This window comes from Podarcis vaucheri, assembly GCF_965113315.1.
Source record: "Podarcis vaucheri genome assembly, chromosome: 3".
In the NCBI taxonomy this organism is placed as follows: Eukaryota; Metazoa; Chordata; class Lepidosauria; order Squamata; family Lacertidae; genus Podarcis; species Podarcis vaucheri.
Window position 1 is genome coordinate 75,782,387 of NC_138761.1, and position 144,179 is coordinate 75,926,565.

Here is a 144,179-nt window from a genome sequence, read left to right on the forward strand (position 1 = left end):
TTTCCACGAACTGCTACCTTCCATATTAAAAGGGGAGCAGTAGTGAGAGTATCCTGTCAGGAAGGAAGTGCCATTTCCCACTTGGGTGCTCTCCCAGAAGCAATAGCTCCTCTCCAAACAGTCCAATGGCAAGTTAGAATTCTGATTTAGCTTTAAACAAGATCATGTTTTCTCTCTCTTGTTCCTAGAATTAAAATGGAAAGCATCATAATGAAAACACTCAGATAAACCAACATGCCAGTGATAGCATCTGAAGATAGGCATTGTGTGTTTCATATCACAAATCCTACGGCTGGCCCAAGACATTTTGGCACCTGAGCCAAACCACAAGATGGCACTTTCCCCGACCAGGGAAGAAGGGGTGAGTAAAGGACAAGGGTGGAAGGAGACCACCCTTCTATTCACCAAGAAGCTGATGTAGAGGCAACATAGGTGGTGGGGGGGAGGGGGCTGCTGAGATGGCAGCAGACCTAGCTCCCAAGGAGCATGCTGCAGCCACTGCAACAGCAGAAGCAGGTGATGCATTCTTTGGAGGCTGAATCTGCTGCCCCGGTGGATCCTGCCACCTGAGACAGCTGCCTCACCTTGTCTCATAGTTGGGCCGGCCCTGACAAGCCATATTGTGCATGTTGTAGGAAAACTCTATCTGATGGTTGTTCTTCCAACCAACTCTTCCCCCAAGAAATGATCCAGCTTCTCCTCTTGTTCAACCATGCTGTCTTCTCACAATATCGTCAATATTCCTTTAACTCCCCTTCCCCATAAAGAAAACAATGTTTTAAATCTTGCCATGACAACACTGCAGCTCAGACAAGAAAGGTTCTTACTTATATGGACCAGCTACTCTGGACCAGAAGTTGTTGTTGTTGTTGCTGTTGTTTTAAAAAAACATATTTCACATGTGTTAATCGCAGAGAGGAGATACAATAAAGGGACCCCTGACTGTTAGGTCCAGTCACGGACGGCTCTAGGGTTGCGGCACTCATCTCGCTTTATTGTCTGAGGGTGTACAGCTTCTGGGTCATGTGGCCAGCATGACTAAGCCACTTCTGGCGAACCAGAGCAGCGCATGGAAACGCCATTTACCTTCCCGCTGGAGTGGTACCTATTTATCTACTTGCACTTCGTGCTTTCAAACTGCTAGGTTGGCAGGAACAGGGACCAAGCAACGGGAGCTCACCCCATCACGGGGATTCGAACTGCCAACCTTCTGATCGGCAAGCCCTAGGCTCAGTGGTTTAACCCACAGTGCCACCCACATCCTGGAGATATGATTGTTGTTGTTGTTTAGTCGTTTAGTCGTGTCTGACTCTTCGTGACCCCATGGACCAGAGCACTGCCTCCCACACTTTGGTCAGACTCATGTTTGTAGCTTCGAAGACACCATCCAACCATCTTGTCCTCTGACGTCCCCTTCTCCTTGTGCCCTCAATCTTTCCCAACAGCAGGGTCTTTTCCAGGGAGTTTTCTCTTCTCATGAGGTGGCCAAAGTATTGGAGCCTCAGCTTCACGATCTGTCCTTCCAGTGAGCACTCCGGGCTGATTTCCTTCAGAATGGAGAGGTTTGATCTTCTTGCAGTCCATGGGACTCTCAAGAGTCTCCTCCAGCACCATAATTCAAAAGCATCAATTCTTCGGCGATCAGCCTTCTTTATGGTCCAGCTCTCACTTCCATACATCACTACTGGGAAAACCATAGCTTTAACTATACGGACCTTTGTTGGCAAGGTGATGTCTCTGCTTTTTAAGATGTTGTCTAGGTTTGCCATCGCCTTTCTCCCAAGAAGCAGGCGTCTTTTAATTTCATGGCTTCTGTCACCATCTGCAGTGATCATGGAGCCCAAGAAAGTAAAATCTCTCACTGCCTCCATTTCTTCCCCTTCTATTTGCCAGGAGGTGATGGGCCCAGTGGCCATGATCTTCGTTTTTTTGATGTTGAGCTTCAGACCATAATTTGCGCTCTCCTCTTTCACCCTCAATAAAAGGTTCTTTAATTCCTCTTCACTTTCTGCCATCAAGGTTGTGTCATCTGCATATCTGAGGTTGTTGATATTTCTTCCAGCAATCTTAATTCCGGTTTGGGATTCATCCAGCCCAGCCTTTCGCATGATGAATTCTGCATATAAGTTAAATAAACAGGGAGACAAAATACAGCCTTGTCGTACTCCTTTCCCAATTTTGAACCAATCAGTTGTTCCATATCCAGTTCTAACTGTAGCTTCTTGACCCACATAGAAATTTCTCAGGAGACAGATGAGGTGATCAGCCACTCCCATTCCTTTAAGAACTTGCCATAGTTTGCTGTGGTCGACACAGTCAAAGGCTTTTGCATAGTCAATGAAGCAGAAGTATATGTCTTTCTGGAACTCTCTAGCTTTCTCCATAATCCAGCGCATGTTTGCAATTTGGTCTCTGGTACCTCTGCCTCTTCTAAATCCAGCTTGCACTTCTGGGAGTTCTCGGTCCACATACTGCTTGAGCCTTCCTTGTAGAATTTTAAGCATAACCTTGCTAGCGTGTGAAATGAGTGCAATTGTGCGGTAGTTGGAGCATTCTTTGGCACTGCCCTTCTTTGGGATTGGGATGTAGACTGATCTTCTCCAATCCTCTGGCCACTGCTGAGTTTTCCAAACTTGCTGGCATATTGAGTGTAGCACCTTAACAGCATCATCTTTTAAAATTTGAAATAGTTCAGTTGGAATACCATCACTTCCACTGGCCTTGTTATTTTCAGTGCTTTCTAAGGCCCATTTGACTTCACTCTCCAGGATGTCTGGCTCAAGGTCAGCAACCACACTACCTGGGGTGTACGAGACATCCATATCTTTCTGGTATAATTCCTCTGTGTATTCTTGCCACCTCTTCTTGATGTCTTCTGCTTCAGTTAGATCTTTACCACTTTTGTCCTTTATTATGGTAATCTTTGAACGAAATGTTCCTTTCATATCTCCAATTTTCTTGAACAGATCTCTGGTTCTTCCCATGCTGTTGTTTTCCTCTATTTCTTTGCATTGCTCGTTTAAGAAGGCCTTCTTGTCTCTCCTTGCTATTTTTTGGAAATCTGCATTCAGTTTCCTGTATCTTTCTCTATCTCCCTCGCATTTTGCTTGCCTTCTCTCCCCCTCTATTTGTAAGGCCTCATTGGACAGCCACTTTGCTTTCTTGCATTTCCTTTTCATTGGGATGGTTTTCGTTGCTGCCTCCTGTATAATGTTGCGAGCCTCCATCCATAGTTCTTCAGGCACTCTGTCCAGCAAATCTAAATCCTTAAACCTGTTCCTCACTTCCACTGTGTATTCATAAGGGATTTGGTTTAGATTGTATCTTACCGGCCCAGTGGTTTTTCCTACTTTCTTCAGTTTAAGCTTGAATTTTGCTATAAGAAGCTGATGATCTGAGCCACAGTCAGCTCCAGGTCTTGTTTTTGCTGACTGTATAGAGCTTCTCCATCTTTGGCTGCAGAGAATATAATCAATCTGATTTCGATGCTGCCCATCTGGTGATGTCCACGTGTAGAGTCGTCTCTTGTGTTGTTGGAAAAGCGTGTTTGTGATGACCAGCTTGTTCTCTTGACAGAACTCTATTAGCCTTTGCCCTGCTTCGTTTTGCTTTCCAAGGCCAAACTTGCCAGTTGTTCCTTTTATCTCTTGATTCCCTACTTTAGCATTCCAATCCCCTATAATGAGAAGAACATCCTTCTTTGGTGTCACTTCAATAAGGTGTTGTAAGTCTTCATAGAATTGGTCAATTTCAGTTTCTTCAGCACCAGTAGTTGGTGCATAAACTTGGATTACTGTTATGTTAAAAGGTCTGCCTTGGATTTGTATCGAGATCATTCTATCATTTTTGAGATTGCATCCCAGTATAGCTTTCGCCACTCTCTTGTTGACTATGAGGGCCACTCCATTTCTTTTGCGGGTTTCTTGCCCACAGTAGTAGATATGATGGTCATCCGAACTGAATTCACCCATTCCCGTCCATTTTAGTTCACTGATGCCCAGGATGTCAGTATTTATTCTTGCCATCTCATTTTTGACCACATCCAACTTACCCAGGTTCATGGTTCTTACATTCCAGGTTCCTATGCAATATTTTTCTTTACAGCATTGGACTTTCCTTTCGCTTCCAGGCATATCCGCAACTGAGTGTCCTTTCGGCTTTGGCCCAGCCGCTTCATCTGCTCTGGATCTACTTGTACTTCTCCTCCGCTCTTCCCCAGCAGCATGTTGGACACCTTCCGACCTGAGGGGCTCATCTTCCAGCGTCATAACTTTTATATGCCTGTTGTCTTTGTCTATGGAGTTTTCTTGGTAGGGATACTGGAGTGGCTTGCCGGTTCCTCCTCCAGGTGGATCACATTTGGTCAAAACTTTCCACTATGACCTGTTCATCTTGGGTGCCCTGCTTGGCATAGTTCATAGCTTCTCTGAGTTCTTCAAGCCCCTTCGCCACGGCAAGGCAGTGATCCATGAAGGGGGGAGATACGATAGCCATCTTCAAATATCTATTGGGCTGTCACATGGAAGATGGAGCAAGCTTGTTTTCTCTGGAGGGTAGGACTCGAATAAATGGCTTCAAGTTACAAGAAAGGAGATTCTGATGAAACACCAAGAATAACTTTCTGGCAGTAAGAGCAGTTCAACAGTGGAGGTTGTGGGCTCTCCACTGGAGGTTTTGAAGCAGAGGTTGGAAGGCCATCTATTGTGGATGCTTTAGTTGAGATTCCTGTGTTTTAGGAGGTCGGACTAAATGACGCTCGGCGTCCCTTCCAACTTTACCACTCTATGATTCTATGCTACACACTGAGACAGCATAGGGCCCAACGAGCTATACATTCCATGCATCTGTTTTTGTTTGTTTGTAAAGTAGCAACAGGAGGAAGGAATCAGGATCATGGTGTGTATAAGCGTGGCCAGCTGAAGAAGAAGGCAGTGTTCCTGCACAGCAGTGGCACATGGTGAGGTTGAGGAGCAGTGGTTGTGCTGATGCTCACTGAAATGGGGACAGGACAGTGGTTCCAACATCTCCTCAAGTTGGCAGTGGCTGCCCTGCAGGTGTGTCACCTGAAGAGTCACCTTCTCTGCAAACTTAGAGCTCCCCTGACCTTGCTGACACCTTGCCCCCCCCCCATCTCAGTGAGCACAGTGCCACCCCTGCTCTGCCTTTGGTGCTATTCCTGCTCTGGCATTGTTTTAGGGGTGGCTTGCCACTCAACCTCCTCGTCTGCTCAACCATCGAAGCTTCAGGAGCCCCTGCCCTCTCTCTCACATGGCCACCTGAGTGCGCAGGGAGGAACCTTAACCCCTTTCCTGACCATGGTGCAACCCTAATAAGAACTGCCCTCTCCCTCCAGGAAGCTGCAGAAGGGCTTCTGCTATTGGTGCCAACTGAAGCAGAATGGGATTGAACCTATTTGTGTGGAATGTCGCCCAAGGAGCTCATTACAGCCACACACTGTATCTATTCTCTTGCTGCCTGTTGTTTTCCAGGTGGTTTTCCAGGTGTAAGTTATTACCTGTAAAGCCCTATATGGTTTGGGACCTGGTTACCTAAGAGACTATGGTGAGAATGAAAGCAAGGCAGTGGGGGGAAGGGGGCAGAATTACAATTACCCGTGTTGAAGACAGCCAAGCACGCAGAAAATGTTTCACAGCCCCCACTTGTTCAGAGGTGCCATGAAAACTTTCATCGTCCCAAGTGTGTCGAGAGTAGTTTTTTATGTTTCATCTGCAACCTTTTCCAGCACTCCTCCTGCATCCTATCAGATAACAATGGGTCAGAATTCCATAAAGGGCTATTATTCTCGCGCTGAACAAGGAACTTTATTAAAACGAGAATGTTTAAGTGATTTCTTTCATTTTTTGCTCCGCATTGTGGAGATGGGTCCTCGCATCTTCCCCTCGGTTTTAAAGACACATCTGGTTTCTTCATGTAGCTTTAAAGGAACCATAATCTTATCACCAGAAACACCAAATCATTTAGCTAAAAAAAGGAGAAAAGAGGTAAGTCTCTCCCTGCCTACCCAGTTTATTTCCTATTTCCTCATGTACCAAGTCATGAATGTATATACTGATCTGAACCATCATTTTTAATTTCTAATAGAACCAACCACAATGAAAAGATATAGCACATTTCTCAATTAGCCACATCCTAGCTGAATGTGTAAAGGAGAGAAACCCTGGCTTTTTTAAACAAGTGTTTTGTCACAGTTCTAAAGAGGAAAATAAAATATCCAAAATAGAATTTTCCTAATGCCCCACTGGCTACTGGAAAGAAATTAATAATGCTCTTTGTAACATTCAGCATATAATGTACAACTCATTGTGAGTCACATATCCTGTGAGTTTGGCTTATTTTAAAAATTATTTATTGTTCTATCATGCAGTTCCCCCACCCCTGTACATATCTGTAACTGCAGAAAATCAGACAGCATATATGAAATTAATTGCTACTGTAGCTCATATTTATGATATGCAGGAATTAGGGTGTTCTGTTGTGCTTTTTTGTGGGGGTGGAGATGCCTTCATTTCTCCTGTTGACTTTTAACTAGGTAACTAGATAAATTTAAACAAAATATATGTCTAAAACCTTAGATTGCAAGTCTTATACACACTTACATGGAAGCAAATTCCATTAAACACACTGGGGTTACTTCTGAGTAAATGTGCCTAGGATTTCATTATTAGTTATCCATTCTGAGAAAAAAGAAACACAAATCAATTAACCAGTTGGACAAATAATATAATTAATATGCATAATTATACCCCCCCCCAATGATAGGGGTTGGTATGGAGGTGCCTTTATCACGCTTGCTATTTATGTGCTTGCTTTCTCATTGTTGTCTGGAAGTACATTTTACCAGAATCACAACTCAGCACGATTGTGATTTCATATTTTTACCACAAGCATCATGAAACAAAAAATAATCAAAGGCCTATTTAGGCATAGGTGTCCACGGGGGGGGGGGGCAAGTGGCATAGTCCCTCTTCCACAGTTGAGCCATAATCCCCAGATCCCAGCATTAAAAAGAAGACTAAAACCCAAGGTATGATGCAAACTTTGCCAGCATTATTCCCATTGTCTGTTTTTTTGTGACAAATTAGGTGTGTAAAATATTGAATTCCAGATGCAACATTTGTGCCTTGAGGCCCCAAGACCCACCCCTGAAAATAACTACACACGGACACTTATATTACTTTAAGTTTGGGGGCAAATTTTGGCCACAACTTTATTGAAATACAATCATGTGAGCGGTATTGGCTTAGGCATTGACTCCCCACCATAACTGACTCCACCTCTTAGGGTGATCGTCCAATGGGGTAAACCAAACGAGGGAGCAAGGTTGATGAGGACCAACCGAAGCTCACCCTGGGGTTCCTGTGGTCCTGGCATGGCCCTAGCCCCTCAAGCAAACTTCTGACGAGATCCGGGACCCTCAGATCCCTTTAACGGAATACCCAGTTCCTAGAGGGGCAGGTGATGGCCGCACCTCCCCTCCCCACAATCCAACTGAGCCAATGCCTAACCGCCACCTTACAAGTTGTGACGATTTGCTAAGGGTAGGCAAAAACCAAATGGCTAAAGCCAATCTGACAAATGGAAAAAATTCCTACCAGGCCCCTGCTCCAAAACAGGTGACCCAAACCAAAGCAAGGCCAAGCGACTCTACCTAAAACTAGGGAGGGTGGGCGGGTGTTCAGCAGCACGAAGCAAGTGCCCCTGCTTGTGTCACGCTGCCTGTTTTAAAGCCCCTGGGATCACGCCACCCTCTGGCTATTGGCTAAAACAGCCTGGTGCAATCCCAGGGGAATGGCCAGGACTTCCTGTTATCCCCCCCCATTTTAACCCTATAGGGGGTGAGCCCCGGGGCCCGAGCACAGTCAGGACCCTCTGTTATGAGGATCCCATTAACTAGCAACTGAGTGCATCAGCCATTTCTAAATAATGTATTTCCCCTCTTTCTCTCTACCATTGTATTTGTAAGTATAAAGCAAATGTAATTGAATGATATACAGTGGTACCTCGGGTTAAGTACTTAATTCGTTCCGGAGGTCTGTACTAAACTTGAAACTGTTCTTAACCTGAAGCACCACTTTAGCTAATGGGACCTCCTGTTGCTGCCGTGCCACCGGAGCACGATTTCTGTTCTCATCCTGAAGCAAAGTTCTTAACTTGAAGCACTATTTCTGGGTTAGCGAAGTCTGTAACCTGAAGGGTATGTAACCTGAAGCGTATGTAACCCGAGGTACCACTGTATTGAAACTCTTAATGCAGCGATAGAAGGGTGGACATTTAAAAAGAAATGCTCATTTGGACCCGAGAGGGAAATAAAAATCCATGCCAGATTGAACCCTCAAATCCCGTAAGTAAAGAATCATTCCAAATGATACATAACGATGACAATGACTCTCTCATAGTCAGGTTTGTGATTTCATTCTGCATTGGCTATTCTTAATGCGAGAAAGCAGAAGTTTTGTTTAAAATAACTCTCCTACTTTTGTTTTGTGAGTAGGAACCAAACTCTGGCTGACCCATTGAATGAATCATCGTTTACTTAAGACACAAGCACGACACACAAAAAATCCCCCCCCCTTCAGTCTTGGGAACAGCATTGATGGTTAGTGGGGGAATGCTACCAGCAGTTATCAGGTAAACTGTAATAGAAAATATATAATTGCATTTTTAAGACATAATAGCAAAACTGTGGGATTGTTCCCTCAGAGAGCCTGGAACTAGTATGTGGGAGCTTCTAGAAAGCATTAAATCGTGGATGACCTTTTCTATAGGCAAAGGAGGCTTATTCAGTTGAATGATGCCCTAAAACACCATTTTATATGGCCTTGTGGACCAAGAACAGGAGATGTTGTGGAACAAAAGGTCAGCAATGCAGTTTTATAGTCCTGCTAATGGAAGCACAATATTCTCTTATGGCACAATCCTAACCATGTTTATTCAGAAGCAAGTCTGACTGAATTCCAGCCTATAACACCTTGCCTGTGGGATTTACACTGGCTCCCAATCTACTACTGAGCCAAGTTCAAGGTTCTGGTGCCCTATACAACTTGGGATCAGGTTACTTGAGACACCACATTATCACTTGTATTCCTAGTAGGTCACCATGTTTATTCACCTATTTACACCTTCAGTCTGCATGGAGGGAATCCAGACCTTGTAGCATACACATTTCCAGAGGCAGCAGTGCAAAAGATGGATCCCAGCCTTTCTCCCCTTCTTCTTCCCAGAAAAATCATTTCCCTGTCCCCTCAAACACCTCCCATCACCTTGGTAACAGCTCACTCCCCAGGCTAAAAGATTCCTCTCCTCAATGGCCCATCAACACCTTTTGGCATGTAAGGTTTGCTCTTCACTAAGCCAGCCAGGCTGGTTTGCATAAACCAGCCCAGGAATTCCTTTGCATCTTGCATTCTTCTTTCATATCACAAATAGCCAAAGCTCTAGAATTATTAATTTCCACAGTTTACCCTAAATCTATAACAATATCTTCAGCCCACCTCTACTTCAAGGTGATGCAGGCCTCTTTTTATATCTTTTGATACAGTTTTATATACATTTCCAGAGAGGTATCAAGGTAAGAATGTGCTGGAGTTGGAGGCAATTTTACCTCAGGAGTAAAGATGAAGAAGAAATTTGATTTGGATTTAATGAAAACTTACCTAATCATCATTCACAAACAAATACATGAAACAAAGTACAGGTCTCCTTTTAAATCCACGCTTCTCCAAATTTTGATATGAATGAATATGAATGAATGAATGAATGAATGAATGAATTCTCCAAAGAAAGTGTATGAAATAGTGTATATATTTATGGAAAGTGCTCATAAAAATGCATATAGTCATGAAAATAGTGTACAAAAATGCATCGCATTAGGGAAAACCTGTCATAAAAATGTGCACATTAGTCAAAACTGCATACAAAAAAATTTGTATTTTTGGGTAAAATTTGCATTAAGATGCTGATGAATCTTCAGGAGGATTTTTAAAAACAAATAATAATAATAATAATAATAATAATAATAATAATAATAATAATAATATTTTCTGCAGAAATGTGGAGAACTGGATTTCAGATTGGAAAAATGGGAAACTGAGAGAAATCAAAACTGAGAAATTTGCCCATTCCTACTCAGGAGAGATAATGCACAACTGAGGAGCCTCAAAGACAGGTCAAATGAGCCTACTGTTGCAACACAGCTGCAAACAAATCCTAAATGTGTATATGCAGTGGAAGAAGGGCATGTCAAGGGAGAAAAGGAAACATAGCCATGCTTGCAAGTAAGTCCTTGTTGTGGTTTTCTATATCCCCTCCTGTTGTTTTTTAAAACACAGCTTTCCAATGGAATTCTCCGCTACTAATTTTGTATATGCACAGTAGTAGCCACCAATGGTTTCTTTGCTCTCCCAAACTATTAGAAAAGCAATGGCCTCGATCCAAGTTCTGGTGGTTTTCTTCTGGAGGGATTTGGTCAAAAGGCTACACGAGTACATGTGGATTTGCAAACCCTGTTTTCCCTCAGCACATGGCGATCTGAAGCAACGCACAACATACAGCAGAGCAAGTAAAAGTAAACTATGAATGGAAGGGGGGGGATAAAACCTTCAGGTGCTTAAAGAGTTCTGCCGGTTGATGAAAAAGTGTTTTCCTTCTATGATCTCTGCCCTCTGATTTCCTATTAACTCAGTGACAGGTTTCATCAACAAGACTTAGACGAATGAGCTTCATCTGCTGGTTTCTCCTCTTGCTATACTGTAACATGCTTGCCTCAAGGATGAAGCACTGACGAGGCTGCCATTCTGGAAGATTTGTTTTAAAAGGGGTGAATCCAAAGGTCTATATGAGAAAAGGCCCTGGGCATTGTGTTCCTATCATTTTTTTAAAAAAACAACAACAACACCGGCCACCTTGTTATTGTTGTCATAGATAAGCATCTTTCACTGCCTTTCTGATTTCTTTTCCAAGAGACACAAGAAGCCAGCTGAGAATGGAACAAAGGAGAATATAGGGGAAAGAACTGAATGTCAGGCAAGAATAGTTTGGATAGGGCCAAAAGTAGAAAAGGAAGTCTAATTCTGTCCTACTCCAGGGGGGAAAGAAAGGGTTTTGAGCAATGTAAACAAATCAGGAAATCCTGGCACTTACTCCAGTTCCGATTTGGCCAAACACACCAGCCCTTTCCCTGTGTGTGAGCTGCTGTTTGTGAATGAAATCCAGATTAAGTTATTCATTGAGTCTTGCCAGTCCCACCATTTCCAGGTTTCCTTTTGCCAATGGCATAGCTTAAATCTTAAAATAATAATAAAAAAACATATGCATGTTATTAACTCTCCATATTCAAATGGAAATACAATGCTATCATAAATCTCTCTTTCTTTCTCTCTCTCTCTCTTTCCCCCTAACGTAAATTCCTTTCTCCAGCATGAAGCTGCAGGAAAGCCATTGTATCTGAGTAATCTAAACTTGAAAGGGATTTTTTTTTTTTGTTAAACTAGTTATGATAGGGGAAGCATGTTTTTCACTGAGTCCAAAGATTAAAGTTGGTCGTAAAAGGAGGCGGAGGGGATGGAGGAAGATTATTGGTTGCTCAACTAATGATTAGATACAGAACTTCATGGACAAATTAAGGAGCATTAAAAAAAAAAATCTCTGCAGATAAGTGAAACCAGTCCAAATAATATAAAATAAAAGATGCATTGTTTATCATTTATTTTAATCATCCCCAACCCCACTCTGCCCCAGTTAGCCTAATTAGACAATAAACTCCAATCGAGGCATCAACAGCAGACAAATAGACTTGAATGTTTCAGGCTGCATACAAAGCATACATTTAAAGCAGATTCCTCTCCTCCCAAAAATTATAGGGACTGTAAAGGGTACTTTAAATGTGTGTTGTGTGTGCTTTAAATGTATGGCTTGGGTCTGCCCTGCACACCAAGTCTTTAAAGCACCCTCTGCCTCGCAAAGAATCCTGGGAACTGTATTCATCTATTCTATACAGATTGATGGTGCGACCACACTTTCAGTACTGAGTACAGGTCAAAAAGCAGAGCTGGAAAAGAGATAGAAAAGGGCAACCTGTGGGGCTTTTTACATTTCTTAAAAAGGCAGAATGGAGGGCGGGCATGATGGAGGTTTATGGAATGGTGTGCAGGTGTGGAGAAATCCGCTTCCACAGGACGTGGTGGTGGTCACCAGGTTTGATGGCTATAAAACAGGATTAAATGAACTATCGGAGGATAAGGCTGTCAACGGTTACAGGCTGTGGTATGACGTCCAGGATCAGAGGCAGCCTGCCTATGAGCACCCCTTGCTAGGAGGAACAGCCATTAGGCTCATGTCCTGCTTGCAGGGCTTTCCAGAAGCACCTGGGTGGCTACTGTGGGAAATAGACTGCTGGACAGGACAGAGGGATCTTCTTAGGCTATAGGGCGCCACTCTCTTAGCTAGCACATTCACTTACCTCTTCGACTCCTGCTGAACTGAGTTAGGAGTTGTACCAGAGTGTATATAAGACTGAAGCCTTTAATGTGAGCTCTCCAAAGCAAGTGGGGAGGTAGTTACCCACCTCTGCCAAAAGCTCCCCTTTGCAAGAACTTATGTTTTCGGTGGAGTCTGTTTCTGTGTGAGGTGTTTACTTATATGACCATTTGCCAAACCTGCCTTAGATTCATCTCTTTTACCCAGTCAAGGCAGAACTGGAGTCAGTATTGAGCCATATTCTCCAGAGCTCCAAAAGAAGAGGAAGCAGGTGCATAATCTCCTGAGCATCTGGTCTGGATGATTACAATGCTCCCAACACCTGCACATTGCAGTCCGGCCAACTCTTGTGTCCCATTGTATTTTATCGGAGTCTCTGCCTGGAGCAATAATTAAAAAAAGACATTGTGTATCTGATTTACCAGAGGAACTCAGGAATGCAGGGAATGGTAACCAAATCGGAACAAAGCTGGCATGTGACGAAAACAGAACCTAAGTGTGCTCATATTTTATTCAGTGGAAATCAGTCACCTGCTGTTCCTAAAAATAATGAACAATACCATTAAAAAAACACCAAATATACATTTTCCTGTTATTACTGTGAGAGGGAACGCTTCCCTGGGCTATAGTTCAAAAAAACACAAAGTCTCCAACTGAAAGTCTTAGCTTTGGCACTTGTACATTTTAAAAAACGGAGTATTTTGTGGGGATAGCTGGACCTCGTCAGATAAATCTTTGTAAAAAACTTTGATGGGTCTGGCTAAATCTCTCAATTTAGTCATATCTTGCCTGCAATGTACTATTCACAACTGGACTGCTGAGTTTGGATTTTGTTAACCATAACATTGAAAAATGCCACTTATATTTCTTTTTGTGTAAATATTATTTTGAAAACCACTTGCACAATATGGTGAAGCTTCTCTCTTTACAGTATTAGAATGACTGGATACATTTCAATAGTTGAATTTCAATGGGTGAATTTTGCCTTACGTAGAAGCTCTTTAAAAGAAGCCATTTAAGAAGCCCCATTCCTTATTTTGTTTAGGGCAGGAATAAGAAATTTGTTGCATGCCTTACCTTGTTGCACTACACCTCCCACTATCCCTGGCCATTAATCACACTGGCTGGGGCTGATGCAAGTTGTAGTCCAACAACATCCAGAGGCACAGGTTTCCCATCCCTGATTTTGACTATAATTCCCTGCATTTAATTAATTTGTGCCTTGGTTTCCCTAGCTCTAAAGCAAGGACAGTTATATTAACACTTCTCCTAAACAATATGAGTTCTTCGTTTACACCTAAGTATCTTCAGTCCGTAAGCTTTGCAGACAGGCGAATTTATTTCTGAGATGGTATAGTGAATCATTTGACAGAACAACAGTGCACTGCTACGGAGTTGAGAAAGACAATTCCTTTCAGCCTGTATCAGAGTTGCCAGCGATTTTGCTGACTTTCAAAACCATCTGGTTCTGAAACTAGCTGTGTTTTCTTCCCTTTGGATGGAGCTCCTACTAGTGTTACAATTATAGAACTACAGTCCTAGGGAAATAGGACTGAATTAATAAAATAGGTTTAGACTTTTGGGTTACCCTTTAACTAAGCAACGAGTAATACAGGAAAATGAAATAAAGAAAAACAAATTTCATCTATTTTGCTTGTTATGCAGCTTTTAGTCCATCCTGTCAAGTGGAATGTACATTTATATGAAATCAAAGTGCAAAATGAACTTCTTGCTGCTAAAAATGGAAATGAGATTTAGGAAAATAATTTAGGCTGTAAACCACAACTAATAGTGCAATCCTAACTATGTCTACTCAGAACCAAGTCCTGTTGAATCCTCCTAATCGGTTTCATTAATTTCAGTGAGATTAAGACTGCAATCCTATACACATTTAAAGGTAAAGGTAAAGGTACCCCTGCCCGAACGGGCCAGTCTTGACAGACTGTGGGGTTTGTGCGCCCATCTCACATTTATTGGCCGGGGGCCAGCGCTGTCCGGGGACACTTCCGGGTCACGTGGCCAGCGTGACATCGCTGCTCTGGCGAGCCAGAGCCGCACACGGAACGCCGTTTACCTTCCCGCTGGTAAGCGGTACCTATTTATCTACTTGCACCCGGGGGTGCTTTCGAACTGCTAGGTGGGCAGGCGCTGGGACCGAACAGCGGGAGCGCACCCCGCCGCGGGAATTCGAACCGCCGACCTTTCGATCGGCAAGCCCTAGGCGTTGAGGCTTTAGCCCACAGCGCCACCCGCGTCCCGTATACACATTTACCTGGGAGAAAATCCCATTGAATTATGTGTGTTTGCCACCATTCAGCCATATACCTAGAGTGGTTTTTTGTTGTTGTTTTTAATGCTCAGGACTGCAATGCCCTTATGGACTGATCCAGACCACCTGCAATGCAGGAATCTCAACTGAAGCATCCATGACAGATGGCCAAACAACCTTCTGCTTAAAAACCTCAAATGAAGAAAAGTCCACAACTTCCCAAAGGAGTCTGTTCTACAGTTGAACAGCTCTTAATGTCAGAAAATTCTTCCTGATCTTTAGTCAGAATCTCCTTTCTTGTAACTTGAAGCCATTGGTTCAAGACCTGCAAGGCAAACTTTTTATTTCTAGTACAGTGGTACCTTGGGTTACAGACGCTTCAGATTACAGACTCCGCTAACCCAGAAATAGTACCTCGGGTTAAGAAAGTTGCTTCAGGATGAGAACAGAAATAGTGCTCCGGCGGTGTGGCGGCAGCAGGAGTCAGGTTAAGAACAGTTTCAGGTTAAGAACGGACCTCCGGAACTAATTAAGTTCTTAACCCAAGGTACCACTGTGCTGCTCTTTTGAGTGAATGCATTTCTGTGGAAAAAACAAAACGGTTTTAATTGTAAAAATAGAAATACCATAAATGTGCCTTCAGCAGCTGGTTGTGGGAAAAGGCAGACTGCAGCCTTTCCCTTGGGCTGATGGAAACAAAATGGAGGTAGGGGGGCATGGAGAGAGAGAGCACCCAGCAAAACATCACCACAGGCAGGGCATTTTCCCAGCTGGAACCTATAGAAACTCTGTTTGTTCCAGCACCTCTCAAGAGGGCACCATTGTCATTCTAAGAGAACAAGGGAGGTGTTTGTTGTGATTTCCAGCACATCTTTTTCTAGAAAAATAGCACTGACCACAGGTACACACACACACACACACACACACACCATCACCCCCAGACAGGCAATATCCCAATCAAACAGGCCTCCCCCAAAAAACTCCCCCCCCCCCCATTTCACAACATAGGAGTAGTGTAAGTGGGGGCTTGGTGCACCACATTGGAAACCCCAAGCATAGAAGCAGGGGCAATCCTATCCTCTCTTTCCACACTGTGGCTCCAGTCCAACTCAGTTGTCAGGAGAGCTATTAGCTGACAGGACAGCGGCCTCACATGAAAGGCTGCCTGTTGCTTCATTTCCTCTCTCTTTCCTCCCCATCCCCTCCAGAGCAGGAAGGTTTGCTACTAGAGCTTCCAGCAGCTGGTCAGCCACTCTGAGCCCAGCTCTGGCTGGGGAGGGCAGGGTACAAATAAATTATTATTATTATTATTATTATTATTATTATTATTATTATTATTATTATGGTTTGTGCATTTCACATATTTTGTATGAATTACATGTGTTTTATGTATGAATGTGTCGGTATAATGTATTTCTCTTTCTGTATATTGCACATCATGTGAAGACCTTTGCGTAAGTGACTTACAAGCCAAATATACAAACGATGACATTCCCAGGAGGTGTCTCATCCAGGCACTGACCAGACTGCTCAGCTTCACCAAGATGCTGGTTTCATGCACCTTTGGCCAATACCCTAGAACCAGAGCCTAAGTTCACAAAAAACCAATTAAAATGTAAATAGTTTTTTAAAAACACACACACAAGGTAAAAGTCACAGTGTTACAAAAGCAGTATAAAGCAGTCAGTAGCATTAAATTTGCACAGAAAAACAAATGTCTTTGCCTGGCACCGTATGACAATTAAGTAGGTGCTAGGTAAAGCTCAATTTTCTAGAACTGGTGTGCCACCACTGAGAAGGCCCTGTCCTTGGTAGCTTTGCCTCACTTCATATTGGCAGACATAACTTCTGGAGGCCCTCCACTGAAGATCTTTATGATAAGTAGGTACAGTGGAACCTCGGTTGTTGAATGCTTCGGAAGCCGAACAATTTGTAACCTAAATGCTGACAACCCAGAGGTGAATTCTTCCATTTTAGAACACGCCTCGGAAGTTGAACGGCTTCTGAGGTGCATTTCTCCATTTTTAAAAAGGAATCTGCCAACCGGCAATTGCGCCTCGGTTGTCGAACATTTCAGAAGTCGAATGGTCTTCTGGAATGGATTGTGTTCGACAACCGAGGTTCCACTGTATAGTAGAACTTACAGACTTGTACAGGAAGCAACAGCTAATGTTTGCTGAACTGGGGCCCTTGACTTAAATAGGATTTACAGAGCAATCATATATGTGTCTTACTCAGAAGTGAGGTCCACTGAGTTCAACATGGCTTATTCCAGGCAAGTGGGTAAAGTATTACAGCCTTAGCCATGTGCAGGATTATAGCCCTTATTAATATGGTACGTAAGATTAAACTGAATGCATTTCATCACTGCGATGAGTAAATCACTGGCACCACTTTCTTAACGATTACTAATGTGTTGACTGAGAGACGTGACAACATAAGAAGATCTGGAAAATCTGCCTGTAGTTATGCAGAAAATTGAGCCATTAACTGCTCAGCTTGAGCACATAAATGGACACCTGCTAGACAGCACAGGGAACTGGAGTTTGTTAAAGAAACAGTCCCCACCGCCTCTCCTTTGGCCCACAACTCTTCGCGGGACTTCACAATTTACTACATCTTAAAGATAAATTCCATACTTTAAAATGCACAGCTACTCTTTAAAGTGAAGATGATGGTGCAACACAGAAAACTGGAACAGGCATAAGCATACCCAAAGGGGGGGGGGACAGACATGAGAGGATACAGAAAATTTTGCAACTGCCAAAAAAACCTGGTTTGCGCTAATGGCATGATGCAACTTCCAATGGAAGCAAAAGTGTACAAGCTCCGGTATGCAAAATCACAGATAATTATACACCTGGCATTTCAGCACCTGCACCATCCTATGTATACACAATTGATTAGGAAAGCCAGGCCCTTTTCTGCTCCCGGGGGGGGGGGGATTCTTACTCCTGTCAAAGAGAATGAGCAACTTCAAGGCTGCTTTGTAACTATTACAAAGTAACCTCTTGGCTTGTAATACAAAACTTGATAATTTAAAGGTTGTACTGATAAGGTGAATGCAGAAATCATATTCTAATGTGATATGTTCATCTGTCCACCCAAGGCCTATTTCCTGCCCAAGGCCTATTGTAATGCAGCCTGAAGACAAGACACTTTCTATATAACCAAGTGTTCACATGGTCAAAATTTAGCAGAGTTAAATGGGTTTAAGGCCATTCATATCTATAAGGCAGGTACCTCCCTAAAATGAATGGCACTAGAACCCAAAGTTCCCTGTGACAGAGCTGGCAGCCTTTCCATCCTTCAATCTACAGGTGATTGTAAAGGATATTGGCAATGCGACAAGGACTCTTTGTACATGCTCTGTAGCACTCTCTTCCTTAGTGTCTCAGATGAAATTCTGTGTTGGCCCACACCTTACAGTTTTCATCTAAGCTGCTGGAGTTTTGCAAAATGACTGCATTGCTTTTAAACCAAAAGCCTACAGATTTCAGCAAAAATCACATAGCATGGTAGTTCTTATGCCTAGATTGGCTAACTAGCTCACTTTGAGGGCAACATGCTTACACTGCTGAGGCTCAGCTCACCGAAATGTGACCTCCCAACTTTTCTGTTGGGAGTTTAAAAAAAGAAAAGAATTGCAGAGCTTTCCCAAACAATGTTCTTGGAATCTTTGCTACATGGCTCAGAGTCAACTAACTGGATTGAAAAGGAGCCAAACAAACTGCAGTGCCAAATCCTTTTCAGTCTTTTATTTGTTCTTTATTTAAAACATTTATATCCTGCCTTTCCATCGATCGAGGAAAGACAAAATGTACAACAGCTAAATATACAACTGTAATTATGCTAAGCACACGAATGAGGGAGCAAATGCCATTGGACTTACTTCCAAGGTAGTGAAATGAATGGAATTGTGCTGTCAGTAATTCAGCAAGCCAGCCTTAATAATCCAACACTGCAATCCTATATATGTCTACTCAGAGGTAAGTGCCATTGAGCTTCAAGGGTCTTACTGCCAGGTAAATGTGCACTGAATTGCAGTCTGATAGAAACTTGGGTCCTGCTAGATCAATACAAATACGTGAGATTTCACTGTTAGGGCTCTGGTGGAATTTTAAATTGGAAGTCTTTTGTGCTGTCATTCATCAGACACCATTTAAGGAAGGAAGTGATCCATATTAATAAATATGTAAAAGGTTCTTGTGAATAATATTCCAGTTAAAACATGACTAACAATTACAAAGTAAATATATATATACTTACATATATGCTTTTGTAGATTTTCACGGGTACAGGAATGCAGGTTTTGGTGTCTTCGGGTGTCTTCCCGTGTAAGAGTCGGGGTGTCTGTGCGACGTTTCGACGAGGTCTCACTCGTCATCTTCAGGCTGGTGCTTTCGGCTTCTTGTTACTGGAACAGAGCAGAATCTGGTGTTTGAGTTCCTATAAATACTGTTGAGGGGTGTGGTGTATAGCCTCCAACGTTCTGGGCAGAGAGGAAGTTCCTAGATTAGTGTGCCTCTTCTTCTTTTGTTCCTTAATTACTTGAGGGATATCTTGAGTGATTTCATGAGTGATATTCTGAATACCACTGGGTGGGTCATTAAGTGTAGATTAGTTGCTAAAGCTTTTGTGTCTTGACCTCTTGAGCTTGTGAAGAGTTTTTCTGAGAAGATGGCTGTGCTGCATTTAGTTGTGCTCTGGCTTGGCTTCGTGTATAGGGGCGAGCTGTGGTTTTGTGCCTTGTGCCAGCCAGATCTGTGTAGGGATTGCAGGGGGGTGCAGCATCCGGAGGTGCCACTATAGTTTGGCTACTGGATGGAGTCTGTAATATGTCTGTGGAGAGGGTCTGGGTTTGGGTCTGGTGTGGTTGATTGGTGACGGCGTTCTGTGTGCCTCTGGTTCTGGTGTCGGTTTTTGTGGGGAGGGCTAATTTCCAGATGTCTGGCAGGCGGGACGTGTCGTCACGCTTGTTCATGTTGTGAGGGTGTTTCTCTATCTCGATGGCTTCCATGATTATTCTCTTGTGGTGATGTTCCATGTTAAAGAGCAATTTGGAATCAGCAAAATTAATTTCGTGTCCTGTTTCTTTCATAAATGCACGTATCGCAGAACATGCACGTATCGCAGAACACAAGAATGCCGTCAAAAAAGAAGAAAAAACTTCCTCTCTTTTCCAACACATGAAAGAAACAGGACACGAAATTAATTTTGCTGATTCCAAATTGCTCTTTAACATGGAACATCACCACAAGAGAATAATCATGGAAGCCATCGAGATAGAGAAACACCCTCACAACATGAACAAGCGTGATGACACGTCCCGCCTGCCAGACATCTGGAAATTAGCCCTCCCCACAAAAACCGACACCAGAACCAGAGGCACACAGAACGCCGTCACCAATCAACCACACCAGACCCAAACCCAGACCCTCTCCACAGACATATTACAGACTCCATCCAGTAGCCAAACTATAGTGGCACCTCCGGATGCTGCACCCCCCTGCAATCCCTACACAGATCTGGCTGGCACAAGGCACAAAACCACAGCTCGCCCCTATACACGAAGCCAAGCCAGAGCACAACTAAATGCAGCACAGCCATCTTCTCAGAAAAACTCTTCACAAGCTCAAGAGGTCAAGACACGAAAGCTTTAGCAACTAATCTACACTTAATGACCCACCCAGTGGTATTCAGAATATCACTCATGAAATCACTCAAGATATCCCTCAAGTAATTAAGGAACAAAAGAAGAAGAGGCACACTAATCTAGGAACTTCCTCTCTGCCCAGAACGTTGGAGGCTATACACCACACCCCTCAACAGTATTTATAGGAACTCAAACACCAGATTCTGCTCTGTTCCAGTAACAAGAAGCCGAAAGCACCAGCCTGAAGATGACGAGTGAGACCTCGTCGAAACGTCGCACAGACACCCCGACTCTTACACGGGAAGACACCCGAAGACACCAAAAACTTACATATATGTGTATATATTTGAAATGTGCATTTATGGAACCTGATAGTGGAGAACTGAGGGGTATTATTATTACCAGGGACCATTCTTAAGAAATACAAACTTGGATGGAGGCCAAAACCTTTTCAACACCTCATAACAGGGTTTCTTCGGAAATGTAATTTTTCCAGTGCTCATTGGCTAGACTGATGGATGCAGTTAAATCAGTCAGGGCATGTTTGATGTATGCCTAATAGCCAAGTGCATAGAGTGTCAGTAAACACTTTAACTATGATGATCCAGTAATCAGGATCCTTTGCACAATACTTTGATTCTCTTAGAACATGTAATATACCTCCTTATTATTCCATTTGACTCTTCAACCAGCATTGTCACTAAACAATCATGGCTGGCAGCAACAGCGATAAATAAAAAGCAATAAAATACTTCCATATTATGTCTAATTTTTTCCATGTATCTATAGCTGTATATCTGTGTGCCTCTTAACAGCACAATCTTAGGTCTCCTCAGAAGTAAGTCCCATTGACATCCAAGTGTGTATTAGTAGATAGTTTCACAATTGCTTCTAGACTGATTATTGAAACAAAAAGAAAGCAAAATCCAGTACTGTATTATTACATAACTTACTGTTCTCTGCATTTTAAAAAAGGAAGAAAACTATGTCAAAATCATGGTTCCTTGATTTGCAATTGTATATTCACTTACATGACATTGCACTTTTGTTCTGATCACCCTCTTTCAAAGTTTATAGCTTTTAATGGGTGAAAGTGGCAAAGGAGCTGACAGGAAATCTGTATGGGATAACCACCTAAACATGCTCGTAGCTTCGAGAACACTATCCAACCATCTCGTCCTCTGTCGTCCCCTTCTCCTTGTGCCCTCCATCTTTCCCAACATCAGGGTCTTTTCCAGGGAGTCTTCTTTTCTCATAAGGCGGCCAAAATATTGGAGTCTCAACTTCACAATCTGACCTTCCAGTGAGCACTCCGGGCTGATTTCCTTCAGAATGGTTTGGAGCAACACACACACACACACACACACACACACACACACCTGCTGTTTTGTGCAAATCTGGCAGATTGAGAAACTTGTATTTATTTTTTTAAAAAATAATTAAAGGTGTGTGCCTACAGGTAAACAGATACCAGTAGGCATGCCCACAATGACCTCAGGCAAGGCCAGCCCACCCATGTCATGACAAGAGGTAGCTGCCTCAGGCAACAGACTTCCTCGAGTACCCTCTCAGTACCCTCATGGGCACCTACTGCCACGCCCCCACCTCTGCCAGAGAAGTGGTGTCAGGATAGGTGCTGATTTCCTGCTGATTTCCTGCAAGACCTTGTGAAATCTCATTAAAGTCTTGCAAGACGTCAAGGAGAGCAAAAGATCTCATGAGATTTGAGTAAGATCTTGCAAGCTCTTTCAGGGAATTGGCGCCAAGGCCAGCACTACCTCTCTTTCAAATCAGAACCAGTGAAGGCGGTGAAGGTCCTGTGTGAGTGTCTGGAGGCGGTTGGAGGACGGATGGCGGCTAACAGATTGAGGTTGAATCCTGACAAGACAGAAGTATTGTTTTTGGGGGACAGGAGGCGGGCAGGTGTGGAGGATTCCCTGGTCCTGAATGTGGTAACTGTGCCCCTGAAGGACCAGGTGCGCAGCCTGGGAGTCATTTTGGACTCACAGCTGTCCATGGAGGCACAGGTCAAATCTGTGTCCAGGGCAGCTGTTTACCAGCTCCATCTGGTACGTAGGCTGAGACCCTATCTGCCTGCGGACTGTCTCGCCAGAGTGGTGCATGCTCTGGTTATCTCCCGCTTGGACTACTGCAATGCACTCTACGTGGGGCTACCTTTGAAGGAGACTCGGAAACTACAACTAATCCAGAATGCGGCAGCTAGACTGGTGACTGGGAGCGGCCGCCGAGACCATATAACACCGGTCTTGAAAGACCTGCATTGGCTCCCAGTACGTTTCCGAGCACAATTCAAAGTGTTGGTGCTGACCTTTAAAGCCCTAAACGGCCTCGGTCCAGTATACCTGAAGGAGCGTCTCCACCCCCATCATTCTGCCCGGACGCTGAGGTCCAGTGCCGAGGGCCTTCTGGCGGTTCCCTCATTGCGAGAAGCAAAGCTACAGGGAACCAGGCAGAGGGCCTTCTCGGTAGTGGCGCCCGCCCTGTGGAACGCCCTTCCAGCAGATGTCAAAGCGATAAACAACTACCTGACATTCAGGAGACATCTTAAGGCAGCCCTGTTCAGGGAAGTTTTTAACGTGTGATATTTTATTGTATTTTTGGTTTTTATGGAAGCCGCCCAGAGTGGCTGGGGAGGCCCAGCCAGATGGGCGGGGTATAAATAATAAATTATTATTATTATTATTATTATTATTATTATTATTATTATAGCACTGCTTCTCCACAAGCGGCAGAGGGGACACAGCTGGTGGTACAACTGCAGTGCCAATGGCAGGTGGCGCAGTGGTGGCGAGTGTCCCACTGGTGGCGGTGGTGTGGCAGAGCAGGGTGGCACTTCCTGTTTTGCCTCAGGTGGCAAAATGGGACGTACCACCCCCAACCTCAGGATTCCAGAACTAACAGCTGTCAGTTCTGAGGGAAGGCAGACAAGGACCCACAGCCTGTGATTCCTAAACTGGAGTAGGCTCAGGACAGGTGAGGGCCACATGCCTCATCAACCCCTGAAGCTATAACAGGAAAGCCAGCATCCTGGCCATGCCAGCAGGGGACCATCAGCTCTGCCAGTTCCACCCCAGCACTTCTGAGCACATGAGCTAGAGGCCTAGTTTGCTACTGTCTTTTGTTTACTATGGGCTGAAGTGAGAGACAGTGGTGCTTCTAAAATGGATGTGGGGAGGAAGATGCCGTTTGAGCAAGCTTTGTTTTTGCAAGCCTAGCGATGCACAGCTATCTTCTACCGCTTCCCTTATGAAAGAGGCACGAACCAGCTCATGCTCCTGAACATCAGGCCCAAAGCAGCACAAGCTGTTTGTCAAGGACCGAAACAAGACGTGGGTCTAACGGTTTGGCCTAATTTCAAACCCACTTGAATGGCACAGATGTGAAAGTTTGACTCAAAACTTGAAGAGCTTCTTTAAAAAAGAAGAAGAAGAAAAAGTTCACATTCTTCTTCAGTGAGATTGTAGGGTTTGAGGAATGCACAAAACCCAAAAATAAAAAATAAAATGAGGCAGAGAATAATTTATTTAGACAGTTGGTTAAAAGTAAAAAGAAAGGGGGCAGGAAATAACTAATGAAACACACACAATCAAACTTGGTCCAGTCCTACAACTGAAACTGGATTTTAAGGTCAGGTGCGCCTTTCCTCCTTTTTCTTCCCTCTTGTGCATGGATTTCCTTATATGTGTAACCTTAGAAAAACTACAGTTCCCAGTATTCCTTGGGGGAACCCACAAGCTTTAGATGTGCATTGAATGTGCTTTAAATGGATGGTGTAGATCAGTCCTAAGAAGTTCTTAATAATGACAACATTCTGGACCACACCGAAACTCCATCTGTTTCAGCATGCTGTCTTAAGGATCCGATACCCATATGCATCTGGGAAGCTTACAGGCCAAACATATTGAGATGGGAGCCATCATCTTAATCTGATGTCTGTCTCCAGCATCTGGTAATCAGGATCGCCTTGCATTTAAGCAATCTGTTTACGAGCTAGTTATGCGTTTTAATTATTTTAGAAGACACGTTTTCACACATAACCCATGAGAATGCTTCCCTGTCTTTAGACTGTACTGAGAGACGTGGCCCCAAACACATAATTAATTCCAATGGAATGTTAACAAGCGAGCATTGACACATGAGCAATAACAGCTGCTTGGAGGATACCTGTACTTTCTGACAATCTACCTAAATTAACCTCTCCAAGATTTAATTAAGCTAGATTTTAATTAGGTACTTCCTTGTGCTGCAACGCAGGGCACTTTCTATTTTATTTTAAAAACAAAAGGGGGAAAAAACTTGTTAGCACAGCAGTTTTGCTCAATCTGGTATGGCTAATTAAAATGTTTAGACAGCTTTAAAAATGCCTCAGCAGAAGCTTTACTGATGACATGTTTGTGACCTTGTGGAATGGAAAACAACCAGCAACACAGAAGGATTCTTCCTTCCCATAATCAGGAAACATCTCCTTTACTTAGATTGTACTTCGCTAGCAAGTGTTTTCTTACCAGAATATTTGGGGAACAATGCATTACCTCAGGAAGCTTTGTGTCTTCTTATAAAGATGCACCATGTTTGGTGGCATTGCGCACCATACATTTAAAGCACTATTATGCCACTTAAAGTCAGGGCTTCCCTCCCCCCCCAAAGAATCATGGGAATGGTAGTTAAGAGTGTTGAGGGTTTTTAGAATATCCCATGAACCTTACAGTGGTATAATAGGGCTCAGAATGTATGGTTTGGATGTGATTGAAATATTTCTTTCTGTGCATTTACGTTACTTTGTACTACTACTACTACTACTACTATATCAGGGTTTTGTGCCACATAAATGTGTTTATTGTAATTGTTTCAAGTTTTCATACTGAGAGAGTCCTGGATTTGTCACTGCAATCACCAAGCCTGCGAGAAACATGAGCTATGCTCACAGCTAGTTCCCAAGTTATGGTTTCCCAGCTGTGGAATCATTCCTACAAATCATTCTTGTATCTGGAGATCCATGATAGGCAACTTGCCAGTCTGTAATATGTGCAGTTCCCATCCTCTGTCCCCCATCCAAAAGTGCTCTGAAGAAAATAATAATCCAAAAATATGGAGAGAAAGCTAATTATGGTGTGGGTGTTTTTTAAAAAAGGTTTATACAGTTTAATTGTGTCTCTAGGCATGGGAATCACATATAAGAGTTATTTGAGGTTAACAGGATACAGCATTAGTTCTCTCCTTCATTCAACACCTTAGCAAATGCCAAGTGTTTCTTTCTCAAACATAAAATAATTTGTGATCTGGTGTGACCAGTGTGACATAGCTACTGTATGCAACATAGGAAGAAATGCAAGATAGGGCTGGAGGAGGGATTGAAAATCCGTATTAACACTAAAGGACCAGAGTGTGCCAAAACAAACAAGTGTGTGTGTGTGTGTGTGTGTGTGTGTGTGTGTGCTCATAGACATACAAAGGCTGGAAGTAGGGAGGTTTTTAATGGTGCAATTCCATCCATGTCTACTTAGAAGTCAGTCTCAAAGGGACTTTCTCTCAGTTAAGTAGCTATAGGATTGCAATGCTGGGCTCCTTCAGGTGAGATATTCATACAGCATCCACCTTGATCTGCATGCCCAAAGCTCACATGGTGATGAGACTATGCCTGGTCTTTAATGAACATTTAGTTCGATTTGTTGACAGCTTAGTCATATGGCAATGAACATTCATCCTGACTTGCTTGTGGGATGTTTACATGTCTTCCCATTAATAGTTTGTTGTCACAGTTTTCAAGGCATCTTCCTTCACTTTCTAAACCTCCAAAAGTCTTTTTTAAAAGTGGACTTGTTGTGCACTTTTTTTTTTTAATAAGGTAGTTCTTTAATCCATTTCAAATGCTCAGACCTATAGTTCCAGTATGCACCTGACTCCCTCCTGCAAACCTGGAGGTACCCTCAGTGGAGGAGCAAGACAATCGGGCACCTGGGGTGACATGTGTCCAGGGGCAGGGGCAGGATGCTCTGCAGGTCCTCCAGAGTCTGCCTCCCTCCTCCCTCTCAGCCTCCCTACAGCTGAGGAGAAGGCAGCAGGCAGACCATTTGGGGCAGCATGAAGCCTGCAGGCGCCCAAGCCATTGCGTCACTCCCAGGAGAGACGCGTGGCTCAGGCGCATAGCTGTCAACTTTTTCCGTTTTTAAAGGGAAATTCCCTTATTCTGAATAGGATTCCTTGCAAGAAAAGGGAAAAGTTGACAGCTATGCTCAGGCGCACTGCAGGCCCCGCTGTGAGTGCCACCTGGCATTTTGTCAACCCCCCCCCTCAGTGGTGACACCTGGGGTGGCCCGCCCCTACCGCACCCCCTTGCTATGCCTCTGTGTACCCTAAATAGAGGTGAAGGTGGCATGATGGCACCATTGTTGGCCATGGTGCCTGCACTCTTTTGAGATTGATAGTGACAGTTCCAAAAATGAAACTGTATGGAGCAAAATATATGGTGAAACACACAGTGTGGACAATGCAAATTTCATGGGAGGGGAGAGGGTGATTGAATCAATCCAAACCATTTTCATCATACTGTAGTAGAAGGAGGAGAAGAATTATGTCCCAATGACACAAGAAATGGACCATACCACTAGGCATTTCTGAGTGCAGGTTTTATTCTGTGTTCCTGACATGTAATAGTGAGAGTTCCGAGCAAGACTTCTTGCTCATTTCGGAACTATCAGACACAAAGGTGTGTGCATAGCCAGGTTGGAGTGTGCAAGCTGAAGAGCTATTTCTGTACCACTTAACAAGGAGCAAAACTAAACGTACCTTAGAGACACTTGTGTAAAATGTAACTGCTTACTTAAGAGCTGTTCATTTAGCACTGATAGTGTCCTGAGTGGTTTGCAAGTCAATTAAGTACAGATGAAGCAAAGATAAATGCTTCCTGTTGAGAAATGTCACAGCATTCTTTCTGCTTCACTTCCTTGGGGCATGGCATATAAACAGCCTCAATCAGATGACAGGCTGCAGTGGAACTTCTGGGGTCATGTGACAGCTTTGCCTTTGCACCATCAAAATAGTAAACAATATTTTTGGCAGAAATCACTGGCTAGCAAGTTAAGGAAGTTCGGCCACATATTTGTTTTAGGTGCCCAGGAACATTCACATTAGTGGGCAGGTTGATGAGTGGACAGACTCCCCTTGCATTATGCCTTAAAAGCACAGACCAGTCTAAACAGTGGCACACAGGCTGATGCAATTTAACACTAAAGCACTACCAGTTTTTCTTTTTTATAAGATTAAAATGCTGGACGGGGCGTAGTCAGGGCCTCTGCTCTTGCTTACCAATACAGATGGGAGCAAAAATCTGCCGCTAAGTGATAAATAACCCATCACTCCTACAGTTTGGGAAGATAACTGAGGTGTGAGGACCTTAAAATGTTTATATTTAATCCATTGCTTACAATATCAGGAGCCTCTGGTGGAATAAATGATGGAAATGCAGCTAGTCTGACAAGTTACAATTACAAAGAAGTGTTTGGGGTGGCAGTTGCTTTACTTTCCTATTTATCTACTTGCACTGGTGTGCTTTCGAACTGCTAGGTTGGCAGGAGCTGGGACAGAGCAATGGGAGCTCACCCCGTCGCTGGGATTCAAACCGCCGACCTTCTGATCTGCAAGCCCAAGAGGCTCAGTGGTTTAGACCACAGTGCTACCCGCATCCCTGTAGGAGCTTGCAGTATGCGGAGCCAGACCGTCGGTCCAGAATTTCAGGCAGGAGCCTTGGCAGTCTGACTTGGAGGTACTAGGGGTTGAACCTGGAATCTTTACATATGTACTACTAGCAATGAACTGCAGGTCTTCTCTTCCCCTTAGAAATTTCCAAAATCCATGCAAGCAAATCTGCTCTTGCTGAATCAAATTCACACCAATGAGATTTCCCAGATTCTTATTTAAAACCACCACCGCTAACAATTAAGATTGATCTCATTATAATTATTTTATTCATTCATTTTTTAAAAAAAATCACTGTTTAGCAACTTGTTGCCATGTTAGAGCCAAGGACAAGCTGTAACAAGGTAGATATTTTGATTCTATTTGCTGATAACAGTTTCTAAACTGCCTATAATTAAATATGCTTTCTTTTTTAAAAAGCACACACAAAACTTTCAACCTTGGCTCATACTATGGGCATGTGCATACGTTTAGGTATATTTGGGATATTTTTTACATTCCCCCCCCTAAAACATTTATCATGATTTTTAGTTTTTCTTAACAAAACATTTTGTCCCACTCAGCAAAGATCTGTGGGTTTGTGAACTGTTCACCGCTGTCGCCTGTGAACATAAAATAGGTCACACAAAAGCATGACCCATGCTTGATAGAAATCCATACAAGCACCTGCTAAGTAAATAACTGGTGCTGTCAACTCTGAGAGTGCTGATTGCCTCCTTTCGGTGGCAAATGGTGCTGTCTCGATCTGACCAACTCAAAAGGTGATCCGCACTCTCAAAGCAAGCACACTTCCTTGCTCAACAAGGAACAAGCCCCATAGGCACAAGGAGATGTGGCTCGTGGCTGTTTTGTAATCCCCATCATGGGGATTCGAACTGCCGACCTTCTGATTGTCCTAGGCTCTGTGGTTTAACCCACAGTGCCACCCATGTCCCATGTTTTAAGGTGGCATATGGTAAATCAGTGTGGTACAGTAGTTAGAATGTCAGATGGGGACTAGGGAGATCAAGGTCCAAAGCCCTACTCAACTGTTAACCTCTGGCTGACCTGGAGCCAGCCTCTCACTCTCAGCCAAGCCAATTTCACAGGTTGTCTGAAGGGTAAAGTGGGGCGGCGGAGAGACGCATTTCATTTCCACTGCTTTGAGCTCCTTGGAGGAAAGGCAGGATATGCACACGATAAATGAATGTTTCCTGTGATGTACTCACTCATTTGTTTCATCTGACTTTCAGGCTGTCTGAACCTCTCGTGAACAGGAGATATAGTTGGAGAATTGCTTGCTTACCACAAGCAATGATGCCTTTTCACATGATCATCTGTTCTCTGGGGGGCAGGGGAATCAACCATATCCAGCCACAGAAGAAGAAAAAGCTTTTATAGCAACATTGTAAAACATTCACTTTGAGCAGTAGGAAACAAAAACATTGGAAAGGTCACAAGTGCTCAAAAAAAGAATAGCAATATTCTATTTTAATAGCTGTCTTGGCAGCCTAATATGGAAGCCTTTGTTACAGAGAATACTTCCAAGTTTCAAGGAAGCTAGTTGTAAATAGATTGCTCAGGAAATTCACAAAGTGAGGATTGGTTTCCAAGGCATTATATTTACATCTTCTGGTACATACGGGGCCAGATTTAGATGAAGAGAGGCCCTAGGCTACTCTACTTGTGAGGCCCCTCCCCACCCTCACAACTAGAAGAAAATGGAAGAGTGATATAAACAAAATTGAGTGAAGCCAAGGATGATAACAGGTATTTAAAATTCTGCAATTCACAATTTCTCCTCTAAAGGACATAAGATGTTACTGTTAAATACCATGGTGATTTTTAAAAATGCATAAAATTAACACTGAAAAACTTTTGCAGTAGCTGAACCTTGTAAACATTTTGTGGAATAGGCACTATTTCTTAGGAAAATGAAGTTGTAATGTTATTCTTAAAATAAGGTCTGGGCCTTAACCTCTGCATAAGTCAGCGGTTCTCAACCTGTGGGTCTCCAGATGTTGTTGGACTACCACTCCCATCATCCCTGAGCTCTGGCCTTGCTAGCTAGGGGTGATGGGAGTTGTAGTTCAACAACATCTGGGGACCCACAAGTCTTGGGTTTGCAATTTTGGGAGAGGGGAGACTGCTGCACTGGGGAGATGGCAGGCTGGCAAGGCCCCTTAGATTTAGAGGCCCAAGTTGCCCTGCCCTCACATGAAGTCTTGGGTTTGCAATTTTGGGAGAGGGGAATTTGCCTGCTGGGGAGCGTGAGGGCTGGCGAGGCCCCCTAGATTTAAAGGCCCTAGGCTTCAGCCTACTTAGCTTATACATAAATCCGGCACTGGGTACACGTGGTTTTCAAGTGGTGGGTCAGAAACCACTGCAGGTCATGGCCTGATCCAAGATGGGTTGCAATAGCAGCACTGCCACCAGGCAAACATATGGTATACAAAATGAAGAATCAGGTTGCCCAGTTAAATGTTGGGGTGCAAGGTGGCTCTTAAAAGGATGGAGACAACTGTTCTAGTGCAGCTGATAATCAGTGTGGCATAATGGATGTTCAAATCTCCAAATACCCATGGAGTCCACTGGGCAACTGTGGATTTCTCAGCAGGAATCACCTCACAAGGTTGTTGTGAGAATAAAATGGGGCAATGGAGAAAGAAACATGCATGTTATCTTGAGCTCCTTGCAGGGTGGGTGAAATATAAATGCAATAAAAAAGTTTAGGTGATCCTCTGGCAGCTTTTCCTGCCTTACTTCATCAGGATGCAATCCTAAAACTACACTTACAAAGTGGGGACTTAATTCACAGTTGCATTGTTAGACATTGAAAAGGGCCCTCTATTTTGTTCTGAAGGAGCATTTTAATGACAGATTTCCTTTTAAAACAGGGTTGGCCTTTGAGTAAGATTCTTTTTCCTTGCAGGGGTGGGGGAAGGAGGAAGGGCTATCACAACAAAGGTCTTTCCAACGACAACAGGAAAAACATAGAGAAAGGGGAGAGAATGATGTTGAAGGATGTGCGCCAGTGACGGAATGGAGAACGAGACTGGGGACTGGGAGGAGGAGGAAAGACAGGCGCAAAGAGCAAAAGAGATGAAGGGTTTCTGGAAGCAACTGTTGTTTTAAGAGATGGCACTGATAGGCACAGAAGAGGCTGTGGGGCTGGCCACTGACCTTTCGGGAGACTCAGGTTACCTCAGCTGTCAGTCTTAAACAATGGCAAAGTTGGCTCCCTCTTTCATAGGCTAGTGATTCCCAAATTGTATCTGGGGCATGCTGCTAAATGCGTCACAATAGGGGCTGAAGTAGGATGTGGGAAAATGGCACCATGTTGGACACCTCCACCTAGGGGTGGCCAGATGCAAATGAGGACAGTGCTCCTCTGTGCTTGATAGTTGTGTAGAAAAGGCCATTTTAGCAAGTGTTGCTTGCATGACAAGCTCCACTTGTAGAAATATCCTCTTCTAGGGGTGGTGAGCCTGTGGCTGTCCATAAGCTGCTGAACTTCAGCTCCTGTCATTCATGACCAATGGCCATGCTGGCTGGAGCTGTTGGAATGTGGAGTCTAACAACATTTGGAGAGCTACTAGCTCCCCACATTTAAACTGAAGGTGCAGGACCACTTCCCTCTCCTCCACCCACCTGGTCAGCCTAAATCCATCACTCCACCTTGACTGAAGGCCAACAGTAGGTGGTGCGAGAGCCAAGGATTCCAACAGCAGGTGGAACCCAAGCCAGTAGGTGGAGCCAGAGCCAATGGCCAAGTAGTTCTAGCTTTGTCCTCCTCCTGCTTGTTGAGTTCCATAATTACAACACTGAAGATAAGTAAGGAGAAGGTGGTAGATGGTGCCATCCCCTGGACTGGTTCAAAGAAGATGGGCAAGAGGTTGTGGGCTGGCTGATGGCAAGCGGAGCTTGGTGGACCTGTGCTCCATTTACCCTAATGGACTAGCCTTTACTGTTTTTAGAGGGTGAGTCTTTTAAAAGAGGCCCCGTGGAACATGTGTACACAGAGTACACGGGGCCTCTTTTAAAGGACTCACCCAGTATAAGGGCAGCAACATTGTCCTATGGGAGAGAGTATGGACTGGGGTTCCCTAATGGAGCCTCCATTTTAACTGAGGTCTAAGCAGGAACCTCGATTTTTCACTTCCGCCCAGAAAGCAGAGTGCCATCCTTTAGAACTGTCTGACTGCGAAATGGCAAAAAACAGATCAGAAGATAAGATTAAGAGAGCTCTCCCCCAACTGCAAATGTCTCCCTGTCTGGCTGCCCACTGCTCTCTAATCTGTTTTTTCCAAATATGACAATATATGATAGAGAACGTGGTGGAGGTAGCTGCAGATCTGCAAGGAGAGGAGTCAGTCTCTTAAAGCCAATACGGTGGGTGTTCCAGTAACTACAGTTTTGGGAGGTGTAGCGGCTTGGCAGTGGCCACGATTGCTGTTCCAGCAGCACTGGGAGCAGCGGGTTTCACTGGAGCTGGAATTGCAGCTGGCTCTCTGGCTGCAAAAATTATGTCCACAGCGGCCATCACCAATGGTGGACGAGTAGCAGCTGGGAGCGCTGTTGCCGTGCTTCAGGCAGTTGGTGCTGCTGGGCTGTCCGCTGCTACCACAGCTGCAGTGACAGCTGGTGGAGCACTGCTGGCTGCCATCTTCCCTTAAGAAGAAGACACACATACACAGAGGCCATATCCACTTGGAAAAGCAGTACTTGGAAAACTATGCTTTGTCGACAACGACATAACTCACTTGACTTACCTTAAGTGAAATGTGATTTTAATCAATGCTACATTATTCCTACTGGCCAAAATGTGCAAAAACAAATAAAGCTTTGAGAATTAAACAAACCAAAAAAAGAGAGACAATATACAGAAAATAGATACCAGATAAAATGCAACAATAAAAAGGACTAAATAAAACAACTTAAAAGAAAATCACACTAGAAGATCAGTAAGACTTGCAGCCTATTCACCACATACTAAAGTTACAAAACCCATTAATTTTCAAAGGGTCTGTTCATCAGAATAATGGTAAAACAAAATCAGCAGCCTGAAAGAGATGTCTTTTTTGTTGTTGTTCAGTGGAAGAGGGAAGACTGCCTCCAGATGATTCCGGGGGAAGGGGGGGGAATAGTGTGTGAAAAACCCCATATATGAAGTTTGGGAAAGGTTCCCAGCTTTTTTTTTTTCTGGCAAGAGTTCCTAGGCTTTTAACACCTGTGTGGCAAACAGATATTCGAGAGGTAGAGGTTCCTCAATCACTTTTATCTGCATGCTGAGAAAATCCTCATCTGCAGGATAGCTGCATGTTCCTCCCATAAATAAACAAATTTGAACAAATGAATGAATCATAGAAGAGCAGCGACAAAGTAAGCATGCTATTTGACTGGAAAGCAAGCACCTCCAGGTGATTTCATCAAATGGCCTAAACTACATGGAGCTTTTCCAAGCCTGGAATTTAGAAGTGCATGTTCTGATGTTGTGCCATATTTCTGATATGATCTGTAATCTGTTGTGTTCTGGAATTGGGTGTTGAGGCTGTAATCCTTCAGATATGGTTAGAGTCATAGAATGGTCCACAGCACTTTCCAAAGTCTAAATACTTGATTGTAAGTTGCATTGGCTTACCTTGGGCAAGATAAAAGCAGCTAACGTATTGTATAAATATTAAACACAGCAGCTAGCTAAACCTGAAATGTTCAACCTCCCTTTGAAAGCACCACACATCTCATGAGATTACTGCTACCACGATACCTTATAGGGATGGTGGAAGGACTATTTAGATAATATAGTGAACATTTTGGACACTTTATAAAAAGGATGCAACTGCCAAGGGTTGCTAGTAAAAGAATTAAGAGCCATTAATTTCCACTGAGTTAATTCCAAATGCGATGGTTTAACTATTTCCAGATCAGAGCCCAAAAGAGAAAGTGGGCCACTTTTAATGTTAGATGTATAACTGTCAACTAGATGAGATTAAGCAGAGAGATGGTACAGATAATAAATCCCAGACACACTGTGCTTTCTAAAAGAGAGCTGCCAAATATCCAGTTTTTAAGTCAACCTCCAGTTAAAACTTTCTCCTAATGGAATGATTGTTTGGGGGTTATAGATGAGAGTTGCTGTTCATTGTTTTAATCGCATGTTGTTTTTATATTCATCCTGCAACCTTCTGGCAAAGGGTAAGAAAAATAAAATGATGATGAAGCTAGACTAAAAACTGATATTTTAAAATGACTCTGAACATGTAGATAATATATTTCTAAAATATCCATTCTAATCCTCCAGGGGTGCCATTAAATGAAGGCACAGTATCCATTATTTTGTTTCCCATATTTCCATTATCATGGGGGCATCTCTACTTTCCATATCAGATATCAATATATCTTGGGACATTTCTGCATGTTATTCACACACATACAGTATTAACTCTCACTTATTTGGTCTATTTTCAGAAGGGGACTTGGTGTATAATAGTCACAATTATTGGCTGTAAGAGAATTTTGCAAATTATCACAGTGTGTGAGCATGTGGTCACAATGTGGGGGAACGGCCTGTGAAATCATGTGTTTGGGTGCATTATTAGAAGCCTAACCTGCATCTCCCCACCAGTTTCTGTAAGGTCTCAGTCTGGACATTTAAGCAAGCAGAAATGGTGAAAACTCTGAACTTTGTGGGTCCTCAGCTTTCAAAAATAGTTGGAGCAATGTGACTCTTTGTGGCTTGTGGGAGAAAAATGTGCGCAGACAGTTATGTTTTGACAGCTTAAGTGAATCATTCTATGATTACGCAGCTCTGCAGAGGAAAGTATGTAAACCTAAGGAAGTATTTTGAAAAGGATATAAAATTACATTTTTTCTTGCTTAATTTTTATGGTTTCAGTTCATTTCACATTGTCATAAACCTTATAGTGAGAGGCTGGTTAGGACCATCTCTGATTAGGTCTATGGAAGAGGTGAAAGAAAAGATACTGCTTAAATTAGAACAAAAAATTATTTATTTTTATATTTGAATTCAGCTCATCCTTCAGGTACTGATAATGAAAACATGGTACCTTCCAATTTCTCTTATTGTTAATCTCTTCTGAAAAAAGGAGAAAACTAAAATCCTTTACACATGGACTATTTCACTGTGTATACCAGTGACACAGAATCAACTTTATTAAATTGACATATGATAATCTGGTTTAAAAGGCTGCATAATGGACAAAGGGGATGATTGACCCCTGGGGATTGTCCTGCCCTCGATAAACATACCTATCTACACCTGACCCGGTCAACATGGCCAGGTTGCCATCATTAGAGGTTGCATGTTGTATGCTAGTTAATTCTTTCTTGGCTGGCTTCCCTCACTGGATGATAACAAGGCTCTGTCAAACAGCAACACCCGAGGCTGCCATTGGACTAATGCTTGGTCACTTAACATTGGGCGCCTAGTGTTTCCCCATTGCTCCAAGCTGTTGAATACAGGATCTTCAACCAACTTCAAACTGTATTTTAATGGTAAAGGGACCCCTGACTATTAGGTCCAGTCGTGGGCAACTCTGGGGTTGCAGCACTCATCTCGCTTTATTGGCCAAGGGAGCCGGCGTACAGCTTCCGAGTCATGTGGCCAGCATGACTAAGCCGCTTCTGGTGAACCAGAGCAGTGCATGGAAACGCCGTTTACCTTCCTGCTGGAGCAGTACCTATTTATCTACTTGCACTTTAAGAATATTTAAGAAATATTTGAATGCTGAATATCACCTTGAGTGATTCATACACTTTAAAGCTAAATATATGTTTCATGTTCTTAATTCTATATACTCTGGAAGCAAACTACCAGCAGCACAAAGAAAAAGGATAAAGGAGAAGTGAAATTTGTTGCCGGGATATTATTTTCTCTCATGTAATGTGATAGATTGTTGCCAGTGAATATCCCTGTTACTTTTAGAATTCTGCCTAGAGAAAAATCCAAAATAGACACCAGGACGCTACATGCAAGTGTGTGCTCTGTTTGTTTGGGGGATTTTGTGTTTGAAAATATCCTTTGATCAGTCTGCTGTGCCGGAACTGTTTCCCTGAGCTATGTGATAAGGTATAGCCTATTGGTAACTCTGTTTTGTGAGAGCAAGACAGGTTAATTGGGCTTGGCTATACTGATGAGTCTTTCAAGTCATGTAAAATGAGACCTGCACAGAGCTTATCACAGGTAGATAGCCATTAATATTCCTTGTTCTGTCTACGGGAAGAGAAAGGAAGTTGTTTGTTTTGAATGTTTCCAAAGGGATCCAACAAAGGACACAAAGGGGAAACTCTCCATGCCTGGGAGACAGGGCAGCCATACAATGAATGAAAAGGCAGGTTCCTCTTGCTATAACTGATCGTACGGATGAAAGATTTGGAACTGCAACTGCATCACTGCTTTACAAAAGGACTAAACTGTTGCATTCATGCCATGAAAGATTAAAACACATAATAAATTTCACATATAATCTCAGAGGAAATCTTAGTCAAACTATTTCTCCTAGCAGATGGTTTTCTTGAGCTGAACCATAAAATTCCTTTTCTCTTTTATACAAAAGTAATCATATTTGGGCTCATTCTTTCACCACCACTAGACAAGCGTGTGTGTTGCTGACACAAAACATATCTGTGGAGATTTAGGGTATTATATAGGACAAGGCATTATGTGAGACAAAGTCAGCCAACATGGCCAGGTGCAGTCCTGGGAGTGTGTAGTCCACCACAATTGGAGGGCACCACATTGGCCATCGCAGAAATAAGACTTTCCCAATCACAGACACAGAGAAGAGGCTTTTAACACCTAGTCTGACTATACTATGGGTAGGCAAACTAAGGCCCAGGGGCCAGATCTGGCCCAATCGCCTTCTCAGTCTGGCCCACAGACAGTCTGGGAATCAGCGTGTTTTTACATGATTGGAATGTGTCCTTTTATTTAAAATGTATCTCTGGGTTATTTGTGGGGCATAGAAATTTGTTCAATTTCCCCCAAAAAAATATAGTCCGGCACCCCACAAGGTCTGAGGCACAGTGGACCAGTCCCCTGCTGAAAAAGTTTGCTGACCCCTGTTCTATACTAAGGTTACCAGATTTTTTTTCAATGAATCCAAGGACACTTTTCAACTTCAATAGATTTTGTATGGGGACTGATTACCCTTGGGAAACAGGGACGTCTGGTAACCTAAGTCTATACTAGGTTCAGATTGGTCCACAAGTGACCCAGCTCTTTGCTGACTTCAAGCAAATCTATCCCAGCTTCATGTCTCCAATTGTAAAATGTTAATAATTGTGATTTACTTCCTAGTTTTGTTGAGAGAAACAAAACAAATAACAATCCTGAAACAATGGGAGTGGGGAGGAAGTCTTAAAAGCTATATGTTTTGAGGCAACGAATTAACAGGGGATTGGATTAGATGACCCTTGGGGTCCCTTCCAACTTTACAATTCTAATTGTTTTCTAGAGCCAGCATGTTTCACAAATACAAATTCTGACTTCCCATTCTCCAAGAGCACCTGATTCTGCAGCATTTTTGAAGCTAAGCAGATATAAATCAGAGCAGTCCCTTGGAAGATCACACCCATGTAAGAATTAATAGAATAAGTAAGCAGCACCAGTCCTTCACTATGGGTGTGGCTTCTTAAAGATCCCATCTCTAATATATGAACAGCTTAATACTAAGCAAATGTAAGAAAAACTGCTACCAGGGAAATGGCTTCCTCCTGTGTCTGAATGTTTACTATGTGGAAGTAGGTTGGAAGGTTTCACATCAGATATCGGGAGAGCACTTAGTGTCAATTGGAATGCTTGTGTTGTTTGCAAAAGGATAAGAAGTCTGTGGTCAGGGTCAAATACCCTTGGTTTCAACAGACACCCCCCCACACACACACACCATCCAAAAAACTTGCATAACACATGTGAACTCATGATAGGAAGATAGGGAAAAGTCACATTTTCCTCCCAGAAAAACCTTTTCTGCGTATGCAAGTGTTTTATAACATGGGTTGGGTAATGTGCTCAAGGTTGGAGAACAAGAATGTGATTCTAAAGAAATCATGGCTTGTCCTTTTAGCCCTATTCTCCTTTCTAGCATGGATACTCCAGTGTCAATACTCTCCGCCACAGCCTTCATCAACTTGGTCCCTCCAGTCGTTTTGGATCAGCCCTAGCCAGTGCAGCAATTCTAAACATCTGGAAGGCAACAGCTTGGCAGAAGCTGCTTTGCTAGGACATAGCTACAAGGCAGTACCAGAACCGCTACCAGCAAAGTGGCAGATCACAGAGCATACTGTTCCTCTACGAAAACTCAAGAGGAAAAAACAAGTGGTGTCATATCACAGGATGCCAACACAGAGAAGGCCATATTTCTTCTAGTAGCTACCCACTCAGCTTCCAAAGATCAGTTCACCCAGAACAAGGTCACAGATGCCCTCAGTGAATGAGCAGGCTCAGATGACAGTTTCATATGGATGCCCCATTAAAGAAAGCAACCTTAATCTCAGTTCCCCACCTCCAAAACAGGAATAAAAGTGACCCATAAGAGTGGTGTCGAGCAGCAATTATTTTTGGAAGCTACATTAGTTTCCGGGATTATTAATGTAAATAACATGCATCTAAACATGAATATTAATGTTTTATTAATATCACATTTTGCACCTTTAAAACTGTTAATCTGGCAATATGCAGACAGACAAGGTGAGCCCTTCCTTACCTGGAGCTGCAGGTGTGAGCTTTTGTAGGGAACATCAATTATGGCATAAGTGTGTGGGATGAAGGCTCAGCCCTCCATTCAGAATGAGGAGACAAGACTAGTAAACTCTGAACATCTGGGAGTTTCTGGGGAGTTCCACGCCATACATTTAAAGCACATGACTTCCACCAAAGAATCCTGGGAACTATAGCCCCCCAATCTACAATTCCCAGCACCCTTAACAAACTACAGTTCCCTGGATAGGGGAAGTCATCTGCTTTAAAAGTGTGTTGGATGTGCTTTAAATGTACTGTTTGGATCTGCCTTCTGACTTGAGAGGGGCAGACTGTTACACTCCTTTTAAACACTCTTGGAAAACTCAATGTGAATTAATGTGTGCTAGTGGGACTTCTAATGGGAGAAAACCTTTTGCTATTTTTAAATGAAACATAGCTTTTGACACACGTTAAAAAAATCACATACCTTGGCAAAGTTTAATTACTCTTTAATAGTTTACCTTTATATACCACTTCTCTAAGTAATTCATTTTAACAGCTCTGTTGATAATTACTAGTAACAGACACTTACCTTACATTGAAGGTGAAAGAAAACCTGTTCACTCTTGTTTGTCTTACTTATGTCTTTTGCAAGACCATTCAACAGCTGCATACTTTACACAAATCTCATACATTATCTGAGGAGAAAGGTCCATTTCTTGACACAATCGGTTTATGCCTCACAAGGTTTAGATAGCATTTATCTTTAAATGAGCTGCAGTCTTTTGCAAGTTCATCTGATATGTTAACAACCCGTATTGCACTTCAGTAAATATTGTACTTCAGCAAATATTGTACAATTCACAACAATAAAGGCAAAAATAAGGTCAGTCAACAGACATGATCATTAACATGTTTTTGTCCTGCATACACACACAGCTGCAATCTTATTAGTTCAGAAGGAACAAATCATGAGCAGGAGTATATAAATGGATAAAAAATAACTGTTCCAGAAGAGAAAGGAAGGGAAAGAATAAGTGGTCAATGAGATGTAACACGCATTTGCACTCTTTGTAAGTCAGAAGAATCCTCAAGAGCATGGGTAGGCAAACTAAGGCCCGGGGGTCAGAGCCGGCCCAATCGCCTTCTAAATCCAGCCTGTGGACAGTCCGGGAAACAGCGTATTTTTACTGTACATGAGTAGAATGTGTCCTTTTATTTAAAATGTATCTCTGGGTTATTTGTGGGGCCTGCCTGTTGTTTTTACATGAGTGGAATGTATGCTTTTATTTAAAATGCATCTCTGGGTTATTTGTGGGGCATAGGAATTTGTTCATTATTTTTTTTCCAAAATTTAGCCCCTGACAAGGTCTAAGGGACAGTGCACCAGCCCCCTGCTGAAAAAGTTTGCTGACCCCTGCTCAAGAGGCTGTCATTTTTGAGCAAGGGAATTAGGTAACTGAGAAAAAGGACTGCTTAACCCTTTCACCAGCTATTTTACTGTTCACAACCATTCCCCACACAGGGGGGAAATGAGTACTTGCCAGTGTACTATGAGAGGCCTCAGACCTTCAGATAGTCTAGGCTTTCCCCAACCTGGTGTTTTCTATATATTGTTGATGGCATAAATAGGCTGAAATAGGCCAGGGCAAACTGGATGAAACTTCCTAGCACTGACCTCAAGATGGAATCAGAGGCATGGGTAGGATGAACCAATGCTACACAATGAAAATCCTAATATATTATGACTTTAACATCTAATATAATGTTTACAATGTTACTAATCTTTTCAATTCTTTTAAAAATCACTCTTGTGGAATGCCACCTTTCTGAGAAGTCTCTGTTCTCAGCACATTTAGGACTATGACCTTCACCCTACCACCACCTAGACCACTCAGAATCAATTAAGATGGCGTATATAGTCTAAGACCGGGGAGAGGGGAGTTCAAATCCTCTTTCAGTCATGAAGCTTCCTGGAAGTCCTTGAGCAAGTCACTATCTCTCAGACTAACCTGTCATTCTGTGGATAAATGGGGTGGGGGATGGGCAAACCATATACATCAGGCATGTCCAAAGTCCGTTTCAGTGGTCAGTTTAATCCGGCTCCTGTGGCAGTTTATTTCCCAGGGCAAAACAACTTCAATCCTAAAAAAAGGTCAACAACATTGGTTGGCCCCCACAGCCCTCACTTCATCAGATCTGGCCCTCTTTGCAAAAAGTTTGGACACCACTGATATATATCACCTCAAGCTCCTTGGACATAAATAGTTTGTGCTACTGAGAAGGTGAAAACCAGCACTTTTGACAAATGATTTAAAGTCTCTCTCTGTTTTGTCGGACTATAACCCCTCCTGAGTTGAGCATACAGTACATAGGAAGCGGTTGTCAAGAAACTGACACAATAGCACTGTATATTGTCAGCCCCCACCTCAGTGCAATTAAATAAAGCCAACATTGTTGGACTACAAGCTCCCATCATCCCTACTGGCTTTGCTGACTGGGGCTGATGGTAGTTAGAGCCCATCAAGATCTGGAAGAAGGACCACAGGGTTCCCTCCCTGGAGAGTGGAGGATAGCTTGAACCGCCTGCATTGTGCTATGGTCCAGAGGCTACCTGAAGGCAGCTCTGCTTAAGATGTTGTTTAGATTGCATATACACAGGCAGAGAAGCACAGATGCACAAACATGTGTACGCCCACACCCACAATGAACATAATAAATCTACTGTTTCCAAAACCTATTGCTTACCACAAGAGATTTTGGTACAAAGGAGCAAATGCTCTGGAAAGAGTTAATTATTTCATACACTGAAAATTATGTCTATGTATGCAAGATGTCAAGCAAGAATAAACATAAACCAGTTAAAATCAATTAAATAGAAACCACTTGAGCAAGGTTAATTACTGGGAGGGGAACATCTGTAGGCACACAGCCATCAAGCTGGCTGTTCTTATCAAAATGTTCTAAATATTTTAAATACTAATGTAAAGTATTCGTCAGGGCAACCTGAGCACAATTAAGATGTTTCGACTGCTGTCAGTGAAACAGAAACAGTGTAGTTTTGCTGCCACCTCCTGATACATTTCAGAAGCACAGGTTCCATACTAATATATAACTTTTTAAAATAGAATGATAAATTAGATTAAAATGGAAGGAAAATTCTTTAAGAGTTTCTAGTTACTGATATATCAAAATAACTGAATGAAAGTTGAATATGGAGTGACAGATCTTTAGAGCTAACTTTGTAACTCTGGTCCCACCTGAATGCATGTGGAGCAATGAATAAAAATTATCAGTAAGGTAAAGGTAAAGGGACCCCTGACCATTAGGTCCAGTCGTGGCCGACTCTGGAGTTGCGGTGCTCATCTCGCTTTATTGGCCGAGGGAGCCAGCGTACAGCTTCCGGGTCATGTGGCCAGCATGACTAAGCCGCTTCTGGAGAACCAGAGCAGTGCATGGAAATGCCGTTTACCTTCCTGCTGGAGCAGTACCTATTTATCCACTTGCACTTTGATGTGCTTTCGAACTTCTAGGTTGGCAGGAGCAGGGACCGAGCAACGGGAGCTCACCCCATTGCGGGGATTCGAACTGCCAACCTTCTGATCTGCAAGTCCTATGTTCTGTAGTTTAACCCACAGCACCACCCGCGTCCCTCAAAGGTGTTTACTTTATGGCAAATTCAGAAAATCCCTAAATTCACTAATGGTTCCTCGTCACCCCACTTGTCACTGGAAAAAAGTGACAAGTGGGATGCCACAGGGTTCTGTTCTGGACTTCTTGTTGTTTAAAATCTTTATAAACCACTTAGATGAAGGAATTGAGGGGATGCTTAACAAATTTGTTGATGCCACTGTACTGGCAGGGAGAGCTGATGCCGCAGAAGACAGAATCAGGGTTCAAGATGACCTTAACAGGTTGGAGAACTGGGTTGAAACTAACAAAATGAATTTCAATAGGGATACATGTAAGGTTCTGCACTTAGGCAGGAATAACTAGCTGCATCAATATAAGATGGGGAACACCAGGCTTGCCAGTACATGTGAAAGGGATCTAGGGGACTTGGTGGACCACAAGCTTAACATGAGTCAACAGTGTGATGCAGCAGTTAAAATAAAATAAAAGAGCTAATGCTATCCTAGGCTGCATCAACTGAAATATAGTGTCTAGGTCAAGCAAAGTAATAGTACGACTTTATTCTGCCTTGGTCAGACCACACCTGGAATACTGTGTCCTGTTCTGGGCACCACAGTTTAAGATGGATAATGACAAGCTGAAGTGTGTGCAGAGGAGGGTGACCAAGATGCTCAAGGGACAGGAAACCTAGACTTGTGAGGAGTGGTTGAAGGATCTGGGTAGCAGCATAGAAAAGAGGAGACTGACAGGACATATGATTCCTTCCAGTAGCACCTTAAAGGTGCAAGAAAGAATTTTCTGACAGTAAGAGCTGTTACAGACAGGGGGGGGCAGTCTCCCACGGAAGGTGATGGACTCTCCATCCTTGAAGGTTTTTAAGCTGAGGTTGGGTGGCCATCTGTCATGGATGCTTTAGCTGAGATTCCTGCATTGCAGCCGGGGGTTGGACTAGATGACCCTTGGGTCCCTTCCAACTCTACGACCGTATCATAAAGAAGCAAGAGATTTCTATTTCACAAACTCATGCTTTATTGTTTCACAAGGCTAATTTATCTCTATCTGAAAGTGATGGGGGAGTATATATATATATATATATATATATATATATATATGCAGTCTCTTTGTATTCCTGCATTGCAGGGGGTTGGACTAGATGACATTTGGAGTCCCCTCCCTCGTTCTATGAAAAACGTAGTAGGGCGAGACATTTTATCAGGCTGACCAGAATACCGAGCATGGCTTTTGAACCCTTCTGAGTTTTCAGGGGAGGGGGGGTGGCGAGGTTGCGTAAACACATTTAAACCACATTCCCACCCCGACCCCGTCAAGAATCCTGGGAGGAGCTGCTGCTGCACTGGGTTCAGGTGCGTCGGCCGCTCTCTGAGGGACTAAACTACAGTTCCCAGGATGCCTTGGGAGAAAGACCAGCCTCGAATGCATGGACGGCATCGGCCATGCTGGCGCTTTACTGCAGGGGGAGCCGCGCGGCCTCCTTTGCCTGCTCCGCTCGCCTCTCTTGCCTCTTGCCGGAGGTGGCAGCTCCTCGCCGGCGAGTGGGAGGGCCCTTTCGCGGCTGCGGCGGCGGAGCTCCAGCCCGCCTGTCTTCGGCTGAAGGGGAAGCCGAGCGGCGCCTCGCCCCACCGGGCCCCTCCTCTTCCTGCACGCCGCCCCATTGCCGCCCGCTCCGCCACGGCGCCTGCCTTTCCCCGCAACCCGCCGCCGCCGCCGCCGCCGCCAGCAGCAGCATGCAGCTTTTCCAGTACCCCGAGGTGTACCGCGAAGAGACATCCGTGAGTAGCTCCCTGACCCCCATCTCCCGCCCCCAACACTGGGGCAGCTCCCGGGACCCGGTGGCTTCCTGCCTCCTCGCTTCCTCCTCGGCCACCGGCGACCCGGTATGGAAAGGCTTCCCGCATCTATCACACCCTGCGGGCTTTCCCCGTCAAGCCTGATGCGGAAATAGATGTGTTTGAAGGGATGGGTGCAGGTGTGATGCAGGGCCGTGTCCTTTGCACACCCATCCACACACCAGTCTTTCCAACCTGGCCGGTTTGGTCTCAAACCACCCGTGTCGTTTATCTCCTGCCTCTCTCCACTACTTGAGGGTGTGGGGATTGCTGGGGACGGCCGCCGGGGGTTATTTCGGCAGGTGTGGGCATGCCTGGAGAGGATCGGGGGCCACTTTTGCCACCCAACGACACAGTGTGAGCTGCAGAAGTTTAATGTTGGCACATATTTTTGTCTTGCACAATCTACGAGCCCCAAAAACAAGCACCTGTTGCTCAAGCAGGAAGACATAATTTCCTCAAATCAGATTGGCCAGTAACCAGATTGGCTTGCCTGTATATGCCCTGTAAATAGCTTTGTGCAGCACAGTGGCTCTCCACTGGGGGTGCCCAATGGGCTGGGTTAGAATAATAAAATTACTGTATAGAACTTAGAGGTGGAAGGGATGGTTGTGCAGCTGGGGCTGGTGTATGGATAGTGCTGCTTGGGAATTCTGAAAATCAAGCGGTATATAAATCTCTAAAAGAAACCAATGGTGTTTCCTTGCAGCAGAAGAGAAAGGACTTAACCCACACTTCCTCTTGTCCTGCTGCTCCCCCACCCCACCCCAACTGGTGAAAACCACACTTCAGCGCTCAATCAAAGTAAATGGCAGTTCAGGTTTTTGATCAGGTTTTCCCTTGGAAAGGAGCAGGGAAAGGGGAAAACCAATCCGTGCATAGAAAGCGTGGGGCAATCAGGAAACTCCTCAGACAGATGCTTTCTAGGCATGGCACAAGCAGAAGTGTGTGTGAGCCCTGATTTAGAGCAGGTGTTGGAAGCTGTGACCCTCAAGATGAGTATTTTATTACAAATCCTGTCATTCGTGACCATTTGCCTTGCTGGCTGGGACTGATGGGAGTTGGATCTTACAGACCAAAGATTCTCAGCCCTGGTCTAGAGAAACTACCTCTTAATTCTTTGTAGCACAAGTTCTATTAATTTGGGAGCTTCCGCTCCCAGCTTACCATGCTCTTGTAGTTTTGTGTTGGAAATCTTAACTGGAAGCTTGACAAACAATACCTGTTAACAGCTTTACTTTTCGATGATATGGAAAAAGTAGTGCATTTTATGAAGGAAAACAAAAATGATAAAATAACCAAAGAATTTGACCAGCCTTTAAATTATAGATTTAATTGTACTCCCCATTTCTTAAAATCTGTGACTCTGTTCCAATTATAACATTCTCAGGCTAATAGGCTACAGAAAATAATACTTTAAATCAAATATTTCATTAGGCAGAGAAGGGTCAAGCTTGCTCTTCCCTGTGCTGGTAACAAACATTCCAAATGCCTTTTGTAAATAAAATTGCTGATATTGTTCAGAAGTCCCTCCCAGAGTTTTACGTAGTAGAATTTCACTAGCAACAAAGGAACTTCCAGCCGTACTGCAGTCTTTTATAACCTGTTAGCAGAATGTTGCTCATTTCTTTAGGCTCTCTGTGTTTAAATTTACAGCTAGATATATCTTCCCTCACTGAAGTACTAGCTTTTAATATGATGGAAGTTGGGAGTCCAATCTGGAGAGCCACATGTATAGGCTTTGCATGAAGGACGTTCTCCCAAGTTCAGGTGCTGACATCTTCACCTAAAACATGAGTGGTTAACCACTTGCTCTCCAGATATTGCCCAACTACAACTCCCACGAGGATGATGGGAGTTTTGGTCCAGCAATATTTGGAGTCCCCATCCCTGCCTAATGTCCTTTCAGACTGCTGTGACACTTGAATCCTTCTAGTGCTTGCTGTTTAGTGCTGTAGCACCAAACCAAGAGCACAAGCATTTCCCCTTGCAGATGCACCCAGATGTCCTGTTCCAGCAAGTGTGACTTATTTCTGGAATTCGAAATCCCTGACCATGTCTACTGTGTTGAGAGCACAATAGGCAACTAGTTAGGGAGTGAAAAGCCATACAGTACACCCAAAGAGACACCTGTGGCTTCAGTATAGCGATTGCAGAAGTCCTATCTTTGGTTTCTGTTCCAAACTGCTGTTGTGTTTTTAGAAGCCGTTAATAGTATTGATCTCCATTTCCCATCTTTTTTCCCATTCCAAGTTATAATCCATGGCTGAGAGTTCTCTCTTTATTAATAGAAACAGAAGGTCCACAAACTACATCGGCACACAAATTCTCTGGGTTAGTTATGCTCGATTAACTTAATTTGTTTGGAAGAGGCTATTATTCTGCTGTCAGGGCAGCTTGATGAAATTAGATGCCTGTTGCATACTCCAGCTTTCAGCAGTGTATTAAGCTGTAACAACTTATTTAATGCCACTCATAAAGTGATTGTAAAGCATTCTTTTAGAAAACAAATCTCTCTGTATATTTTAAAATCAGGTGGACGACTATCATGGCTGTAAAATATGTGATCCATACAGCTGGCTTGAAGATCCTGATAGTGAGCAAACAAAGGTAAGCCTTTCTCATAATTCTGGACATCTTGGGGCAAATGCCTTTGCAGTGTAGAGGTGCAAAGTGCCATATTTTTCGCTCTATAAGATGCACCCAACCATAAGACACACCTAGTTTTTAGGGGAGGAAAACAAGAAATAGGAAGCCTCCTGAGCGAAGAGGTAGCACTCCTCAGGAGGGGCTATCCTCAGGAGGCTCTTGAGGGCTTTTCTGGGAGGTGGGGGAAGGAGCCGCATGCTCTGTCCCTTCCCCCACCTCCCACAAAAGCCAGGGATAGCTGCACGAAGCCTCCGCAGAGCAGCGGGATGAAGGCTCCCCGCCACCCTGCTTAGGCTTCGTGCAGCTAAGCCAGAAGCTAGAACAGCTAGAGGAAGCACTGCGCAGCGCTCCCTCTCCCTGTTCTGGCTTCTGGGATAGCCCGCAAAGCCTGCATTCACTCCATAAGATGCACACACATTTCCCCTTACTTTTTAAAGAGGGGAAGTGTGTCTTACAGAGTGAAAAATACGGTACTGTTCAAATGTGATACTAATCTCAGGTAAAACATCAGTTCAGGCAAAAACTAGTTTTCTGCTAATGATCATCTTACACCAGAAAGGTTTGTGTTTGTAGGAAGTCTTACTGGTCCACAGGCAATTGCTGTGATTGGAGTACAGTGGTACCTCGGGTTACAGATGCTTCAGGTTACAGACTCCACTAACCCAGAAATAGTACCTCGGGTTAAGAACTTTGCTTCAGGATGAGAACAGATATCGCGCAGTGGCAGTGCGGCGGCAGCGGGAGGCCCCCTTAGCTAAAGTGGTACCTCAGGTTAAGAACAGTTTCAGGTTAAGAACGGACCTCCAGAACGAATTAAGTTCTTAACCCGAGGTACCACTGTAGTGTTTTTTGTTAGTTGTGCAGGGTAGAAATGGGGTAGCTTCCCTAGACTGTATGTCTCACAGCTCATGGTCAGAGCACAAGCTTTGGATGCAGTGGTCTCGGGTTTGGGGCTTTGGAGCTCTGGCTGAAAAGATGGGACGGGACTGAAAGTCTCAGTGATGGAGCACATGCTTTGCTTGCAGAAGGCACCAGGTTCTACATTCACTACATCTCCATTTAAAAATACTAGGGGAGGATCGAATGTCATTGAGAGAGCAAAGGTCCTAGGTCCAATCCCTGGTATCTCCAGGTAGAACTGGAAAAGATTTATCTGAAACCCTGGAGAGCCACTCCCAGTCAGTGTAGGCAATACTGAACTAGACTCGGTGGAACAGTGGTATGACTCAATGGCCATATTCACATGTAGCGAGAGTGCTCAAGATACAGTTTGTTTCAGCCTTAATGTGCAAATGTTTCACGTTGGTACATGTAGTCTGAGCTCTTGCACTTTGCTCCCCTCTGCAGGGAAACAAACCATGGAGCAATTGGTTTAGTGTTGTTTCTGAACCAGAGTTTGTAGCTTGTTTCTCTCTCTAAACAAGGTTTCTTTGTGGGTGCTGTGGTTAAAACGAAGCATACTTTCTGGCTTGCTGTTACATCCAGTAACATCCATGTTACATATTAATCTGTATAAGCTATGACACTGTTACGTAGAATTGGGCTTGATGTTTCTTTTATGATCACTTGTGGGCATGGCTGAAGGGTGAGATTTTTGGCTTGGAAGATGCAGTGGCTTGAGCTAAGCAGTTGTATGCCCCCTAGAGGCTTCTGCATGCGGTGACTTTACAAACTTCTTAAAGAAAGGACCTTGCTCAGGATCCATGTCGGTTTATGGAAGGTGGGAGCTGCCTGGGTCAAATGGGTCAAATTTTGTGCATGTGCTGGAAAACAGAAAGGAAGTTTACATGAGTAAGTGACAAAGTTGGCACGTGCATGATCTTCACAAGTAAATGATATTTAAAATATACTAAGGTACATTTTATATAAGTATATAATATATAAGTACAAGCCATAGACAGGATACTTACAAAGCAGTGCAGATGTAGTAGTTTCAATCATTTAGCAACAGTTAAGATATTTGGGTATGAGCTTGTGGACATTACCCCCTACCTTACCATTGTCACCTCTCCAGTGCAAATTCTCTTTCCCTTTCTATACAGCCTTAGCTGTGATTTAGTATTGCATCTGAACCAGCATGAACCAATACTGTTCTCATAATCTGGGTTTGAACAGCATTTGCAAACCTTTAAGGAGAAAGCTTGTTAGGATTAACCATACAAACACAATACTAAACAATGGGTATTTCTGGGAATGTCACACTGGACAGGGGAGAAGCCTAAGTCTTCATACCCAAGCTCTTAAGAGGTTGGCCCCATTATGTCTCAACCAGGCTCAAGTACGTTTTGATTAGTTTCAAGGATAGGTAGAGTGCATTTGCGAGAGGGGCTGCTAATCACCTTGAATCAAAATATTTCTGTGAACCTTGAACTCTTGGTGTGCAACGTGCTTAAACTGAACCCTGATACACTCCATTGCTTGTATTAAAAGTGTCAAACATTTGGCTGTTCATCATTTTCAGTTCACAGGTTCACATGCGTTTTGTGTCTCATTATTGCAGAAAATTGTTTGAAATTTACCTTTATGACTTTATTTGAGGCCTTGAACTGGAACAGTAATACTGTTCTCTCTGGTGAGCTGTTAAAATAAATTGATTTTGTTTAATGCTATGGAGTAGTTTGCAGAAAGTACCCATTTGTTTTATCAGCGCTAATAGATTATGTCCCTTCTGGTCCTTTTATTCTCTGTTTCTCTTTGCTAAATTTATAGCTAATTTTTTATTATTAAATTTCAATACAGTACAACCTTTCATCCGAGGATCATAGGATGGTTTACAATATAAAAACACAAAAATATGTAACATAATAGCAAACAAAACAATACCCACCTTGCCCCAGTTTAAAGACCATAGGTTGTTTAATTAGCCAAAGCCTGGGAGAAGAGGAGAATGTTTTCCGCTGACATCTAAAGATAATGTAATGAAGGTGCCAGGTGAATCTCCCTGGGGAGAGCATTCCGCAAACTAGAATCTGCTTGTATTGATGCAAACCAGCATTCACTCACTTGGGACTAAGCCTTATTACATTCAGCAGAACTTACTTCTGAGTAAATTTTCATTGGAATGGCCTTTCTATCCTGTTGGCATACACGGGATCAGCCTGCACAAAAAGCTATAGCCCAGCCTTGCTATAGAGATTCTTGCAACTTTTTCACCAACAGTTATGTTGGCTCATTTATTAAGCCATCCATTTATACCATTCAAGCAGCAGTAATCTGCCTTTGCATTAATCTTGGAACTAAAGTGCTTCACTTTACTGTTCATATATCGCCTCAGTGGTGGCTGAACTGTTTGTCTTCATGGCATCTTGGCAATTTGGTTTAAACACCAAATGAGAGAGTTTAGATCAAAGAGACCCATAAAGTTCATCAGGACTCATACCTGTGATGACCTGCTTTTTTTACTTGTTCAGCCAGGGTGTGGTGACCAAGTGGTAAAATAGTTACCTCTTTCTGTGTTTGAATGTATGAAGTGGTTTCATCCGAAAGCTGCTTGAGAGAATCTTTTGATGACCTGCAAAGCAAGTTGGTAGACTGTAGACTTCTCTCTCAGGAAGAATCCATCTCAAAAGTCACCCTCCCCCTTTTAATGCAGGATGCTGAAATTAAAAGTCAGTAATAGGTGGACTGGACAGATTGCTATCATGTTTTGAATATTAGAAAGCCACTTTAGTTATCATGTTATTATGTGCCATTGCCACTTAATGAAATGAGCAGCAGCATTCCTTAAATAATGTCTGTGGTATGCTCAGTTCTACTCTAAGACTGTTATGAAGTTGCATCCAAATCATTGCACTCTCTAGACCGGGGGGGTGGGGTGGGACCTGTGACCCTCCAGATGTTGTACTCCCAACCTGTGATCATGGGCTATTCCGCCTCTGTCTGGTCAGGTAGTTGAGAGTCCAACAACGTCTGCCAGTTCATCAGCTCCCCATCCCTGATCTAGGTCAATACAAACTGTTGCTTTATAAAGCCCTTGTTTTATTTCATTATGTTTTGTTTCTTCTCTTTCAGGCTTTTGTCGAGGCACAAAATAAGATAACAGTACCCTTTCTTGAGCAGTGTGCTGTCCGGGGACTATTTAAAGAGCAAATGACAGAACTCTATGACTACCCCAAGTATAGTTGTCATTTCAAGAAAGGGAAAAGGTATGTAAAGGACTGTGTGTGCCTTTGGATTATTGCAGAATGGTTTATAGCCAGACATTTTGTAGTGGGGGTATCATAAATTATGTGCTAAGCGTTCACACCAAGTGATTCTCAGGTCAAATACACACACACACACACACACACAGAGAGAGAGAGAGAGAGAGAGAGAGAGAGAGAGAAAGTTTCTACTAATTAAATCTTGAGCCAGGAAAATCAACAGCCAGCTCACCAAAAAAATAAAATAAACTCATGACCAACTGCTGTAATAATTAAGGAAAATACAGAAATCCTACCTTTTATTTTGTCAAGCAGTGAAAGAGGACATGTCTGTTTCTGTGACTTTTCAGCCCTATTCTTGCCTTTGCTTACATTTACTAGAATACTGGAAGTGAGAGAAGGTTTACTAATACTTACTGAGCAATTGCTTACTGCTTCTCCATTTTCCTTAATATAGAGTCAGAAAAGGGTTTTTGTTTTTGTTGTTGTGTGTGTGTGTGTTTTAATGAAAGCCGAAAATTCAGGAAAAGGCCTAGAGGAGGCATGGTTCCCTTCAGATGATGATGGATTGTCCAAGCCTGCTTTCCCAGTTGTTGGTGATATTGAGAGTTGTAGTTCTTTATCATCAGAACAACACCTTGTTGGCTACTCCTGGCTTAGAATATCCCTGGCAGTAACTAAAGGCCTGGCTTAGAATTAAAGGTCTGAAGCAGAAAAGGACAAAAAACCAGTACGCTAAAATATCTATTTAAGATTACTCCGTTCACTAGTCCTTCATCACATCAAAGTGGGGAGGTCATTTTCTCCCCTTCAATACACAAGAAGAAGAAAAATCCATCTGGCAAGGATAGTTCATCTCCCAACTCCACAAAGTTGTCAAGCTCCTTTTCCTGGCAGATGTGGCTATCTTGTGACCCGCTGCTTAGAGCCAGAATTGGAGCCCAACTAGGTCATGAGCTCTTAAAGGCTGCACTGTTGTCCATAGGCTCTTGCCCATTGTTTGTCTCTCACCATCTGTCCTATGGTGCTACACTACTTCAGAGAAACCTTTGGGCAGAACAAAGCACTAACTAGGGTTCAGATGACAATGCCCATGGTTTAGCCCTGGGTAGCGTGGCAGCAGGAGGAATCAGGAAAGGAACACAGCAGTTGTGATAGCCTCTCCAGAAACCCACACATTTGCTTGTTTACATTAATGCTAAGCCAGATGATGGCTTATGCTTAAACTGGTTCAGCAGCATTGAAGAATATTTCATAAAAGTTGTTTACAAGTGGCAGTTTGGAACCTTTTTTTTTTTAGTTGAACTTGAATGGTTGCCTGTGTATATGGCGATAATGCAGTCTGCATATATTTTGGGTTGTTATAGCTAAGCTAGCAAAATCTCTACAAAAGTGAGAGGTTTAGACTTACTACAGGGATTGGGAAACTTGTGGCCGCACTGCTTTTGTTGGACTAGAGCTTCTGTCATCACTGATGGTTGGCCACACCGCATGATGGGAATTGTAGTCCACCTGCTCCCCATTCCTGGTTTACTGGCATGATTAAACTTGGTTTACCATGTGGGTGACACTTCATACAAACAGTTTCCTATACAGAAAGGTATGCCTGTGGTTTGTCTTTGTGGCAACCATGCCATTGGTATTATGTGTTCAGGCCCTTAGACTTACTTCCTTAAGAGGCTTCTCTTATGCATGGAAATGCCAAACTGCTGCAGTATGACATTCAGATGAAGAAGAGGATTTTTGTTCCATTTTTTTAAGTAAGTGCATGGCTGAGAAATCTTAATGATTTGTCTCATTACATACTGCAGTATTGTCAAAAGCTCTAACTGTTATAATGAACTATTTAACATAACTTGTGAGTTGCTAATTGAATCTGATGTTGACTTAATGCAACCTGATGGGTGAAATTGTGTGCTAAATTACTGAAATGAGGCATTTTTCCATCAGGAAGCAGCTGCTTTCCTCTGTTATATAAATCTGCCACTCCTCTTGAAAGTCTTAGCCTGCATAATTCTGTATTCAGTCTCATACTATAGTTGAAAATAAAACCCCCCAAATAATTATATCATTTATTCTAGGTATTTTCACTTTTATAATTCTGGACTTCAGAATCAACGAGTATTATATGTGCAAGATTCCTTGGATGCTGATGCCAAAGTATTTTTGGACCCAAATAAACTGTCCGATGATGGCACTGTGGCTCTGCGAGGTCAGTGTAGCAGATTTTTCGAAAATGCATCATTTTGGAAGCCAACATAAAATTTCTCTGTTTTGAGTTATACACATCTACGTGTGAAAATATTAAATTGTGGAAAACGTAAAACATGCTTTGAGCTGCTGCCTATATGATGAAGGCAAGTGTTAGAAGCATAAACTATGTAAGTAAAGTTTGTAACTAATGTAAACTAATACACAGCGTGTTCTTTATCACCAGGTTATGCATTCAGTGAAGATGGTGAATATTTTGCATATGGCTTGAGTTCCAGTGGGTCAGATTGGGTAACAATTAAATTTATGAAAGTGGATGGTACTGAAGAACTGGCAGACACACTGGAGATGGTAAAATTCAGTTGTATGGCTTGGACCCATGATGGCAAAGGCATGTTCTACAACTGCTACCCAAAGCAAGATGGAAAAAGTGATGGTGAGTGGCATACAATCACCCGTCTCAACCTCAGGCCTTTATAGCCTTTATTAACTTTAGAATCCTTTATCTCATTACTAGCTCTGCTTCCTTCTTGTGGGTATTTTGGGTCAGGGTTTCCCAAACTTGAGTCTCCAACTGTTTTTGCACTTAGATTCCCATAATCCCTCGTCACTGGTACTGCTAGCTAGGGGTGATGGGAGTTGTAGTCCAAAAGCAGCAGGAGACCCCAGTTTGCTAATGCTAATGGGACAGGTTGGTTAGAGCCAGCATCTCTCCGTTGCTTAGTTTCTTTGGTTCATGGGACTTCTTATTCTGCCTGTCCACCTGTCCACAAAATGCTGTCAAGTTTCAAGCCAAAGTAACATCTCACTTCCTTGACAGGGAATATTACATATTGCTGGAAGCTAAGCATAACATTTTACACAGACCAAAAATAAAAATACAGTAACTTTAGCAACGTATCTCAAATTATGTAAAGAACATACTATTCCAAATGTGTTATATTTATATAAAGAAAAATAATGCAAAGAAAAATGCATGGAATAATAGGAATAAAAATTATCCTTGTAGATATTATCTAGCTTCTTGGTTGTAAGGACTAGTATTTCCAGAATACATATGAGTTATTAAATCTGGTTCTGCTACCTTGTCAAATAAGAAGCTTCTAATATGTTAAGGTTTTGAAACTTTCAGGTTGTTAGAACTAATAACAAGTCACAACTTACATTCCTGTAATTAAATATGTTGATTGCCCCAGGCACTGAGACGTCGACAAACTTGCACCAGAAGTTGTACTATCATGTCCTGGGAACTGACCAATCAAAGGATGTTTTATGTGCTGAATTTCCTCATGAGCCAAAATGGATGGGTGGAGCTGAGGTATGGTGCATCTCACCTTCTTTGAAACTCAGTAGATAATAAAAGTGAAAAGTTGATTATAGGCGCAATCCTTTGTTGTTAAATAAGGTTTCTCGCTGCCTCTTTTTACCTCTATTGCACTACCTAGGACCAATATATAACACATTATTTTAAATATGTGAAAATGGTGACTCGGTATATTGGTGAGAACTCATTTTGACTTCTTCTACAATGAATTTTTGTGGTGATCAGTTTTCAGTAAGAGCCCTCCTACACACACCCCTTCCATTTTTCTCCAACTTAACAAAATAATTTCTGTTCTCAGCCATTGTTCCTTTGATGTGATGCTATTGTAGTACCACTTTTTAAAAAAACTTGAAAGGGCATTGACCACAATGAAAACAATATTAAAAAGAAAACTATGTTTGCTATGCACTGGACACACACATTTTCAGCTTTAAAAATACGGTGGAATTAACATTTGAAGAATTTTAAAACATGTTTTTTAACTTCGTTACTGTCAGATAATGCTTATAAACTTATTACAGTGGAACCTCAGTTTTCGATCATCTCCATTGACAAACGTTTCAAAACTCGAAAGCCGTAAACCCAGAAGTAAATGCTTCCGTTTTTGTGGACACCTTGGAAGTCGAACTTCCGAGGCAGCTTCCGTTTTGAGTTTTCCGTATCAATTTTTCCGTTTTGAGGCTTTCTATTGAGTTTTTGAATGTTTCATAATTCGAATGGTCTTTGCGAACGGATTACGTTCGAAAACAGATGTTCCACTGTATTTCTGTAAGTTGTACACACTTCCATATATTTGCTGTGGGAAACCTAGTGATAGCTGTGATGTATACACCACAAACACATTTGCCACATCAAGGTCTCCTTAATCCAAGTCCACCTTCAATCCACCGTACCATAACAGGCCCTCTATGGCAGGGATGGGGAACCTATGGTCTTCCTAATGCAGTTAATTTCATGAGAGTGAAATCAACTTTTGTGCTTTTGGGTCTCTTGATTGGAACCGGCAATGTGTCCAGAATTTGGATTGTTTTTGATATGGGTGTTTCTGTCCATGTGCTGCAGCAGTCCCTTCTGCATGCAGGTGAGTGGTTTGTGCAAAAACATATTTCTGCATGAATCCTCTCTGTTGGTTGGATTTCAAACAAGTATGCTTAGGTTCATGGCCTGACAATGTGATCCTGCATGTGCTTACTCATAAGTAAGTCTCACTGAATTCAGGAGATTGTAGTGTTAGTGTAGTATGATAGTGTTTTGACGTACAAAACACATTTCACCATCAAACTTAGGGAGTATGCCTCATTTTGCTATATAAAACGAGGTCATAAATCTTTAGTGACAGAAACTCATAAACTTCTCAAGGTGCTTGTTTGTCTGAGGAAATTAATAACTTTTGATTACATATCTGCAGGAGGCTTCTTACACCCAGCATCTGTTGTTAATTAAAAGCATTTACCAGCTTTGCCTACTGTTTACAATATTTTATTACTTTTTTTCCCCTCTTACTGCTGCCAGTTTCTGGCAAATGACCTTGTGAAAATAGTTTTTAAAAGCCCACAGGATGCACAAACCTATATGATTTTGCTACCTTTAAATATCTAATATATTCCTTTTATTGTAGTGGGGTCGAGTTTTATACCTTTAGAAACATTTAACCCATCCAATCCTATGTAAATGTTGTTAAAAGTTGCTTCTTGGTTTCTTGCATTTATTTATCATTTTGAACAATATGCAGGTTGAGTAACAAACAATATTGAGCCAACGTGAAAGGAGACAGTTTTGTCTTCCAAACGTTTAGAAATTAAGAGAGGTGGCTTAGGAAGGAGTTACCAAAAGAGTTAACAAAGGAGTTAACAAAAGCCATCCCCTTGTTTCCTCATTAAAATTAGCATTTCTTCTCTTAAAGCTGATAATCCAACTAATTCATACTTGGAGTAGGCCGAGTGAAATCAATGGGCTGGATTCAACCATCCTATTTTGCTAGTGGAAGCCAGCACAAAGACTCCTGCTAGTGCAACAGGACTTCCCTCCCCCCCCATGTCACCCCATAGCTCCCCCAGATATAGTTTGGAGAGTTGGGAGATCCCTGCTCCCAGAAGAGCATGCAGGGGACAAGCAGAAATACCTGTGCTGATCCTTAGTGCTACATTGAATTCCACCTAATGGAATTAAGTTACTTGGCAGTATCCAACATGCCTCATCAGCAGAAGGATTTTTACTTGTCCAACAGGATTTCCCCCTGTGTACACCCTACAACCTCCCTAAATCTGCCCTGGAGGATGGGGGAATCCCTGGAACAGATTTAGGTTGAATGTGAAGGGAGGAATGGGGGGGGGGGGAGAGAGATCCCATTGCACAAGTGGAAATATTTGCACTGGTACAGTGGTACCTTGGTAGTCGAACGGCTTGGTTCCAAACAAATCAACTCCTGAACGCCACAAACCCAGAAGTGAGTGTCCCAGTTTGTGAGCATTTTTTGGAAGCCAGATGTCCAACACGGCTTCCGCGGCTTCTGATTGAGTGCAGGAAGCTCCTGCAGTCAATAGGAAGCCACGCCTTGCTTTTTGAATGGTTTCGGGAGTCGAACGGACTTCCGGAATGGATTAAGTTCGAGAAGCAAGGTACCACCGTATGTGTCACTCACCACTACTTTGAATACACCCCTAATATCCATCAGTTTCAATGGGCCTACCAAGTATGACAAACCTTAGATGTCATGTCTAAGACAGGGTTGCCTAGTGTTTAGGCGGTCAGATTAGTGCTGGGGAGACATAAGGAGGAATTCAGTGTCGTGCCCTTCTGATTGTTCCTTCAGCCCAAGCATGTCAGCTTGCCATGGGGAATGATCCCTGTCTCCTCTCCCTGTGTGCTGTTCTGGGGGTTCTCCTGACAACCACAGAGCCAATTTTGGGGGGTGCGTGGAGGGGGGGAAGCCCTGTTGTACAAGCAGAAGTCCTGGTGCAGGGCGTCCACTGCCATGTCTCATTCAGTGAATCCTGCGTCAAGGTTCACTTGGCTGTGACGCTCACTGGGTGACGCTGGGCCAGTCGCTATATCTTATCCTTGTTGTGAGGGTGCAAGGGAGGGAGAGGAAAGAGAGCAGTGTACACCTCATTAAGCTCCTTGGATGAAAGGTAGGGTGTTAATGTGATAGGTAAATGAAATAAAGAAACCAGGCCAAACTCTCACACTTCTTCCTTCAGCATGGTGCTTTTACATTTCAGAGAAGGGACTAAATTTCATTCCATTGGCAGCCATCCAAGGCACGCACACCCAAAGCCTCATCCTCCGTCCCTGTTCCAAAGCAAATGTTCTGTGTCTGTATTTGCATCAATTCTAACTAAAACCAGAAATGTCATGGCCCTGTTTTCCCCCTATACGCTATATCCAGAATTTAGAATGGAAGCAGAGGGAGCAAATTTGTGGCAGTTCCCAGAAGAGGGCACTATAGAATAATGATTTGAAGCCATGTGTGTGTTATCTGAGTTAAGTGGGGAAAGCAGTGATGATTTTAAATGGACCTGTGCTGCACGCGTTGTTAGAACCAAGTTCCCATGCTTGGGGTAATTAGAAGAAATGCCATCAAAAGTATCAAATTAGGAGATAGATGATAGATAGATAGATAGATAGATAGATAGATGATAGATAGATAGATAGATAGATAGATAGATAGATAGATGGATAGATATTGCATTCCGCACTCCCTTCAAAATAACTGGTGAACACAACAGCAGTATAGGTGGTGTGTTTTGCTTCAGAAGCATTTTAAAGGTTTCTGTTGCAAAACTGCTTTCACTTTCAGCTAGAGGCACTTACCTGCTGCACAACCTAGATGAGCTGACCTGAAGGATCACCTTTGTGCTTTTGCTCAAAACAAATACCAGTAATCAGAACAAGAACTGCTGCAGTATCTAGATTGTAATGTTCTGTGGGATTTGCAGCAGTTGAAGTCTGGCACGAGCTGCTGTGAAGCACTGGAATCTTCACAAACATCCTGAGTCCTGGAGACTGAAAACAGGCAACAGGCTGGAGGAAGGGAGATTACCAAGGGCCCACTATTATTATTTAAATGTGTTTATTTGCAAGGGCCTTTTTATCTGTCTTGTGTTTGGAGGTATGTCTGACCTTTGGGGCAGGGATTATGAGAATCACTAGTTTTTATTCTCTGAAGATCATTTTGTATTTCATGGTGCCCATGGCAGTTTTTTTAGATTTCTAACTGTGCCTGCCCCTGGGACCAAAAATTTAGGGGAATCCCTGTGATAATTACTGAGCAGGCAACCGTGCTCCGACATATTTTATGGTAGGAAACAGCTCGCAGGTTAAAGAGCATGACTTCTTGGTAGTTCTGAATCCCAGGATCTATCTTAGAAATGTGGCCACAGGGCTTCCTGCCTAGCATAATTGGAACGGCTATTTTATAAAGGAACGTGATCTTCCCAGTTATGCTTTATGGAGAGTGTAGCACCCAATACTGTACACCTGCTTCATTTGACTGCATTATGTGCTAATTACTGCTTTCCTCTTGGAAAACATGATAGCGTTTGAGTAGGAACCAGCATTGCTACTGAGTTTAATGCATGGTTGAAGTGTTTGGTGCCCTCCATATGTTGTTGGACTCAGACTCCCATCATCCGCAGCTGACTAGCATGGCCAGTGGTCAGGAACGATGGGAGTTGTGGCCCATCAACATCTGGAGGGCCGTAGCTTCCCATTCCTGGTTTAATGGATTTGATAAATTAAGATTATTACAAATACAGGAGTTGGCAAGAGTGGTGGCGGTGGCTGTGTACACCTGCAAGGAAGTAATTAATAAGGTACAGTGGTTAGAAAGTGCACACAGGTTTTGGGCATATGGATTCAATCAGTTCTGCGTATAAGCAGCTACAGGCTCTTGCAAAAAAGAAAGGTTTTTAATTGATTGGTTTCTCTTTCTCAAGAGCACTGGTTAAAAAACAGACCAGAAGACAAGGGAGTGTTGTATTATATCAGGGAATTTCATTCCAAGAAACAGTGGTTATGAATTCTAAAAACAAAAGGGACCCCCCCCATACTAATTTTGTGTTTCAGAAAAAAGACCCAGATTGGCACTAAAAAAATACTATGAATACCAAAGGGATGGAGAAAACAGTATAATTTCAGTTCTTCCGCTAAAATTGATAGGATATTTAATTTAATCCTTCCCCTGAATTAAACTACATTTAATTTGGGACCTGAGTGACTCTGAAACCTGTGGACAGAATACTGCTTCAGCATAGCATGAAATGCAAATTGACAGGGGTGGCTATCCAGCACCACAGAGACAAAAAAGCACATTGCTGGGCCAGCGGCTGGCAGGTGAAGCAGGAAAGAGGCTATTCTGTCTCACATTGTGCCCCCCCTCTCTCTCTCTCACACACACACACACACATACAGACATATATTTGTCTTTATTTTTCTCCAGTAAAATATCTGATGGTGTAGTTTTTGAATGCAGCTGTCAATAATGTTTTGCCTTAATACTCTTGAATTCCTTTGAGTTTTGAAATGCATTGATGTAAAAACAGCTGTAGCAATGAAGACAGACTTAATTGGCACCCTACCCGTAATGTGTGTTGGGAAATTAGATTAAGAATGTGTTCTGGGAATCGCATTAAGCAAACTATTATCAACTATTCACCAGTCCAGCGGGGAATGTTGAGAAGCTCATTAGATATGCTCAAAATTGCTGCTGTCAGGGGCTCTTGTTTGCCATCATGCAAAATAAAGTTTCAAAGATTGCTTTTGCTTTGATGGAGTGAAGGCAGTAAAGATTCTCAAGTTTGTAGTATATTGATATTAACTCAAAATGTTGGGTACTAGACAGGGAAGGTGCAATGGTTGATCACTTCCTTCACCTTCAAAAGGTTCCAGGCTTAATCCATAGCATCTTCAGGTAAGGATGGGAAAGAGCAGCTTTTATTCAGCGGAGGTGATACTAAGGTATATGGACCAATGTGTGTCTTGATATAAAGCTTCTTTGAAAGATGGAACCCATGGAGGGAAGAGGTCTAAGGGTTTGAAAGAACTCTGTATTTTGTTGCTGGAAATGGTTTTGTTTTATATGTGTAATTCCCCCCCCCCAAAAAAAAAGCAATTAGAGATTTTTTTTAAAAAAAAGAAAGATAAAAAGCTTCTTTGGGACAGGATTCAACTAACAAGCCCCACCAGCAATAACAACAACAACAACAACAACAACAACAACAACAATAATAATAATAATAATTTATTTATACCCCGCCCATCTGGCTGGGCTTCCCCAGCCACTCTGGGCGGCTTCCAAAAGAATATTAAAATACTGTAATACATCAAACATTAAAAGCTTCCCTAAACAGGGCTGCCTTCAGATGTCTTCTAAAAGCCTGGTAGTTGTTGTTCTCTTTGACATCTGGTAGGAGGGTGTTCCACAGGGAGGGCGCCACTACCGAGAAGGCCCTCTGCCTGGTTCCCTGTAACTTGGCTTCTCGCAATGAGGGAACTGCCAGAAGGCCCTCGGTGCTGGACCTCAGTGTCCGGGTAGAACGATGGGAGTGGAGACGCTCCTTCAGATATACTGGACCAAGACCAGTATAGACCAGTAAGAACTTTTGGTGCAGTGGGACTTGGGCCCCATCTCCTCTCCTCTCGCACCTACCTCAAATTGGTTCTGAGGGAGTCTGGAGAGGACAGACGGAGCTATCTGCCTAGCACCAAGTTGAATTCCACCCTGGATGCAATAATAATAATAATACCCGGCCCATCTGGCTGGGTTTCCCCAGCCACTCTGGGCGGCTTTCAACAGAACATTAAAAACAGAATAAAACTCCAAACATTAACAACTTCCCTAAACAGGGAAGTCGATCACTGAGTCACTTTCCCCCATGGCAGTTTGGGATGGTATCCCACCAGTTGGGAACCCTAGCAGTCTGTGCTGGGTTCATAGTAAGTTTGCTTTCGAAATTGTGCAGTGGATTCTAGCCACTGGCTTTAATAGAACTGAAGTGTGTTTTTATTTATATGGTTTCTAAACTGCCGTTCATCAAGGAGATCCCATGGTGGTTCACGCATCTCTACAGCTAAAAACTCAGAATAATGTAACAACATTAAAACACAAAATTAAGAACCAAATAAAGGGTATTTGGTTGTGTGTGTTTTTTTATATAAAAAAAATCCAGTCAATTGAACAAATCAAAGAAAGATGCCAGGAATTGTCCTTGAGACCTTCTGCATGCAGAGCATGTTTCGACTCCTGAGCTTCCCCCTACAAATATATATGTGTAATACAAAATATATATACATATATAGAGATATCAAAGCCACACACGCAGCAATAACAACAAACACTACCAACAACATCGGCTCTGGATCCATTCCAGTCCGGCTTCCGCGCTGGTCATGGGACCGAGACGGCTCTGGTCGCCCTAACAGATGATCTTCGTAGACAGCTGGATCGAGGCAGGTCGGGGCTGCTGATTCTTCTAGATCTGTCAGCAGCTTTCGACATGGTCGATCACGAACTTCTGGACCACCGCCTCGCCGACGTGGGGATCCAGGGCACAGTCCTTCACTGGCTGCGCTCGTTTCTCTCTGGTCGGGGACAGAGGGTGGCGCTTGGGGGGGAACTGTCATCCCGCCACTCCTTGGTGTGTGGAGTGCCTCAGGGTGCGATTCTCTCCCCGATGCTTTTTAACATCTTTATGCGCCCCCTCGCCCAGCTTGTCCGGAGTTTTGGGCTGGGCTGCCATCAGTATGCTGATGACACCCAACTCTATCTGTTGATGGATGGCCATCCTGACTCGGCCCCAGACACACTGATCAGATGCTTGGAAGCTGTGGCTGGATGGTTACGTGGGAGCCGGTTGAAGTTAAATCCTTCGAAGACAGAGGTCCTCTGGCTGGGACAGGACGATATGGGATTGAGGGGGCAACTCCCATCTCTTGCGGGGGTGCAATTAGTGCCAGCACCGTCCGTCAAGAGTTTGGGTGTAATCTTCGATACCTCCCTCTCTATGGAGGCGCAGATTACAGCTATAACAAAGGCGGCATTTTTTCATCTCCGCCAAGCTAAGCAGTTGGCCCCTTACCTCTCTCGCCCTGACCTAACCACTGTGATCCACGCGACGGTCACCTCCAGACTGGATTATTGTAACTCGCTCTACGTGGGGCTGCCCTTGAGACTGACCCAGAAACTCCAGCGGGTGCAGAATGCCGCAGCGAGACTCCTTACGGGGTCCTCGCTGCGAGATCACATTCATCCGGTGCTATACCAGCTGCACTGGCTCCCGGTGGAGTACAGGATCAGGTTTAAGGTGCTGGTTTTAACCTTCAAAGCCCTATACGGCCTAGGACCCTCGTAACTACGGGACCACCTCTCCTGGTATGCCCCACAGAGGAACTTACGGTCCTCAAATAAAAACATCTTGAAGATCCCAGGCCTCAGAGAGGTTAGGCTGGCCTCAACTAGAGCCAGGGCTTTTTCGGCTGCGGCTCCAACCTGGTGGAACGCTCTGTCACAAGAGACAAGGGCCCTGCAGGACTTGACATCTTTCCGCAGGGCCTGCAAGACAGAGCTGTTCCACCAGGCCTTTGGTTAGGGCATAGCCTGACTCCCTCCTTTGGCAATCTTTACAATACTTTAGTTTATGGTTGCCATCAATTCTGATTTTAATTAATTCTTATGATGTTTTTATAATGTTGCACTATTTTAGTGTTGTTAGCCGCCCTGAGCCTGGCTTCGGCTGGGGAGGGCGGGATATAAATAAAATTTATTATTATTATTATTATTAACAGCAGAGGGAGGGGAAGGGGAAGAATTAGGACATGGCTTTAAAATTTTTGCACCTGCTGATCATCTAAAAATTTGTATTTAAGTGTTGATATAATTAATTTAGGATGCTTTCTGTGGAGTGAGTATATTTAATAAAGATCTGCCAGTATAATTTTTGACACTGTCTGCTGTCACTTTGCATTTAGCACAACATCATCAGCTTGGCATGACTTTCCATAATATAAGGGCTTCATAGATGAGAGGGATTTAAAATTAGTTTGGCTTTAATTCCAGGCGGTTTGTGCTTCTATCAAAATACACTGGGTTGCTGCTTTTCAGAATGCACTGTTGAGTCGAAACACTGAATTTGACATTTGCTTCACATCTTGTATGTGTCTGAGACATAGAACGGAGTTGAAGGACTAGGTGAATTTGTGGCCCTCTAGATGTTGACAGACTTGAGTTCCCATCACCCCTTACAATTGGCCATGTTAGTAGCGTCTGGAAGATCACAGGCTCCAAACACATCTGTACAAAGCATATCAGTAGTCCTACATATGTTTGTAACTTTATAATTTGACACACCTGTTTCGCTTTTGGTTTGTAAATTGTTAGTAACTTTTTGGTTTGGTGTACGTCAATATTTATGTTTCATTCATTGTGATAAATTTTAGGTATCTGATGATGGGCAGTACGCTTTGCTGTCCATACGAGAAGGATGTGATCCAGTTAATAGGCTGTGGTACTGTAATCTACAGAAGGAATCAAATGGGATAACTGGTAAGAGGCTGCTTTCTTCGTGTCAAAGTAAAATGGCTTATTTCCAAATACATTGCAAGTTTATGTATAACAGTAAGTTACAAATCTTGTACGAAGAATAAAAACATGGATATGTTCCTAGTGGCTGCTTGAGCTGCCCTGTTCTCCAGCCAGTATTTGTTAAACAGAGAAACCACACATTCTTTCCTTAGGCTTGCATACAGGACTTGTCTTTAACAGTCACATTCTGGATTGCTACAGATTTTCCTTCTGTCGTTTTAGGATTATTCAAGCATACGAAGGGGTAGCTTGGTACATATTCCACCCTGTGTGGCTCGGTCTGCACTGAAGGTTGGGCCCAAGTCAGGTAGCTGAGTTCTGGATGCACGTGTATTACACCTGTGCTGAGCAACTGATAGTCAGTACAGTTGGCCAGCAGACCATGCTCACGGTCTCAGCAATAACGTTTACAGCCCTGAACAGCTTGGGACCAAGTTACTTGAAATACCTCCCCCCTGTATAGACCTGTAAGACAGCATGGCCAATAGTCAGGGATGACTGGAGCTGTAAGCCAGCAACATTTGAATTCCCCACCCCTGCTACAGAATTTACCCCTTCTCTTAGAATGCTTGCATTTGTGAAGCAATAAACTGTTCTTGGGACTTGTAGATTTTTCTCTTTCCCCTCTTGCTTTCACCATATTATTTGCTTGCTGCAGAAGAAGCGTTCTGAATTTGTCTATGCATGTATTTTCAAAATTGCATTTATGGCTGCCACTGTAGACTACTTCCCCTCCCCACGATCTGAAGTTCCATCAACTTATCTGATTAAATAACTCCCTACTACAACCTGAGTCGTAGAATTGAGGAGTTGGAAGGGACCCCAACAGTCATCTAGTCCATATATTTCTCGCTCTCCTAAGGCAACGATCCCTTGTGATGTCATCTAGAGGGCTCAGGGGACAGCCCATCATATATTATACAGATAGATAGAATCAGTGAGAAGACTTTAACCAGTGAACTTGATTCAGAGCATACTTTCAGTGTAGGCTTGAAAACATAGATAACTTGTTCAGTGTAAGACTAAAACTAAAACAAAAAACCATTGAGCCTCTACTGTATACTTGCATCTTTTTGTATCATAATTTGATTTTATCATAAGAACATTTCTAACCTTAGATAGAACTGCATGAGAAAAAATACGTGGGAGAAGGATGTGGAATATTATCCAAGTCATTTCCACAATCTGTCCCTTTTCCCCCAATGGGGATTTAAAACCCAATTCTAAAATAAGCTTTATTTCTGTCATGCTGTGCACATGATAGCTAATTAAAAAATCTGTACCTCTCATAAGTTTAATTCATCACCTTTACTCATCCTTTCTTTAGAGCAAATCCCTTTATACATTTTCACGATTGCCGAAAGTTTGTATGTGTGTGTCTGAGCACAACTGTAAGCAATGAGTAACTTCAACTTTGCTTTCTTTTCTTTAATGACTGCTCAGATTGATATCAAGGACCACAGTTGGCTTCTGTACTTAAGAGTGAGACTGACAAAGGGTGTTGAGAGCAAATGTGGTGTAGTGGTTGAGAGCGGTAGTCTCGTAATCTGGGGAACCGGGTTCGTGTCTCTGCTCCTCCACATGCAGCTGCTGGGTGACCTTGGGCCAGTCACACTTCTCTAAGCCTCTCCGCCCCACTCACCTCACAGAGTGTTTGTTGTGGGGGAGGAAGGGAAAGGAGAATGTTAGCCGCTTTGAGACTCCTTAAAGGGAGTGAAAGGCAGGATATCAAATCCAAACTCCTCCTCCTCTTCTTCTTCTTCTTCTACAAATCCATTCATTTTCATACTAAGTTTAGATTCTGCCTTTTCTCCAAGGAGCTCAAGGCAGCTTCATAGTTCTCTTTCTGTCCCCCATTTATCCTCACAGCAACCCTGTGAAGTGGGTTATACTGAGAGTCGCCCAAAATCATCCAGTGAGTTTCATGATGGAGTGGGAATTTGAACCCTGGTCTTCCAGGTCCTAGTCTGACACTCTGATTCTGCATTTAAAATGTGGAAGACTGGTGTGAGTGCAACTTGTACTTCTGTTTCCTTTGTTTATCTGTAAAATTTGGAATAGCTCTAAAGGAAGCTGAGGTCTTCTGGATGATGTTGGACTCCCATCATCCTTAACCATTAGCCATGAGAGCTAGAAGCTGAAGCCCAACAACCTGCTGGGGGGTAAGGGTAATAATAATAATAATAATAATAATAATAATACCTTTATTGTCAATGTACAACCTGTGTACAATGAAATTAACCAAGCCTCCCCCCCCCAAACACTCAATCTCATTGCACTCTGTGTGCTTGTCGCACAAGTCACCAACCCTGAAAGTCAGTTGCACTATATTATTTTCCATTTAGCAGCCTAACAGCCCACAGATAGAAACTGTTTTTTTAGCCTGTTGGTACGACTGATTATACTTCTGTATCTCCTGCTCGAGGGTAGAACATTAAAGAGGTTCTGGCCAGGGTGTGAATCATCCCTGAGAATTTTTCTCGTTGTCCTAAGGCAACGATCCCTTACGATGTCATCTAGTGGGCTCAGGGGACAGCCCATGATATCATGTGCTATGTTGACCACCCTCTGTAAGAGGACACTTTCTATTGTGGACCGGTAGAAGGAGGTAAATCAATTGTTGTTTAACATTGTTCTTTCACAAGACCCTGAGAAAATGGAGTCTCTGTTTGGCCTTCCTAACCACCTGAGTTACATTGTTTTTCCAAGTGAGGTCTTCACTAAGGTAAACTCCCAGGAATTTAAAGGAAGAGACTGTCTCCACACAACCCCCCCGGGCTAATTCCCCTCTCTTCCTCCGATAATTTCTGTCTGGCCTAAAGTACTTCAGACTGTTAGCTTTTAAGTTGACTTCCAGTCAAACGTTTCTGGCATTTTATGTGGCCAGAAAAGATGAAGTCGAAGTCAGCACCACTGGACTTTGGGTGAGAGTCAAGATGAATGTTCATCATCTATTCTACCATTCTCCTACTAAGCCACATGGAAGAAGGTGCTGCATCCCAGAGAATGCTGGTGCTTACACTGTACATTAAAGTGAAAACTTTACTAACTCTACCAAAACAATAGGCATAGCTGTTGTTTGTTAATTCAGACATACCAAGCCATGATTAGCCAAGCCATAGTTTGCAAACCCACATTACACTACAGTTCCTTGCCCCCTTTTTTTTCAGCTTATCACACACTGTGGTTTGTCAATTCGGGCATCACGTCAAACCAAAGTAAAGCATAATTAATCATGGATTGGCATGATGGCTAAATTAGCCCAACACGATCCTGACCCAACAGAAATGCCTGTTGTTTTCTTAGTGTCATGCATTGTAATATCGCTGAGCATTGGCAGTACCAAAAAAACCCCTAGAGTAGTAGCAAGTATTGGCAATAGCATTTCTGATTCACATTGAAATAAAGGGCAAAAGTAAAAAGATTCCTTGTAATTACTGTTAATTTCTTTGGGTTTTTTAATATTTTAGCCAATTTCGCCCATCTTTATAGAAGAGTCAATACTGCACAGTGTATATGTAGCTTGAGTAATTTCACTGTTGTGAGTAGATCTTTATGCATATTGATGATCTCAAATTCTAAAAACCCCGCAGTAATTATTTTTTCACACAAAGAACCAACAGAGATGTGATTTTCCCTTTGGTTAACCCATATAACTCTTATATTCCAGTGCTGGTTTTGTAACTGGATTTGTAATGGCTTTTAGTCAAATACAATAAATGACTGATTGATTGATTGATTGATTGATTGAAGTCTTATGTGAACTAGATTCAAATTAAAAGGAAGCAGATGTTGAAAAGTAGGAATATAGAGATGGGAATCTAATCAGTTTAATGTCTTGGTTACGATGCTTTCATTTGATAGCCTCTGAAACAATGCTGATCTTTTAAACATAGATCAATTAGCAAAGTGTTTGGGCATTCTCTAAACTGGATTAATAAGCATCTAAAATATACTCTGTGGTTAGGTATTAGGTTTTTATATATTTAACCATTGGAACATGCAAATATATCACCAGATGGTTACCACTGAGTGAGTTAATTATACCCATAGACCCTTGACTTAACAGCATTGTTGAGTGCAAGGGTATGAGTCTCCATAGTCTTTATACTCTGCTGAAAACATCCTATATTCTGTGCAGCCCATTTCCCTTATGAAGATTTTTTAATATATAATTTATTGCTATGAGTTAGGACGCTGCCTTATAGCAAGTCAGGCCTTTGGCCCATCTAAGTCAGTATTGTCTACACTGACTGGCAGCAGCTTTCAGACTGGGAGTCTTTGTGTCTGCCATGCCTTGCCTGCTTTGCAAAGCTGTCTTGGCTCTTTTGCCTTTTAAATTGTTGGAAGGGAAGGGAAGGGTGTCCACCATTAAAGGCTCCAGGCAAGTGTGACATTTTATTAGTTCTACCGTAGAGGAGGCAGCTGTGTCTTGTCTGTTCACTGATCCTTGATGTGCCTGGGATCTGCGAAGTTGACTCATTCTGTCTTTGGTAGAAAATGGATTTGACTCCTGAGATTAGGCTGTGCGCTATTACCTTTTAACTCACTGTCTGCTAAAGCAGCGTGAAATTTAGTTGTAACCCCCCACCCCCAAACAGCCGTCGTATCCTGGATGTTAAAACGCCCAGCCAAAGGAGGAACAACCATCAGTCAAATTTATTAACCCTGAATCGCAAGAGAGTGAAGTTTAACTCTGCATCTTGAAATATGGGAAGTCAAAATCCGTGCCTTTCATGGGATGCCCTGGACCTGAAACGAAAGTGAATCTCCACCACGATACTTCTGTAATGGCTGCTGCCATCTGGGTTGTTGTTGTTTTGTCTGCTTCAGAAGGCTGCAGCTCAGTGTAGAGCAAAGCTGTTTCACAAGCACAGCAGCCCAGGTTCAGTCTCTGGGGTCATGGGCTACAAAGAATCAAGTAACATCTGCCCTTGAAGAGCTGATGCCAAGCGAAGTGCCCTGTACCCTGTGTCTGACTCAGAATAAGGAAGCATCCGATGGTGCTGAACTTGTTTTTAACAGCATGTTCTCTTTCTTACTGGCCTGAGAAGAGGTGTAAATCTTTCCCACTCTCCTCTCTGCAGTGTGTTCTGTTCAGCTTTCTTCATTCATCCTCTGTGTTATCTGCCTTTCATTGCAGGCTTCTGGCAGTAGCTCAGTGCCAGAGTACGGGCTGCTAGACAATCTGCAGCATCTTTTCAAACACCTTCTCACTCTGCATGATGTGTGACCCATCACACACACACACACACACACACACACACACACACTTGCATTCCTTCCAGTGAGAGATTCTGCTGCAGGAATTCTTTTCAACACAGCAGCCTCTTTGTTTTCTGTCTTCTGTAGGGAGATACAGTACCTTGGCAACTTTTTGTGTTAACAATTTCTGCTATCAGGCAAAGCAATCTGGTTAACTTTTCTGAGAAGCTGTGCCCCGTGTGCTCACTCTCTCTCTCCTCACCCTCCAGCTTCCTGTTGCTCCTTTTGCTTAGCAGTGGCATGGCTGTGAAAGGCCTGCAGAGGGAGAAAGCGAAGCTGTCCTGCATGGGGTACGTTGGGGCATCTGAAAATTCCTTATGTAGCTTTTGATTTTGAAAACCTTTTCATCTGAGAACTATCTTAACAGTTGTGTGAGGCATGCGTGTGGACCGGTGATGGTGGGGGTGTACAGCTATTCAAAAAGTGCCACCTCTGTTTCACAGGCCAATCCTTGGTTTCCAAAAGTAGGGCAGCAACTTCAGCCAAGTTCTCTGATGAATAAAATATTTGGTCCCTGGAGGGGACTTAACCTGTATTGCCGATCCTTCAGTGAGCAGTGGTTGACTTAACTCTTTTCCAACCTCCTTTGAGTCTACAGCAGTGCACTTGATTTTGGTTTGGGAACCTGGCTTGCAGGCGAGTTAAGATCTGAACCAACTATAGTCTGCTGTATTCGGAGGCAACAGCAGACAGTGGTTTGCCACTAAGTGGAAACAGAAGCTTCTGATCTCTCCTGTTTGGGGACAAGTAGGAGGTAGCACACAAGCCCAAGGCTAGTTGCTACTCGTGTCAACATGGTTTGACAGATTGTCTGAATGCGGCTCTCTCCACTCCAAGCAGCGTTAGGCAACAAAGCTCTTTGCTGTCATGCACAGTATGATAAGATTTCAGAAATGCTGATAGACAGAATAAGATTAATTATTACTTCAGCATATTTGCATGTGTCAGGACTAATTAGTATGTTCCTTTTTATTAAGTTGCAAAGGAGTGCAAGGAGATGTTGAGTTATACTTGGCATTTCTGTGCCATACCTGATTATGGACACATATGCTTCTGAAAAGGAACACAATTATTGTTTCTGGAGCAAAAGAGCATTAACATAATTAATTTCTATAACATAATTCTAATCCTTGTAAGGTTTTCCGTATCGTCCTGTTGCTGTCAAAATAACATTTTACTTTGTTACTTTTTCAATTGCCCTGGACTCTTGTGAGAAAAGGTGGGGATAGATGATGATGACGACTGAGGATTTTGCAAGACATCAGGTCTGGATGTGTGATTGAATGTGTGGTTAAATATTAGAATGAACAGGACATCCATAATTCAAGTCCTCCTTTCTTTAGACCCAACAAGCTATGATGCTTGCAGGAAAAAGAATCTTGTAGGATCAGAAGAACACTGAGTGGTAGTCAACCAAGTTACTCATGGTCATTAACTTATTGCCCTACTCTGAGTTAAAGTTAGTTGAATGCAGCCCATTGCTATTAAATATCCTCATCCCGTATACTTGGTTTTACAGTTGTAAGTGCTTTCCTTTTTCTCTTAATGTAGGTCTTCTGCACTGGGTGAAACTGATAGACAACTTCGATGCAGAATATGAATATGTCACCAATGAGGGAACTGTGTTCACCTTCAAGACAAACCGTCATGCTCCAAATTATCGACTAATTAACATTGATTTTAGTGACCCTGAGGAATCCAAGTGGAAAGTGCTGGTTCCTGAACATGGAAGAGATGTTCTGGGTAAGAATATTAAGTTACAAAGGAGAAAGAGAGGCCACATACTAAACTTTGTAATAACTCAGAAGGACTTGCACCAACAGTCTCTAAAGTTTAAGAAATGTTGTGAGGCGGGATTGCAGGTTGTCTTTTAACAGCAGTTCTACAACCATGGCATATGAACCACAAACAAGTAGCGCACAGTGAAACAGAATAGTTGTTTTAATTTGTATCTGACTAAGTAATACTTAAACGGCGTTCCGTGTGCTGCGCTGGCTCGCCAGATGCAGCTTTGTCACGCTGGCCACGTGACCCGGAAGTGTCTCCGGACAGCGCTGGCCCCCGGCCTCTTGAGTGAGATGGGCGCACAAACCCCAGAGTCTGTCAAGACTGGCCCGTTCGGGCAGGGGTACCTTTACCTTTACCTTTAAGTAATACTTAGGGTAGGCCCATGGAAATCAGTGTGCTCAGAGTATGGCTTATCTGGATGGTGCAAAGATGGGGCAGTGGCGAGGCTGAAGTGATCTGGGTGCACCAAGAGAGCCAGTCCTATGTGCCTTCATAATCCCATCCAGGTCAGCAGCAGCAATGCTGGTGTTGGGAAGGTGTCCTTACAGCTCCGCACAACCAGCTAATTCTCTTTTAGACACTGTGGGGGGAAATCTTCTCCTACCCAATTGCTAGATTCCTGTATACCAGAGCTGCAGAAATTATAATACTCAAATTGTGTGAGAGCGCTTTATTCCTAAAGAGCAACTTGTCCTGATGCTAACAGGCCAAGCTGCCGTTGTGTCACATTGCTTTAGTCTCTTCCCAGATTTGCCTTGGAAAGAAATAATTATATCAGAAGGCAGTTAATAATTTATCACTCTGAAGGCTTTGCAGTCAAGTTAATTTTTGATTTTACCTGATAAAGATGACATATTAATGAAGTGCCTTCTGCAAAAACAAGATGTGCAAGAATTTAAAGGTTAAATGGTTACTTAGCATGAAGTGATTCATTGCCGTGGCTTAATCAGCACTTGACACCACTGCTCTCAAATTCTAGATAGCACAATGGTTGTAAACATTCTTCTTTAGCCCTTTTCTATGTTTATTTAAGCACACAAACTAAGGCTTCTTTTTCTGGTTTAGCACTTTTAGGAGACATCTGAAGGCAGCCCTGTTTAGGGAAGCTTTTATTGTTTAATAGGTTATTGTATTTTAATATTCTGTTGGAAGCCGTCCAGAGTAGCTGGGGAATAAAAAAATTATTGTTATTGTTATTTTGTTGTTGTTGTTGTTGTTGTTGTTGTTGTTAAGAAACATGAAAACTACTCCTGTGCCACTATTTGGAAGTGCCTTGGGTGTTTTATATTGTGAAACCTTTCCCACATCTCAGGCAAAATAAATGCAAAGTACATACGAATGGAAGGCCTACCAATCTGCAATCCAATCCTAAACATGTGTACTCAGAAACAGAGCCAACTGATGGCAGACCTAGGCCCCTAACCAAGCCAAAGTTAATAGTGGCCAAATCCCATTTAAAACAGTGGAACTGATGTCTGATGCCATTAGTAGTTGTAGCTGTATAGCTCAGACAAATCCACCGTATCCATTGTTGGGACTTACTCCTTAGTATGTTTAGGAATGAAGTTTTGGTCTTTGCTAAAAATGGGTTTTAAGACTGATTCACACTAAGATGTTTTGCTCCCTACTGGATCAGTCTTTGGTATGCTCATGTGGGCACACACTGCATGTGAACTGGAAAGTTGCAGCTCCAGCCAGCAACATCAGTTCATAGAAAGTGGCTGTAAGCCAGGTCAGGCCATTTCTCCCATCTGTCCCGGTATTGTCCACTCTGTCTCTCCATGATCTCCAGGAGAGGTCTTTCCCATCTCCTGCTCTCTGATCATTTAAGCTAGGAGTGCCAGGAATTGGAACTTACTTCATGTAAGCCAAATGCTTTGCCACTGATCCATATAGTCTTTGCCCTGATCATGGAGGGCACTTCTCCAGTTCTGCTGACTACAGCCTGGCTGACACAAGATATTGTCCTCATACCTGAGGATTTGGGGAAGTGTTTGCATGTAAAGGATACGCCTTCTGTGAACTAGCCCTTGGTGAGAGTTTTCTATTAGGTGTACATTGCCATGTTCCAATGGGGCAGGTATACCGTCAGTCTTGTAGTGGTCTTGATTCCTTTAACAGCCACTTGAGAAATCTAGCTTTGCATCATCATCTCCTGTTTTCTGTAGGCTGGGCTGCCATCAGCATCAACGCAGAAGTATTACCTCCCCAATCCTCCTCCCCCCCCCCCATAGCGTTGCTTAGATAACAATACACTGTTGTTATGCTTTGTAGTAGCTGCTGCTGCTGAACAGCATAATGTTTAGGCAAAAACTGCTCTCATTGATGAAAGTGTAGAAATGGCAAAAAGATATGCCAGTTTTCTCTTTCAGCTGACACATTGTTATTTTTTTCCTACCCCAAAGCACAAAACAAGAGTTGGGTTATAAGGAGAGGTTTCACACAGAGTTGAGATAAATTTAGAATGCAATTCTGTGAATTGAGAAGCAGGGTGAACCATAGATTTTGAAAGGCAGCTCCAGGATATCTAAAATTCATGAAGGTCAGAATATTTGTTCCTTTTAGAGAGCTTTTTTTTAAAGATGATTGGCATTATTTTCAGATATTTTTCAACCTTGCTTTTTTATCTAAACACATTACTACTAACAGAAGCTGTTAGAGAAGGCTCTGCCTGAATAGGCAGTGTTTTCTTGTTCTGCAGCATAATTTTTATTTGCGAGTCGCTTTTATCAATACAATTTGTGGCTAGAGATTAAAGCACATATTTTTGGCAGGTGTATCTGTATCCTTCCACTTGCCATTCAGGATTTCCATGCCCATGAAACTGGAACTCTCTGAAAATGAGGAGTCCCTGAATTCAGACAACCCCTTGTTCTTGTACTGCATCCTGTGCCAAGTCAACTTAGTTATTTGTCTGTCTCCCTGCGATAAATAAAATTGCCTTTAGGCAGGTTCTCCTGCTGTAAGTAAGGAGAGATATGGGCACAGCCGCTGCAGTGATGTCCTGTGTTTAGAGCTTACAGTAATATAAAAAGAAGCAATTTTTTCCTTTCCTTTCCCCCATTTTGTCATTATAAAACAGCCTGTGTTTTTGTTTTGTAATTCTTTTTTCTTTTTCTTTTGGTTGGTCTGGTGGGCAAAGAACGCTAGTTGAACTAAGCCAGAAATTACTGCAAAATGTTTTGTATGATAAGTTATTTATGGAATTGGTTGACAGGAAAATGGGATAACTTGCTTCAGCAGTAGCAATCTTTGAGTAAATAAGATGTGGTTATGTTTTTCAGTGGTCTCTGTATGTCTCCCTTCAATCTAACATTCTTAAATTAATAATTTAGCTGCCTACAGAGTCTTGATGTTGAGTGGATAGTATATAAATTTTAAAAGAATTAAAGTTGTTAAGGTTCACTGGAGAATTAATGCTACCAAATCCTGAAAGGATCAGATTTGGGCCATGACAGTGTGTGCTTCCTGTCTGAGAGATGTGATGCCCTCACTATCCATAGCCATGGTTAGCCATGTGAAGTGCACTGATGTTAATATTGCTTAATGTCAATAAATCCTCTTTAAGAGTGAAACCTGGTTAGTGCAAATCCCTATTGATGTAAGAGGCCAACTGTGGTTAAGGGTTATGGGGAAAATATTTTGGCTTACCTTGCACTCCTTTACTCTCTGCCATGAGTAAGCACCAAGAGTGCTAGGTATGTATGTACAGTGGTGCCCCGCAAGACGAAATTAATTCGTTCCGCAATTTTTGCCGTCTAACGAATTTTTCTTCTTGCGAAGCACGGTTTAAACGGCTTAACAAAGTCGCAAGACGTTTTCGTCTTGCGAAGCAAGCGCATAGGGGAATTCGTCTTGCGAGGCAAATCGCGAATGAAAAAACCTTTCGTCTAGCGAGTTTTTTGTCTTGCGAGGCATTCGTCTTGCGGGGCACCACTGTATTATGTAATCCCTCTGTGATATCAGTAATGCAGATCACAATGCATCTTTGCTTCAGTTGTTTTATGAGAGAACAGATGTAGGCTCTTTCTACATGCTGAGTATTCCCACAAGTTATTAACTTTGCCGGACCCAGATGAGTTATCTGAAAGTTTCATTAATAACAATGTAGAATACATACAGACAGTCTGCCATATGCTTGCTTACAAGCCAACATTTCATGTTCTTGCTTACAGTACGTAAAACAACTACATTTATGGGTCTGGAAAGCTTACAGAATCTAATTGAACTTGTGTTTTTGCTTAGGGCCAAGCTACATGCTACACTTAATGCACAGTAGACAGCTTTCTCTTTTTCTTTTTAAATACAGGCATGCCCCCCACCCCCACAGTTATCAGGATCATGATGCGCAAGGAAGGGAAGTTTATTCCTTCCTTCCTCAGCTACAGCCCCTCCCCAGTGTGGCTACAAAGCTTTGGCACCTGCTGGAACCTTTGCTCTAAAGTCACAGCCAGACCTTACATTAAAGCACATTTATACTACTACAACTATCATAGCTTGCCCCAGAAGAATTCTGGGAACTATAGTTCACCCCTAACAGAGCTACAGTTCCCAGCACCCTTAGCAACAATTCCCACTGTCCCCAGGATTCTTTGGATGGAAGCATCAGAGCGTTTTAAATGTAAGGTGTGGGTGTGACCTAAGCATCAGAAATGTGCAGGGGGTTTTGTGGGGGGGGGGCTAAACCCCTCCCCCTGCATTGTGATGCTGTTCAGTTGGGTCCTCCATGCCTGTAATCAGATTAAAACAAATGATCTTGTGCATGAGGTTTAAAGTGTTTGGCCCTTGGATTTAAGAGATAAGGAAATCTATATAACTGTTGTACATTTTTAAACAAAGTGACTTTAGGTGTGTTCTGTTATGGTGACGTTTACTGCTTATTCTGAAATGGACTCTTTCCCTTCCTGTGGGCAGAATGGGCAGCTTGTGTCAGATCCAACTTCCTAGTCTTGTGTTACCTCCATGATGTGAAGAACGTCCTGCAGCTTCATGACCTTACAACTGGAGCTCATCTCAAGACACTCCCGCTGGACGTTGGCAGCATTGTGGGATATAGTGGCCAAAAGAAAGACAGTGAAATATTTTATCAGTTTACTTCCTTCTTATCACCTGGTAAGTCTGTTTTGCCTTTGCATTATGTTCTGGGCAGCTTCACACATGACACTTCCCATACACAAATGTTAGTCAAGTCTAGGGAAATTCTTTTTGCAAGCACCTATTTCACAAGTCTCTTATTTTGGAACAACTTGTTTCACATGCTTGGTGGAGCATGGCAGCAGGTTGTCACTGTGTACATGCAGAGCACGGAGTGTTTGCAATACCCAAAGATCTTGCAGGATTGAATCATGTCTGTGTGGCAAATAACCCTGCTTTTTACTAAGACTGAATGATATATTGAAAGGACCTGTACTTAAATGGTGCTCTCATTCAATCTATTGTGCAGATTAAATCAATCCCATATTCAACTGTAAGATTCTTATTCGACCATATGGAAATCTGGCTTTTGTAAAATAACAAGTTTGACAATAGAATGATGACAATGGAAACAGTTCGTGTGCCTCTTGAGTGTTGCATCAAGGATGACTGTCTATAAAGTCTAAACCACCAATGATTTGTGCTCGGTGTTTATTGGGGACCAGTTACCATCTTCATAAATAGTTTGCCAATTAGTGCCTTGTGCAATCTTTATTTTTCATAGCTTTCTGAAAAGCTTTATTCATGGTGATTAATTAATGCTTCTTTTTAAATCCTGTAATTAGTTTACCATATTAGTTTTCAATATAGAGAAAAGCAAAAGGTAGTGAGGGAACTTAACCTATTCTAAAACCTGCTTATTTACATTTTGTGAAGAAGGAGGTATTTTGATGTAAGTAAGTGATGTGGTCATTGGACAGAGTGGTATGGCTTGTTTATAAAGTCAGTCAAATAATAAGATGAAGTTTTGATTTTTAGACAATACTGTTTCTTCCTGTGGGTGGGATATTCCAAGTTCAAATGGCTCCTCAGCTAAAAAGATAGCAAGCCTCTCTGCACGTAGCATGCCATGGAGAAGGGTTCAATATTTCCTCCCGCTGTTATCCTTTCTATATGCAGGGAGACCTTCGTGTGTGCACATAGAACAATTTAAACATGCAGTTTCCCACCATTCAGACGAGCAGCTTGAAGGAGTACATTTCAGATAAGGTTGTACAACACCATGCCGCTCACTATATAAATGGTTGTCCATTTGTAAAGAATTAAGCGGCTGTCTCCAAATGGCTCTGAGGGCAGTTATTGTGAAACTACAGTGGTGCCCCGCAAGACGAATGCATCGCAAAATGGAAAACTCACTAGACGAAAGAGTTTTCCGTTTTGGAGGTGCTTCGCAAAACGAATCTCCTATGGGCTTGCTTCGCAAGACGAAAAGGTCTTGCGAGTTCCTGCAGGGGTTTTTTCCTCCCCCCCCTTTCTAAGCCGCTAAGCCGCTTATCAGCTGATCCGATAAGCCGCTAATAGCGCTAATCCGTCAATGGGCTTGCTTTGCAAGACGAAAAAAACGCTAGACGAAGAGAATCACAGAACGGATTCTTTTCGTCTTGCAAGGCACCACTGTACTGCCTACACAAAAGATGCTACATAAATGGATAAAGGGGCTGTTTCTCCAGTATTCACTTCATAAGTAGCCATAATACCTTGCACTAGGCTTTTGTAAACAATCGTGGCAGTGGCCACATGAATAAGCTGGAAGATGTTGACATAAGAAAAGCCCCAGTGACCCATCTAGTCTAGCATGCAGTCTGTTCTCATGTGGCTTTATCAGCATAGTTTTTAAAGGACCATGGCTTTTTAGCAAGAAAGCTTACTTTGTGTTTTCAAAGCCCAGTAGTAGGATCAGTGCATGGACTTTGTTCTTTTAACACTAATTTACAGATTAGTTCTTGTGCCAAGGGGATCTGAGCAGACAAGCTTGAAAATTGCATTCTTCTTCATTCTCCTGAATTGGTTGGACAACAAATTTGTTTCCTGTTGATAGCCTCAAGTTGTGGTTCCATTTCTGGTCTCCTTCAGATAGGGGGTGGGAAGGAAAATAGAGGAAAGAAGTCAGGAAGCTGCTCTTAGCTGACTGCAGTTGTGCCAGCAACATTTAATAGCATCATCATCTTTCTTGCACTCAGTTTCTGCTTTGCACTTCTTTGTAGCTGTGTGTTTCAACACTTGCAGAAGCGTTACGGTGTCTTCTGTTGTTTTATAGAATGATGGCTTGTGCTGCCAACATTGTATTCTTGAACATTTTGATTTTACGTTAGTAAACTGCCTTGAACGTTTGCAGAGCCGGGACTCTGACATTCTGGTTCCAGCCTGGTGTCTTGCAAGATACTGACTACCAGCAGCTCTTGTTAACTGTGAAGAGCTCTTGTTCCTTATCACCCCTTGATACTCAGCCCTCCCTCCCCCAACCCCAGAAAGCCAGACAGAAGCTAGCAACATCCTCAGAGTTAAGGAAGCATTGTAAAATCAAAATACATCAACACACAAATGAGGCTGTGTGAAAATCACTGCAGCAGTGAGAAATGTAACTGCAAGAAAAGAACTGTATTAGCAACAAGATATTAGTTGAAAGCCCGTTTTCCTTAATTATGGTCTTTTAGACAAAGGTGGGTGCCCATTTCAGGGTCTAGGGCCACATTCCCTTGGGAGAAAGTGGTTGGGGTCTACCCTGGGATCATACCTTGCAGCACACCCTATAAAGAAAGTAAAAAGTATGTTATATTGTGATGTTAAAGGGAGAAAGGTGCAGGGGGAGGTGGACAGGTGATCTAGGACTCGTAACAACACAACTGATTTCACATAATAATTCATTGTTGGCTGTCTATCCCTCCCAACTATCAGCACTCCCATTCTTTCCTCTCCAAGATGGAAACTGAAACAGCCATTGAGTATGCTGCACCTAGTAATGTCCTAAGTTAGTTGTTCTCTTGTTTCCCACTGTCTGTGACCCTTCCCTCCTCAACTGGGCAGATGACTAAATGCAAGCCCAGCATACAATAAAAAAGAGGACAAAAGCAGAGTGAGGCAACATGTTCTAAGCAGGAATGCCCATCACTTGTGTCTGTGCCAAAAACCTCTGCTGTTGACCTCAGCTCTGCTAAGGGGAAATCAGTTGTATGAGAATGGAAGTATTTTTTAATGCCACCCACCCACCCATCCTGTTTCCAGGACAGTTTGCAAAGCTACAGACTGGAGAAGCTAGATGAAGTAGGTCTGGGGTGGTTGGTTTATTGCTTGTAGGGATGCCCTCCTCAGGCCCCTCAGGAAATGTGGGTTATGAATCTCAATTCGTTTATTTATTTTTATTTACCACCTTTATATTCCAAGGATCTCAAGGTAGTGTACATGGTTCTCTTCCTCCCCATTTCATCCTCACAACAATCCTGTACGGTAGCTTAGACTAAGAGATGGTGACTGGCCCAAAGCCACCTAGTGAGCTTCATGGCTGAGTGGGGATTCAAAGCCTGGTCTCCCAAACTACAGTCCAACACTCTAACCATTGTAAATGGTAGAACGCTCTTGTTGAAATGGTTAGTTTACTCTTCATTTGTTTGCGATTTAAGGAAGGGCCATTAATAAGGAAAGCAATTACAAAATTGGCCTTACTTTAAAAGAGTATTTTTTATCATTCTTTCTTCATGTAAAGTTTGCTTTATATAGACAAGTATTAAGTACATTCGACTGTGAGAGCCTTGTAAGCAAATGGAATTTATTCCAAGGAGAAATGTCCATGTACAGCAAGTTTAGTAATTACTAAAAAAGGAAGAATAGGAGCCCAGGATTACATTTGCAGTGCATAACCCCCCCCCCCCAAGTATGCAAAAATATAGCAAGGCATTTTTGATCCCTAACAATCTGTGTCTTTGCTGGATCCCTGTACATTGCTTTGAACTTACTGTTAAACTTTGGCAATTGAAAAGCCTGCTGAATCGGAGCTGAAAGACTGTGTGTCAGATACTATTTTGATGAGCAGTTCTGTCATACTTGTAGCACAATACACTCTGCCCAGTTTTGTGTTCAGAACAAAATAAAAATAAAAAGGCAGCTTATTCACTATGTGACATATCACTGTTCGGGTAATTAAACACAAAGAGTAGGTACCAGCTGTGTTCACAGGCCACATTAAACCATAGCTAATGCTTCACTATGTTGTAGGAAATAGGAAAATGTTGACTTAGTTTGGAGGGCTGAGCAGGGAAAGATCAGTCACCTGAGAATTCTACAGCAAGATGAAAGGTCACAACTGAGTGTGCATTTAATGGCATATCAGGAAATTTCAAAGGTGTGCTCTACTCACTTTTTGCAGGGTATGTCATTAAAAACATATCATCCCATTTCAAAGCCTTTCGTTATATGAGGCCAAGGAAGATTAAAGGTGATATTACTTGATGGTGAGGATACAAAGTGTTGATTCCTAAGTGCATCTTATGCAAAAGCCAAAACACCTTGGGGCTTTCTAGAGGGGAGACAAGTGTTTCAACTACCATTTAATTATAAAGAAAGAAAGGAAAATTTGAGCTACTTTTTGAAATGCAAGAATTCTAGCAGAATTCATCAACTAGATCCACAGGGAAAGACTTTGCATCAGCTAAAAAGTTGAGCCTTGATAAATTATTATTCATTTGTATTTTCAAAGCTTCATATATGTGTGTGTGTGTGTGCATGCGTGCAAACACACACACGTGAGTATTGTAGGTGATGCTTGGTTGCTTACACAGCCTGTTCATTGGTATACCAATAATAGCTGCAGACTCTTGTGAATTCTGTTCACTGAAGAGGCACTGAATCAGTAAGTGACCAACTTGAATCACATTTTCAGGTATTATCTACCACTGTGATCTGACCAAAGAAGAACTGGAGCCAAGAGTTTTCCGAGAGGTCACAGTGAAAGGATTTGATCCTTCAGCTTACCAAACAGTGCAGGTGAGTAAAGAGCAGTGATCCTTTCTTACAGATTCTAATCAACTGCTGTAAAAGGCTGGCAAGAGTTGCTGTTGGTTACAATTGATTTGAATTTACCTTTTGGTCGATTTTGCATCCTTACAAGTATAGTTACAGGATGGAGCCCATTAATTGACAGGACATTTTGATCTCATGCTGATGGTGACAGTACCATGTGAAAATGAATGTGCCACCTGGGCAGACACCCTAAAGTCCATACTTTGTGATTCTGTGGTGTTAAGAACAGTAGCTGGTGTTTGCTATGAGTCATGCTTTTACTATCCTAAGAGTTTAATCTCAAGTGTCCCTAGCCAGTTATAGTGACTTAAAAGGGAATCTGGTGAGACTCCTTGAGAACAGGTACTGAATTTGAAGCATTTACTTGGAATTTCAACAGTGCCAGTGCCAGAGACACCCTGAGTCTCCTTTCCACCTTCCCAGCAGTTTGGGCTGCTCCTTCCTTCTGTTCCCTTTCTGACGCAGGGCAGGATCCAACTGAACAGTTATGCTGGTGCAGCAACTTTTAAGCTGTGCAGTGTAACTTCCTCACTGTTCCTGTGACACGCCTAAATCTGCTCTAGGAGCTTCCCCAACTCTCTGGAGTAGATGGGGCAGGGACATAAGGCCTGCAGGGAGAGAAGAAGGTCAGGAAGTTACATGGTGTAGCTGAAAAGTCATTGCGCTAACGTAACAGTATGGGTACCATCCCCTCTTTTTTCGGTTATTAACGTCCTTCTGTTGCCCTCCACCTGAAATTCTCACTATCCCCCTCCCCAATTGGAGTCAATTGCCCACCGAGGGAAACTCTGTGCCCCACAGTTCCTTCTTCAGCTCTTAGGAGAAGGCTTACTGGCCGAATCCTTGCATAGGTGAAATTATGTTAGAATGAGAATCCATAGCAACATTTTCTTGCAAGTTCCACTTGTCAGTGGCTCTCAGCCATGATGGCTGAAAAGAACCTTCATGATGCCACACGCCATTGACTGCTCCTTGCTGGGGTGGGGAAAGGAGACAGTGGGGAGAGGGCCTTGCCTCCATGTCTATTTGTGAACTTGTCTGGAAGCACCTGGTTGGATACTGTGAGAATGGGGTGCTGGACTAGGTCAGGGACGGAAAGACTGCAGCCACCCATCTTATGATTCCACTGCAGACAGATGGGCAAGAGAGATTATCAAAGGTGCCACCATTGTTGCTTAATACAAGTATACTGTGTACATGCACTTTTGTGACCCATCTTGTGTTCTTGTAAAAAGGACATGGGTGTGTAACTTTAATAAGTATACAGTGTTCCTACATTCAGTGAGATGACAGTAATTGAATTCAAATACCCATGTAATTAAAGTGTTTCAGTGGGAGGAAAAGCTAATGGGAATTTTAGGTGGAAAATGTTTGTAGAATCTAAAATCATTTCTGTACTTGCCTCAAGTTCCAATGTTAAAACTACACAAACGTTTGAAGAATTCAACATCAGTTCTTTGAGATTTGTTTTTAAAAAGGAACCAATAGTTCTATCCTTTTGACTGAAGCTTTCAAGTCATCACTGATGTGCAATGTCAACATTTTTATGGCTAGGCTGTTTTCAGAACATTAAACTAGGTATCTCTAATAGGACTAACAATATAGTCATGTTGCTAGAACACACAGTATTATTGAGACATAGTATTTCTGATAAGCACAATTAAGCCCATCATTGCTAGCATGGCATATATTAGTGAAGATTAAAAGATGTACTGTGATTCTGTTTTATGTTGATGTCTGTTATTTGAACGCTCAGAAAATCTTTGAATATGTGTATAAGTGTACAGAACTGGCATCACTGTTCCATAAAGGACTGAGAGTAGATTAAACACAAATGTATAATTTGAACAAATTATTCTCAAATATGATTGGATTTTGTGGCTGGGTGGTTGGTTTGTTGTTGATGTTTTTGTTCTTTCATCTGTGTAGAAGAAAGCAACTGAGACAACTGTTTGGCTTTACCTGTTGTGGCAGGGATGGGGAGCTAGATATAAACAGTGGAGGGTAAACAGTAAACCAGATTTGACAGTTGGGTGTGTCCGTCCACCTGTCAATCGCTTTATGTCACAAATCCAACCAACATTCAAAGCACCGACAATGAACTGACATTTGGGTCTTGTAATGCCCCTTACAAATGACTTTGCAAGATCCGAGTTAGTTGATGGTTTGGCCTCGCTTTGCAAGGGGCTATTCTGATCGTTGGATCCTGCAAAGTGTTTTGCAGAAGATTTTGCATGCATTGCCAGTTGTGGGGGGATGGGACAGTTTGAGTTCAGCTGTAATGCTAAGCCAAACCATGTTCTCCTTTTAACTACTGTTAAGCTTAAATGTGGTTTAAAGAGACAAGCCAGCCAGGCCTTTGAATACTAGTCCCCTACTCCCCATTATTAACACTGTTTTCCTCCTTAAGTTTATGTAGGGACAGACACAAGTTCGCACGGTTCTGTTTAATTGAGCTTTCCTGTTTGGTATTGTAAATTATTCATATGTTTTTTTAGGTAAAAGCTATGCATTTTTAGCCCTTGTGATGAGCCCTGTGCTCATCATATTTATACCCTAGAGTGATATTTCATCATAGATTACACCTCCAGCTGTTCCAGTTCTGAATTCAGTACATTTATTTTGGCAGGCCAAGATTACAGGTGCTGAAACGGTGTGGTTGAGACCAGTTCAATTGCTCTTAATGCCAGTTAAACAGATACAAAATGATAGGCTCCAGGAATTGTCTGGGCAGTTGTGAACTTCTATTTAAAGGAAAGTTGCATGACTGGTTAAGGATAACAGTGTATTCTAAGCATAGATTAAGGGTCATATTGTGAAAATATAAGAATATCAGAGACCTGCTAGATCAGACCAAAGGCCCATTTGATCTAGCATTCTGTTCTCACAGTGGTAAACCAGATGTCTGTGGAAAACCCTCTGAAAGGTTTGGGTTATATAGTGAACTTAGTATAGCTCCTTTCTTACTACATTTAACAATGTAGACTGGAATATTTGTTTATTCAGGAGTAGAAACAATATTAAAATAATCTTTGCCCCTTACACAGAATTGCCTGTATTAGGTACAGATGTGGTAATCTCGACAAGGTTGAGGATGAGTCAGAACTGAATTTAATTGGCAGTTTGTAAGAGAAATTTCTTCACAATTATCTTCCCACACCATTCTTGGATCATGCTATCCTTACTGGTGTGACACTTTGTGAGTATTAAATGTGCAAACTTTTTTTTAAATGAAAGTCTTTTTTCCATTAAAAAAATGTACTAACCAAGTTCCTGATTGCCCTTATGGGGGAAAATAAGAGATTCAGATCACAATTTTTATGGGAGAATATATTGAAGGTTCTTTTTCCTAGTATCTTTCCAAATAAGTGGTCCACTGGGATTCAAAATTCGCATGTTTAGTGGTTCTGCAATCTTGCTAATGAGCATCACCCTTAAGATGACTGAAAATATTCGTATTTCAGAAGAGCTGTGCCTTGCTCTGTTCTTTAGGAAGTTAATATTCTGTTGGGAGCTGCCCAGAGTGGCTGGGGCATGAATACAAATAAAATTATTATTATTATTATTATTATTATTATTATTATTATTGTGTTTCAACTTACTGGTTGCCCCCCTCAAACAAGTGGTCTGATTTTACATAAGAAGCTGCCTTATACTGATGTGTCTCCTACGTTGTCTACATTGACTGCAAGTGGCTCACAAAGATTTCAGACATGGTTCTTCCCCACCCTACCTGGAGAATGCTAGTGTTTGAACCTTCACCTTCTGCATGCAAAGCAGCTGCTCTACCATTGAGATATGTCTCAAATTCTAGTAATAGTTATTATGAATGCAGGTTTAGGATGCCGCCCTGTATGCTCAGGCCTGCTCTCTGGAGCTCTGCCAAATACGCTAGTGTTCAAGTAGAAATTAAATGTTATGATGTGAAATGTTTTTCTCTGCCAAAATTCACCTCTTTCCCTCCTCTCAATCCTGTTTGGCCTATCGTATCTCCAGTTCAGCTACTTCTTCAGAGAATTTTTTCCCCAGCTGTTACTGCTGCTCCAATCAGCCTTAATTAGTCCTATGGATGATCCTACCCATTGGAGATTATGCGCTCTAATAATGCTGTGCGGCCTATTAGATTTAGCTATGTGATGACATCACTGAGGGGGGCAAGTGAAACTTAGGGCAATCTAAAATAATGCAAGTCACTAGAGGAAGGCATGCTTTTCAGCAAAAAAAAAAAAAGACTACTTTCAGCGTAGTGCTACTTCCATCCATTTGGGAACAGTTGGGATGATGATGATGATGATGATAATAATAATAATAATAATAATAATAATAATAATAATAATAATAATAATTTATTATTTATACCCCGCCCATCTGGCTGGGCTTCCCCAGCCGCTCTGGGCGGCTTCCCAAAAAATATTAAAATACTGTAATACATCAAACATTAAAAGCTTCCCTAAACATGTTATCTTCTCTTGTTGGCCTTGGTGAAAAATACAGAAGCCTTTGCCTCTTAGTGTGTGCTGAGTGTTTTGCTAGCTAGCACAGGAACAAGAAATAAGTTTTCTCTAGAAGAAAATTTATAGGTTGGTTGTTTTCCCCCCCTCTTCTTCCCCAATTCTGGCATCTAAGTACTTCTTAGCCTACTCTTTTCTTCCCGTTGCCTGTTTCTTTTTCTGGGGAAGACCTGTGATCATAGACAAGACCTGTGAACGTAGTTTTCCTATTCATATTTCTTCAAGCAGTGCTACGACTTCCAAGTCTGTGCCAGGGAACTGGTTCACACATAGTAATGAGCCATAAACCATGGTAAGTCATAAATGGATGGTTTACTCTTAAGCATACAGTTTACTGATGCATGCTGTTCCTTGGTGCCCGCCCCTCTCCTCCCTGCGCCAACTGCCAGGCCAGTAGGAAAGGAACCAGAGTGCTGGTTTGGCAAATGGCATTTGCGGTTTGTTTCCTTCAAACCACAAGCAATAAAGCAAACAATACACTTTGGCTTCCATTCATGGTTTGTTTGGAGACTAGCAAAGCATAAACACTCATCTGCACATAATGCAAAAGAAGATGACTGGTTTGCTTCTTCCCAGTGCAGCACAGGGAGGAGAGAGGGATGCAGTTGAGCAGCAAACCGTGGGTTTCTTTTGGACCATATAAGGCCATTGTTTTAAAACAAATACCAGTAAAAACCCCTGGAGGCTTGCAGCCCAAATTGAAAGTAAGGAAGGACTGGTCTCTTCATGAGTTGTTGTTGAACGTGGTTTTCTTTTCAAACATCTTGAGGCCTGGGGTGCCCAGATAAAATGGAGGATACAGGTAATATCAGCATGTGCAGCTTCTCTTATTGTTGCATAAGGAGTTGTACCCACCAAACGTCACTCTTCTGTGCTGCTTTAAAAGTATGAATCTGCTTATCCTGCATTGCAGATGAGACGTCAGAGCACTTTTGTGAACAGGTAATGTTGGGCTGCATACCTGCATGCAATATGTTGTGATAGTTTGGGTAGTATTTCCAATTTCCCACTTGTTTCCAGTGAGTAGTGGAGATATTGACTGATGGATGAGGACGTTGCAATCTGAGGCTTCATTCCAAACCTTCAGATGCCGCTTGTTAAAAGACCGTCCTAAAAGGAGATATGCTTCAATCCATACCCATTGATCATATTGCTCTACAAATTGCTTACTACGCAGGAAAAGCTTTTTAATGGCAATTTAAATGAAAGCTTTTCCAGTCTTTAAAGTACTCTGAATAAAGATGTATTTTGACTTTTACTGTAAGTAATTGAGTTCATCTTTACTCGTGGGAAGGATAAAGTCTATTTGTCCTTTCTTCTCCCTCCAGTATCATTTCTGAAATGGAGCATGGGTAAAACTTTCATCCTTTTTAATTGTAGTTTTGCAGCTAACACAAACATTGATCTAGGAATGCAGATTGATCTTGCCTTTGTGAGTTAACAATCAACACATTATTTCACATATTCCCAAGATAGAGAAGAATTACTTCCTCTTACATTAGCAAGTGGATCTCAATTTATTTTGTTTGACAGTTCAAAATGTTTCATAAAAGTGGCAGAACAAAACACTTGCTGATGGGCATCTGGGTAATTAGGAATATTGCTCTAGGCATAGGATAACTCATGTGGTGCTCTCAATATATTTTGGCCTACAACTCCCATAATCCCTGACAATTGACTATGCCCGCTGAGGCTAATGGGAGTTGTGATACCCTCCAGATGTTTTGGAGTATATTGCCAATTCCTGCCCTATGATGTCTTTTTATATAAACTGGAATGAAAGCCTTGTTGCTTACTCTGAGGATCCGCTCTGAGGGTGTATACACCTCAGTTCAGAATTAGACTCCCTTCCTCCTCCACTTCCCCTGCAAGCCAGATCCAAAGGATTAACTGCATCCTAAGCACAAGAAGCCTTCAAAGGAACCCTGGAAATTGTATGTGAGGCTCCCAGGTACCTGGGATTCTGACATGACAACATTCAGGAATGAGATGGGTGGAGTGAGCATGGATTAAAATCTGAGCCGGAAAAGAACTCTTGAAAAAACGATGCTAGAATTATAATGTCATTGAGTATTATGAACATGATTAGTAGTTTGTACTTGGAATTAGAATTAGAATTCAGTAGTTGAAAACTTGAGCGCATCATTGTGATTTCACTTTATTCCATGTGAATTGAAGGAGGGTGAATCCAGACTGTTCTGAAACCAGTGCCAAAAACATATCGGTGTAAATGTAGCTAGAATATCATCTTGGTTCTCAATTTTAGAGGAAAACGTTTCACCTTGACAGTGTGGTGTGTCTGAGCGATATACTGTAGGGGTTTCTTTTGAATTGGTTTTCACAATTTGGATACCACATTTAAAGTAACACACATTATCAAAATACATCCAAAAGTAGTTTTAGGAAATGTGGAGCCAGGGAAAGATAACCTTCTTCCCTAGTTTGAGGGACAGAAAGAGCCATCTTGGGACAGCTACACCTCTGAGCAGCGCAGAAATGGTGTCCTCAATTATAATTTGGTCAACAGAAAGGTCTTTGTCTTGGTTGGGGTTAAGGTGTGTGGTTCCATTCTGGATGGGAGAAGTAATGTATTACGTTGCAAATCCCATTAGAGATCTTTCTTTAAGAGAAGATAAATTATAGATTGGCTTCTCTGAACTGAGTTCAGTAGTGTTATGCCAGTCCAACAAATAGTATTAAATTAGCGTTAGAATCTAGCGTAACAGTACTTCTTTAATAAAGAAAGGTGATATGCTCAGAAGGACTATTTATGCCTGTTAAAGTAAATTAAAAGCTTTTTGGGTTTTGAAATTAGATCTTAATTGGAAAGCAACAGTCTTTGTTTAGCAGAGCAACTCAAGTTCCAATCATTTGTCCCAGCTGCTTACAAAGTGTTTATAGATGTCAGTTCCCTGCATAGTTAATATAATCCTGCACTTGAAAGAGTTCTATTTATGCTTATATCGTACTGTGCATAAACAGTTTATTGAATGTCTTAAGAATGCCTTCAATTTATGGGTAGGCATCTATAGACAACTATGTTCTCTACATGGTTCACAAAAAATGTAAAACAATAATGACGCCATGTTGTAATTAAGGAATCTTGAGTACCACCTGCCTTCTCTCTTAGGCTGATGGGAATTGTAGTCCAAAACCTCAGGTTGGGCAAGGCTGTGTTTAGTGCTTTCCGGAACTAAGCAGGGCACTTCCTCCATCTTGTCAGGATTCAGCTTAAGTTTATTGGCTCATCATCCAGCCTCTAACCAAAACCAGGCATTGATTCAGCAAAAACCACAGCTTTGCCTGACGCTGATGACAAGGAGAAATAAGAGCTGGATGTCATCTGCATACTGATGACCTCGCTTCAGATCCCAGAATGACATAACCCAGTGACTTCATATAGATGGTAGAATGCATAGCGTATAAAATAAAACCTTACAGGACTCAAAGGTTATTTCTTTGCAAAAACACGTCTTACATGTAACTGCGATGATCTCCCATTCAGTTGTAGCTACACGTTTAAAATGTGTAGAGATTTCATGGTGTTGCCAGTGGTTTGTATCCTGTGAAATCGTCCTGTTCCTACAAGGATTTCCATTTACATAATGGAACTTCCTCCCCCCACAGTTGTTCTGGGCTTCCTCCACAACCACCCAGAGCATATTTGGCGATAAATGGAGAGAAGGAGGGGAGGTTCTGTGGCACCAGCAGAAGTGCTTTTGTAAATGGGACAGCTTTTTTTGATACCATCCAGTGTTTCTACTCTCAGCATGAAAAATGAAATGAAATGGGGTGAGTTTTGCAACTTTGCTGTAGAATTAGCTTTGATCTAGGGTGTAAGTTGTCGTTTTTATTGTTGTCCTGTCATTTCTTACAGCCTGACGTTGTTTTTAGTATAAAGCACTGGGCAATTTTATTACAGGGATGTTTGCTTTCAGTTTCACCTGGGGAATTTACTAACTAGAGCTGTGAGAAATGTGCCTATGAGTTATTCAAAGTCAGTCACCTTTCTCAGGCTAATTGTTACTCCTTTGTCCTTGAAGCATCTCTCAAGAAACTTACAAAGTAGGGTGACTGCAGAAAAAAGTCGTTATTAATCTCAACACAACTCCTATTTCCCTTTCCCACTCCTAAGATTAATGATCATAAGCCATAGGTGGCCTCCATTGTCATAGACTGATGTTCTTCTTGGCAGCAGCTACTATACAATCTAATAAATAGGCTGACAACAAAGTCACTTTTTCAAGAAAAAGATTGTGATGGTTCTTGAAACAAAGAGTGATTTAAAGAGACTTTTTTTTTTAAGCATAACTAATTAAAGGAGAAGATCCTGGAGAGCCGAAAGCACAACTGGATGTGCTTGATCTGGAAGTTTCTGTTAGTACACAATGCTGCAGCATGATTGTTAACAGGAGTGAAACCCTGTCAGCATTTAACACCCCTGCTCAGATACCTGCATCGGTTGCCAGTCTGCTACGGGGCCAAGTTCAAGGTGTTACTACTGGTATATAAAGCCCTTAACACCTTGGGACCAGTTTGCTTGTGATCACATCTTTACCCCATGCATGCCCACTCAACCACTTAGACCTGAGGAACTGGCACTGCTGCAGATGCCCCATACTAACTTGCTCCGTGCTTGTATGAAATACAGTGGTACCTCAGGTTACAGATGCTTCAGGTTACAGACTCCGCTAACCCAGAAATAGTACCTCGGGTTAAGAACTTTGCTTCAGGATGAGAACAGAAATTGTGTGCCAGTGGTGCGGCGGCAGCAGCAAGAGGTTCCATTAGCTAAAGTGGTACCTCAGGTTAAGAACAGTTTCAGGTTAAGAACGGCCCTCCAGAACAAATTACCGTATTTTTTGCTCTATAAGACTCACTTTTTCCCTCCTAAAAAGTAAGGGGAAATGTGTGTGCGTCTTATGGAGCGAATGCAGGCTGCGCAGCTATCCCAGAAGCCAGAACAGCAAGAGGGATTGCTGCTTTCACTGTGCAGCGATCCCTCCTGCTGTTCTGGCTTCTGAGATTCAGAATATATTTTTTTCTTGTTTTCCTCCAAAAACTAGGTGCGTCTTGTGGTCTGGTGCGTCTTATAGAGCGAAAAATACGGTAAGTTCTTAACCCAAGGTACCGCTGTAGATCTTTTAGTGTGACAGCACACTTGGAAACCCCCTGCCTATTGACATCTGGCTTGCACCTTCACTGTATCCTTTTCGGCAAGTTGACTTGCTTATATCTGATCCCCAGCTAGGAATGGAAACTGTACAGTATAAGGTAAAATGTTTCGGGCAGGAGGGGTAGGAATTATCTCTGCATAAGAGGCTTTGGAGTGTCACTGGCAGCCAAGGTTGACACTACTGGGCTGGTTGGTCTCTTGTGATACAGAGAAGATGCTAAAAGGTATTAGCACATTCATTCAATTGTTGTAGCTTCCAACTGGGAAACTGTTAAGAGCACTCAGTGTCAGAGGTGAGAAGATACTGGGGTGGGGAGGAAGAAGGGGATCAAGATTCCAAGCCACAGTTTAAACAGCATCCATTATTTATATTGCAAAGACTTCTGTGTGTGTCAGTTATATCGTTCTCCTTTGACACTTTCCCCTTTGCTATCGACTGTTGTTTCAATAATTGCCTGCATCACGTTGTGTTCTGGCATTAAGGGCTACTTTAATGAAAGGGATCTGACTTTAATTTCTCAGGTTTCCTAGTAATGCATTCAATGAGACACCTTTTCAAAAAGTATAAGGAATGCTCACTGATCTTCAGTGTGCTCTGCAAAAACTCAAAAAGAATAGAAGTGCAATAAAAGGACTGCCTTCAAAAGCTTTTGATTAACCCACTTTGCATCAAACCTTTTTGACATTTGATATTTGTGTGGAGGGAATTAAACTATTTTCCTTACTTGGTTAAGCAACAATGGAAAAAAAACTTTATTCTATGCCTTCGCTGCAGGATGTCTGTCAGATTATTATTTTTTTTGAAAATTATATTTTCTTCCACACCTCTTTTTTCCCTCTCTCCTGCCACCTGGGGAGTTTCTGTCCAGCAACGATTTGCTACTCGACTGCAAGGCTCACTAACAAGGGCTAAAAAAGAAAAAGAAAAGACTCCTGGCACTTTTCTTTTACCAGCATGACACTGCTGCTTCATGTCCCTATGGGTGGCTGTTGAAAGAAACTTACCTGAAGTCTTCCTTGATTATTTATAATTCTTCTGCTATTTTCTGTAACAGCTTTTCTGACCATATCTAGGTATATGCCTCCCTTGACAGAAGCCTTTATTTACCTGCAGGTTTGGCACCAAGGCTGGCAACATTAGGTCAGCTGTTCTTTCATTGGGATAAAGCAGTAAAACAGTCCTTGGGGGTCTGTCGTGATCAGTTGGTCAAATGGGTATCCAATATACCTGAGTTCTACAGGATAGGTCTAAAGCATTGACATGAACTGAATTCACACCCCTTTTTCCCTGGTGCTATCATATTCAGATCAGTGCAAGGAAACTAAGATTATCCCATACTGAATGGAGACAAGATGCATCCTTAATAGGGGACAGATCTGCTATTTTTTGCCATGGAAGGTGGTTTTAAGAATCTAAGAAGAGCCAGCTGGATCAGGCCAATGGCCCCATCTAGTCCATCATCCTGTTCTCACAGTGGCCACCCAGGTGCCTGTAGAAAACCCACAAGCAGGATTTAAGCACCAGAGCAGTCTCCCCTCCTGAGGCTTCCAGCAACTGGTCCTCTGAAGCATCACTGTCTCTGACTGTGGAGGCAGGTGATAGTTCTCATGGCTAGTAGCCTTCTCCTCCGTAATTTTGCCTAATCCTGTTTCAGAGCCAGCCAAGTTGTACTGTGTGAAGAATTAAATGATTGTGAAAAAATGCTTTGCTTAGAGGCTACCAGTTGATTTATTCCTCCTCTTTCTCCATGTCCACTTTCTGGTACTGCAGCCAACAATGGCTCAGTTTTATTCAATAGCTCCTATCACAGGCATGCATGGAGGCTGTTATTCTGTGCAAGCCTTTGATGCTGATTTATGGAAGTGTTTATTCTTGTGAAAGACATGTTAAAGCAGGCTGCTTTCAGGGCTGGAAGAGTTTGTCGTCACCTGTTGCATGCAGTGTAACTAAATAATAGATGCTTTGGAAACCTTGTTCCATTTCCCGCCGTCCCCCCCTTTGCATTCTCCGCCCCCACTCCAATCTTTTGAAAGCACACCCCCCCACCCCCGGTGTAGCTGTGATTGAGCAGGAGCTAATTTAAGACACTGTAGTGGTGTTTGATTTTACCAACCGTGGGCACAGTGATAAATATACTCACTAAATATCATGTGGGAGAGAGGGATCGTATTCCTCTTGAAGTTGTCTGCTAGATACAAAAATAGCTCTCCCCTAGTTTTCTGCGTGGCTTATTTCAGCAAAGCTGTCTGTGTGTATTTTTATAAAGCATTAAAAAAAGAAGAAGAATATTGCATTCTGTTCCTTAATTGCTGGGAAATTTTAGTTAGCAATTCAAGGTGCTGGTTTTAAAGCCCTAAATAGCCTGGATCTTGCCTGCTTTAGGAAGTACTTCTTCCTATGTGTGATCCTATTGCTCATTAATATAATCAGGGAAGCCTCTAGTCTAGGTATCAGTTCCCTGTAAAACAGGGGAGCGGAATCTGTGCCCGCCCCCCAAATGTCATTGGACTCCAACTCCTATCACTCCCAACCGGCACAACCAATGGTATAGAATGATGGAAGTTGCTATCCAATAATATCTGGTCATAGGTTCCCCACCCCTGCTATAAACTAATACTATCATAAACTAGGAACAGGGTCTTTACAGTGGGAGCCTCAGTTCTCTAGTGAAGCCTGCCCCCCTTGTTCTCATTAGTTTTGGATTTCAGAGAAACACTTGTTCAAGCAAGCTTTTGGAATATAATCTGAAAACTATCATCCCCCACTCTGCTCCATTCATTCATTTAATTGATTTATATCTACTTTTTTGAACAGTGTCCAAAGTGGCTTACAGAAGTGTTTTTTTCCCAACGGGTGACTTAAAAATTGCTGAGGGCATCTGGTTGGACAGAATACTTGACTCAGTGGTCTGATTTAGCAGTGCTTGTCTTGTGTTATAATTCTTGCGTCCTTCCTAACAATAAAAATGTTATTTATTTCTATTTCCCATACTTTTCCTTTATAAATTAGAATGATTGCCTGTGGCTAAGATCCATCCAAACAGGATGACTGTACCAGTGATACACATAATTTTTTTTCTCTGTCCCAGGTTTTCTACCCCAGCAAAGATGGTACTAAGATTCCAATGTTTGTTGTCCACAAAAAAGGAATCAAATTAGATGGGTCTCATCCTGCTTTCCTTTATGGTTATGGGGGCTTCAACATATCAATCACACCAAGCTACAGGTAAGCAGAGATGGGGTGCTTATGAATATTTGTCAGAATAGTAATAGTGCCAGTAATTTTATATTAAGAAGTTGTGCAGTGTGTTATATAGCCTGAATTTGCAGCTAATGGATACTGATACTGAAACTTAAACCCAGTGGAAATACCCAGGTCAAGGGAGTTCCCAAAACATGAGTGATCATTTGCTAATTAAGCAACCTGCTTTGTCACCTCTTACTGGCTCTTTTCTGCTTTCAGATTTTTGTGGACCACCTTTTGTTGTCTCCTTTAACATGCCTATAGTTCTTATTTTTCATCTGGCAGAGCTTGAAAGTCATGACCAAACTACAAGTCACACTCCTTTTCTTCCATAGATGATCTTTGTGTATTTAGGAGAGATAATCTGACAAACGCAGAGGGTGCCAACCCTGCTGTGCCCTAAGTAGTACCTCTACACTGCCCTGAGAACTGCTTTGAGCCATAGATCAAGTATACATTTCGAAAATAAAAAAATAAATGGAGAAAAGCTTCACTTAAATTTCCAGGCCAGCAGAACAGTGCTGTAAATGTCACAAATAGGTTCTTATACATCTCCCATGGGGGTGACATTAAGTTGAAATTATTGAATCCTTCCATGCCTTAAGATCCATGCTCTCAGTCAATGATGTTTAGCAAAGACAATCTCTTGCTCTGCTGACTTGAATTAAGAGCCATTGTTACGTCTATGCACAACTACTACTTGCCAGTTATTCTTACCCTTCTCTTCCCTTTATTTCACTTCCATTTACTCCTAAAGCTTTGCTATTTTCAGCGTTTGTACACAATTCTGATTCTTTTTTTAAAGCCTTATTATAGTTAACTTGTTTTATTCTAAGTTCAGATACGAAGTTCCCTTTGTAAAGAATTTGGACAGTTTTTTAATGCAAAAGTTCAAGTTTCCAGGCCTTGAGTGTTCCCCCACCAGATCCTTGTGTTCACTTAGCAGCTAGAAAAAGAGGGCAGCCTTTGAAGAAGGGGCTGTTTTCTAGCAGATGGCTCATAGGTACTCAATACCATGGAAGAGAACACTTGAAATAAAAACACGCTCTTTGCAAGATTCCAAGAACAGGTGACCAGGGGGAAACTATCCTCTCAACATCTCAAGGGCTTTCTCCATATTTTGCTGTCATGTCTTTTATTCAGCAGCCAGTCACTCAGCTATGTACCTTGCAGATGTGACCTGACAATAAAGCCCAAATGAATGAGTCATAAGTCCAGAAGCAGAGAACCAAAAAGGCCTGCTTAAATGGACTTTAAAAAAACAAAAACACTTCCATAATATATAAGTTTCAAACCTTTCCCATTTTATCACTGAGCTCAGCTTTAGAATCAAAAATCATCTCGGTGCACACAGTGATCTTAGTACACATAACAAGCAGTGTGTGCAGCACGTGTGTAAGTGTCTCTCGTGTGCATCGCTGTGTCGCAGACTATTTGCAGTCACGTTTGTAAAGTCAAAGATCATAGTCACTTTGGGCACATGAAGCATTAACTAGCAGCTCACCTGTACCTTTCAGTCTTAGTGCTACCAGGTTGGCTCAGTGAAGATGTAGAATGCTGGCAAATGGAGGTGGTGTGTTTGATAGGTGGTCTGGGATAGGAAGCTTGGCCTTTGACCATGCTCACTTGGAGCTGATGGGAGTTGTATCTCAGCAACATCTGGATGAACAAACGTTCCCCGTAACTGGTCTAAGGGCTGGAAGCCAGTGTGGAAGTAGAGCTGCTGGCCAATGGAAAACAAGAACATCAAAAAGGCACCCTAGCCTTTGTTTTGAGGGCCATACATATACATAAAGGTAAAGGTAAAGGGACCCCTGACCATTAGGTCCAGTCGTGGCCGACTCTGAGGTTGCGGCGCTCATCTCGCTTTATTGGCCGAGGGAGCCGGCGTACAGCTTCCGGGTCATGTGGCCAGCATGACTAAGCTGCTTCTGGTGAACCAGAGCAACGCACGGAAATGCCGTTTACCTTCCCACCAGAGCAGTACCTATTTATCTACTTGCACTTTGACGTGCTTTCGAACTGCTAGGTTGGCAGGAATGCATAAACATACATATACAGTAATATGCACATTTTTTTTTAAAAAAAAGACTCTGGACCAGATTCCTCTAACCAGCTACATCAGCAGAAGCTTATGCAAGGACTTCTGCTAGTGTCGCAGGGCTTCCTCCCACCCTCTACCGCTGCCCCCAATTGGCTTGTATGGTGTTCATAACCACCAAAAAGAAACACATCTTGTGCTGCCAAGCTTCCTGTTGGACTGACTGTGCCCAAGTTGCAGGAAACTATCCAAACATTAGTTGGGTGAAAAAGAAGAAACTGAGATCAGTTTCCTAGAGTCGAGCTAAAACATCTAAATACCTCCTGCCAAAAAGGGATTATTAACTGGCAGGCAGTATCCTGAGTATTAAAATGGCATTAGAGGTTCTGTTCCCTCAATATCACTCGTCTTTTGGCTTTTTTAATTAACCTGGCGTGTCTTTTTTTGAAAACTAGCCGGACTGAATAGCATTTAAGACTGCATTCCTGTGACCCCTTGGATAGTGTCCAAGGGCCCATGGGAGGTATTGTGTCTTCCTTCCTCACAACTGCAAAATTCTCTGGCACCCTGGGCCATACATCAGAGCCACTGACGTCGTAGAATATGCTGTAGGAAGACCAGGAAGTGGCTTGGTTCTAATCCAGCTGCTTGTCTAAATGGAGGCATTGCTGCTCAGTGGCAGATCACCTGCCTTTGCATGCAGGAAGTCCCAGGTTCAATCCCCAGCATCTCCAAGGTAGGATTTAGGAGAGAACCTGGTTTAAAATGCTGGAGAGCTGTTGCCAGTCACTGTGGACAATTTTGAGCTAGATGGACCTGTAGAATAAGGCAGCTTCCTATGTTCCTACATCTCTCATTTTTCTTTCCTTCCATGAGAGATGGTGAGCTCTCCTTCCCTGGAGGTTCTTAAACAGAGGTTGGATGGCCATCTACCATGCATGATCTTGTTGAGATTCCTGCATCGCAGGTAGTTGATCTAGTTGACTCCCAGAGTCCCTTCCATTTCTTTGATTCTATGAATGAAAACATATTCCTCCTCCAGCTACATTTTGAGCATCATAGACCAAGCACTGAAAATATTTACCAATTAATTGTCTTTGCAGTGTATCAAGACTCATTTTTGTAAGACACCTGGGTGGCATTCTAGCTGTGGCTAATATCAGAGGCGGTGGTGAATATGGAGAGACCTGGCACAAAGGTAAGAGTTCCTTGGTGCAAGAACATACGTAAAGTGCTTTATTCAATAACAGTCTGCAATCCTGGGCACATACAACTCTCAGCAGAACTCGCTTCTGAGTGTAGTCATGTAAAGGGTTGCACTGTGATTGTGTTTCCACAGGTCAAATGTTTGCATGTCTCCATGCTAAACCATTGCAGAGGTCTGGTTTTGTTTTCGTTTTATTACCTTAATTTGACTCCGGAACACCATCACAGATTTATTTGAAAATGTCCATATTTCTTAATTTACAAAATAATTTTCTCCATTACTGCATCAGTTTTGTTCCTCATTATTATTTTAATTACTTCTGTAGTCTGGAGTGTTTCCCAGTAATTGGGGTTTTCAGAAAGGGGAAACACTGTATTACTGCCCCAAAACAAAGTGCCCTTCAATAACAGGAAATTAGCTGTAGACCTTTAACGAGTTCTTAATTAAGTTAACCTTTATGTGGGAGGGCTCTGGTTTTTCTGTTTCTTTTGCACACAAGACTGTGTGTTGGCATTAGGTTGAAGTCTGTTGTTTCTTAAGTGTCATGGGCAGCTATTACTGATATTCATGGAGCTTGGCACTGTGGCCTGAGCTTCACCTGGAATGTCCAGGAAACTCCAGACATATGGCAACCCCTGTCCAAATTTCCTTTTAAAAAAACCTTTGTGTTCAGATTTTCACTTTTTGAAATATGGCAACCCTAACTTATATTAACCACTATAAATTGTAGAAATTTTCCTTGATCGAGCCACAGTAATTGTTTTTGTGGCTATGATCCAGAAAATTTACTGACTATGTTAGGATATTATAATAAATTACCATTATGAGAACTTTCCGCAGGCTTATGTACTCTTTATTTTTTATTTTTTATTAGCTTGAAAAAAAACCTATCTACTGAATGGAAAGGAGGGAATAAAATGTTTGCTAGATTTGGAACAAGGAAAGGCAGGAGGGTAGACAAGAAAACAAATCTTGCTGCACGGCAAAAAAAAGCACACTAGCTCTTAAACATCTCTTCATTCCTATACAATTGTGTCTGTGATAGTGTTGTGCTTTTCTTTGTTTTGATACCTTTAGCTGTGCACCTCAAGTTCTGTGTTGATCTGCGGTAGATAAATGCTAGATCTCAAAAGGAAGATAGATTTCTCTAGCCCTGATCACCACATGAATGAAAGATTTGTTGTTTTTAAGAAAAGCGCTCATTTACCTCTTTTTTGGAACTATTAATTTTATAAGCCCATAAGCTTAAAATACCATAAACGAGCTGGATGCTGTCGATTTCCCATTAAGACAAACCTCAGTCAGAAATGCACGTGACCGTTTTGTCTGCAATCTACAGCGATCAGTTATTAGGAACATTACCTGGTCTGTGCTTTCCTTCCTTCTTACCCCCCCCCCCCACGAAGTCTTTAGCATAGGTATGTATTATTCAAGCCTTCTGAAAGCATTAAAGGTACTGGCAAGACCATTTTCTGAAGTCTCTGTTGCACATGATATTCATTATGTTTTTTGTGTTCCTCAACTGTATACATTATTAAAATACTTGTGGAACTGAAAAATTCAATCCAAGCAGTTCTTCTTGTGTGTACATACACCCTAGAGTACATGTTCTGAATCGGCAATATCAAAAGTGCGTATCTGTGTGTTTTCAAAGGGTTAACTAGCTTGTTTTCTTTGTTTCCATTTAGGTGGTATCCTGGCCAATAAGCAAAACTGCTTTGATGACTTTCAGTGTGCAGCTGAGTATCTTATCAAAGAGGGGTATACTTCTCCAAAGAAACTGACTATCAATGGAGGTTCAAATGGGGGTCTCTTAGTGGGTAAGAAGAGGCTGTCTGCTTCCTTTTCCTTTTTTTTAAATGACAAAGCTAAGTGAATTTAATGTCAAGTAAATGGAGGACTCAGAGGATAAGCTCTGGAAGGACGTTTCCCTCCCCACACAAGTTGGACATTGCACCATTTGTTAACAAACTGGAGTAATTAGTGCAATACCCAAATATTGTCTAAGCCTGCAGAATACCAATTGGCCATTTAAGAAAACATCTGCCTTTATGAGCTGCACACATAATTACTGCACTGAGGCATCTGTCTTTTTCTTCCTGTAGGGTAGAACTGGCTTCATACAAAACACTTATTTTAGTTAGGGAAGGAAAGAGCAAATTCATATCAAAAAATAGCTAGTCAGAGCTGATTTTTGCATCACTAGTTGCCACTAACTCTGTTTCAGCCCACACTCTCCTATTTTGAAGTATTTTGTCCTTATGTTTATCCAGGACCAAAGCCTTGATACGGCAATGGTAGATTATCACCTGTTCCCCTTTTCATGCACAGTGAAACACTGTGTTCTTGAAAAAACACCACCACCACAACAAGTGGATCTTTGCTAGAGCAGCACACACACAACAGGCACTAATTGGGTTTAAGCATTACAGTTTTGAGTTCCATTCTCAGTTTTTCTTTATTTCTTACTGGTCTAACTGCATAGTCATGGAATTACATTTGAAATGTGGCTGTAGCATATACCCCAAATCCACACAACCTCACCATTTTTAAGCCTACGGCAGAATTTTTAGGGTTTCATTTAGAAAACAGTTCCAAAATTAGTGTGAAAAATCTCTTGATACAAGAGCCTTATCTCAAAACAGTCATCTTTTGCCAAGTCCGTCTCCTTCCCAAAACCATGTTGATGGTACCAAGAAGTCTGTTCCCCTTCCACCTGAGACATTCATACTGTTAAAGTCTATAATATTCTTTGTGATATAAGGCATGAATGCTTCCCTGGAGCTGTGTAGAACTAGGGACTGATTCATAGGAAGATCCTGTTGGATCGCGTCAATGGGCCATCTAGTCCAGCATCTTGTTTTCACAGTGGCCACCCAGATGCCCATAGGAAACCCACGGCTCACACAAGTGTGTTTTTCTTCCTGACCACCCCTGCATTTCATCCCATTTTGAGAAAATTAACCAATCTCGGACTGTCTCAGGTTTTTGTTTTAATTTCAGTAAAACAGTCTGTGTACTGGCATGTTTACTTCATGAATTCTTGGCCTGCAAAATGGCTTGTGGGTATTTAGATCTGCTCTGACACTCTCCAATATTTGGGCATATCAGTTCCCCAGAACCTGAGCATACGGTTCCAGTTAATTTACCAGCCATTGAAAATGTCTGAAATCTTGGAAGGCCCGTAACCCCTCTCTTCTCACTAGACTTGCTGCTCTAAAAATGCTGCGTTTCCTTAATCTTTTGTTTCTGTTTCAAGTTCTTCCTCTTCAAGTCCTTGGGAAACACAAGGACAAACTCTATTTAATAATAGGCTTTTCAAATGGCTGTTCAGTGTCAATGCTTCACTTGTTGAGCTCAGCACACAAAAGGCAGCACTGATTATTGGCACTGCTTTGGACTGACTCCACAGAACTTTGCCACTAAAGTTAATAGGGTAACAACTGGATGGCTAAACACATGAAGTTTGACAACATCTGGAAGGCCACAGGGTCCCCATCCTTGGAACAGATGGAGGAAGAGTTTGCACCATCCCCCAGTTGCTCCTTGTCTGCATGAAATTGCCCTTCCTTCCTTTAAGTTCAGCAGTGGCCCCATTCTAAAACATGCAGATTTGTTTTTGTCATAAAGCCAGCTTCATGGATTCCACTTCCCCACAGAATGGAAGCAGGTGTTCCTGCATCTCATCCTCTTTCCCCCCTAATACAGTGGTGCCTCGCAAGACGAAATTAATTCGTTCCGCAAGTTTTGCCGTCTAGCGAATTTTTCGTCTTGCGAAGCACGGTTTTAACGGTTTAACAAAGTCGCAAGACGTTTTCGTCTTGCGAAGCAAGCCCATAGGGAAATTCGTCTTGCGAGGCAAATCGAAAACGGAAAAACCTTTCGTCTAGCGAGTTTTTTGTCTTGCGAGGCATTCGTCTTGCGAGGTACCACTGTAAACTTATGCCTTAGTGCTAAATCAACAAACTGATCTGTTCCTATGCAGCTTTGCCCGTACATGTTTCAAATGTTGACATCCTCTGATTGCTATCTTTATAACTGCTACTTGTAGCTATTAGCACTGCTAGCTGCTTTAAACATTAGATTCAATTTGGGTTGGGTGTGTTTTCCTCCACTCTCCAGCTGCTTGTGCCAATCAGCGTCCTGATCTATTTGGCTGTGTTATTGCTCAAGTAGGAGTGATGGACATGTTAAAATTCCACAAATTCACCATTGGTCATGCTTGGACAACAGACTTTGGCTGCTCTGATTATAAAGAACAGTTTGCCTGGCTATACAAGTAAGTAAAGTTTTGTTTTCTTTTTCCTAGTTTATATTCACCACCGCCTTCTTGAATAACAATAATATAGAAGCTGCTTGTTTCCCACCCGCCCCTTATATTCTCTCAATAATTGAAAATCACATCGTTAAGTGACATCATAAACCCAGGATGCATTCATTTATACGTTATCTCTTGAGTTCAGTAAATTTCTCACATGTAGACAGCTTAGCTTGCAATTCTGAGTACATTGACCTGGAGATAAACTCTGTATGATCAGCAGAAATTACTTCAAAATAAATATGAAAGGTATTCCCAATATGTTAGAAATGCAGCTAACATTTTAACTCCACTTAGTTTTACCATGGGGGTGTGTTTTACGGCTACAACCTTTAATCAGCTATGAAAGCTAACAAAGTGTTCTGAACAGCTGGTGATCATAAGCAGTTTCCCCTTTTGAGATGTGGTGATCAGAACAGAACAGTTTTTGAAATGTGATCTTGCCATAGGGCCCTACAATAATGGCAGTTTTTATTTCCAGTGTCATATCCTAGCAGTCCCTGGAATAAAATTTGCCACTTTAACCCCCAAGTTAACTGCCCTGTGTACTCTTACATCCTCCTCTTGTTCTCAGCCATATACACACACAAAAGGGAGGAGGCGGAAACTACCATAAAATTTAAGGAGCCCCTTTCAGCCTTTCCTGCCAACTCTTGGATTGGAATGAGTATATGTCAGTAGGCCACATGTACCTTCCTTTTCTAGATCCAGACATCCCATTCCTCAACAAGAACTAATTCTCAGAGCACCAGCACATGACTTGGGTGCTTAAACGTTTGCACTAGCTGCCCATGCGTCACCAAGGCCAGGTTCAAGGTTCTTGCATTAATTTACAAGGAGCCTAACAACATGGCTCCAGGAGATCTTAAGGGCTGCCTTAGCCATTATATCTTGGCCAAATCACTGAGATCTTTGGGGAAATCTCTGCTGGTGGTCCCCCATGGCTCAGATGCACAGCTCAATATAGAAGTCGTTCATATAGTGTGATGGGCCCAGGCCAGTGGAAAACCTCCCCAGCTGAGATTAGTCACCATCCTCCTTGCTCAACTTTATGCAGGTGATTAAGACTTACCGTATTTTTCGCTCCATAAGACACATTTTTTGCCTCCTAAAAAGTAAGGGGAAATGTCTGTGCGTCTTATGGAGTGAATGCCTACAGGCGACGATGGTGGGATCCCGCTGCAGTCGCGAGCAGAGGATCCATGGCTCCCCTTCCTTCCCTCGTCATTTTAAGATAGCATTCAGTTTTGTGATAATTGTCCTATTGTCTCATCTTTTTGTGGTTTGTTTTTATGTTTTACACCACTTACAAATGCAAATAATTAGGCGGTATAGAAATGTCTTGAATAAGTCAGTCATGTTCCCAGCCCCTAGGATTCCTTATTCTTTTCCCACTTTCCTGCCAACTGGCAGCATTTTATCAAATCTCCAACAAGTATGTGTCCCTCTAACAGGTATTCTCCACTCCACAATATCAAAATTCCGGAAGGAGAAGGAGTTCAATATCCTGCCACCTTACTTCTAACAGCTGATCATGATGACCGTGTGGTGCCTCTTCACTCCCTGAAGTTTATTGCAACTCTACAATATGTCGTAGGCCGAAGCCCCAAGCAGACCAACCCACTACTAATTCACGTGGACACCAAGGCTGGCCACGGGGCTGGGAAGCCCACAGCCAAAGTTATAGAGGAAGCATCTGACATGTTTGCCTTTATAGCAAGATGCCTAAATCTTGAATGGATAGAATAGGCCGTTACTGTCTCAGTTAAATCAAGGGCTTGAACAACCTTTTAAAACTATACAGGAGCACTTGGTGTAGTACTTACATTTAAGAACTGCCACGCCCAGCTTCCCATGAACTCTGTCTCTCTTCTGCTTCTGTTCAGTGTTTACTCTTGGCTCTTCATTTTAGTTCCAGTCCTACCTTTTAAATAGCATGTTTGGATAATTAGGCAGATTGCAGATGACGCTGTTAACGTGAATTCTTAAAAGTCAAAGGTGTTGGTGGTGAAAAGGTTTTAATGTGGTTTTTCTCCTTGTAAACATATCCAACGCTCTCGTAATTAAATGTAAGTACTGTTCCAGTATAGACTGTCAACTCGTATTTTCTTTACAGCCACGACGAGTGTTGGGATTATTGCCAATGCCTCTCCAATAAAATAACTATATTACAAATGCGGAGTAATTTCAGGTTGTGTGTCAGTTCTTTTAAAGGTCTGGCTTTTATGCAGCACTGCTTTGAATCAGTACACAGTTGCGTTGTTTCGCACAGTGCAATACACTCACACCTCTTTCCTTTTAACATCTATTTTTAACCAGTCTTGTTAGCTATAATCTCTGGGCTGTTACAATTAAAAGGAGGTGCTGCAAATTGAGTAGCAATGCAACTGGAAGAGCCTCTGCTTCTCTTGGCTGAGTTGGTACTTCAGGCCTTTTCTCAGAGGATAAGAATTTGCCTTAGTTGCCTCAGACCATTGATCCATCTAGTACAGTATCGTTGGCACACTGTTGTCAACAGCAGTCCTCCAGAGGTTTTTTCCAGTCCTTCCCAAAGATGGCAGGGGTTGAACCCAAGACCTGTGTGCAAAATAGATGCTCTGCCATTAAGACATGGTCTTTTCTCAAGATATGCCTAAGTTATACAAACTTAAATGCTAAATGAGAAGATCAGGCTTTCCCTTTAATATAATGAAATATTTTTTCAATGTCTGATATACTCTTGATTGACAAATAGTAAATGTTTTTCTCTACAGTAAAATCTTGATTTGGAAATGTCATCTGTCCAAGGCAGGGCATTGTTTTTCCTTTCCTTTTGTTTGAAATACCAAGGATGTAAATAATCTTTGGAGGAAGAGAAGGGCAAAAAGAAAGGAGGATTGATTAGCACCTGTCATTTCTTCTGCTTTCCATTGTTCTTTAGAGAATATGCTTATAATAATGACACATTATAACCCCATAACTTTAGGTATGCCAGAACTAGCCCCCACCATGGTCACATCAGATATGTCGTAACTGCACTGACACACTAATGCACTGCCATACCAGGTCCGCTGTGCTGTCACTTTCCACCAGCCAAAATGAGTGGAGATGGTGGGGCATGGGAGGAGCAGAGTTAAGCAAAATTCTGTGCACCCTGAACAATACTGGCAAAACTTTCCACCAGATACAGAGCTAATGTAAAGGAAATGTTCGCCATTCAACTCAATGGAAAGGAGAAAGAAGGGGGAGGGGGGAAATCCCCTCTCCCCTGCCTCTTGTTCCACCCGTGTCATATACTGTTGAATCAGTCGACACCCAATTTCAGTAGAGAGACACCATAACTCCAGATAGTGAGGTAAAGGAAAACGAACCCCAGACCATTAGGTCCAGTTGTGGCCGACTCAGGTTGCAGCGCTCATCTCGCTTTATTGGCCGAGGGAGTCTGCGTACAGCTTCCGGGTCATGTGGCCAGCATGATTAAGCCGCTTCTGGCGAACCAGAGCAGCGCACGGAAACGCCGTTTACCTTCCCGACGGAGCAGTACCTATTTATCTATTTGCACTTTGATGTGCTTTCGAACTGCTAGGTTAGCAGGAGCAGGGACCGAGCAACGGGAGCTCACCCCGTCACGGGGATTCGAACCACCGACCTTCTGATCAGCAAGTCCTAGGCTCTGTGGTTGAACCCACAGTGCCACCCGTGTCCCTTAGATAGTAAGATGCATTGACCTATATTTATCCAGCCTCAGATCATGCACACTTAGAGCACACAAGGCTGATGGGACACAGCACTTGCCAGGTAACCAAGTGAATTTGAAAGTTTTATCTCCTGCAACCATCTGCTCCTCCTCATAGCTGTATGCGAATGCTGTGTCTTGTCCAAGCTATGGCTATAGCCGCCAACAGCTAGGAGAAGTGTCTCTTCAAAGCGTATGTACTTGCCATGCTATGCAGGTAAGTTCCCAGGGAAGACCAGGCAGTCTAACCATTACCACTGCTAGCCAAACACTCAATGAGCAACATTTCCTTGCAGGTCTGTAGCCTGGACACAGAACAAGCTATCCCCTCCCCCCCCCGCCAGAGATCCAGTGCAACCCCTCTAAGGGGAAAGGGAGAAATATGCTGACAGTTACTGCGGTTTCCTCCTCCAAAACTGCACCACGTTTATCTCCACAATTTGAGACATCATCCCCATGACATCACCACACTGGATGTGATTGGTGGGCACTGGCGGTGTTGCCATGGACACGGGGTGGAAGGTTGTTGCTGTTACCACTCTGCTTTTCAGAGCACTGTGACTTCCCCCACCTGTTCTGGGATGGAGGTGTGTAGGATATGGCAGCCATATTGATAGGATATCTCTCCCCTTGATGTATTGGGGTATTGGAGTGCGCGCCTGTTGCCCACCAGCTAAAAATAAGACTTCCTCCTTTTGTGAGGAATGATTATGCATTGACTGCCAGAACAGATACAATAATGCTGGGAAACAATCAACCTTAGAGCACCATTTGATCTAAAGCTGACAACAATACAACTGTGTTTTACAAGCAACTTCATTTTTATATACTGACATGATCCTTTTCTGCAAAATCACAGATGCTTATCTCCATGGAAAATCTAGACCTTTCATATTTTCTCTCAAAAGAAAGAAATGGATTGTTAGATCTTAGTATCATACTCCAAAAATTTGAATATTTATTTGTCTCTGGAGCATCCAGACCACTGACTAAACCTCGCTAAGAAAACCAAAAAGTCACGAAATATGTTAGTGATCCAAGATACGCTACCACAAAGCACATATACAACTCTTTTAACACCCAGTCCACCATCACTTATCTTGCCTTGTGACACGGTAAGGTTCTCTTTACCATTTGGTAAATGGTTATTTTTTATCATTTGGCATGATTTTTAAAAAGCCTCTAGTGGGGTCAAGGAGTTTGCTCTGGGACCAAAGGTGGGCAAACTACCCCAGAAGGAACATGGTCTTCCCCCCACCAGAGCCACTGCCCCTCCCCTAGCACCTTCATACACCTCAAACAATCATATAAAAACAACACTAGAAGCAGGAAATCAGCTGGGGAGGCAGTTGGATAACAAAAGAGTGAAAAGTGTGCTAAAAGAAGAAAAGGAAATTGCCAAAATGGCTACATTAATTGCTGTGTCGGTTTTGTCCTCTGGCGCTGCCCACACCAGCACATGTCCCTCAGAAGGGAATGTGGTCACTGGGCTGAATGATGTTCCCCCACCCCTGACTTACAAAGTAGTCGTTCCCTGCCTGCTGCTCTTAAGTTACCATTTGACAAATGGTGATCTCTAGCACATCCAGGCCAGCCAGCTGTGAAGAGCATTAGCCATTTGTCTTGCTACTTTACCACAAACTGAGGGAGCTTTTCAGAATGTCAGCTGGCAACACTTAAATGAAGAACAGCGCTTTCTACTTCATTACCCTTTTTACATTACTTCCTAGCATGAGGCAACTTGTCATATCGGTAGCAAATAACAAAATAACAAATGCTGTTTTAATGGGGTGGTGAAGATGTGTCCTTTTCTCTCCCTCCACCCCAGCATTTTCTCCCTAAAGCCTGATATTGACGGAGTTACACTCCCTCTGAAGGAGCAGGTTCATAGCTTGGAGGGGGCGGCTTCTGGATCCTTTGCTGTCAGGTGGCCTCAGTGGAACGGAGTGCCTTCCATCAGCTTTGGTTGGTGGCCCAGTTGTGCCCCTATCTGGACAGGGACCTATAAAGCCTTAAACGGTTCTTCTTAACCTAAAGAGTCCTAAATGTGCATTGAGAAGATGGAAATGTTTGTTGTTGTTGTTGTTAATAATAATAATTTATTTTAATTAGAGAGTTTTAAATATTATTCAGAAATGCTTTTAAGTGGTATACAAAAATACAACATAAAAACCAGTAAAGGCATATTATAAAAACAGAAATGCAAGTGACAATCTTACATGTCAGAGAAATAGGTGGTGATTAGTAATAAACAACCTAGTATAATTGTGTAACTGCTATTTAACTTTCAAAACACCTTTCTTATGTGGAGGCAGCTTGGTGTGCATGAAAAACACCTCGAAATTGTGAGGACTGAGTATTTCTTTGCTTTTACATTTACATTCCACCTTTCCATGTGGAAAATGAGCTAACATACATGTGCTCCCATGATACTCAGGGACCAAGGCACCATGGTGCCAGGGCAGCTCCCTTCTTGCAGCACCATGGAGAGCTCTTTGAGGACCATGTGCTCCAAAAATGGTTTGACGTGAAATAAGGTAGTTTGAGCCTCTGGCTCCCATTCACCTCTCCAATGCCCCACCTCCTTTTGGAAAACTTATTAAAGGATCAACTGTCTGACATGTAGACAATCATTGTGTTACCTGGCCAGCCACCTGGTGCATCCCCTGTGCCATTGGAATGATGAGGTAGTATGGAGGCCCTCAGTTCCTTAGACCCAGAGGTCTTTGTTCTGGTCCTACAAGACTCGATGCTGCAGAATTTAGTTCAATAGGTTACTGCTTGCTGGCTTCATGTTTGGTGTCCTCTTCTCACCAAGACTGGGCTCAGAACAAGAAACCCAGTCTGACCTGTGACGACAGCTGCGAGTTCAGTATCCTGATCACTGCTGGACCAGCAGTGTCCAAAAGAATAAACAGTATGAGAATAATTTTTGGCACTGCAGCCCACGTGGGAAAACTGTTTATTTTATTTTATTTATGTGTTGAGTTTATATACTACCCTATACCCTGAGGTCTCAGGGCGGTTCACAAAATAAAATCAAAATATAAAACCACAAATGCATAATCAAAATAAAAAACAACCCAATATCCTCCCCCCCAAAAAAAACACATTTTAAAAGGGCATAGGATGTCAATCAAATCAACCAAAGGCCTGATTAAAAAGGAACGTTTTTGCCTGGTGTCTAAAGGTGTATAATGAAGGTGCCAGGTGAACTTCCCTGGGGAGAGCATTCCACAGATGGGGAGCCATGGCAGAGAAGGCCCATTCTTGTATTGCCACCTCCGGACCTCTCGAGGGGGCACAGTAAGTAGGCCCTCAGAAGATGATCTCAAGAGTCCAGGTAGGTTCATGTGGAGAGAGGCAGCTTGTTGCTGGCAGATCCATTCACACAATGCTTCTGTTGTCCGGTTAACAGGATATCCAAGAGTTAATAGGAAGAGGCGAGTATGATAGCCATGTTCAAATATATAAAAGGATGTCACATAGAGGAGGGAGAAAGGTTGTTTTCTGCTGCTCCGGAGAAGCGGACACGGAGCAATGGATCCAAACTACAAGAAAGAAGATTCCACCTAAACATTAGGAAGAACTTCCTGACAGCAAGAGCTGTTCGACAGTGGAATTTGCTGCCAAGGAGTGTGGTGGAGTCTCCTACTTTGGAGGTCTTTAAGCAGAGGCTTGACAACCATATGTCAGGAGTGCTCTGATGGTGTTTCCTGCTTGGCAGGGGGTTGGACTCGATGGCCCTTGTGGTCTCTTCCAACTCTATGATTCTATGATTCTATGATTCTATGAGTTCTAAGCCAGTCAATAAACTGCTTCTCAGATTATGGAATGTATGGAGACCAATAGGGTTCCCCCTGTTTCTCTTCAACAGAAAGCCTGCCCACGATCCAATCCTCAGAGCAATTTCTTTTAAGCGAATGTTTGATGGCTGACAGTAGTAGTGTGCCAATGTGCATGCCTGAGAGACGCCAGGAGGTATGATTGTCTTTTCAAGTTGGCTGCTCTGATAAGCTGTTCACTCTCCGCTTCCTCCTTACAAAAAATAATACACCATAAGGTTCAGAGAAAGAAATACGCACCAAGGAAAAGCTGACAACTCTTGTGTTCACTCTGAATCATATTCCCATTCACGCACAAGCCTTTTGTGTATTCATGACTGACTCTTGAGTGGGAAGCCGGTTTCTCTGATGCAGACATTTTAAAACAAGTCAGTCCAAGCTGCCAGCAAAAACATAGGAAGCTGCTTTAAATGAGGTGATGCTCTTTCTTCTTCTAGCCTGGTACTGTTTTATTTGATGGGTGGTGGGTCTCAGGCAGAGAGCTTTTTCCTTCTACTGGACATGCTAAAAACGGAACCTGGAACATGTATTCACAGCATGTGCTCTGTCTCCAAGCTATCTACCTCTTCATGGTTTTATATAGCTCTCCAAAACAATATGACACAGAGGTTTTGTTGCTGATTGGGGATCAGTGTTGTACACAAAAGATGCACTGAATGTTCAACATGAAGCTTGAATTTGGAAGGCACTGAGTCACCAGGCTGGCTAGCTAGAAGGGGGAATGCCAGCTTGTTTAAGATAGGATACTAACAGAATGGACCAGAGCACTCCTGGATCTTAAATTGTTTGAACTGGGATAGCCATGGCTCTCTCACGTATCTAGTTTGTCCTTGAATGGTGTTGGAGGAAAGAGCAATGTTTCTCTGACACATGCAGTGCTACCATTCAGGGTGACGTAATAAACTGGAGAGCCAGGGTTGCATAGGAGTTAGAGTATTAAACTAGGGTTGGAGAGACCCAAGATCAAATCCTTACTCAGCCATGAACCTCACCTTGGGACAGCCACTATCTCAGCCTAATAAGTCCCCCAGGGATGTTGTGAGGATAAAAAAGTTGGGGGGGGTCAGGAGCACTACCTAGAGTTTCCTGGAGGAAAGGCAATATCGAAATGTAATAAATAACATTGGATTGCCAGCAGCCAAAAGAATATATTCTTCACATATTGCAAAATTAACTGCATATGTAATGGTGATGTCTATTAGCTTGGAAAGCCATTAGTAGAGCAATGGTGCCTAAGTTAAAAAAAAGGTAAAGAACCCCGACAGTTAAGTCCAGTTGCGAACAACTCTGGGGTTGCAGCTCTCGCTTTACTGGCCGAGGGAGCCGACGTTTGTCCGCAGACAGTTTTTCCAGGTCATATGGCCAGCATGACTAAGCTGCTTCTGGAAAAACCAGAGCAGCACACAGAAATGCCGTTTACCTTCCCGCCAGAGCGGTACCTATTTATCTACTTGCACTTTGACCTGCTTTCGAACTGCTAGGTTGGCAGGAGCTGGGACTGAACAACGGGAGCTCACCCATCGCGGGGATTCGAACTGCCAACCTTCTGATCAGCAAACCCAAGGCCTAGTGGTTTATACCACAGCGCCACCCATGTCTCGGTGCCTAAGTTAATCTACCCTGCTTTAAATTCTGCCTAAATTTGTCTATCCCATGATGGTTAGGTAGAACTTCTATGTAAAATTGCAGCATACCTCTTAATACCAGGTACTGAGGGCAGGTTCTGTTGTAGGCAGAGCTTGAAGTCATCTGGTTGGCCAAGACTGTACACCAAATGCTGGACAAGATAATACTTGGTTCAAATCCAGAAGAGATGGATTTTTCTCTTCCCACTCCCTTCCCCTGCAGCACCTCATGCCACTTTCCTCCTTGTTCTGGAGAGTCCTCTAACATACTGGAACACATTTCTGGGAATAATGGGAGCTGGCATTAGCAAAGACACCTCCCATCTTCTTCCAGTAGTGGACACCTCCACTAGATGGAAAGTCTTCCTGTGAGTGCAAGGGTAGCAACTGGATTCCACAATGTTGTTTTTAATGTTAACATTTAAATTGATCTCTGCATGAGCTTGGTTTTGCCACACTTCCCACATTGCTGCCCAAGGCATTGCTCAAAGAGTCAATTGTTCTAAATAATTCTTCCCAATTTTCAAACCTCACAAATGACCAAAGGTTTGTTTGGGATTATCACACAATATATCTCTTAATTAACATCTCAAGAGATCTCATCTCTCTCTCTCTGCATGGAGATATTCCTGTAAGCACTTCACCAAAAATAAAAAAGCACCACGGTCCTGCTTTTTTCAAGTCATGCATATTCCCCAGTGTTATTTAACTTAATGTCTCACATTCTGTCATTAGCCTTACCTGATTGTTTGAATCGACCTGTAGAAAAACAGGCAGTAAGTGTGCTGCTGTAAGCTATTTTGAGCTCAACAAATTGCCCTCCTTCACTTTCTCTCTCATTTGTTTTTACAACATTATCTGCTCTAATTTATCATGCTAGTCTTCTAGCTGTTTTCACCTTGTATACACCTTGAATTATTGAGATAATTAGCACCCTGAATTTTAGAGTAGTAACTTCTTCACAGATTAACCTTCTTTCACAATACATTTCTCAGTTTCCTCTTCCTTCTTCCTCATATTAGTAATTCACATATTACAATGGCAACTTCATTAACCCCAAGGCAATGTATCTATCCAGCTGTAGTAGTCAACGAAGCTGATTTTTATATATATATCAGGATCTATTAGTGCTTTTTAATACACTTACTTTTTCTCCTATTTTCAGTCATCTCTATGTCTTAGGGTACATTCAGATGTGGCGAATATTCTGTTAGTTTTCCTGCTTATACTGCTAGTGCTTCTCTCCAGTGCTATTTTTCCAGAAAAGGAGGTGCCGGAATTCACCATGAACGCCTCCCTTGTTGTTTTAGAAATGGCAATGGTGCCCACCTGAGAGGTGCTGCAAAAAACCCTGATTCTCTCCCATTTTCTGATGTTCCTTTCAAACTGCAGTACCTGTTGTGTTATGAATGCTGACACTTTGACCAATATCCCTGTCAAATTTCACACCCTATTATTTCTGAAATTCTTAAAAACCAAAAACACCCTTGTTTCTGGTTTTATCAGTCTAATGCTGTTTTGCTGGGGAAGGGAAGTTAAAATACTTGTTTATTGTTTTATATTATTTTTGTACCCTGCATAGGGATTAAGCATGGGGCGCGCAAGTCCTTTCTCTGTGGCCCTTGAAATTCTCCCATAGACCACGCCCCCTCACTGACCCTGCTACTGACCATGCCTTCTCCAAGTGCTTTTCCCATCTGGAATGTAGCCAACTGTACCAAAAGCCACAGCTATTACTCCACCCATTTTTTGCTCTGCCCTCCACTGGCGTGTGGCCTATGCAAGATCACTCAGGAGAGAATGCAACCCTCAGGCTGGAAAAGGTTTGCCACCTTTGATTTAAAAGAAATGACGATCAGCTAACATGTTTAATAACACCTAAGTGATCTTCCCTGCAGATGTTTGGCTGGACTTGCAGGATTGTAAAACCATACAAGATTTGCAGGCATCTGCTACTTGGAACCTCCTGGCTTGTTTAATTCCTCTTGGCTCCTTGAGTTGGAACTAATAGTGATTTAGCTTCCTTGGCTGTCTTTTGTCATTATAATTACGTTGGCCATGGAGGCCGCTAATCTACTATGTAAACTCCTTCATTACTGCATTATCTGCAGGGACAAACAGCATTGTTTTCTATTACTTCACTTTTCCTTCCCAGACAAATGAACAAAGTTTGGATCCAGCATTGATTTGGTCTCCACAACTTCTAATTATCGTCATTTTTTGCTTCAGATGTGTGAAACCACCAAAATAGCCTATTGTGGATTTCTCCATTATGCATAACTCTCTGTAGTCCTCATTATCACCTCCTTTCCAGCTGCAAAATAGAATAAATTGGCCTGATTTCTCTTTCTTAGCATCTCCCCGCCCCCAACAGTGGATGAATTTTTAGTCAAAGAAATATTGAATATACACTATACCAGCTTTGGTGGTACAAAACAAGTACAAAACTTTGGCATCAGTTTGGAAGGGATTCCAAATTTCAGGGTTCCTATTTAATAAAGCTCACTATACCATCAACTAACCACTAAGAGCTAACAATCACAGTGTTTCTCTTACAGGAAAAGAAATAAATACTATAGCAGCTGTGGTTTAGCAAAGGGTAATTACAGGTGACATAAGGACACAGTCAGACATCAAGGGGCTTCCAGATGGAGACTTTGCCAAGTGACAGGCATGCTGAATCAACAGAACTGATACTGTCACTGCTTCAGTGAGCAGTGCTGAACATCACTACCCCAAAGAGATGGATGGGAGCAGACTAGATGACACAGCATCTGAGAGAGAAAAATAGCAGCTGCAGCATCTTACCCATGGACTAGTTGGCACCTGCTCTGGAAAGTGTTTCCTTTCTCTTTTGGAGGGGAGCAACACACTAAAAACGCTCTTTGTGCAACACCTGCAAGATCAGGAGCAGATAGTAAATGTATCGCAGAGTTCTCTCTGGATGCGACTGCCCTCTGGCATAAAAACCACTGGACATCTTATCCTGAAATTGAGAGAGTTTTAACGTTTTAACAGGCAGTCCGCTCTCATCCGATTCCCCATAGAGAGCAGCGGGGCTCTGACATCTCCCTCTCCGCACACAGTGGTGGTGTGCCTCGTGATTTTTTTCATGAAACAAGTGTGCCTTTGCCCAAAAAAGGTTGAAAAACACTGGCCTATCTCAAGAGACCATGTAATGCGCCTTCAGGGGTAAAGTCAAACTGCTGTGTTACCAGCACCAAAGTGACTTCACCAGGACAGTGTGTATGGAGGTGCTGAGCTGTCCAGACAACAACACTGCTCCATTTGATGTGGTCCAAAGGACGGAAGATAAATACGTTTGGCACCAGCTTGGCTGCAGGAGTTGCTGGAAGGAGGCATACAAGGCGCCACCCAACTATCTTAGCGACTCCACTCCAGATTTGTGTGGGGTTTACTCCTTAGACTTTTCTTCTCCCAAAAAACATCCCACAAGGCAGTGGAGTTTTAGGATCAAAGTTTTCCTTCTCCTAGATGGGCTACCTTCCCAGGTTGATGAGCCCCATCTGTCCCTCACTTCCCTCTACAGCATGTGCAGAGACTGCCTTCTTGACTGTTGGACCCACTATTGGTCTCATCTGCTCAATCCCCTGGAGCCTATCTTCACAGGGGAAGTCCCTAACTCACCCAGGGTTTGAGACCCATTGGCTAACCTCAACTGATTTAGCCGGCCAGTCAAAGCCATTACCGGGGTGTCACCACTGTCACATGCTGACAGTTTCTAGGAGCCTCAGGTGAGAGCTGAGTGCAGGGTGGGGACCAAAGGTGGGCAAGCCATCTCAGGAGGAGCGTTATGGATCCTCTATCACAGAGATACTACCCCTCCCCATACATCCCATATACCTCTTCTTTGAATAAACTGTTTTTGGCTTGGGCATGATGATCATAGACAACCAGGGACTCAATTGATTAATGCAACATCTTTCTGCCAACCTGGACCATTCACATACCTGCACAAGCATGTGCACGCAAGTAATCACCACACACATCAGAACAGGAGCATGCTCACTACAGAACAAATATCCACAAATGATGCAAGCAACTACAAGATATGAGGCAGATAGAAAAATGGAAGTCTCACCCCTATCTTACCTAACAAGCAGACAAATCAATGGAAGTTGAGACTATGAATGGCTACTAGTTAGGATGGCTATATGGTATCTCCAGGGTCAGAAGTTGCATGCCTCTGAATTCTAGTTGTTGGGAAGCAATCGTGGACGAGAGCTGTTGCCCTCATGCCCAGCTTGTACTTTGCTTCTATGAGAAACAAGATGCTGGATTGAAATGCACCTTTGTTCTAATTGAACAGAACTGCCCTTATGTTTATATTTGTCCCCAACCCAGGCCTACCTGGCAGCAAGTCAGTATGTCAAATCCCCACTCAGGGGTCAATCCACATGTCCAAAGTCCAAACCAAAGCACAGTCCCACAAACATCCTGGAGATGTCAAGCTGAGGTCTTCCAACGTGGGCAGCTGAGCAGACCCCAGCTCTGTTTCCCTTTTATACTTTGCATGCTGATTGCAGCATTGGGGCTTGATGAGGCATATGACCCACACCTGTTCTGAACCTACTCCAGCTGAGGAATCACACCTTCTCCCAGAGCTAGAGAGCTGGACTGTGGGCCAGCTTTCTGGAGTACCCCACTCGCTGCTCCCTATGCCTCATAGTCTGCTGTGTTCATGGAGACAAGGGCCTCTCTGGCTCTGGTGATGGGTGCTACTGCTCTGTTTCTTGTGCACTGAACTCCATCCCCTCATCATCCTCCATCACCACGTGAGTACTGCCTACACCAAACTCTCCTTCCCCATCCCCAGCTTGCCCCGGTGTGACCTAGTCCTAGCTACACCCCTCACTGGGATTCTCTTCCTCCCCATTGTCCTGCCAGTTCATGACAATATTATTTAATCTGCCTGCCCTATCCATTGGCCATGCTGGCTGAGATTGACGGGACTTGAAACCTAAGAACATCTGGAGGGCTATAGGTTCCCACCTCTGCCCTAGATTTCGGATGTGAAGTATTTTGATAGCCCTGAATAGGTTTTGTTATGGAAATTGTTCCTGTATTCTCAGCCTATGATTTATTCCCATCATAATACTGCTAGAATCATAATATTGCCAGAGTTATATAAGCTTATGCCTGAATTACCGCATGCTTAATCAATGTCACTTAGAAGACTCTTACCAGAACCTTTGCACTCAAGATTGAAGATGCTCTCCTAAACTTCATACATAATAAATGGAAGTGCATTGACAAGGGAAGGTGGGGTGACAGTTTTAGAGGGGCCAGAGATTTCTCCAATGCTTTGCTTAGCTTGAATTCAGCTGCCATCCTATATTATGAGCATATCTAAGTGCCAGAACAGGAATACTTTCGAGCCCCAAGTTTATGGAATCGTAAATTTGCAAAGGCTCTTGATGAACTGTTCTATTACCTCTTGCACTGATTCAGCAAGGGTGATCCATGTACACACATGCTCCCATTCCCTCCTTAATCTCCATGTTCAAAAGAATAATTCCCGGTATGCCTTCTTGCTGGATCCCTGCATCCAGTACTCACAGATGCATGGATAGTTGCCATGGGTGGTGTGAGACTGTGCATAGTTTTAACACCCTCTTTGATGTGTGTGGTCGAGTTGATCCTTGCATGCAAAAGCTGTTGATTCAGAATCTATGGGTAGAAGCAAAAAGTTAGCTGAATTTTGTGCCCATTGAAATTAATGAGTCTTAACTTAAACCCTGACTTACTTGTCAAATTCATTTGAGTGAGACCTAAGTTCAGCTGATTAAGTCTGGATTTCCCTTGGCTTCTTCCTTGGAACTGCAAATTCTCTGGTGATTCTTGTTTTTTTATATTTGTATGTAAGCTGAAGACCAAAAATAGTTTTTAAAGAGTTCTGAACATAGTGTGAGAGAATAATTACTTTACAAAGGTATGCAGGGGTTTTTTGTTTTTGTTTTTTTGTTCCACTGACTAGTGTCTCTGTTTCAAAAATCTGCAAAATCAATTTACCAATTTCCAAACCTTCAAAATTCTGTTTTTTTTAAATTTATAACATGAATCTTATGCTTATAAAAATCTGGCTCTCTTTTTGCAGGTGTATTGCTATCATAAAACTGACCATCAAGCACTGCCCTGTTTATAAGCAATAAATATTTAATAGAGTGGAGAAATTCCATTTCAGATTGTTCCATACATATTATACTTTCTATTGAGCTTTGCTTGCCTCCCAACCCTAGTTCTGAAAATGGTTATGTACTTCATAATATGCCACATTTGGAAGAAAAACTGCCCTACATAATTCTAGTCGAGTTTTCAATATACTGCTAGGAGAAGGTCATCGCCTGTTATGCTTACAAATGAATTTTCCACCTTAAAAGCTTGCAGTAGCTCCATCAAATGAGAGGACAGCTGTCTTCCTGAAAATCATAAATTATTCCCAACTGGATATTTTAAATCCACTTACAAGTCAGTGTATATACATTGTATTTCTTTATGCTTTCAAATGTGCATGCCTGCAAAGAGTTATGAGCTTTAATGGATAATTGTATTGGTTTAAAAATAGTTACAATTTCTTCTCACATTTATGTTTTTAAGCATTAGAATGAGACCGGGTTTACCTGGGATTTAAATGCACATGACATTTCACCAAATAATGGATTGCATGCTTAATTTATCAACCCAACCATCATAATTTGACCAGAAATTATTATGCAATCAGTGTGTGAGCTCAGTGGGTTTATTCTTTATATGATATCTTATCTAAATATATTATTATAGGTGATCCAGTTATCTGATGGGGCAGAAGGTCCAGGGACGCAGCACTTTTCTGGTTTTTGGTAAGTGCCAAGATCACTGGAGACCAAGAACAGATTCACAACTTGGATATTAAGGAACATCAAACATACATTGAAAGCCCATGACTTCCTCCAAAGAATCCTTGGAACTGTAATTTCCCCCTAAAAGAGCTATAATTCCCAATACCCTTAACAAACTACAGTTCCCAGGAATCTTTGGGGCCATGTGCATTGGATATGCTTCAAATGTATAGTGTGGATCTGTCCTCACAAAATAATCCTACCCCCTAAGTGGGAGAGATCTGCAGTGATGTGGCAGAGCTTTTATGCTTTCTTCCTTGCCATTTTTTAAATTTTAAATCTCTCCCATTGAAGCATCCAATGGGGGAAGAATCCAGTTTCTGTTCCTGCAGAGAAGGAATTCCACAGTACCCTGAGGGCTAAGGTTTGCTCCATTATGGTGTGTTGGAATATTTGAGTTTGTTTACAAATAAAAAGGCTGTGCACAGGTGGAGGCAGAATGCTCAAATGCTCCCGCAGTCAAATCTACTGGCCAACGTCCCAGGCAAGCCCTGAGGATCAGATGGCCTCCCTCTCCCCATTCCAAGTACAGAAACTGAAACAGTTCTCAAATTACCAGTCACCCTGTGTCAGCGAGTGAAGTGCACCCAAGTGTGAACTACCATTCAATAACTCAAAGCTGAAAGTACCACAGATTCTATTGAAAAATGATGCGTCGGAAGTGCTCTGAAAGTTTCATCAGTGGTAGGCAGGGACCCACAGATTTTGGGTACAGGATGCAGTTTGTCTTCTGTGAATTTTTCCATGGCGTTAATATTGCAAACTTAATAAAAACAAGGTCTATAATTTAAAATAATTGATAGGATTTAAGTGGCATTATTATGATGTTAAAATATGCATGAATTGGTAGTTGTACTTTTTGTGGGATTTTTATTGATGACAACATTTAATTCCTTGCAGAAGGTTGCCTTTTCTTGCCTCACACCGTCACAGAGTGATGGTGAAAGTGAGGATGTGCACTGTCTCAATTTGCTGGGACTTTCTGTCAGCTGATGAGAGTGCTTCTGAATCATCTTGTGGACCAGGATGCAATCTGACCAGATATTTTGGATTTGAAGTACATGCATAGTTGCTGTCTGAACCTAGGGCTGCCGCCTCTTATCCCAGAGATCAGGTAACTCTAGCAGATGCAGGAGAAAAGGCTATTGCAGTTTATTCCATTCTTTACCTTCACCGTCCTATAATCTGTCACCTGCATCAGTTGCAGTGTGGCCCACCTGGAATCCACAGGTGAGGAAAGAAATGGATGGCAGGACCATAGAGGGGAAGGGTGGGAAGAATAAAAAGTATCTCCAGTTAGAAATGTAAATGACAATGTGGGGGTAAAAGGTGGCAACCCAATTCACACCTGAGTTAACTTCAGGTAGTTCAACACAGGCTCTGGCTGTCAAGAGTGGTGTTCCCAGGATACCTACCATACTGTTCAATCATCTTATCTAATAGATACACATCTTTTCATATCCCTAGATACTGCACCACTTAGCTGTAGGACTACATAGTGAAAGTACAGGACTATTTCACACAACAGACAGCAGCAAATCCTGATTTTACACCGAGTGTATTGTTAGATGTATACCTAAAGAAAATTCATCTGTGAAGAAGAACAGAAGACTTAACAGCTGCCACACAGTTTCTCAGATTCAGAATACAATTACAGAACCTCAGTCAATATTATATTAGCAGCAACCAGTTCCTTTCCTGATCTGCATATTGTACTTTTACTCTGAGGTTTTCCTCACAGCTGTGCTGATGGGCTATTTCCCTGCTCAATCTGCATTGGAGTGAACTGGGGGCTTTAGATTTTGGTTCCCTTCCAAACAATTAAACAGGAAAATAGATCCTTTATGAAGCGAACAGCTCACATCGGTGATATAGCTATGCAAGTGACAGATGTGTGTAGCATTATTGCCATGTTTTTGCACTATGTAAGTATTACAAGGAAGGCCTTTTTGGATTCAATAATTTATTAAAAAATAAAGTACCATATTTTTCGCTCTATAAGATGCACCAGACCACAAGACGCACCTAAGTTTTTGGAGGAGGAAAACAAGAAGAAAAAATCTGAATCTCAGAAGCCAGAACAGCAAGAGGGATTGCTGTGCAGCAAAACCAGCAATCCCTCTTGCTGTTCTGGCTTCTGGGATAGCTGTGCAGCCTGCATTCGCTCCATAAGACACACACACATTTCCCCTTACTTTTTAGGAAGGGAAAAGTGAGTCTTATAGAGCAAAAAATACGGTAAATCCGGTCTTTAAAGCAAAGCATCTGGGGTCCAGGAATACAAAGTAATGCCTCTTTCTGCATCTGCCTACCTGGATCCTTAGATTTAGAGCGAGGTCTTCTCACTGTACCATCACTAGGGGACTTTCATCAGGTGGTGACATGGAACAGGGCCTTCTAGGTGGTGACACTCCTTTTATAGACACGCCTTCCTCTGAGAGTATGACTGGTGCGGTTAAGCTCCATTCCAATGGCAACCTGAGCTCTGGTTAACCCTTTCATGAACATATTAACTATATATTACAACAATATCAAGGACTGAACGCGTGGAGACTATTTTGAACTATATGGTTTCATGAATGTTAGAGAAAATATGTTGACTAAACTTCCCATTCTCCTAAGCCTTAACTCTGCTATGCCTGGTATCTTTTTCTTTTGTAGCTAACCTGCTTGCTGGAACTAAGATGCTTACTATTGTTTTCAACTACCACAATATGTGTCTAGAAACAGCTGTGAATGGAAGAAAATACATCACTGTACCCGCTACATACAGCTCTCATGAGGCACCTTGTTTGGGAGTTCTCAAAAAATCACAAATCATATTTATCATTATTTAGCTTTTTTTAAAAGCGTTATTGAAATTGAAAGGGAAAGTTTCTCAGCAGATGAATTCATAGACATGAAAAAATCTGCTTGTTTTAAGAAGATGTCCCTTTTGCTTTCTACTGATGCTTTTAAAAGATAAACTAAAAAAGATTTGTAAACTTCAAGCAAGATGCCTTATCGGCTCTATTAGCTATATATACTTGGCACTCTGGGATATTTCCTTATATCCACAACTGCTTTTTTCTGCAACCATCTGTCCCACAAGTATCAACATGCCAAGATATTTATTCTCCATACATTTTGCAGCACCAATATTGTCATCATGAATATAAATTAAAATGCTCTCATGCTTGCTGCTCTTCACCTTCTTCCTTATGCTTCCAGATGCTCACACATAGATAATGATTATGCAGCTTGATACAGTTTACGGCAAAGTGTAATTACATCAGCTTCCACTTTCCTGCATAAACAAATACCTGCAAGAATAGTTGGGGGGGGGGGAGAGATGATACACTTCTGCAAAGAGAATTTATATATTTAGAATGTAACTTACCTACATAGCACAGATTGTAGAGAACACTAAATACCTTGTAAAAAATAATTGTGATGTTTGCTGCTTGATTGCTGCGAGTGTGTTTCTAACTGTGGTTTTCCCTAAAGTGATGCCTGATTGCGCTCAGGGATTCAACAAAAGAATGTTAATGTTCTCAAGGCATATAGCTAGTTCCTTGAACTTGCAATTCACATACAGAAGCGGGATCTCTTCCTCAACCTCGGCCCTCCAGATGTTTTTGGCCTACAACTCCCATGATCCCTAGCTAGCAGGACCAGTGGTCAGGGATGATGGGGACTGTAGTCTCAAAACGTCTGGAGGGCTGAGGCTGAGGAAGCCTGCTCTAGAGAGTATGGGCAGGGTGTGCGTGTGAAAGAGAAGGGGCTTCTGAAGTTTTGAAATAGAGACAGATGGGCTAAGAAACATGACAGTGTATAGCTATATCTCCAGTCAACTCCCCCTTCAGAGAAACAGAAAGGGGAAAATTCAGTGGGGGAAAGTGAGAGGAAGCAATAGCATGGTGCTCCATGTATTAGACTCCAACTTCCCTAGTCCTATCAGCATGGCAGGGATGATGGGATTTGTAGTCCAACATTATGTGGAGGGCCACAGGTTGCACCAACCCCTGCCCTACCCTGTGGCTCTGGTCCAGTCCTCTCCCTGCCATGCCCTCACACTGCTGCTAATAGCTGCTACAGCAGCACAGTGATTTTTCAATGAGCAATCAGTACAGGGACAAAAGGTGAAATCTCCCCTCCCACTGCGCCGCAACCCTGATTCAGAATTGTTCTGCTGGCTGCCGACAATGTAAAAATAACTTAACACACACAGTGTCTCCGATATAACATCTACTTTAACCTTGAGAGATTAGAGCAGAGGCAGTGGCAGACCTTGGGGTCTCAAATTTCAGCGCCCCCTGCCTCTTGCACTCCATCCTAAAGAATAGTTGTGACCCCCCTGAGGCTCTGCACCCAGTGAGATCGAACCAGTCATGCTTCCCTCAATCCACCTCTGGCAGAGGTGGGAAACCTTTGTCCCTCCAGGTGTTGTGAAGGACAGCTCACATCAGCCCCAGCAAGCATGGCCAATTGTAGTTCAGCAACATCTGGAGGTCTAAATGTCCCCCACTCTGGAATAAGGTTTCTAGCTAGAGATAGAAAGATGCCATGTGCATACAGCCTTGCCCTGAGGTGGGGGCTGTACAAATCGTTATTTGGAAATATGGTGCAGACTGTGCTGCTTATAGCAGTGCATTTCCCTTCACTTGTCTCTGCTTTTATATCTGAAAACAAAGCATTTATTACAGTGTGACAATGTGTGTCCAGTGCTTTCGCATTGGAAGGAATCTAAACCCTAAACTTTGGACTATAGCCCCTGGAATTTCTCACTGATATCAGGATGACAACAGTCTGCCTATCCATGATTTTAGCTTACCAAGGATGTTGCATATTTGGTTGCTTCTATCTAATTTCTGGGATGCGGATGGCGCTGTGGGTTAAACCACAGGGTCTAGGGCTTGCCAATCAGAAGGTCGGCGGTTCAAATCCCAGCGATGGGGTGAGCTCCCGTTGCTCGGTCCCTGCTCCTGCCAACCTAGCAGTTCAAAAGCATGTCAAAGTGCAAGCAGATAAATAGGTACCGCTCCGGCAGGAAGGTAAATGGCGTTTCCGTGCACTGCTCTGGTTCGCCAGAAGCGGCTTAGTCATGCTAAACACATGACCCAGAAGCTGCACGCCGGCTCCCTCAGTTAATAAAGTGAGATGAGCGCCGCAACCCCAGAGTCGGCCACGACTGGACCTAACGGTCAGGGGTCCCTTTACCCTTTACCTTTATCTAATTTCTATATCTAACCATCTACAGCAGTGCATTACCATATTGTGGAGCTGAGGTTTGAGGTATTTTACACTCAGGTGGTGCTTTTTTGTCCAGATGATTATAATGAATGACCAAGAAAAGAAAAGCCCACTAGATATATAATACAGAAATATAGAATATAGAAAACAATGTCTGGATTTCTAGAGGGGCAGCCATATAATCTGTTGCAATTTGTTGCAACCAAAATAGGAAAGCGTTTTGCACCTTAAAATTTATCATCAGTTTTGTGGACCGCAGTCCATCATAAGCAGGAACTTCATATGCAGGAAGTGTAACCATAAATTAATTGACAAGTGTGTGTAAACATGATTGGCATGTGTTTGTGTGCATGTTGTAGAGTGAGGTGAAACACAAAATGGACCGACAGTGATAATTACGGTACATAAAAGCAATATTACTACAGTGGCCAATTTAAAAGGGAGTGTTGGTGATCCTGGCATCGCTAAGAAAATCAACACATATAGTATGATGACAATCTGTAAACTCAACTCAAGTCACAGGTGACAAAACTGTCTACGAAAAGTTATAATAATTATCCCACCATCGTGCAGGATATCACATCAGTCTAAGGCTGGCAGAACATGAAGAGAGAAAATCAACCATATTGCAGAACATATGTCTGATCCTGTAAGATTTGGTACTGAGGCAGCGGCTCAAAGGCTCAAGTGTGCAGGATCCAGCACTAGCAGAGGAAGAAAACTCTCCCCTCCCCTCCAGCATAGGGCTCCACCAGATCAGATACAGCAATAGACACTGATGCTTCCTGTGAAATCTTTATCAAGGCAAGAAAGGGTAAAACTTAGAAGTCAGGAGGGTCAGGGATGACTTCTAACATGGAATCCTACTATATACAATCACCTCAATTCAATGCTTCATGCTCAACTAATTTCCATGTAGCTCATTTCAAAATAAGCTGAGCTGTCATCTGTGGAATTAAACTTTCGAATAAATGTCTGTATAGTGGTACCTCGGGTTAAGTACTTAATTCATTCCGGAGGTCCGTTCTTAACCTGAAACTGTTCTTAACCTGAAGCACCACTTTAGCTAATGGGGCCTCCTGCTGCCGCCATGCCACCGGAGCACAATTTCTGTTCTCATCCTGAAGCAAAGTTCTTAACCTGAAGCACTATTTCTGGGTTAGCAGAGTCTGTAACCTGAAGCGTATGTAACCTGAAGCGTATTTAACCTGAGGTATAGGATTTGGGCAGGGCAGGGGGATGATATGATAGCATATATTTGCTGTCACAACCTCAGAATTATAAACAAGGATGGAGACTCTGAGAAAGGATGTGGAATACAACTGCTTTTTATAAGATCAACTGCAGCTTTGGACTGCGCTCACAAACGAATCATATCAAAATCAATACGATATTGGCCATGATACTGTTCCAATGAAGGGGGAGAGTTAGGGTTATATAGTTACGAATTGATTAATGCACCACTTAATGCTATTAAAATAAGATTTAAAATAAAAAATGCACAATTAAAATATAATAAAATACAAGCTATAATAAATATAATAAAATATACAACAAACAATCCCATTAACAGAAATTTCCAGGTTCAATATCTGGCATCTCCAGTTAAAAAGAATCTAACTTGTCCTGCAGAGCCACTGCCAGAGTATATGGTAGAAGGCTGTTCATGTTCCTTCAGTGTTTCCAGAGAAACATGAGTCATAGCATCTCTTCAAGAAACAGTATTGTGCAACTCTGACTGGGGAATATTAAGGACCTTACTCTTCCTATGGTTGTAAATAAGTGCATGCGTTTGGAGAGGATTGACTTCAACAGCATGAGCTAGATTGCTAGGGGTTTGCACTCATATCTATAGATCAAATACATATGCAGCTGAATTTGTAGCGCATGCAGTGAAAAGGATTCAGTGTACAGATTGTGATTTCTATCAATGTCCCTCGTTAGAAGAAGAGTTTGGATTTGATATCCCGCTTTATCACTACCCAAAGGAGTCTCAAAGCGGCTAACATTCACTTTTCCCTTCCTCCCCCACAAGAAACACTCTGTGAAGTGAGTGAGGCTGAGACTTCAAAGAAGTGTGACTAGCCCAAGGTCACCCAGCAGCTGCATGTGGAGGAGCGGAGACGCGAACCTGGTTCACCAGATTACAAGTCTACCGCTCTTAACTGCTACACAACTACTTTTAATCAGGGATGATGGGAATGCATAGCCCACAGCATCTGGACATCACTGCATGGGCTAACTGTTCTCTACAAAGAGTATTTTCCATCACCTCGTACCTGATCATTTTTACCTAAGGATCAAATGTCAGACCTTCTGCATCTTCATCTGAAGTATGGTCCCTCTCCCTTCTTCATAATCCCCAATGTGTGGTGGAATCAGTCATTCTTACTCTGGGACACTATCACCTCTTCTTCATATGTTCTATGGCTGAGTTCTGAGGCTGAAATCAAACACCAGGACTGAGCTCCACCACAGTTTAACTTTTGGAGTTGCACCAACAAGCCTAATGCACATCAGCACGTGCAGTTATAACCTCCCTTCCCCCAGTTTTTGAGACATGCAATAGTTTTGTACGAGACTGCTATGGGGCACACGGCTGTTTCCAGAGGAGTAGCCCCAATCAACAGTAGCCCCAAACAACAGGGCACTATTGTACTGGCACAGAAAACCTCAGTCAATCTGCAGTGCAACATGATATGATGTCCCTTTGCCGGCGCAGTAATATGGTATACCATCCTCCAAATTCATCTCACAGGATTAAGATGTTTAAATCTTCGGCACCGTCAGTGATTTCCGAAACTGTAACACAAACTACTCCATCAGACAATAGCTTAAAGAAAAAAAAGACTATAAAATGGATCTGATGCTTGAATGTTCCTCTAACAAAAGTGTTTTTATTTTGCGTCTCAGAACAGAAGCAAAGCAGAAAATTAATCAGTAACATAGCAAGCACATTGTCTAAGAGTGATTCATTATAAAGCAGTCTCAAAGCCGTTCATTGTCTCAAAGTTAATAAATTTTATTGTTCATTAGCAGCATAATAAACCTGGTGGGCTTTTAAATGGGCTGTGTTCCTGTTTTCAGACCATTAAATTAAACACAACAGTGCCATTTCTACCTGTGGATTTGTTTCCAAACTAATCTTGGGTGTTAGCTGACATTTGTGAATGCCAAAGCAATGGTGGTGTATGCACTTACTGCAAACAGCAGTCATATGTTCCAAACTAGTGAGAGCAATGCACCATGTGGAAAAAATTGAAGACCAAGCACACACATGGATCCTGCACTCATAGCTTCCAACAGTGGGTCTCTGGGTCAAGCACTCGTTACTCTTTGTGCATTGTTGTGCAGATGGAGAGGTTTTAATTCCATGCCATGGAGATATTGCAGGAGAAAAACTGTGTGAATACAGAAAATGGCACATGCTACAGTAAGAAAGAAAATTAACTCACATGTAATACACAGCAGTCCATAGAAACAAGGTCCACACAAACAGTCCTGGACAGTAAAGTTCACTTCCTTTACAATCACACTTGGAATACTGTGCACAGTTCGGGTTTCTGCACTTCAAAAAGGCTATTGTAGAAGGAACAGAATATGGCAACCAAGTGATCAATGGGCTGGAACACCTTTCTGAAGGATAAAGACATTTGGGGTGTTTCTTGTTTGATTAATAGAACTCACTGCGATGAGATAGCTCAGCTGGTAAAGCATGAGACTCAGTCATGGGCTTGAGCTCCACATTGGGCAAAACATTCCTGCATTGCAGGGCGTTGGACTAGATGACTCTTGTGGTCCCTTCCAACTCTAGGATTCTGTAATGTTGTGAAGCTTAGTTGAAATTAAGAGGGTATTCGACAAACTCATGAAGCATGTATACACCTATCAACAGCTAGTAGTCACAGTGGCTATATGGAAACTCCAGGTTTCAGGCTCAGTGTGCCTCTGAATACCCATTATTTGGGAATAACTGTAAGGAAGGGGAATTTCCACCTGTTGTGCATTGCCAAGTGCATTGTGGGAAGTAGGATACTTCTGTTCTGTTCCAGCAGGGCTCTTATGTTCAGAACATTTACAAGAATCCTCTGAATAGTCAACTTTTGTTGAGGCTTCAGCATGATTTAAAAATGAATTATTGTGGAAATCCTCCCTTTAGAAAGAGCTGATAATACTTCCTTACAAGCTGGAGCTTCATTTTAATTCCTGTCTGAAAAGGTTGAAAGGATCTGAAGAAGCCTGCAAGTCAAGGACAGGTGGCTGTTTCATACATTGTAGGATCAAAATATCATTACAAAAAAGGGGGGGTGTAGAAGCTATCTACCTCTCCACAAGTCTTCCAAGGAAATGTTTAATTTCGGAAGAAAAGAAAATGCCATCAGTTTGAGCAAGTGTGACAGCTGCTGTCGTAAAGCAGATTAGGTGTGCTAGGTTCGTAATCTAAAAGATGTGAGTCAATAACAAGTGGGAACTTGGGGGACTTTGAAGAGACATAAAAGAAATAAAATGAAAATAATCATATGTTTCAAATATAGCATTAAGGAAATGAAAATGAAAAAAATGAACATCTAAATAATAAAAATAAAGTAGGGATGTCAACTTTTTAGCTGTGCTATAACAATATAGTTTCATCAGCTGTTGATTTGTTGCTTTAAATAGTTGTTTGGATTTTATCCTTTGTCAGAACACTTTCAGCAAGCAGCCTAGGAAATCCTTTAATGAAACCTTATTCCAGTCTCCATCTGTAATGGGATTTGAGATACATGTGTGTGTGTGTGTGTGTGTGTGTGTGTGTATAATTGTTAATTGCTTCAGAATAGTGATTGGACTACTGCAACGTGCTTTACGTGAGGCTACCTTTGAAGGTGACCTGGAAACTACAGCTGATCCAGAATGTGGCTGCTATACTGGTGACTGGGAGCGGCCACAGACACCACATAACACCGGTCTTGAAAGACCTAAATTGGCTCCCAGTACATTTCCGAGCACAATTCAAAGTGCTGGTGCTGACCTTTAGAGCCCTAGGCCTAAACGGCCGCGGTCCTGTATACCTGAAGGAGCATCTCCACCCCCATCGTTCTGCCCGGACACTGAGGTCCAGCGCTGAGGGCCTTCTGGCGGTTCCCTTGCTGCGAGAAGCCAAGTTACAGGGAACCAGGCAGAGGGCCTTCTCGGTAGTGGCACCCGCCCTGTGGAATGCCCTCCCAGCAGATGTCAAAGAGAAAAACAACTACCAGACTTTTAGAAGATATCTGAAGGCAGCCCTGTTTAGGGAAGCTTTTAATGTTTAATAGACTATTGCATTTTAATATTTGTTGGAAGCCGCCCAGTGTGGCTGGGGAAACCATTCTGTATAAATAATAATTTTATTATTATTATTAATTATTATTATTAATCCTTAATAAATAAAATATTGTGGAATTCCTGTATTCCAGCTGCATGTGTGTGTGGCGGGCAAAAAAGGGTATTACAGAGGGGGAAATGCATTCTGCACATGGTCCTGGGTACTCCCGTGTCCTTTCCCACTTGCCATCAACCCCACAACAGGCTTCCCGCGTCAGGCAGCCCCCCCCCCAGTGAGTCCACACCCGTGGGCTCCGCGGGGGAGGCAGTCCTCCATAGGCAGCTGCTGGGCCTTCTAGCCAATCCCCGCTCCGCGTGCACCGACGGCGCCGTCCCAGTGGCGGCAGAAGGAGCCGCCACATGCCCGGGCAGGGGCCGCCCAAGAAGTCGTCCGGCGGCGGCGGCGGCAGCAGCTGAAGTTGTGTCAGGAAGCCTGCGCGCTGGGGGTCGCTCTTCTCCTCAGGCGCCGCCGCCCGCAGCCCTTCTCGCGGCGGTCCCCTCGCTGCCTATTTTAGTCAAAGCCTCGGCTTGCCTCTCTCAGCGGCGGCGGCGGCAGCGCTGCCAGGCGCGCGGCGGGACGGGGCTGAGGAAGGGACGGAGGCGCGTCGCCGGCGTTGGCGGGCAAACTTGGTGGCAAGGTAAGGGGACGAGAGAGGGGGGAAAGGACACGCGGAGGGATTTTCCAGACGAGGGAAGGAAAGGCGAGGCGGCTCTCTCTCTGTGTGTGTCTTCGGGGTTCATTGGCTGCCGAGGGCGCTTCTCGGGAGAGGCGAGGAGCCTCGCGCGCTGCTTCTCCGGTCCCCTCGGCGGATGGGTCTCGCCTGCCAGCCCAGAGCTCTACCCCACCCTCTGAACTTGGCTCGCCCGAGTTCGCGCGCTGCTCTGGGACCGAGCCCCCTGGGAGGGTTTGCGGTCGCCGCCTTGAGCGCCTCAGGCGCCGGCTCCCCTTGAACTCCGGGAGGCTGCGGGCGGGCGCACTTTGAGGACGCCGGCACAGCTGCCCGCTCGGCCTTTTGCGATCGGCCCCTTCCGTCTGCCGCGGGGAGATAACAGAGCGAGGCAGTCCTGGAGCGAAGGGAAAGGAAGTGTAAGCACGGAGGGACGATTTTGCCCAGCTTGGGGCAGGGGATAGCACGGAGCAGGCGTTACTTTGTATGTCATGCTATTTAACAATACAGTGGTATCTCAGGTTAAGTACTTAATTCGTTCCGGAGGTCCGTTCTTAACCTGAAACTCTTCTTAACCTGAAGCACCACTTTAGCTAATGGGGCCTCCTGCTGCTGCCGCGCCCCCGGAGCCCGATTTCTGTTCTCATCCTGAAGCAAAGTTCTTAACCTGAAGCACTATTTCTGGGTTAGCAGAGTGTGTAACCTGAAGCGTATGTAACCCGAGGTACCACTGTATTTTGAAGGGGGAACAATTAAGATTCATGGGTGCCACTTCTGAGTTGACCCGGCATCTTAAAGTCACTATTGCAGGGTTTAATTTCTAAAATGAGGAGTGCTGGACCACAGGCCTTCCTTGAAATGATAATTTGTGCCTGCTCAACAAGGCTGAAATGGGGAGTTGGATTATCAGGGTTTTCCAAACTTGGGTCTCCAGCAGTTTTTGGACTACAACTCCCATGCTCCCTAGCTAGCAGCACCAATGGGTCAGGGATGGTGGGAACCGTGGTCCAAAAACTGCTGGCAACCCAAGTTTGGGAAACCCTGGACTAGATGATCTCGGAGATCCCTTCCAAGTCTAGAACAATGGTTCTGTCACACTAATCTGACAATTACAAATTAGCGCATACCAAAAATAGTCTTTGGGCATTCCCAAATCATAACACTAAAATTTATGTGTACCTAGTCCAAGATCGAAACTTCAGCCTTTTTGTACACACTTTTATTCACTAAGACGTTTTCTTGCCTCAGTTTAGAGAGGGCTTGCTGTGTTAATTTGTTGCAGCCTTGCAGCACTTTTCAAAACTAACATAAGCTTCAGTGGACTAGATTCAACAAAGGTCTAGTGCAGTAATACATTTGTTAGTTTTTTTAAGTGCTACAAGACTTTTTGTGGATTTTATTCTTTTCTTGACCTTTGACAAAGCCAAGGAGGCTCACATTAAAACAAACAGATTGTGTTGTGTTTTTGTTGAGCCATGGCCTAGATAAGACTCACTTGCATCCATGTGCCTCGCCAGGATTTATGTTAGGCGGGTCAGAACTGAGCCATCTGCAACGTGATTGGTCAATTAGTTAAGTATTTTTATTTATTTACTTGATTTGGATGGCAGCTGTCCCCTGTTCCCCTCCTTGGCTACACTCATGCTTGCAGCCCAATCTTATGCCACTCTGAAGTACCATAAGTCCCACAGAGTCCAATAGGGACTTAGAAGGAAGGGCATGGTCTGAAGGCATATGACATACAATCAGCTGCCTGCAGCAGAGTTCCTCAGTGTGAGATCACCTGGGAAACTTATGCACACACTTGCTTGAGCTCTGTGATGGAAGAAAGTCAGAATATAAATGCAGCAAATAAATAATAAGAAGCATAGCCATGTTTTCATTTTGTAGGTTGGAAGCCAACCATGAGGTAGAAATACTTACTTAGTTACTGCATTCATATCCCACCCTTTTCTCAGAGGAGCACAAGATAGAATACATGGTTCACCCCCTCCTTAATCCCCACAGCAACCCTGTGAGGTAAGTTAGTGACTGACCCAAGATCACCCAGTGAGCTTCATGGCTGAGTAGAGATCTGAACCCTAGTCTCCTGGTGGTCTTCACCACTACACAACAGTGGCTATAATTATTTGCCCCATTGATATAAGAAAGGACTTGGGATTTTCAATTCAACTCTATGTAGATCCGGTTCAATTTTGTACATGGCGTATTTACAGTGGGAATAGATAATCTGACCATTCAGAATTTTGTTGGGCTTCAACTCCCATCATTGGCCATGCTGGTTGGGGCTGATGGGAGTTAACCACAGATTCACCACTTCCTTCAGCAAGTGGGTACAGGTTTTAACAAGAGACAGAACAGCATTAAATGTTGCAGGGACACTGGAAGCACTTGCCCATTTTCCAGGGTATGCGGAGTCTGGTTGTGGTCTAATGAGAGAAATGTGCTCTTACATAAGACCAGAGGCATTATTTGCATCATGAATGGGTGTTGGCAATGCAAAAGGTTCTTAAGTGTCAGTGAACATGGAAAGCCCTTAGGTAGGATGCTAGCACATAATAATAATAAATTTAATTTGTGTACCAACCTGCATAGAGGGATAAAACAAGTATTTGTTTTTCTCCAAAATGTATGAACAGCTCTGAAGATATGTAACATTGTAAAACTTGGCAGGAAAATGATACATTTGATGCACCAGTGCTTTTAACTTGTTTATTTTTTCACTTGCCACAGTTTGCTTGCTCGTAGGTTAGAAAACAAAACAAAGCACACATTCAACAAGGGAGCCTTTATAATACTGAATTCAGATCCACTTGGTAATGCTGTAAAGATGTCTGTCACTAGAGAAACCTGGGGTGCCAGCATTCTTGCGATAATGTTGATGGGATGGCAGTTGACTTGCATATGAATTCCAGGAGAGGTGTATGATTTATTTGGTTTAATAGCAGAGGGGAAGCCAACTCCTTGCAGAGGTTATCTGCAATAGCAAAAAAAATTCATAAAGTTTGGGTTATTGCTTTATGATGTGACAATGGTGCATATAACATCTGCAGTCCAGCTGGATTCTTTTCAGAAAAAAAAGCTTTATGAATGGGTGTCACTAGCACATCGAGCTGAGAGAGCACAGGGCAGGGCAAGTACTTGCCGTTTGGCTCTGCATTTCACTTGCTCCTTCTTGGGAAGCTGGAGCAGCCAAGATTTGAACTCATCACTCCACATTACATTGTATCCTTTCAGTTGTAGGAAATAGGATATGCAAATAGCTACATTTCCTGTGGTACATATATGTGCATTGCAAGCCGTCCCTTAAGCCAAGATCTAAGTCATGGGCAAACTAAGGCCCAGGGGTTGGATCTGGCCCAATTACCTTATAAATCTGGCCCATGGACGGTCCAGGAATTAACGTGTTTTTACATGAGTAGAATGTGTGCTTTTATTTAAAATGCATCTCTGGGTTATTTGTGGGGTATAGGAATTCATTCATTTTTTCCCCTTCAAAATATAGTCCAGCCCCTCACAAGGTCTGAGGGACTGTGGAATGGCCCCCTGCTGGAAAAGTTTGCTGACCCGTGATGCAAGTTATAATACTTCTTAGAACCATGTTGAGTTTCTGCACCAAATTTCACATGTTTATCCAGAAGTAAACCCCACTGAGTGGAACTTACTCTCATATAATTGTTAAAACCTCAGAAGAAAAATCATACAGTTCCTCTTGCTATCACATGTTCACAGATTAAATTGGATGTTTGTGTTTCAATTTTTTCTGATTAGGTTTTTTATTTTTGGTCAGGTTTAATGCAGCATAGCAAAACTGCAAACAAAGAACATTCAGGCTGCAAACAAAAAACATTATGACTGTCTTATATTATTACAGTGTTCGTTTGCTTCTTTAAAAAGCCTTTATCTCACATGGTGAAATCTAGTTATAGTGTTCTGCTTGCAAAAGGACCTTCCCTTCCTCTCCTCCACCCTGTGGCCCCCATGTACCTCTGAAACCTGTTCCTGAGGTGGGGGAACCCTCTGAAGCAGATTGAGGCATGAGGACTGCGAAGGAAGGGGGAGAAGGCAAGTCCCATCACATCCATTGATGATATTTATTTAAAAATAATATAAGAATGCCTTTACAAAACTGATAAAAGGAAAATCTCAAGTGACTTTGCATCACATACTTTTCTTTCAAAAAACAACACCCCACTATTCTTCAATAACTCAAAAGTACTTGCTTTAGAATGAATGCAATATTTTCAACGCAAACTGGGTGATTCATCACCACCACCTTTATGGATCTTCCGAGGTCACAACTGTAAGCTTCTGAGACATTTCACTTTGTTAGATCCAAGGCTGTGTGGCAGTTGCTTAAGTTACTTTGTTTGGAAGCATGAAGGCTTTAAGAACAGGGCTCTGGGAGACTAATGGACACTTTTTGGAAATACTTGCTTTTTGGCAAATCTACAAGTTAAGCGTGGGAGTAGAGAGAGCAGACAGGCAGCCAGTCAGGTGGTGCTCATGTGCAAACCATAGAATCATAGAATTGTAGAGTTGGAAGGGAACCCAAGGGTCATCTAGTCCAGCCCCCTGCAATGCAGGAATCTCAACAAAAGCATCCATGACAGATGGCCATTCAACCGCTGCTAAAAACATTAAAAACCTCCAAGAAAGGAGAATCCTCTTGTGGGAGTCCATTCCACTTCTAAACAGTTCTTACTGTCAGAATTTTCTTCATTATATTTAGTTGGAATCTCCTTTCTTGTAACTTGAATCCATTGGTTCAGGTCTTAGCCTTTGAAGCAGGAAAAAAACCAAGCTTGCTCCATCCTCCTTGTGACAGCCCTTCAGATATTTGAAGATGGCTATCATATCTCCTCTGAGTTTCCTCTTTACCACGCTAAACATACCAGCTCTCTCAAGGCTTGGTTTGCAGACCCTTAATCATCTTGGTCCCCTTCTCTGCATGCCAAAGCACCATCAGTTCACAAAACCAACAACCTACTCTTTCTAGTCAGCAACAAAACTTACTGGAAGGTATTCAACATTATCTCTCCCAATGAGGAAACCAATGAAGTTAATAGACATGACTAACTTTTGTTCATTTCTTCACTTCAGTGGGTGTACTCTGAATAGGACTTCGCTGCATTCAACCTTGAGCAGTCACTGATAGCCACCAAACACAAATGTCATTAAGTAAGCCCTTTAAACTAACAGCTGTACAGAAGACTTGAGGAAACATCATTTTGCAAATCTAGAGCAGTGTTTCCCAACCTTTTTTGGGCAAAGGCACACTTGTTTGATGAAAAAAATCTCGCGGCACACCACCATTACAGCCCCGTGATGTCAGCGCGCAGCGTCGCGCCGGGAGGGACGCACGAAAGTGTAAGTTTCTATTTACAGTGTGCTCTCCCAAAGACCTTAACCGTGTAGGTATATGGCCACGAAAAGTAACAGTTGCGTTAGCAGTCAGGTTACATTATTTTGACAAGCAGCCGAAGAAGTGAATCTTCCACAAAGCGGCCTGTAGAGGGATGTGTGCATGTTTTGTTGCTGCAAAGATCAGGACACCCCCCACTCCCCGCAAAAGTACTTGGTATTAGGCGCATTTTCATCGGGCTTTTCCTTGCAATGCACAACAAGAGGAGTGATGTAAAAGCGGGTCGGGGCCCGTGTCGGACTCGGGTTCACACGTTAAGTGTTGGCCACCCTGCCAGCACTTTGGATCGGCAAAAAGGAAGGGCATGATACAGCTGGGGGCTAGCCAGCTGGCATCTCGACCCCTGAAGGATGCCGACAGCCCCAAAGCCCATTTCCACGCTCAGGGAACCTCGCCTGTGCAGAAACTGTTTTTGAGCGCGTGTGAAGGGCGCCCTTCCATCACCTTGGAGTCAATTACCACTAACTTGGAGGACGTTCTCCCCTCCCCGGTGGGGAACGACCTGGCCCCCCCTTCCCCCACGCCTTGCATTTCAGCCATTCCCACAAGCTTCGCTCTAACACCACCCGCCCAACCGAGGGGGCTCCTGGGCAGAGTCCACGAAGGCCTTTGGCCACAACGCGCCCCTTGGCCTCCGAGTACCCCGAGGACTCTTTGTTGCTCTGTTTGTGTTTGCGCGCGCGCGTTTCCCCCCTTCCCGCCTGCTCCCCGCGAAGCAACGAAAGAGGGCGCCTCAACTCCGGGAGGTGGGCAGGGAGCGGGGGGACTTTCGGCTGCCGGAGGCGGGGAAGGGGCGGCTGCAGCGGACCCGGAACTGGTTGCGCCCATCGGGGGCGGTGGGAGCGCGCCGTGCGGGTTGGTGGGTGGGGGAAGGAGAGGAAGAGGAGGGGCGGCGGCGGCGGCCGGAGGCTGGACGGATCCGCGCGGGGACGGCGCGCGAGCCGGAAGGAGGCGCGAAGGAGGAGGCAAGGCGAGAGCAGCGCGGCTCGGGATGCATTCGGACTGCCGGCTGCTGCGCCCGAGACGCGGGGTATGGTGAGCAGCCCGGAGCGCCCGCTCCCCCGGGGGACCCGGCCGGCGCTGGCCTCCCTCCTCCTCCTCCTGTTGCTGCTCAGGCGGGACGCGGCGGCGCAGAAAGGTGCGTGCGGGAGCCCCGTCGGGAGGGGAGGGACCAGAGCCCTCCCGCCTTTCTTGCTTGGTGCCCACCCAAAAGCCCGCCGGGTTTTCGCGCCTTCCTCCAGTAGGCCGGCCGAAGCGAGCGGCGATGGGATGTGGGAGCTCGCTCGCTCGCCGCCCCGCGTGTGCTCGCCGCCGCCGCCCCGCCTCTCGCCGCCCAACTCGCCCGTCTCCCTCCCACGGAACACAAGGCAACGTTCGGCGGCACACTAGTGTGCCGCGGAACACCGGTTGGGAAACACTGATCTAGAGGATGATCGTAAGAGTATCTGACAAGAGTACAGTATGTCAGGAGTGCTCTGATGGTGTTTCCTGCTTGGCAGGGGGTTGGACTCGGTGGCCCTTGTGGTCTATTCCAACTCTATGATTCTATGACACATTCTACCAAATGATTCTGAAGACGTCCTGATCAGTTTTCAAAAGTGGACTATTTCTGGGGTTCCTACCTCCTGTTTCACAGTATTTTTTAAATCTCTTTAAAAACTACCAGCTTTTTCTGTGCAATTCACATGAATATTAAACCTATTAGTTATAACTAGCATGTATTTGACAGAACACAGAACACTTTTCTGTTATTTAACTTCTACTTTCCCCTGTTTTGATTAAGGCTACAGCACTATACAAACTTACCAAAGAGCAACTGCCATTGAACTCAATGTATCTTATATCTGAATAGGCATGTGTAGGATTGAACTGTAAAACATTGGGTAATAGCCAACAAACTCATACTCTACAAAGTAAACCCATCACCCACAAATTAGAATAAGAAAAGCTCCTCGTCTCTAGTTTAGAAACAGAAAAGCTTCCTGAACTTAATTTGTTGGTAAGCAAATTGCCTGGAGGAACACCATGTGGTTATGCAACATACCAGCAAAGTTATACTATATTGAATTTACAGGGTTCAATCACAGTTCATTAGCTGACAAGCGGCTTTTAAACATTACATTTGAGACATAGAGTAGTTCCTGGCAAGTTGGGGGTTGGTTTTCTTTAAAATGTAATTAAATATATATTTGCACCTATGCCATTTCAGCCAGTTAAATAAACATGATTACTTATCCCCAAAGGGATTAAATTTTATAAAGGGCTAGATAAACGTGTGGGATGCAGGTGGCGCTGTGGATTAAACCACAGAGCTTAGGGCTTGCTGATCAGAAGGTCGGCGGTTCGAATCCCTGCGATGGGGTGAGCTCCCGTTGCTCGGTCCCTGCTCCTGCCAACCTAGCAGTTCAAAAGCATGTCAAAGTGCAAGTAGATAAATAGGTACCGCTCCGGAGGGAAGGTAAACGGTGTTTCCATGTGCTGCTCTGGTTTTCCAGAAGCGGCTCAGTCATGCTGGCCACATGACCCGGAAGCTGTACGCCGGCTCCCTCAGCCATTAAAGCGAGATGAGCGCCGCAACCCCAGAGTCACGTCACGACTGGACCTAATGGTCAGGGGTCCCTTTACCTTTAGATAAAGGTGTAGAAAATACCTTGCCATAATAGAAATGGTTTGCTGTTGTTTTTTAAATAAACCAAGTTTCCAAGGAAAGTTCAAATCATGTAATAGGACAAAGTACAGAAACAAGAAGTGGTAGAAAAAATATAAGATTGGGAATAGGAAACAGAGGTTGTGAATAAGAAGCAGGTCTGTATTCTGTTAATGCTATTTATTCTATGATAAATGAAATAATGTGTGTACAATTGAATTAGAAAACACATAATGGAAAAAGGTAATGTGTAAGTGCACTTTCTCATAATTCACTGCCATAATATGACTATATGAACCTAATGGTGGTATCCAATGGTGTCTGTCCACTGATGGAAGGAGTCCAGCAACGGAAATGGTAACAGGGAGGCAATTTTCTGCAATTCCCTATCTCTCCCTGTAGCAAGCAAACAATTCGTGGACAAACTGGGTGTGTCTGTGTTTATAAAAATACTCCTGGTACAATTAATGTGTTGTTGTGCCAGAAAATTGTAATAATTGGATAAAGATTCTAGGAAGAAATGGCTGAAACGTTTATGTTATCTCTTGTTGGACAAAAGTGATTCTAATTCAGTACTGGAGAAGACAGCTGTACAGCTGTAAATTGTTAAACTCTACTGTTAGATGTAAACCATTTAAATTAGATTGCAGCAAATTACTGAATTGGGATTTGCTTCTACAAGTGATAGTGCAAGCAATTCAGCAGAACGTTTCTCTGTCTTTTCCCCCCTATGCTGTCTATTGATTAAAAAACTCTTCAAAGCATACAAGCCCCATCCAGAGAAGTTAATCTTTCTTCAATCTTTTTACAACCATTGGAACTAAAGTCAGTTGGAACTAGCATGTCTTGTGAATTTCAACCTGGTCTGAGTGCAACTCAGTTTCTCTGGACGAGGTCAGTCCTGTTTACCATCAGCAGTACGTTGATTTCTGTACTGTGCCACATTTGATTTCCCAGAGCATACTCTACTTATGCTGCCAGGAGTTGTGTTTAGATTTTTTGTTCTGAATGAAGCAATAATAAATTCTTAACTTGCAAATTCAACTCCCAAGAACTGGGCTCCCCTTTGTGTACATTATGTCAATTATGCAGTTGGCACATGCCTCAAAATAACAAATAGTCAACACAGACAAGACCACTAAATCAATATTTCTCACAAGCTCTGAATAATTTGGCATTCTCTCTCCATATTATGGACTTCTGTTGATTAACTGCTAGATTATTTTGTACTCTGGGAAACTGCTTACTGTGTCCTGTTTTAATGTGTCTGTTCCTGGATTTCATGAGTAACTTGAGAATCCTGGGTATTTCCTCAAAATAATGCAAGAGCATTCAAGGTTTTGCTAATCAGAATATGCATTCCTGGGGATGAAAACATGTTTCATACAGCTGCTTCTCAGAAAAATGAATATAAATATATAAAAACAAAAAATACAGTACAGAGAAAAACTATGGTAAGGTAATTTATATGAGCTATGAAGCTCATCAGTGTTATGATCTGCAGTGATGCCCACCACTAGGGAGGAGTGATGCCCCCCCAAAAAGGGAAGGCCAGTAGTTCCTGGTTGCCCAGGCAGGCAGGATGGCAAAGTCTGTCTCTTGGAGGAAGAAAGAAGATGCGGTTCAGGACCACAAATAATGCTCCTGTAGCTGAGGCAAAGCATTGAACTTGTTCTGGAGCAGCTAGTTGAGTTTTATAGTAATATCAGGTAGCAGACCCCAGTTCTGAGTGCTACACCCTGGTGAGTTAAATGGCTGGTGTATTCTGCAGACATAGGTTCCTTTGCGGTCCTGAGGTACCTGGTTGTGGGGGATCTCTCCTCAGGGCTCTCTTGATCCCCTGAGGAGTCTGTGGACTAGCTATCAGAGTCTGATGGCAGATGTGGCTCATCAGGATCCAAGGGCATGAAGTTGTGCCTGCGGATGCACATGGGAAAGCCCATGGTGTGGATCCATCTCCTTCTCAGAGCTGCGGTTACCAGAGGTTTCCACCTCTGAAGGGTCCTGGTCTGTGGCTATGACTCAGCCACTCGCTGTCTCTCAGTCTAGCCAACATGACAGGATCATTGTGACATTAAAATGAAGGCGCAGAGTGAGAATAATTTGCACTGCCTTCAGCTCCTCAGAAGAAAGGGAGGATATAAACGTAATAAACAAAATAATGGATAAATCACATAGAAGAAAGCATCTAAGCAGGTGTAATGAATGGAAGCTAGACTCTACCTACTTTTGCTTCTGGCCCCTCACCATTGGAATGTGGCCCAGAAATGAATGTGATACTCAGGCTGAAAATTTTGCTTCATAATACCTGTTGCTGGAAACCACAGGAGGGGAGAGTGTTATTGTGCTCAAGTCCTGTTTGAGGGCTACCATAGTGAGAACAAGATGCTGCAGGCACTTACATTCCTAAAAAAATGTTCCCTGCTCCTGGTCTAGTTTGGCCTTCAAAATGCGGCTAAGTTTTAACCATTCTAACCTTTTGTGTAACGTGCATTGGATTAAGAGCATCAGGCAACACTTGTGCAGTGTTTTTCCACTTTGAATTCTGCTAGTGGTTTAGGTTCCCACCTTAACTATCATTCTTTGATTAGTACTTGGCTGTTTTGTGATTGGACCTCTGAGATGAATACACTGAATCTGCAAAAACTGTAATAAGGAGCCTGTAAAGTATGATGAAGGATGCAATTAAAACAGACTGTTCTGGAGGCATTAACCATTTATAATGCTCTTAAAAGCTCCTCTAAGGTTTGGTCCAGTTGCTTAAAATACCTTGGTGGTCAAAAGGGCTATTTGCTGATGCAGTAAGGACAGGTTTAGGTCATCCCTCTCGAAATGCACGAAATGGTGGTGGTGATGGGGGGGGGATTCTATTTTCATTAAACTGAGGCTCCATGATTTAAAGCCAGCATGGTCAACATCTGGAGTATCTCAGGTTATCCACCCCTCTTCTAAAGGATGGCTAGGTACACTTTAGGTATCCTTTGTAACATATATTGACTGGTCCGAACAATTCTTTATCTCTTGAGTTGTTGTATACTTCCTGTGGTGTTTCCCTTTCCATAATTATTTTGTGCATTGTCTTTTGAAGCAGTTTATATTTTACTCCACATTATCAAGATGCCTCCATGCCTTTATTCTTCTGCTCTACATCCAAACTATTTGCAACACAAGCTGAAGCAGAACTGAGCTCTTTGTTACACAGAGACTCTGCTTGTGTGAACATAAGCCTAGCAACAGCTTGTTCAGATCGTGCTATGAATGGTCTCTTGAGAAGCCCATAAAAGAATTAAAACATATCACCTGAGAAATGTGATATTGATAATTTTCCATGCCCTGCTTGAGCTTCTGTTTGCATTCACCACAGCAATGGCACTTCTGAAGTGCTGAATCCTCTCAGCATTCAGAGAGCAAAGTGATTGAGTGGCTGAGGAAAAATAAGCTCCATTGATTCCCCATGGAAGATAATGATTGGATGATTGGTTTCTTTAACACAGAAAGCACTGACATTTAAAACTGCTCTATTTTCGGGGGTTTTGATGGTAATTATTTCAAAGGCAAATTGTAATTTTTGCTTTCCTGCTGTGCCTGCAGCTTGATGTCATTTTGCACAGGTGAATTTTACTCTTAGAACTAAGTCAAAGCCAGTGGGGCTTTACACTTTCAACAGAACAAGAAGAAAAACCTCAGACATTCAGCAGCTGCTCCTGAAAACTGTATTTTAAAAGTATAAGAAGACTGTTGAGGTGCATGTAAATTTACAACACTGTTTATATTAAAATTTAATTCATTTACTATACCATCCTGATGTTCTTCCAAAGCAGGCAGAGTGGCTTAGATATTGTTTTCAACTACCATCCTGGCAGACAATAGGGCCAGAAACCTGCTCGACTTCAACAGCTGACTTGTTTTCATAGAAGCATAGAATTGTAGAGTTGGAAGGGACCACAAGGGCCATCAGGTCTAACCCCCCTGGGTTTCACCCAATGTGCTTTGCATGCCTTCAGACTTTTGGGGAGGGGATCCCTTTGGAAAACTCCACTCACTTTTTTTCACATGCCCTGTAGATTAGAACTGCCATTATTTATTGGGTTGGATCCAGTCTTTGCTTCTGCTGATAGAGCAGGGTAGGGCAGAGGGAAGGCAACTTTTGCAATTCTCCCCCTCCTTAAAAAACAAAAAAGGTAACTGGGGGCAGCAGGGGGAGGTGGATATCTGCAAAAGTCACATCTACTCTTATTTGCTTATTCACTTCCATGGGCAGAAAGAGCCCCTTGGTCCAAGCAAGATAAAGTCTGGATTCAAGCCATTGTGCTTCTTTTTAATATTTACTTAACCACCTCATCGCGGGTGGCACTGTGGGTTAAAGCACAGAGCTTAGGACTTGCCGATCAGAAGGTCAGCGGTTCGAAACCCCGTGACGGGGTGAGCTCCCGTTGCTCGGTCCATGCTCCTGCCCACCTAGCAATTCGAAAGCACATCAAAGTGCAAGTAGATAAATAGGTACCACTCCGGCGGGAAGGTAAACGGCATTTCCGTGTGCCGCTCTGGTTTGCCAGAAGTGGCTTAGTCATGCTGGCCACATGACCCGGAAGCTGTATGCCGGCTCCCTCGGCCAATAAAGCGAGATGAGCACCGCAACCCCAGAGTCGGTCACGACTGAACCTAATGGTCAGGGGTCCCTTTACCTTTACCTTTTAACCACCTCAGGCTGGGACAAATAAGAACAATTAAAGAATAGTATTGAAGGTTGTGTACAACACTGGGACCAAGTTATTGTTGTTACCATTAACTTAAGGATGAACTGTAAATGTTGCCCACTTTGGCAGTTTTTAGCTTGCTTTAATAAATAAATAAATAAATAAAATACTGCTACTTATGTTGTCAGATAAGAGAGAACCAGAGTGGAGCAGTGTTAGAATGTCATACCAGGACCTGGATGACCAGGGTTCAGATCTCTACCCATCCATGAAGATTGCTGGGTGACCTTGGGCCAGTCACTGCTTCCCAGCTTAACCCTACCCCACAGGGTAATTGTAAGGATTAACTAAGAAGGGGGAGAACCATGTTTGCCACCTTCAGTCAGCTTCCTATACTTTGGATTCTTCTGTTACTTGGGAACAAGCCTCATTGAACTTGCTGATCCTTTCTTCTCTGAGTAATCATGCACAGGATTCAACAGTGAAAATACTATACAAATGAATAATAATATTGTATCGAATAAAGGTCTGTACCAAGCCTTGGAAATACATAGTTTGAGCTAAGCAAACTTTTTTGTGGCTTAATATCAAAACAGTTGTATAAATGCTCCTTTCTATGTTTATACTTTCCCTTCCTCTTTATTCTTTCTCTTGGACAGATCAGTAACATCATGAACCAAGCACACATGGAAGTCTCAGGACACAACTTGGAACAGTATGGATGTCTAAGAAGACTGTTTCCCTAGCTGAGTAACTTTGCATCTCTTTAAGCTATAAAATGCATGGACCAGCTAACGAAGGCAAAGTTGGAGAAATGATGGGCTGTTATTCTGTCAGAACCTTATTTTTTTAACAGAGTTTTTGAAATCGCAGAGACAGACGATGACAATCAATACTGATCAATTGGATGTTCCAGCCATGGAAGACAACTCAAGTTTTTGGGACAGTTTGATATATGCACACCCAATCTGTGTCAACTGGAAGTCGGAAGCAGAAGGATCAATCTATCATTTGGCCAGTATCTTGTTCGTTGTTGGCTACATGGGTGGAAGTGGCATTTTCGGCCTGCTCTACGTCTTCTTCTTGCTTGGACTAGGTTTTCTCTGCTCGTCTGTCTGGTCATGGCTGGATGTCTGTGCAGCTGACATTTTCTCTTGGAATTTTATACTGTTTGTGATATGCTTTGTACAGTTCATTTATGTGGCCTACCAAGTCCGGAGTGTTGCCTTTGACAAAGAATTCCAGGAGCTTTACCTTGCTATGTTCCGGCCCCTGGGGATTTCAATGACAATTTTTAGAAAGATCATCCTGTGCTGTGATGAAGAAGTAGTTACACTGGAGAAGGAGCACTGTTATGCCGTGCAAGGCAAAACACCAATTGATAAGCTCTCCTTGCTTCTGTCAGGAAGGTTTGTATCATTCTTACACCCTGCTTGTAAATTTAGAAACAGAACAATAATCAAGAATGCTGTATTTTGTTTTTCTTTTGTTCCTGTTTAAACTGAATGCAGTAGGCTCAGCATTTCTGACACTTTAACTTGAGTGCAAAAACATTTCTACTACCAAAGATGCCACAGCTTAAGGAGGGGAAGAAGGGTGTGTTTTAATTATCACTTGTAGTCTACAAATCCATGCAAGTGCCAAAAAACATTAACTCTGCAGCTTCTGCTAAGACTTAGCTTCCCTGGAAGAATAGCTTTCATAATTATTCTTTCTTTCTTTCTTTTTTCTATAAAAAGCACCTATATAAATAAAAAATGTAAAGAGAAATGACTGCTTGGAAGTGTGAATTGAGTTTTAGAAAATAGGATTACCAGGCAGTGTGTTTCTCTTTCCCCTCTTCATAGCAGATTCCCTTTTTACATTGCTCTGCCTCCCTCCTTGCCCTCAGCCATGCTTTCTGCTGTGTAATGTAAAGTCTAAAAATTAACTTGGATATTTCTGAACACTAAATTCAGTAACCTTGTTCACCACTATGTATTATCTAAAACCATTCTGCTTTATGAGTGTGCAAGGTAATGGAGGAGAGCACTGCTGCCTATGTGACCAGTTTCATCTCTTTGAAGATCTGGGAATTGAGACATCTTTAAAAAAAATAATTAATCCTTAAATTGGTGTGTGAGTTGTGCCTAATGTGCCACCAATCTAGGGGAAGCTCCATCTGTCACATTGTAGATAGAAAATATGGCACATTTTCTGGTCCCTGTGTGTCAGCAGGGATCTGCTGCCTGTACGTGGTAGCCCTTCTGAAACTGGCAAATGCCAATCAAGGCCACCATTTTGTTTCCAGCAGTGGTCAGCCAAGTACCTTTGGAAATTCATAAGCAGTGCTTGAAGGAGAGTCCT

General features: G+C 42.8%; 2 protein-coding genes and 1 long non-coding RNA gene across 4 annotated transcripts in view; 2 read left to right on the forward strand and 1 right to left on the reverse strand.

Moving 5' to 3' along the window:
* The first annotated feature begins 44,025 nt into the window (after positions 1-44,025).
* PREP (prolyl endopeptidase) lies at positions 44,026-103,922 on the forward strand. The gene is made up of 15 exons (XM_082216631.1): positions 44,026-44,237; positions 46,830-46,904; positions 50,955-51,088; positions 53,167-53,297; positions 53,523-53,732; positions 54,493-54,614; positions 64,056-64,161; positions 71,017-71,208; positions 76,168-76,365; positions 81,101-81,204; positions 94,017-94,153; positions 97,316-97,410; positions 99,108-99,239; positions 101,542-101,698; positions 103,192-103,922. Exons 1-15 carry the CDS (start codon positions 44,193-44,195, stop codon positions 103,484-103,486), a joined length of 2,133 nt encoding a protein of 710 aa, XP_082072757.1. The 5' UTR covers positions 44,026-44,192; the 3' UTR covers positions 103,487-103,922.
* LOC309529011 lies at positions 49,492-54,513 on the reverse strand. The gene is made up of 3 exons (XR_014218030.1): positions 54,454-54,513; positions 50,388-50,443; positions 49,492-49,520 (listed from the first exon to the last, which is right to left on the reverse strand). It is a non-coding gene; the product is annotated as an uncharacterized lncRNA (long non-coding RNA).
* Positions 103,923-128,723: 24,801 nt separating the features above from the next.
* POPDC3 (popeye domain cAMP effector 3) overlaps positions 128,724-144,179 on the forward strand; it is a 21,633-nt gene continuing 6,177 nt past the window's right edge. Inside the window, exons 1-2 of one of the 2 annotated variants that reach the window (XM_082216685.1) lie at positions 128,724-129,034; positions 142,493-143,242. In XM_082216685.1, the coding sequence (XP_082072811.1) occupies positions 142,716-143,242 (527 nt within the window). In that variant the 5' untranslated portion in view covers positions 128,724-129,034; positions 142,493-142,715. Of the gene's footprint in view, positions 129,035-129,427; positions 129,484-142,492; positions 143,243-144,179 lie in introns of those variants that run through there. The other variant, XM_082216686.1, reaches the window with a different exon arrangement.

What these genes read in the sequence shown, in the direction of transcription:
- PREP (XM_082216631.1), top strand. Translation starts at nt 44,193, where the DNA reads ATGCAGCTTTTCCAGTACCCCGAGGTGTACCGCGAAGAGACATCC. An exon ending in TCAATCACACCAAGCTACAG is followed by an intron (nt 94,154 to 97,315) that starts GTAAGCAGAGAT and finishes TTGTCTTTGCAG; the next exon opens with TGTATCAAGACTCATTTTTG. An exon ending in AAATGGGGGTCTCTTAGTGG is followed by an intron (nt 99,240 to 101,541) that starts GTAAGAAGAGGC and finishes TCCACTCTCCAG; the next exon opens with CTGCTTGTGCCAATCAGCGT.